Genomic DNA, 136123 nt, shown 5'->3' on the forward strand with positions numbered 1-136123 from the left:
TAATAAATTCTTTAAGTTCTATAGATATTTTATGTTAAAGTCCAAACACAATCTTAACTTTTTTAATCATGTATACCTTATACAACAGAAATTCTCCCCAGTTTTGTATAGACTATTAAAGACCTCATTCACTTAACTATATATAAATTCGGCTACACGTAACCGATCTTTTGATTATGTGAGAAAAATAAAAAATTAGGTCGACTATGATTCAAAGTAGATTCAGTTATCCAACTATAGAAAAAGTATTTGAAAACAATTATCTAATAATATATTCGATAATAAATAATCATATTTTAAAACATTTTAATCATCTAAATATAATATATGTCTAAATAGTTATAATATATATATATATATTACACTTATTTTATTGTTTACATTTTAGCATTTTATGATTAATGATTGAGAGGAAAAGTTATGGCTCTATAATATTTTTTTATATACTTTTATTTTACAGGTATTGGTATGACTACTAAATACTTTTTACACTCATGAACATAATGCAATGATATTAATTTAATTTGCTCATCTTTCTATAGCTAGGTAATCACCAAAATTATGTATGATTATAGGTTTACTGTAGTGATTTAAATTTTAAATTAGAATGTTTATAATTTAAGAACAAAGATGCAATATTTAATATTAATTGAAAAGTTTAATACAGAAGCATTAATGTTATTTAAAAGTTATGTCGTAATGATACGCATATTATGAAAATCGTAAATACTTTAATCATTAATAAGTCTTCGACTTAAAGATTAAAGATTATAGTCTAAATATAAATTGGCGTGTAATTTGAGAATAATTTAGTTTTTAAAAGATGAATGATGAATACTATTATAATTAACATGTTGCGGATAAAGTAGGTATCTTTGTATGTCACAACTCATGATGAACATTCTAAGAATTTAGTCTTATAGACTATAGTTGACTATAGTTATCAACAACAGTAGCGAAATAAAATCTAATCATAATAATTGCACATAAATTAATATGTAATCAATAATAATTATTGATTATATGAATAATTAAGCCAATCGTCATAGATAGCTTTTATCAGAAGGAGCTCTGCGTCAATAAATATAATAAAACAATACTTACTATTGAACACGATATTATAAATTATTAACTTGTAGACGACTCACCCGCACGTATTGTCCGTCTTTAAAGTGTATAACATTCTATATAAATGTTCAACTTTTTAATTAACTTAAGTAATTTAATATTACAATGAATTTTATGAAGGTATTTTTTTGATATTTTAATTTTGAAGAGAGTTGTTGGACATTTTTAGATCGTGATATTTTATGTACTTATATCTCACCTCAAAGTTAAAATATCAAAAAATCACAGAAATATTACCTTTGAGTTAAAAATTAGGTTAATTTATACTATAATATTAAAGTTAGTAAAACTAAATGAGTACTGGTGGACGTAAAATTGATATGTTTCACACTTTCAATTTATACAATAAATCAATCAAAAAAAAAAAAAAAAAAATAAGTACATTTTAAATAATACTTGATAATTAATAACATTATACAATTATGTAAGTTCAGGTGTATAAAAGTATAATCATTGTGAAATTAAGCGGCGATAAGATAATTTAATTCTATTCGTGTGGTGCGCTCTGGAAGGCCATCGATCTGAATTGCTTGCACGGATGATACTGTCGCCGGTAGATGGCTATATCGATACTGTTGTACATTTGATGCTCCAGTAATCAGCCTTCTCTAAAAATATGATAAAAATAAAAAAAATTCCTTAAATTGCAGTAATATTGTATAATCCCATCGCCAAGATTTTATTTTCATATTTTAATGCAATTAATTTCATGTTTTGTGAAAATAATAAATGAAAATCTTTAGAGGGCTCTTAAAAATCAAAATACTTATTAGCGATTAAAGTTATTCACACATATCGTTTTTTCGTGAAGTACCTTACACATCAAACTAGTATGTATGATTTAGATGTAAAATCACATTACTAAAATTTATATTTTGAATTAGTCAAGGGGCCGCCATACCAACATTTGTTTTCTCTATCTATCTCTCAAATAATATAGGAACAAAGATGATCCGTATTTCAACGATTACGAGTCTCTGATTTAGTTTAAGACAAAGTCACCTATTATATATTTTATAAAGAAGAATATTTCTTGTGTATTTACCGGATGGATTTTTAATACTTACATTTTTTTTATAAATATAAGCATGTTTTAATTTAAAATTATTTTGGTTATTTTTAACTATTCATAATTTATTCAAAAATTTAAATATTTGAAATCTATCGGGTCAATGCAAAGGAAATATTCTTCTTTATAAATTATATAATAAGTGCCTTTGCCCTAAACTGAACCAGAAAGTCTTAATCGTGGAAATATGGAATATTTTGCAATATTTATACATAAATATAAAAATAATATTTTTCTCGACTTAAGACACTCTAAACTTAAAAACCTTAATATACTCAAAAATAATTTTTAATTCATTAAAAAAAAAAAATTAAAAAATATTTTACTTTTTATTATTCTTTTATAGCCGCTTAATATTTTTAAACTGGTTTACTTTTTTAAGTTACATTGTACACTATTTTTTTTTTGTTTTATAATCGTAAAAAGAAGAATTTTAGTAATATATTAAAGTATAAAATTCAAATTTTTAACGATTAGTTAGACTACATAATATTATGAGAGTATATTAAACAGATGGAAAAGCAACATTTTTTTAAGTACCTTAATGTCATACTACACCGCTTATAATACAATTAAAATTTAAGATTATTTTAAGTAAATAACTACTCGTTCAAAGTTTTATTTTAATACATCAGAAATCAGAATACTCAAATAAAATATTCTTCATTGGAAAATGAAATAAAAATTATGTGCTGTCATTCAAAAAAAAAATAAAAAATTTAAAAAAAAATAAGATAATTTTATTTTTATTTTTTTATGACTACAAAATATTATGACCGTGTATTTGGCCAACCGACCTTGTCTTATAGATTTGAAAATATGCCAATATTTTGCAAACTAATTGTAATTAATTAAAAATTGGTTTTTAGAATTTTTATATCAATATTTTTTTTTTAAATTGAAATCGTATACTATTAAATTGTATTTATCTATATTTATAAATTAATTTATTTGCTTATTTTTATTAAGGAAAAACTGTTGATCAAGGTACGTACTATTTGAATATTTATTAAAATTGAAAACTCTAACTAAATTAACTAATATCAATAAGATATATAATAAAATGATGAAATAAAAAAAAAGTATGAAGGATCTGTGAGGTTAACAGACATATTATTGAGGCTAAAAATCGACTAGTTAAATTTATATACCGAAACTTTGAGTCTTTTTGTCTTGAATATAAGTATGAATATTTGATATAGTTGTCTACATCTTATCAAAGTGTTACATTAACACAACATATAAAACTAAACCTTGGAAGATTTATTTTAATGTAACAAAAGATAAAACTGATTCCAAATAAATTACGATTTTTTTCCAATTAACTTTTTGTTTTTTATTAAATAAATGTATTTTTCCTTATTACTATATTTTTATTTATACATTTGAGCAATAATTGGCTAAATAGTACAAAAAAAGCACAATAATTAAATTCATTGTTATTTATACATAAGAAAAGTATTAAACGAATTTAATGATTTTAAATAAAATTAAATAAATTATTGAAATTATTTGAATTACTCGTTTACGTTGTCAAATAAAAATTCTACAACAAATCGTAATTACTTTACAGTACAATCTGTAGAAAATAAAAAAGTCACTTAACTTATTTTTAACTAAATTAATATTATTTTCATAATTACTTGGAGGTTTTTGAACTTATTACCTAAGTATATTGCTTGTTAGTTATTTATAAATTATAAGATTTAACTTTGTAAATGTTGACCTCGTTTAATTAACCCAAGTTGAATTTTTTCATTAACTTGATCAACTTAAATGATTTATTTAAATGGTTAATTTTCATGAAATATAATAGTAATATAATTGTTAATATTATGACTTTTTAACCTGTAAAGATGCTATAAATGAAAAGAAAACGTAAGATTTATTTTTAAATTATTTTAGAAAAATAATATGGATATAGAGTTTCATACTATGAATTATAATAATAATACGATCAATAATTTAAATTTGAAATAAAATATTTACAATACCATTTATTATATTATTTATGTAATTGTTTTCAATAATTTTATACCACGGACATAGTAAGTTGTTGTATTTAAAAAAAATTTAAGAAAAATTACAGTCTTTAAAAAAATTATTATATAATTGATCACTCACTCTGTTCAGAATTTAGTGTATCAGAAACAAATCTCGTGGTTTGTGTAATGTGATGTATAAATAGTACATATTGTATCATGTATTTATACTTGAAAATAATCAACGTATATTATTTGCATATTGTTTCAAGTTTACAACTTTTGATCGATATTGTGTACTTAATTTATGTCGTATATATATTTTATTTTAATGATTTTAAACCCTCATATAGTACCATTTATTTGTCTTTGTACTAAAAACAACTTTATGTGAAGGACTTACATTTTTTTTATATCATTATATCTACACATCAATCTCACAGTAAACCTATTGCAGTACAGCAGCCATGTACACGTGATTGGTTTTGAAAATAAGAACTCCTTCCATGTTTAACAAATACACAATTAATATATTGTACTGTATATTATGTTTTACAACGTATCACATATATCGCAGAAGAAGTAATTGAAATTGAAATTGAAATTGTGTCAGCTTATATTATATTGTATTTATTCCATACGCTCCACGAATATTATACGTAGTAAAAGGTCTCTCGTGTTATGGAATTTATTTTCACCAGTTTACTAGAAATATGTGGGTATTGGGTATTTATATCAAATTGTACTGATTTGTACTTGAATTGTATACTGATGGCTTGAATAATTGTAATTTTAGATCAAAATCTGAGTACCTATAAGTAATTTTAATGGAATCGTGCATTATGAAAAAATAAAACTAATGAAAATATTTTGTAATATAAATATTAATACAATCAATAAATCAACTGTCAAGGTGGTAATTTTTTGTTTGCCTAAGGTCAATTATACATCAATTTTAAATTATAAAAAATAAAAATTGATCAATGTTAAATATTATTGAAATATTGTAAGTGATTTTTTACAATATCGAACCATAAAAAAAAATAAATCAATAGATTCAATTATTTCAGTTAATAATTCAATGCTTAACAATTGTTTGAATACTTGTTTAAAAAATATAACAATACATTTTGTAAATTTGTATGTAATTTAAAACATTTTATCTTCGTAATAAGTACTTCATACTTAATATCTTATAAATAATAAATTAATCTATTACAGTGATACATGATAAATTAAAAATAGTTATATCATTTTCGTTGATAATTAGCATTGGTATGCTTTTTTTCATGTATTGCTTCAATATTTTTTTATACTTATAATTAATTTACTTTTTTATCTTAATTATATGTTTATTGTATAATATTAATTAAATAAATTACATTCAAAGTTTTATTTTACAACTACATAAGTCCACATTGTTTTTTTATTTTTATCCTTTATAATACTACCAGGATTTGATATGTTTTCATTTTGTTTGTATGGAATACATTCATAATATATTTGATATACTCCTATTCCAAAATACAAACAAATTGAATAAAATATAAAAATCAATCTTTGGATTTAAAGTGTTGTAGAAGATGTATTAGAAGAGTAAAAATACATTTATGTTTGAAAAAAATGCTTTGATTTACAACTTTAAGGATAGTTTTTAGTAAAAAATAACTTTTTGCTAATTTTTTATAGATTCAAAAGTAAAAAATTCTCAATATGTATGTACTTTTCAAAACTGTCAGAAATTATAAATGATGATACTAACATTTGTTAAAATTGTAATGATATTATTAAAATAAAATTTGTTTAGTAATTTTGGTTTATAAAAAATGATACTGCCTTTGCTCAGAATATAATGATAAATCATTGAACTACAATTGAACACATTTGTTACAGAGTCCTACTCAGAGACTAGTCACTATTGTCATCTACTGTACGACAGAGCGACTACTGATTTTGTACGTATAGCCTTTTTCTTGTATTAAAATTAAAATTTTAAATTTTAAGTTAATAAATTGATAAATTGAACTTTTAATTTTCAAACAATTAAAAAAATGGACTTTTAAATAACACTTTAAATTAATTCATAAAATATGGAATGCAATTTAAATTATTATTCTAACCTTAAAATGCTACGAAGTCATATTCGATATTCGGTGCACCTCCTGTAAAGTTAAAGTACTCTAACAAAATATTTGAAAATAATAATATAACAACTATGACGTATTCAATAGTATATAAATTTCATATTCATATAAACAATATGGTAATTCAATTTATATTGTACAATGTAGGTGCATGACTATTATTATCTATATAGCCATAATGGTATATTAAAAAAATTTAATTATGAGCAAAATTTAATATTATACAAAAAAATTATATTAAAACGTGTTTGTAACTGTCCACTGTATATGGGTATAAATCCAACAAACGACAATATTTAATATTTATACATAAAGCGTACTCATATTATCACAATATCCGCAGGTACATTAATGCGGTAATAATTGTGTTTTGAGATAATCGAATTTAAATATTATATTACACAATTATATTAAATTATCATACATAGCACAAAAAATATTTTACAAACTTTTAATAATTTGGATGCCAAATTTACAGTTTTAATTTTTTTAGAGTATACAGAACAGTACACAAGTAAAAATGTTTACGTTACTTTTACTACAAGAATTCACGTAACCATCCAAATGGACAATTCTAAGTGGGTACACTAATGTTTTGATGGTACAATATGTAGGTACTTTTTAAGTTATGAAAATAAAATCCTAATAATTTGCTTGATAAATTACTCAAGACAGAAAGTTATGTAGATAAGACATATTTAAAATGTTTATTACACTTTGGTGACAACAATATCATAATCTTATTAATGTGCCAAGGACTATAAATGCAAGTACAATATTGCATTCTCATCAAAATAACATCAATTACATTATTTTCAAAAGATTTAATCGCCTGACAGTCGCACGTATGTATATGTTAAAATATCAACTCAAACAATAATAATTAATCATTCAATTACATTACATATTAAATAAACATTTCTTTTTTTAGAACAAAACTATCGAATTATTTTGATGTGGAAATTTTTCAATGTAACAACAGTGTCTGACCATATTAAATTACACTCGATGGATGTATACAGTTCTGTTTTTTATACGTAAATTTACGTAATTTATATAGTTATCAAATTATACTTATAAAACTTATCGAACGTAGATCGATTCCTAGAACCATTTCAAATAGTCCCACTGAATCAATGTACTATTACAATATTATGTCGAGACTACCTATAAGGAACATTCGGGTAAATTTAGGTAGGTCGAATTTTAAATAACGTTGTCATAGTAATTTAATAGAGTTGTATTGAATATTGTTTTGTTATTATTATTTTAAATCAACTATTAAATTAAATTATCTATATATATATTATATCGCCAAATGAAACAAACGTAGTGTTTAAGAACATTTTACACTAATGGTAAACTAGTAAAATATGAACAAATATAACATGTTTTATGTATACAATCGATTAAATAAATTTGTTAAGACATGTTTCGTATAAAACTATTAGTTATTCGAAATCTTTGAAAACGATTAAATGTATTTCAAGTGAAATACAATACAAATAAACTTACATGCAACTAATTAATATTAGATGGTTTTATCTATACTAGTTACAAGTTTACAGTAGATACTTGAATTGAAGATAAAATGAACAGAAATTATTGAATGTATTAAATTTGATAACAGTATGTAAAGATTACGTTTTTTTCGAGAGTCCTGTTAAGCTATATACACAATTTACAATCAAAACATAATTTATTTTTATTTCATTCAACTTATTTGTTTTTGAACTATACTCATGATTATATTACCTACGTATGTAAGCATCCAATGAAAACAACACCAATATTGCAGTTTAAATGCGTAATTTTACAAGCCTGACTGGTTTAAATAATTTATAATTTTACAATCTGAAATTATGTGATAGCATATTCAATCACATTAATAGTATTTTTTTAGCTAGGTTAAAACTTTTCACATGAGATGGTGTATTAGCTAAAATTTTGTGACTTTTATTACAAACTGAAAAAAAAAAAATATTCAGTTAATGAAATCCATTCTTATAAATTTTAACACGTATACCTAATTATTATTTATTATAAATTTTAATTAATGATAGAGTGTACAGTTTATTATATACATGCTATAATATTATCATGTATCACTATAATGTAAGTATTATCATAATAAAAAAGCATTAAATGATGTTACATAAATCAAACGAATTAAATAAATATATATCACACCATACTCCTTCAATAAAATCGTACTTAACATAGTTTTTTACATGTGCCACATTTTATATCAAAATGAATCATTCACCCACTTTTTTATGGAAATTAAATAAGAATTGTCAAATACTTATTTGAAAATAAGTGTTTTAGATTCTGAGGAGGGGGGGTCATAAATGTGCTAATTTTGTAGTAATAACTGTATTGTACTAATTTTTATTAAATTTCTAAAGATACATTTTATAACAGATGTAAAAATGCTTCAATCTGTATTATTTATTTTTGAAAGGAAATTGGATCTATATTGTACTATTTAATTACTATACAATAAAATAATCTCCAGTGGGTACTTTTTAAAATTATCTAAAAAAATTAAAGAAAAATAAAATTAAGGGAATGTAAATGTTTAAAGAACTTATATAAATTAATTTTTAGTTATCAAATTTCTAAAATTATATAATTATCAAAATATTTTGGCTCGTTTGAACTATATGAATAAATGTTAGAATTTTTTACTTTATTAGTTTTCATCGATTTATGTTGGTAAAAATTCTCTACTTACAAAAACTAATAAAAAAAAAATAGATCCTCACAATTATTGATTATACCTAAGTGTTAAAATTCAAATGTTGACAAACATTTATAAATTCAAAAATATGTACAAATTATTATGTAAGTACCTAATTGAAAATCTATAATATTTTTAGTTTTAATTTTTTTTTTTCGTAACTTGCGTTAGGAGACAGACCAACAAATTTGATATCTATTACTTCAATCGTATTAAAATATCTACTTATATTATCTATGTAATTTTCATGTACATATAAGTAGAGGTAATTCTCGTTAGTTAGTCAATATTCGGCGGTCAAAGAGCAAAACCCTGACTTAAATAATTTCTCGGTGATCGAAGTCCCCTGTGTTTAGATCGCTGTTTTAAGTTCTTTTGTTTCTATATACGTTCTCTTGGCTAGGTTAAGGTATGACATAATATCGACAAAGCTGGTAATAGTTTGAACCACGGCAACAGTTATTAATTGTGGACGTTGATGGACTAACTAAATGTGTGTAACATGGGCATACGTCATAGTATTGCGATCGTGCATATAATTTAATTTATAAAAATGTCCGAAAAATAGTAATGATTGTAATTATGATTTATGACCGAGTTGTAGTTTTCGTAAATGTAACTTGTCAAAATGCAAGTGACAAATTATTGATGGAGAGTTATTTTTATTATTATTATGGAGAAGAGCTACGAATAGTATTGTCTATTGATTGCATAATTTAATAACAAATTGAGTACACAATACAATATTATTAAAGAACAATTATTATTTATAGTTATATAGTTATACAAAAAAAATAACTTAAGTTTTTAAAAACCTTTATATAAAGGCTTTTTAATTAGTTAATTCAATGTTAAGAATGTTAATTTGTAAGTTCATAGACAAATAACAGTATATTCAACTGTAGAAATTCGTGGAAACAAATATTAAATTCACTTATTAGTTCATTTATTTTTTTTTTTTAATTATCTACCTTTATTATTTTAGGTGATTAAACATTTATGTCAACTTCAATATTAAATCAATATGACAATATCTATAGATATTTAATATAGACATACAACAAATATAAATGATATGTTTATTTTAATTTAAAACATCAATTTAAACGATGTGATAAGGCATAGGTACAATTTTTTTTTTATATAAGTAATAGATAGTGTATGTAGATTAAACATGATTATAACTTTAACTTATAAAAGATAAAAAGCTAAATTGATAGGCATATAATTATTTTACAATTAATTCATGTATATTATAATGTGTAGACAATTTAAAGTAGCTATATAATGTACATATCATATTATCGCAGTGTAAATAATTTGTTTAAACGTGTTTTTACAATACCATACTAATAATTGCCGTGTACACAGATTTGTACAATAAACTACAAATTATATCCGTTCATAGATATAATATGTTATTATACTTGTGTGTATGTTACACAAGTACTCTTGAATACAGATAATAAATAAATAAATGATTTGGTACCTACGGTACAATAGTTCATTGTCTCAGTCGAATTAAATTAGTTTAAAATTTAGGAATATTATTGTAATATTAAACAATAAAACGCACACCCTTGAGTGTATTGTGTAAGCTAGTTATCATAAGGTAGCTGGAAATTCATCCTTATAGATAGGTATTATGATATGCGTGTTTATCAGCCACATAGCGTCCTTTGGGCCACCGAGTATACATGAATTAGGTATACCGTAATATATAATTTTCTTGTACGGTATCTATACCTAACTATTTTACAAAACAAAATTGCGTCACAATATTATCACAACAATACGGGTTATTTGAATTATTAAATTGTTGTATAATTTATTTTTGGACTCTTGCAACAATCGTAATTTTTATTCAATAATATATTCAACTGCAATTTAAATTGTAAAACGAAATTCGTAGATTTAAAGGTAAAATGAATCTTTCATGAACAGATAAGAGATTATGATATTATTCGTATATTTACCAATCAACTATTCTACTGTAGAGAATATATATCATGACTTTCATATACGATTAAGAAAAAAAAACTGAATAAAATAATATAGTCACCAAAGTTGAATATACAATATACAAGGTAATTCAATCAAACGTACTAACTCCCTTATCATCCTTTAATATTTAATTTAATTAAAGTGTGGTCTATGGAATTTTTAAAAATGCTTAAGACAATATTTTTAAATCTTCAAATTTGTTTACTATGTATGAAAAGTATCCTATAGTTATTTAATGTTTAAATTTCAAACTCTTATTTTTAAATAAGAACAACTTTTTTTATATTCTACATATTATAATATGATCCTTAAATATTAGTAACTTAAGGTATATAGTTATAATTTAAAAAATCAGAATTTAAATAAAATATTAATTATTAAAGAAAAACATAAGATATAAGCACGCTTGGTGAATAATCCTATATAAAAATACGAAAGTATCATGTTAAAAAATGGCTATTAACCCAATGTATAAGCTGTATCGTTGAAAACGATTTTACGCCTTTATTAACATTTTAGTAGTTTTTTTAATACAACATTTTATAAACATATTATGAATTTTTTCTTCTATTTTTTTTTTTTCATATTATATTATTCAAATTAAATAAAAATAATATAAATACATATTTTAGTACATTTGAGCCCCATGTATTATGTACGTTCATAAAAATATTATACTATAATGTGATTATAGTATATTTTCAAATTACGATTTATTCTATGTAATAAAAACGTGAAAAAAAATAACACGCTCAATTATTACAACACACTTTATTTAAGAATTTTTTTCTCATTTCATATATTCTACGAATCTAAAAATATATTAATTTTTAAATAAAAAATACATTTGTATTAGCTAACGGAAAATAAATATTAAATCACTTCGTTCAGTTTCTATTACAGTACCATAAAAAATTACTACAAATTTAAAATAACTTCATTGCAAATATTTGATGATAAACTATTTAATCGGATTTACATGTTCGTGAAATGGAAATACAAAATATTATGTGCCTTGACCTCATATGTCTCGTATGTGACAACGTATTAAGATAATATAATATTAAACTATCGCAAGTAAATAAGGACGAAAATAAGACAAACATAACATAAAAATTTAAGTAGGTACAATTTGACTATAATATAATAATAATAATCTAATCTTAAATTTTCAAAAAACATTTGATATTTATTTGAGATAAGAGGAGATTTAACAATAAACATATTCTATGTTTGATTAATTACAAATTACAATATCCTTATAAAAGTATAATGAAGAATATGTTACGTTTATAATGCATAATTTTCAGATTAAAATTATGAAATTTAAACAAAGTCGATTCAATCAAATTAAATCTATAGTAATATTATTGATTAAAATATATTATTATGTATACATTAGATTAAATTAATTAATTATAAGTAAAAAAACGTTAAATAACTAAAATTGTATTATCAATTTCTCGGAAAGAATATAAGTATTTACAATTGCAGCAAATAAAAATTCTTTTTAAATTATTAACATATAAAAAATGCAATTTTAAGTTATTATTTTTGCTCATACATTATATACACAGACAAACAATTGCATTCGTTAAAAACTTTATTTATCTAATTAATACTAATTAGTACACTTCAGCAACTAGCATTCATTTTCATTTAAATTCAATATATAACTGATATTGGCTCGAAGATAATATTTTTTCAATAATTGACTTTGGCTAATCTGCTATCGACCACTTAGTGCATTATTATAGACAATTTTTTACAACTTTGTAATATTTTTTAAATCGTTTTGCCACAAATGCCAATACATCTTAAGCCCTTCTAATCATAGTTTTGTTATTAAAAGTTATTTATATTTATATTTTAAAGTACAATCATCATTATATTGTTGGTTTATATATATATATTTTTTTTTTTTTTTGTAAAATATCTAGCTATATTTAATACTTAAGTGGACTAAAGGGTAATCTAAAGCATAAAATTTTAAACCCAAAAAATGATGTAATAGATAGCCTTGTAAGGATATTTTTACCACAAATGAACCTTCCTATTTCAGGTCTTAACTAGTATAACTATTTAATTGTATTTTATATTTGAATATGATGTAATCTTCTGTGGCTAAACAACATAGCTACTTGAATATATCATTAAAAATATCTACGTTTTTGACCTGATATATTATTAAACTGGATTCTACAATATAATATTATAATGCATTAAATGTTTTATTTGGTTGCCTTATGCCTTACAAACTATTGTTGACTTTAACAATCAATTAAAATTTCTAATATTTCTTGTAATGTTCATTTTCAATTATTTTACTTGTATGTTTTAAGTCTTCACCAATTATAAGTCAAACATATTGTTACATTATTAACAAGTTAAAACGTGAACGGTATTCGTCGAATTGTATTTAATCACTACAAATGCAAATATAAGTATAAGACATAATTATTCATGGTTGCTCCAAAGTTCAGAATCTTTATTTAGTATACATATATGTATACGTTGTCTAATGCATACAATATAGTGTAGTACATATTTTGCAGTCTTACATTTTATTTACGCACCATAAACAATATACTTATAATAATTCAACTAGGACATTGTAAGCCCTATATATATATTAGTGAAACTGAGGCCAAAGTTCGTAAGCCTTATCCAAACCTAGCACAGTATTTAACATGATTTCAACTGTATTGAACAGAAAAGATTATAATGCAACTTATCAATGCAATATAATTATAGTATACTTACTTATATAATATAAACTATTATAATACAATTTTATATTATATATTTTATATTTGCATTTCATTGCATATTATAATATCAGATTGATTGCTTTATTAATAACGGATGACTATGTGTATAAAGCCAAATTAGCTATCCGTCTATATTTTTTCTATATAGAGCCAACCGTTTAGACCAAATAAGTTAATCACTTTAAACTTAACATGTACATTTCTTAAACTTTGGATTTAAGCAGTTTTTTATATTTTAATTTGTAGTCTTTTATCCCTAATCATCCAAATTTTTCACCCCGGTAGCTATGTATTTTTGTAAAAAATTATTAATTTATGTGTTATACCTATAGATACCCATTTTCCATCGTCAAAAGAAAACAATTTGCCTTACAATTATTTTTAACGAATGACTTGAGGTATAAAAATATTTATAATATTTTACTATGCCGATTGAGCATATAATAAAAATATTGATACTCGTATATAGGTATCAGTCATCAGATATAGATATAAATAAGTTTAAAAATTATAAGCCCACATTCTTAAAAACTATACGATTAAACTAATTAATTGAGCATATAACAAAATAGGAATGATTATAAAATAATTCTGAACTTATTTTATTTATAATATACCATATAAGTATATAACACGTGAACAATAGACGGACGTTTTTTTAATAAAATAGTTTAGGTAGGTACATTCATTTAAAATTTTAGAAATACAATTTTTGTAATTATTAATACCTTTAATCGTTTAAAAATATTAAAGTGAAACTAATTAAAATTCTTACATACTAGTATAATAAAATTATGCTAAATCATAAAATATTAAAATTATTTGCTAAAGAGAATAAAGCTATATAACACAAATTTTTTCAACATTTCTACTAAGTCAAATGCGTATCATTCAACCTTTAATATATTTAAGATATTTTCACCAGGTAAATAAAAAATATTTGTGCCAGTATACGACATTTACTTCAGGTTTTCATTTATTCTTTTTTTTTCCTATACTTTAATAAAATTATATTATAATACAATTCATATCGTGTGAAATGGAAGACTTATCATGAACATAATGTAGATACGTACCTAATATTTTTATAGTACTGATAAAATAAAAACTTTTATTAAACAATATTAAATAACGAAATCATGGTTATTTACTGTCAAATGTTGATCGTGGTCAAGTAACCACATACTATTTTTTGACCGATAAAAACCACTAATCGTATATGAATTAACCACTACTGCGGCTTTATAAAGGTGAAATTTTATAAAACAACTATATAACATTTTTTGTAAAAATACTAAAAATAGATAAGACTTTTATGACGTTTGATTGGAGAAGATGATATTATTAAACGACAGTATTACACTAAAATCTATGACTAACCTATGTTATAACAATTTATAATGGTTAAAAATGTATAATTATTGATATGAATGTATGTTAAAATAAACAAAAAAATATTCATTATGAAGAAATAAAAACAAATTGGTCAGTGAATTTAATCATATTTTAAAGTTAACAACACAATAATCGTTCAAAATGTATTTATTTTTGATACTCCTACAGGTACATAATATGTTAATATCCAACAACACACTCGAAAATTAGTAGCCAAATACTTTTACAGATTTCACTGAAAATTACTTACACAATCAAATTCTTTAATCTCTACACTTTTATCTAATTCATTCCCTGGAAATTTAATGCGCTGCCATGCCAATGGTGTTTATACTTGTTACAGTAAATACGTAACATAGTTTTAAATAAAATTATCTGCACATCAGGTTCTATTAACGAATATCAATAGAAATGTATCCTAAGATCAAAATTAATTATTATGCATTGAATAGATTGTATATTTCCCACATAAAAACAAAATAAAATAAAAAGCTTGTGCATAAGTTATGTTTTGTTCACGTGATGTTCGGATGTAGTTATCATTTTCATAATGTCAATTTGAATTTATTGAATTTAATTATTTGATATCATCATCAGTTATTTATAGTTCGTTTCAGAATCTTAAAATATTTTGATAAATTTCTATATTTATATAAATCATAAAATATTCCTCAAACAATATGTTTTTCTTCCATAGAGAGATAGGTTTATAGTCTTAAATATGATTTATTGTTTTCCCCGGTTTTTAACCCTATTTTATTGATTTTCCGTTGACCATTTTCTCGATAATTTAAACTCAGAATTGTGACGTCCATCCGCTGTCAAATAAAGTCTCACTGTGGCAACAAATCACTACCAATATAACTAATATATATTTTACAAAATAAATATTTGATGTTATTAATGGGTCCACGTTCCAATTAGACATGTGTTACATAATAACCAATTTAATTTTCTACTTAATGTTTAATTTGATCGTAAACTTAACCAGTATAATAACCCACATGACATTCAGATATATACAGAGTGATTCATCAAGCATGCTAAACTCTTTTTAAGCTCTGATAATACATTTATTCAAAATTTAATTTTTGAAATTTATAAATATACTTAAGGATCATACTTCTAAATGCTTGAATTATTTATATTAATTAAGAAGTATTAGTCTAACTTAACCTCAGTAGAGATACGAACTTTAATTTTCCAAGTGAGAACTATCGCATTTTTCTACTATAAATTATTTCACAAATGATCTTACTGAAAATGTTAAATCATTCGAATCAAAATTCAAAAGAATAATTTTAAAATTATTATAAATTGTAAATTGGTGATAACAATTCATAATAATGATAATAATAAGTTTAAAAGACAATAAGAGGCTATAATGTTTTAAAAATTATAATAATTATTAAAAATGTATTAAAATGTTTCAATTTATAAAAATTATCTGAATAATAATAAGTACTAGACTAATTATTACATATTGAATATAAGTCTTTATATTTTATTTTGACTCATTGGATTCTAATGAATAAGGATTATTATCCTTGTATAATATAAGGTTTAATTACTCAGAAACTATTCATTCGAATATTGACTTAGATCAGGGTTATCTACTAAGCAGCAGATAATCATAGTTTGGACTCATCAAATTTTTAAAAATGTATTCAAGTCAATAAATAGGTTAAAAAGTAATTTAAAAAGTTTCTATCTCCATAGGAACACCTAAACTAGTGTAAAAACCAATATATATTTGAAGTATTTAAATATAATTAAAAATTCTAAAAGTCGTAGTTTGAATAAGTTCGTTATTAAAGAATAAAAGGGGGATGGCATACTTTGTGAATCACGCTCAATTGTCCTGAAAAGTAGTAACCAGATGAGACTCAGCATGCTACCTAGTATATTATTTGTTATGGCTCAAACTAACTCAGTCGAAGAAGATTTTTATTCATGGTTCATCACATTATTGATACAACTCATGTTTTTAAATAACGAATTATTATATTTAATCTTAAGTTTCGATTGATACATATTTTATTATTACAGTTTGCACACGTGTACTTGTACCGCCTATATACTTTTATAGTTAAAACTTAAGGTACGATAATATGTAATCACTAATTAATTTCAAATTATTATATTATGTTACGTCTGATGTATACCCATAGCTTGTATTAAAAGTAGTATGCTATCAATGTGTGAAAATGAATTGTGCAAATACTGACGAAAAACGTAAACAAACTTATTTTATTACATAATCTTAATACTCATTAGTTATTAAAACCTACGGAAGGTTTTATTTGCACATTACTTATAATAATTAACTAATACTAAATAATAATTAAATAATAAATAACTAATAATTATAATATGTAATGGACGTAGGTTTGCATAAAATGACTTACGCACACTTACATACTGACCTATATAGGTATTGACGTATGCGTCGGTAAAATTATAACACTAATGTGATTTAAGTTTCTTGAGGTATTAATAATTTTTAATTTTGATACTTTTGTTTTTATTATTATTATTATTATTTTGACGGTATCGCTATTTCAATTACATGGACACTAATTTAATACACTTATATAGTAGGTAGTATACCATTATTATATTTTTGAATTTTAATCTAATCTCGAAATAATGATGCAATTAACATTGATAGTAACTTCATTTTACTATCGAGTATTATACTTGTATACATTATAATATCTAATCTATACTTAAAATAATCCTAGTACATATATCTGGTTTCAACTGCTCGTATACATTTTCGGACAAAAAAAAAACTTCAATTTATTTTATTTATAACTAAGTAAAATATCAAACTAAAGTTCAAATATTTATTTATTGTCTGTCCAAAGTTTAAACTTGCTTTTTTTATACATTACGTGGTCATTTAATTTTGTAATCAAATTCTTAAAATATTACTCCAAATAAAATCGTACTACGTATCACAAATGACCAACAATTTACATTGAATTATCATTTCTGCCAGGTATATAGTTGTTACAAATATATTACACCTACGTGAGTTAAAATTATATTTCACTGAATAACAAAAACATGTTCATTTAGGTATTAGATATTTAAACTACGAAGTATTATTTTGAAATTATCAATTTATTTTTGAGTTGCATACAAATTCTCCAATTTTCAAGTAATCGATTTTAGGGTCAGATTTATAACATCCAAGAAGGTCCAAGAAGAAATCCAAGAGGTACTAATTTTTTTGACCAGTAAAAATAAGTTTCAACTTCACTGGCAATAAAATAATTTAACTAACTTAAATATTATAAAAAAAATAAATCCACATTTTTTTGTACAATTAAAATAGGTAGGCATATTAAAAAAAAAAATGAAATGAACTAGTAACTATTTTTTTCAATTATAATTTGATATATATATATATATCAGAAAATGTATTATTAAGCTTTACATTTTATACGCTTAAACGGTATAGACTATAAAACGTTAACTTTATAAATGAAATGCATTAATATCAAAATCTACACAATAATAGTACAAAAAAAAATCAAATTTTTAATGATAGACTATAACAATTAATGATTTACGTGGTTACTGGTTAATGTTAGACTTAAATTGAAAAGAAAAATGTGTCATACTATATAATCTAATTAGCTATTGATTTGAAATTTAAAAATGATATTGTTCAAAAATAATTTCGGTGAAGTTGACGTTTATTTTAAGAACTTATTGCCAATGCATGTTTTATAGAGATAAAATAATTGTATCGATTGAATTTACAATCACCTTAATTTTAAATAAAGATCGCAAAAAACCTTATAACTGGAACAATACTATATTAGTGAAGTTATTATAATATCATACAATTTGTGTTTTAAAATATTATACTGACAGATATTTTGAACTCAAAAATTTACCAATTTACCACCTTTATTATTATAAGGTTTGTTATATGATTAATAAGTTGTATAACCACCGTTTTCATCCTAACAGATGCGTATTATTGTTTAAAATACTTAAATTTCACTATTTTGATTCCAAATTCACTTTGGTTTTATTCATCACTACGAGTTAAAATAAACAATTAATAAGACATGTCCATAATATGCACATATACTATTTAGTATTTGCACATACACAATTGCTATATAATAAAAATCAATTTATAAGTCCAGAAACTATTTTTATAGATTAAATGTATGATGATTTGAACGATATCTGAACGCATCAAAACGTATCAATTTTAAATAGTAGATACCACTAACATATGATAAACTCAAAATTGAATACCAATTCATCTTAATAGAAAATTAACAAGGTGATTCACCAAAATGCTAACCCCCATTTTTTTCATTTAACAACAAATTGTTTGAATTTAAATTTTTGGTTTTTTTAAATATGACCACAGTATTATTAAGTTCTTAGATTTTTGTAATATTTAAAAAGTATACTGGGCTTTACAAACTTCTATTTTTTAAATCATAACTCCTACATTTTACTTTAAATTTTTTAGTGAACATTTTTTTAACAATTTTAATTTTTAATGTACCAAATTCATAATTCAAAACTAGTAGTTTTTAAGTTATTGAAATATTTAGACCAAGTATAATATTTGATATTATAAATGGTATTCCAAAAATATAAAAGTATAAGTAATAAGATCTAGTTGTTAATATACTTGAACTATATTTACAAATTATAAATAAAGAACAATTAATATTATTCATTAAAATGTTCATTACATTACAACCCAATATTATGAATCTATTATCCTTAGTATAATATAAAGTTAAAAAAAAAATAGTATTCATTTTGATTTTGACGCTTTAAAATTTTAAGAAAAATTATCTGGTAAATAATTTAGGACAGAAAATAGAATAAATCTTATTTTGTAAAACAAAAGTTTATTATAAGATATAAGTTATAAGGAATAAGTAATAAGTACTAAAAATCTCAAGGATTTAAAAATATAATCTTAAAGTAAATTTAAAAATTTCAAAAATTAGATTTTTAATAATTGCTTTATGGAATAAAAAAAAAAGTGATTATGTTTGGTTAATCTCTCTGCATAGGTATCTCTGTGTAATAAAGTCCTTACATTTTTGAGCCCTCTACCACAAGAACTCTTTAAAAAAAATATAGGATTTTTAAAATTTAGAATTTTAGTACTTTACAGAATACCGTATATTATAGTATTATTTTTCATATCTTACCGAAATATACTTGAATTATATAAAGTTGCGACCACAGTACTGAAATTAAAATAATATATTGATTATAAATTATCATACAAATATAAAATACAACGTATACATTTTTATCTATATTAACTGCATGATGTAAAAAAATTAATATATTTAAACTAAAGTGTATAGATTTGCACAAACTATTTAAATCATATAACTGTATTTAAATTAAACTAAATATTATTATATGCAAGATGTTTTGTGTAGTTCCAACGAACTACGTATAAAATGATCATCATTAAAAATAATGAAACTTTGACACTTCGATAATATTAATAAATATTATAATTATAATTAATTATTTTTGCCAAATCCCAATAAGTTAGGTGCTTTGTGTGAGAAACCAATTAAGAAATGAAATAATTTTTTTCTAACAATATATTTTACGGTTAACAAGTTTTTATGCAGAAAAATATTGCATTAAATTTAATTCTCGTAGTAAAAGGTTATATCATTTAAGATAAATTTGTGAATTTAAAATAAATGTTTTAACTCGAACTCATTATATTTATAGTTCATATAGTTCATAGATTTCATACAATAAAAAATATATTATTTTCCAAATAAAATCGTACGTGACCTTGAGAATCGACATACATAATATTGTTTAGACATAAATATAATATATTATTTAGGTACTTAGTTTTTTTAAAAAAAAAATAGGTTATGTTTATGTGCAGCACGTGTAAATTTATCACGCATCACAAAATATAACTACGTATAGGTGGATACTAAATTTGGTTTTTGAAATAAAATATGAATAATATAAATTTTAAAAGTATATTCGGGTAATTGATCGACTACGTGAACTTGACTATATTATAAAATCACGTGTTAGTTTTCTGTTAATTTTAAAACCGTTTAATCCGAATTAATCCTGTAAGATTAACATCTATAAATTTATAAGCAAAAAAAAATCAAAATTATAAGTTCCTCGATCCGGAATGGTCGTCATGCTGTTATATTATTTTGCGTCCGTGGATGGGATAGGCACCATAGATTACAGAGTTATAGGGTTACACACAACATGACAATGATACATTTAAATTGTATAGATTTTATGTGTTTCGCATTTGTGGAATAATTTAACATTGAGTATAATAGTATTATGTTTACCTTCATGATGTAATTGGCGTTAATTCTATTTCCGCATACACATCACTCGCCGTTTAACTTACAATCGTATACCAAGATAGTTTTTTTAAAAAAATAAAATAAAACAATAAACTTACTATATTTTACATAGGTAGAATCAATGATATATCATTTTTAAACATTGACACTTAAATTTTAATATGATTGCACGTATGAAATTGTTAAACATACTATATATATTATATTATATTATATTAGGTACAACCGCGTCTTGTTGTTATAGGTACGCGCTAAATGAACATAAATAATATCGTACTTATAAAACGTGCATAAAAACTGAAAAAGTGATGAGTGATAATCTTGCACATAGGTAGTCATTACAATATCTGAAAAAGTTCAATCGTTTGATTTACACGTTTCTTTTATGTATATGACACGTATTTAAAACCCGGTATTTAATATATAATATACCTACGCAATACGCATATTATTTGCTTTGTATACATATTATGAATTATACCAATCACTTAAACGCTTACAATACTTATATTTATATATATTATACTCGGTTGAAATAAATGCAAACGTCTGCAGTAGATGTTTATATGGGTGAAAAATTTTTGAGGGGATTGTCGTAATCATAACTCATCATCGTTAAAATGGATGTAATTAGATTTAAATAGTTGTATTTTTTCAGCGTTGTAGAAAGAATGTGAGAGGAGGGGTTTTAACCCCTAACTTCCTTCTTTAGTGCGACTATACTATAGTAAATTTAATTTTTCAGTTAAACAATTAAAAGAAAGAAAGAAAGAAAGAAAGTGAATGAATTATTAATAGTTCAAATGCGGAAGAGTCGATCTGCAACAATCCAAGGACTATATTTTTTCAAATCGTTTTATCCGGTAATACGTCTTATTATGATAGTGTTTCTCCGTTATTTAATGACCAAATTATTAATAAATAATGTGTAGTTGTGCCAGTAAACTTTCCTTATTTGTACTATAAACATTATTATGATTTATTTAGCTAGTTTTAATATTTCTCTTTGGATCGCGTGTAAGTGTCGGACTGACTGCTATTTTTTCCGAGGTTAAAGTACGAAAATTGCATACAACGATGATACTACGAGGTGTAAAATATGCAACTCGTCATATTCGCGTCGTGTTTATTATGCGTTAATTGCGATTCACTAATATATAATATATTTTTTTAATATAGTCACGCGGCCGCGGTATCGTACGACAATTTTTTTTTACGTCAATCACGGTGAATCAACCGTATAAAAACGGTGTGCTGTCGGATTTTTTTTCATTCTTACGACGCACCCATGTGACTGGCAAAAACATCAACGGAAGAAACAAGTTGTGACTACTTGCACGGGTTAAGAAAAAAAATCACCGACGACAGAATCCCGCGTGGTGTATGCGTCTATCGAGAATTTCGCCCGAAAACGACGAAAAAAACCGGTGATCTCCGCCGCACCATGTAGTCAGACGGGGTCTCAAGGTCCGCTCGCAATATTATATTTTTATTATTATTGAAATACCCGTATGGCATACGCACATATATATTATATACAGGGTGCTTATTTTAAAATTTTAACATTAATTACGTCGAAAATTATTAATGTTTTTATAGATTTGTTTATGTGCATATTTCTATACATAATTTAAGTCAAATATCGTTTTCTATATTTCATTTTCAAATGAAAAAGAACATTTTTAATTTATTATCTTGAACAAATAATCAATTAATCACAACTAGTAAATATTTCAATTCAAATAAGTTTTGTTCTACGGCACTGGCTAGGGGAAAAAGTGTACGTACCGGACAAAATAATATTATATCTATTGGTCCCATATTCTGCGCTTATCTATACGTTAAATATTTATGACTATTGACTAATTATAATGATTATAACTACTGGTTTCGAAATTCGATTTTTATATCATACATCAAAATTCTTAGAAAAATTAAATGAAATTAAAACTGTATACTGGCATGCATAAAAATAAAGACTTTAAAATAAAAACGATACTAAATGTTACTATTATTTTTTCAAAAATGTTGTCCCATCATAGCACATCACGAGATTTCCAATTACTTCCAATAATTTTCCAGGAAAATTAGTGTTAACCATGAACTTAATGAAATCACCTTGTATATTATGTATCGCGGTCGGGAGATTATCCCACTCCCGCCGTGACCGAGTACGAAATAATAATATTTCACTATAACACTATCTACTTACTTGCCTACCTACCTACCTACCTACCTATATAGTATATATTATATAGTTACAATTTTATTGTTGCTATCAAATTATTGTCGGCGGGCGAGCTGTGAACACTCTGTAGAGCCGATATCATCGGATTTTTATAATAATAGGTAATATTATCAAACACATATCATACGTTACGCGATTCACGGTCTTCGCACACTCCGTTCACGGTGTATAAATGTTTAATACGCTTATATTGTAGTATATTTCAGTATATAATCGTCGTCATCATTCTTAGACGTATACAATATCTGTATACGTGCACACCGCAGCACGCCGCGCGTTTTGTATTATATATTATATCATTGTAGAGACAATTGTAAGCCCGCGGTCGCATCGGTTTTGCTGGTCTTCGTTTATCGCGACGATTTCAGTACCTTTTTGTATAATATTATAATAAACTGACGTACAAACACAATACAATACAATAATTCAATTTAATTTTAAAAAAAATTTACACACTCGGTCGTGCGCAAATTTTTTTCGCGGTTCTATACTGTTTTTTATACTGTTCCGAAAATAATTCCTCATCACACAACGCGATGCTTTGACCAAGACCGGTGTCGGTAAACAAACGTCTTCGGCGCGTTTTATTGTACCACAGCAACGACAACGTTCATATATTATTCGATACGGTAAGTTTAATTTTTTTTCATCTAAGTTTTTACCTCGAAGAATACTAAAAAGCTGTCCTTTCCATTGGTCTCCGCGTGTTCTATACTAGAAAACTAAAAATTAAATATTATGTTTTAACATAAATTAAATTTTAAATCATGATATTACACATACAACACATTTATTTAGAATTAAGTTAATTTTAACAATAATTAAACATTTAATACCGATTATAATTATTAGTTCTGAAGCATGGATCGAACTTAAGCGCCATCTCGTAAATATACAGCTGAAACCCTGTGGGTACGTAAACAATTTATACGTAGCCCCAAAATAACACAAGTCATCAAACACAAAAAAATATGTTTTAAAAGTATTTTCATAATATACGATAATTATAAAAATAAATTATTTAAAACTTGAAGGGATCAATTTTAAAAATAAAATCATATTTCATAAACTACATTGTTTATTATAGGTATATTATAAAGTTTAATTAGACTAGGAAATAAATTTTAACATATCGTATTATTCAAAAAAGCTCGTTGAGTCGTAATAAATGCACAAATTGCTTTCGAAATTTAGACGTATAATTATGTATCATTACTATAAATAATTGGAGAAAGTTTCAAGTTATTGAAATATTTTCTTACATTTTTAATTAAAAAAAAAAAACATACTTTAAATTGAAGAATTTTACTCTGAAATTTTTCCTTACCTATCATATTTTGTAAATGACAGAAGAGAAAATCAAGAAATAAACTCTTTAATGGCAACGTTTTCTTTTAAAATCATGATAAGTGTAACATGAAGGTGGGTCACCCTGGCACCACTATGTTTGAACTTTTTATTTTTGTTTTAACCATACATGTAACATAATGTAATGGTTGTACACGAAAAAATAAAAACAAAATAATAACTTAATACAAAAAAAACACTATTACATGTATTTATTTTTACTACTGCTTTTATATCTAAACATTGATTTACGATATTTTATTGGATAAATAGTCAACAGATAATCGAACCTCTGTATTATTAGAGTTAAGTATAACTCATTTTAGAATACATCAGTAAAAAAAGTACCAATTAGATTCACTTTCTTGTCGAAAAAGTTATTATTTAAGATTAATTTTAAAGCACTTTTAATTCTTTAAAAGGCAAAAATCGACTATTTACATTATGACTTCCTTACGTTTATATAGTTTATAAATTAATTGGAAGATGACACTAATGCACAAAGGATTTCATTTAATCAGTTTGATATTACTGAAATGATTAACACCTCTAAACAAAATGATCGTTGATAAAAACTTGGCAACCAATAACTATTTACTTTTATCTATACCTATATTACATGTATTTCTCATTTATAAATTGATAAGTAATGCTACTTACTGTGTGTAAATAAGATTTCTTACTATGTTTGTTCCCACTGTCAATATTTATTTTCAGGTTTTTTTTTTTTTTTAATTTTGACATTTTAAATTTGATTTAATAACTAAATAGATGGTGGGAAAAAATATTTTTGAGTTGATTTTTTTTAAGAATAAATTTGTTTGTATATACAAAAAAAACAACAATTTAACCATCAAGTATAAATACCAACTTAATTGATTATAATGATTTTTTTTTACAAGTTAAAAAGTATCTCCCCACAAGACGAAATTAGTTAATTAAATACATTTTAGATTCTGAAAAAAGCAATGTTACATTTGTTTTATGTATATAATGTCACCCTTAAAATCAGAAAACACTGGTTGAATTAATTTGTTCATTTGATACTATGGGAGATAATTAATAATGAAACAATTCCACTATTTTTTTTAAATAATCAGGAAAAACTGGAATTTTTAGGTAAAACCAGTTAAGCTATTTATTGAATGTTTATTGTTATTTAAAAATAAACAACATAAGATACCAACTTGAAATATTCAATAATTAACATTTACTAGAAATTAATTTAGTTTCAAAATATTTTTGCTCTTTTAATGATAGCAATAGATGCCTTTAGAAGTTTATTTTTGATTTATCTACGATAACATTTTTATTAGTGAGTAAAAAAACTTGAAACACTTCAAATGTACAATATTTTTAATTTTATCATAAAAAGAATAAAAATCTAATACGATGTACCTATATTCCTCATAATATATTATTTTAACTGGAATAATAAAAAAAAGTTTAGTGCAACATACTTTTAATTCTGTAAAAACAAACTCAAAAATAATTAATTTTTTAAAAATTAATGAAAAATTTCGACAATAGGAAAAACAATGGAGATTTAACATATAACAATATTGTATTTAAAAAATACATTTTCATAAAAACCTTAAACGAAATTGATAATCATAATGGTAACGAATAATAAATACTAGCGATAAACCGATAAACGAAAGTTCCTAATTAATAACTAATTAATATATAATAATAAAATATATAATATATATAAGATATTATATATACATAAAATTATCCGTTTTTCTAAATAATTGATTTAATTGTATGTAGATAACTTATATAGAAACAGCTAATGTGCAATATATGTCATAGACAACTATATTATATTTCATGTATTTTACGTTTCGTTGTTACTAAAATGTGTGCTGTGTTCTATTTACTCATGGTGAGAATTTCTATTATTTTAAAATTCAAAGCGCATAAAAATTGACCGTAACCTACAGGCTATAATGCTATAGTAATTGCGACGAAACAATCTCAAATTTCCGTAAAGCTCGTTAGAATATTAATTATTATTAAATTAGGTTTGGTTGATTGTCCGCTTCGATACCCTATTATCTACCTACTTCAAACATAAATACGGCATAACTAAACAATAAGATTTTGAAATTTTTCACGAATTTAAAAAAAAATATATTTATAATTATTAGTTATTAATTTACTACAAAAATAATAAATCTTTAACAGTGAAAATACATTATATTTATGATATATTAATGTTAAATTCGTTTTTTAAAGTTGATAATAAGTATTTTATGATAATTCACACATTAAGAAATCCACTTTGCTTTCACATTGCCTAACCATAACACATAAGTTGTTTAACAATAATAATTGTTATAAAATGAGGAAAAAAATATATTTAAATTTAAATTTTATTCATCAAGACTAAGGGGTGAGTGAAGACGTTTTCCTTAAAAACCAATATTGGCGCTTAGCCATTCATTACTATTATTTAATATTAACCCATAAATATAAAGGTGACTACTTACATTTATAATCTCGCGTCTACTATGATTGCTGGTATTTAATTTGGTGGAAGTAATAAGAAATTAAATGTATTCATTGAATGAATAATAATTATAATGATAATTCATACAATTACAATAGAAATTTTGTTTTCTGTGTATTATATTGATATTGTACAATCTACGATTTGAAAGTTAATCTTTTATTGACAATTTAAACTAACCAAATGGTCACAATAGTAATTGTTTAACCCAAAACCAACTAAAATAAAGATTACCTACTATTTATTATTGAAATAAAACGAAATCGTTTTATCTTAAAAAAAAACTGCCATGGTAATAATTCCAAATATCATTGCTAGAACAAACTTGATATTTAAAATTTAAATACAATGCAATGTATTTGTGTACTTGAATAATATCGTTGATTGTATTTCATTTCATTCAGATTTTATATTGAAATTAATAATTCAAATACACATATTCTATAACAATAACGTAGAAGAATGTAATTAAAAATAATTATGTACCTACCTACTTTCAAATTTTATTATACAAAATAGAATAATATAAAATATATATATTATTAAAAGCTTGTTTTTTTATTTTTTTATTTTAAAAATATACTTATAAGCACACACACACAATATTTATTTCCAAGAGTTAAGAACTTACACTGCAAGCAAATTTTTGTAGAATTTATGTAAAAGTATAACATTTTGCTTTTTTTTTTATTTTGAGCACAGAATTTTTTTTTATAAATAAGGCTCTTTTTTAAATTTTATATTCTTGTGTAAAATGTTTTTTACTAAAATAAAAGCCGTCGTTAAAAAAAAATGTATTATTTATAAAATTAAACAAAAATAAAATATTATATTATAAAATACACTAGCCAATGGTGTAAGCAACTATAAGTAATAGTTCTGTTTGGTAATAGTCTATTACTAAACAATATATAACAACAAATAAACTACCTGATGTAATCATCTTGGGTAGGACCCAAATAATCCTAGTGAATATTAATTAATAATTAATTTAATATTGAATGTTTCTTTTTTAATATTTACTTAAAATTTGAACGATTGTTTTTTATTTATATTTGTGTATATTGAAAAGAATTTATAACTTAACTAATATAATACTATTTAAAATGTAGGTATATTGTTTATTAAAATTGTAAAAAAGTTATTCCTACCTATCTAGGTAGTAGGTAGTTATTTTATTTGTGTACAACTAAGATATTTATATTATGTTTGATAAGTATAAAATCTTAAAATTCATATTTCAAATATATAACCTACCTTATTTTATAATTAGAAAAGCCAAAAAAATGTACCTTATTAAATTGAGATAGTCGCGTTTATTTACTAAAAATAAATATTCAAATACTAGATTTAACATTCATCTATTGGGAAATTGGTGTAAAATTCTTAAATAAATAATATTATATTGAATATTTAAAACCCTTATTATACCTAGTACAAATAATTAATTAAAACAATTTAATACATATAAATTTAAATATTAGGCGTATCAATTTTTTTGAAAACTATACAACCTTAAGAATTCATTTACTAGTACGTCACCCTATAGACATATTATTTTAGATTATGTGAGGATAGAAATAAATTTAGGTATTGATTTTATAATGATGCCAGATACTTTTCTATCTACAATCTATATCATCAGCTTTAAGACAAGACGTACACTTATTCTTCTATTTTCAATTGTAAGCATGGTTTCTGATAGGAAATTTAATTAAATTAATATTTTATGTTGTCAAAAATAAAATAGTATTCATTGAAAAAAATACTTTAAAATCAGAAAAAAAATGACCAAAATAATTTTTGCGATGACACGTCCTCATGCACGGTACATTATACATCGTACTGGTGTAGATCCAAGAACAATATTTATACATAGCCATTTAGATTGTAACTGTTATAGAACGTTACAGTTCAATAATAAATACTAAATTAACTTTAATTAATAGTACAAATAAAAAAGTTAATATTATAGTAATCAAACATAAGAATAACTATAAGGAAGAAATAATAAAATTATTTTAAATTGATTGACCATGTTTATTATTTATATTCACAGTACATAAAAAAAATATAATGATTTTTTTATAAAAATGTGTTACTATTAAAATGAATACTCATATACCCGATTATTTAATAAAATATCACAAAAAAACTATTGCGTTGAAGGAATTCACGTATTCTTTTTATGGATACAAACAGAAACTGTCCAAAATCATTCAAGATTAACAACGTATAGTCGTACCTGCTGATTTCATGTTAGATTAGGTTATGGTGTAGTTATAGTTGCAATCTGTAAATATTTATAATGAGATGAATTTGCTCATCATATAATTGCAATTTTATTTACTGTCCAGCGTCTAAATATTTATACGAATAGGTGCAAAATATTTTACTACCAAATGAATAAATAACATATTATAAAGATAAATGCACGAAAATGCATCAACAATCCTAATCAGGTCAAAAATGTGATTTTCAATAAAAATCGAAAGAAGTGGTTTTGATATTTTTCCTCATTTCGAAAAATCTCTAAGGCACAATATCTTTGGACAAAGATCCTCCACCGTAATAAAAAAAAATAATTAAAAATATCTAAATAAAGTAATTAAAAATTATAATATATGTTTACATATTATGTATCCAGAAAGCTATATAATAGCTATTTTGCAGCTGCCGAAATGAACTTTTTTGATTCATTATTAGAATTAAATAGAATCGATGCGAAGCGATAAGTATATTTGTTTTTATTTTATTAATTATGTATTTTTTTAACGTCAATCCTTGAAATATAATAACACAACACTAAACATTACTGTCATATTTAGAATACCAAAATAAAAAAAAATAAAATGATTATAATAACAACAATATTGTATAAGGTCATTAATATATTTAACAAAGACTCATCTCGATGATAAAGATTTGAAAATAATAATAATTATGATAAATTGATAACTACTGCTAATCCAAACCACAAATATTTATTCACATATATATTATTAACAACAGTCCTTGAATGGTTCACATTATACCTGATAAAAAATTTAAAAATTGCCACAGCTCATGACCATAAAATTGTATAATTTGTATAATTGTAACATTTAAAACAAAATAAATTAATACAAAAATAAAATAGAACATTTTTGTTATAAATATTTCTATTTTTATGGTTAATAATATTACTACAGTAGGATTGTGTCAAGTTACAGTCCAAATCGAAGAACAAAAGTACTAAAATAATATCTAAAATCTAAATACTCAATAAACTGTAAATAGGTAACAACCAATACAGTATTAGTATTAATATAATATTATTACATCACAATTATAACTACTATTCAAACAATTAATCATATTGTAAAAATTATGTAAATAATATAATATATATTTTTTATGATTTAATCTTAAATTCATTTTATTGATTTTATTCCTTATTATTCAAGTATAACTTGTTAATAAGAACACTAATATTTTAAGAGTGTGTTAATACGTGTAGCACTAATGTCCTAGTTGTCAAAGTTGATTATACCATCAATAAAAAAAAAATTATTATTTATATTTACTATACAGAAAAGCGTCAATTATCCTGTCTGTCAATAGTCAATACTATCAACACTAAGAATAATAGAAGATTCTCTACTATAAGTAGGTAGTATAGGTATGATATGTTAAGTACGCTCTAAGTTTACTTTCGAAAATAATCAAAATTTAATTACATAGAATAAACAATAAACTTTCAGACAATATAATATATATAAATGGACATTTGGCCAACAGTCAAAAAGCAATTTTTTAACAGACAAGGTCAAAATAATGAAAAACCTATGGTAGGTAAAAAAAAATTATTAATTTAATAACATTTTCCTCTAAAAAATAATTTTATGCTATTAAACTGTAACTATACCGCTATGTTATCTTTTATGAGTGGATACTAGATCCTCTAGTATACTTATAAGTCATAAATAATATAATTAATTAATAGACCCAAATCGTTACTTCTAACGATAAAATTAAACTGAACCGATTTTTTCTTATTCATCACACGAATGTTTGACTTAAAATGTTTCACGTAGTGCATTTTGTTTTGTACTTATATGACATATTGAAACCATATTAGATTATTATTATTGAAACAAAGAACAAATTAATGTAGTTGTGCCTATGCGCGTAGCAAGTCACAGTCACAATCTTACAAAAACAATTAAAAAATATTAGTAATAATAATTTATTTTAATTTAATTAATTATAACTACAAGTACCTAACAACTATATTTTAGTAGGTAACAATATTTCCTTCAAAAATCCCGTGATTGAGAATTTACTTTAATTGACCACGCCACCATCTCTCACGAAATTAGTACCTATATGCCATAAGGACATTTCCTAAATTTTAAAATGTGTTATATAAAATTCAGTTTATTACCCCTTTTAATTGTACGACCATTTTTATTTTGGGCCAATTGAATTTCGGGCGTTTTTATAAATAAAACATTGAAATATATTTGTAGACACCGTACAATTATCCGAACAAATAAATAGATTATCTACCGACTCGGATACTTTTTATGAACCTAACTTGTATTATATATAGTAATATGTACTAAATTAAACAGTTCAATAACACTAAAATATAGTAAAATTAATTCATACTATTATACTACAATTATACGAAACTCGAATTGATAAAAGTACGTAAATAAACATTAGAATCGTAATATTCTTATGACGTATAGTCGAAGTTAATCTAGTATATAAATAAATTAATAACATATTTTTAATCATCTCTATAATGCGCCTATAAATAAAATATAACGCAACTAAATCTAATAGCTTAATTAGTGGTATTTACTTTACTATAGTTAATTCGAATTTAGAGTTGACGATAAATAAGCCCATCTGTCAATTTCAAAATCTTAATACTCACATAATCTGCACAAGTGTTTAAATAATTATTTTAATCGTAGAACTTTACAGTATATTGCAAAGTTGGGTTGATAACAACTACTGTATTGATCAACATTTATAATTTCCTACAATAAATACTTATACTTATCATACCTATTATGTATAATATATACATAGATAATAAAGATATGGATAGGCCACGCCTATGTTAAATATATTTGAGGCCGCGTGCCTGGAGGGGAAGGCAATTGAGGCGTTTTTATAATGATAATTGATACTCTATATAGGTATACTTGTTTGGCCTCAACCACGAATTAAGATATATCTTATTTTTATATAATTAAGGTATATCTTAATTCGTGGCCTCAACTGGACCCCTTAAATACCGTTGATAAGACCGATATATCCTATCCATATCTTTATTATCTATGAATATATATTACAAAATAACAACAAAATTTACTGTTGATAACAAAATAAGCAAAACAATTTGTAATGGAAATTTGTTTTATGCCTAATAGTTTAAATAAAATATGCTGAAAATAATCCATTGCCATTTTACATAAGCTTCCTGTTTTATTCTTCATTTGTTTTGTCTTTAAACTATTCACTTATTATCGGATTAATGACATGCATCCATCTTTAAAATAACCCCTTGAATTTTTTCGACACTCCATAAGAGACAAGTGCGTTGTAACTGAAATTAAACAATTTTTTTCTATGCTTTAATGGAACTACTTTAAGACAATATTCAATTATCATTTCTTAATTTTTTTCAGTAAGCTTCAAACAAATATTAGACAAAATAAACATTATAATTTGTTTTTAGAATTAAATTTTTTTTTTCAAATTTACGTAAAAAGTAAAATTTTCGTTTAGTAAAAATATATTTTAAAAACAATTACCTATAATTTTACAGTAAACAATAGCTCACATTATAAATGTAAATTAGTGATGAACAGTGAACACAAGAAAACGGCTATTATAATCTATTAACTAAGGCTAATCTATAAACATTAAACTATTAATGTATACATTATCATATACCTACCATTTTTAAAGACTTACAGCGGCCAAAACATGAAACCGATAAAATAAATTGAAGCTCCAGTAATTTTAATCTATATCATATAGTCTGTATGTATTATCGTTTAATTTAAGTTCATATTATATAATAAAGTTTTGGATATCAAAAACTGAAAAATGAGCTGATAAATTGGTAAAAAAAAAACTTAGCTAAGCGTTTTTAATTTTTTAGGTTTCAAACACTAATTAATTTGAAGTTTCATATAAGTACTTCAATGTCATATTTTATACATAATATAGAGATAAAATATAATCATTAATCATAAAATACAGTGTGGACCATTTCAACAATCTTCAGTTGCTGTAATATATTATTATTACGAACGAACTTAATTTATTATTTCGTCCGTAATAAGGTTTTATATTTATTTGAAAATTCATAAATCCGATCTATCTATTACGTTTTTAAATAACTTTAAATATTATGTTGGGCAATTTTTTATAATAATATCGTCATACAATCATAATATAATACTACTCGCGAATCCCTGGTTGTTTTTGCATAATATACCCGTATACATATATTATATATTATAGATAATAAAACTATCAAATGCAATGATAACAAGGCCATAAAACGTGTTGAATACACACACACAAACATACAACATTCGTTTAATATCATGCTTCTGTCACGCAAAAATACAAGGAAATAATAAGAAAAATCTAATCAAATGCCAACGAAACTTGGCTAAACAAGTGGCTTATGCGTCCATCAAACTCGATGAAATTGAAATATCGAGAAAAAAGTAATATTTTAACACTATCCCACGGCCAATCCCTTTAAACGTCATCATACCAACACCTAGCCGGAAACAAAACTAAATTTTGTAGTTACACTACTGACCGCAATAAGTAAACGATAGAGATTTATTGGTTGGTAACAATTCAATATAACTATAATTAATCAGCTCTTAACTGCATGTGCTCATCACTAATATACATTCAAAATGTAATCTATTGTTTTATGTACAATTATTATAGGTAAAAGCTTTTAAAATATTTTTCTACTGAATAGAAATTTCACTTTTTGAGTGCAAGCATATATATATATTTTAATTAAAATTTCGAAACAAAGCTATAAAATATTTTTTTTTAATTGTATATTTATTTTATCTAATATTTGTTTAAAGTTCACTATGCAAAAATAAAAAAATATTATTGAGTATTATCTTAAACATTTTCTGACATAATCACGACACAAAATCTGCAAAAAAAACTGTTTTTGTGATTCTGCCGAAGCCTACCCAAACGTACACTTTAAATATAACACTTTAACTATAAAACTTGTATGATGTTTACAATTAAAAATAGTTGTATAAAATAATTATTTTTTTAATATTTACATATTTGAAAGGATTAAAGCAGTATAAATAGAGTAGGGATAATGGTACATTTTGAATAATATACCTAAGTCCTATATACTTAATGTAATAGTCTGGAAGTGGAACACGTAATTATTTGTCAATTAGTTATGAAGCTATACTTATAATTCAGCATAATATTGAGTGTTTTTCGAATACGTCTATAAAATTAAAAATTTTTTTTTTTTTTCATTTTTCAGACATCGCTAATAAATGATTAGTCGTCGTTAAACTTGTTTTGATCATCTTACCTTATCTCTTCACCTTTATTAACTAATTATAATTTACACCCATACAACTTAATTAATCAATGACTAATGAATGGTACATTATTGACTATTATGTACTGATATTAATTTATATTGAGAAAAAAATGTTCATTATAATTTCAGTCGACACAGTGCGAGCGTATCGTGTAGTTTCGTTTCACATTAAAGAGATTATTATTTTATTATTATCATTATCAGCGTTTAACGAATATTTATACAGTAAAATGTTTTTTATTCTTTATACGTGCGCGGACAATAATTGATACAAGTTTAACCGTTGCTGTAAAATAATTGATATTAAAAACGCGATTGCCATTGAACGTTTGTAAAATGTATTAATTGTTACTTGTTAGTATTTACGTTGAATTCAGTAATAATATTTAATACTAACTCTTAACCAACTTCAAGCAGAGATAATTTTGTTAAATTTTTAAAATAAAAACCATATTTTAAATTAAAACTATTTATAAAAGAAAATTTTTAGACAAATATACATATTATTCAAAAAGTTAGTTTCTAGACTAGATATTTTCGTTAAGAAGTTGTCAATTTACCTTTTATTTTCTCTCTCTTTCTCTCTGACCCAAACAAAACATATACTAGACACATTCATACCCAGTTGATGTTTGTGGTTGAAAATAACCAATCACAAAAATGTAAGATAATAATATTTTCAAACATTTGATATATCAACTGTATTTTTTAATTTAAAATTCAAATATAAAATTTTGTTTGTTAATTTAAACAGGTATTAAGTGTTTTTGAGATAATATTTAGAAAAAATTATATGTGAAATCCCAACATTGCTATTCTTCATACTTTTTTATAAGTAAGTGTTTTACTCTAATCTTCTTTCTAAAAACCATAAAAACAATTTTGGGTGAATACGTTTTATCTATGTTTTGGGAGGGTCAAAGAGAGCAAAAAAATAGTGTACAGCTGACATCCTTTTAAGCCTTCTAGCTGTTAGAAATTTCAAATATTTATCAGGTAATTTTTTCATTAAACAATTTCAAATCAAATTGCTGTTATTTAAAAATCATAAGTTTTGTAGTTTTATTTATACATTTTACTAATTTAAATTCAATTTATTCAATACCTCAGGTTAATAAATACAAATGTTTATATTAGATAAAATAAAAATATAAAAAATATTAAATGTATACATTATTTCGTGTATATAGTACATGGGTATATAAATCCAATAATTTAAAACTGAAATTAGGAAAACATGTTAATTATTATCATTTTTTTAAATTATATACAATCTAAAATCAAAAATTTAAGACTTAGCTCCATAATGAGATTACAATTTTAAATCAATGATTTACCCAATACATTGTTCATTATATTAATACGAATTAAAAGTATACTATTGTGATAAATGTATGCAGAATTTTTCAAAATGTCTACACAGCCTATTATAATCTTTATTTATTTGAGTTAATTGTATTAGTCACAGTTATTATGAAAAGAAAACAGTGTCTTTTAATAAATTATGCGAAGTACGGTTAATCGGTTATAACAATACATTAATAACATTAATTATTGCGACATTTATATCATAACTAATTAAATGATAGTAAAAATGATTAAAAATATTATTTGATTCGTATATTATATGGACGGTTCAAATTGTTTATGAGTAATTAGTAAAAGAAACGAATGTAATATAAATCATAATTGTTGTATTTTAAAAACTAAATAAACTTAACGTACGTCTGTTCATCCATAGTATTATCGGCAGTGTAATGTATTATTATTTATTATATACACACCGAAAATAAATATTATAATACGAACACTATTTCATTAGAACTATTAGATGACTACAGATAGAGTAAAAATTTAATTAATTTTTTTAATGGTGTATGGTAAAAATTACAGATATATGAAAGGCTATAGTAATCTATTAAGTCAATAAAATATTAATTCATCATATTTTACATATTATCATACTATGCAACTGAGAAATATAATACGAAGAAAAATTAATAAATAAATGTCTAAAACATTTTTTTACAAAAAATATTTGATTTAAAATCGTGTTAAAAAATTAAAAAAATTATATGTTTTTAATAATATTTTATTTTTAGTTATTAACTAAATATATAAATATATAATTTAAATAAAATAAAATTAGTTAGGTATTCATTATTTCGATAAATGGTTTAATTTTTAATTACTATAGATTATTGCGTTTTAAGTTTAAAATGTTTACTATTAAAACGAATTATGTTATAAAATGTCTAAATACATTAGTTAGGTACTAAATGATAAAAAAGAAATAATAATAATTTTGAACTCTGAACTCAAATACCGTCCAAATTCCTATGGAATCGAGTTTTGGGTTGCCCTCCACCAATGAAGATTTGATTTCAATAAAATAATAATTTAATACGCCATTAAATTTTTAGAGCGATAATAGTCCGCATGACTCCATCACTTTCCATGGATATCAATTTTTATTAGTTATTTAGTGATTTTATATACGGCGAATCTATTCTGTTCGTAAGCTACACGGTTGTTTCACTGTCGTATTTTTGATTTTTTCTTTTTCCGTAACAGTCTACCGTTATACCGAAATCACTCATCAACGGTATTATCTGGAGAACTGAGTGCCATAATACTGCACGACCAGCAATAACGATTGATGCGCGACAGGCAGTTCGTCACCGCACCGAGAAAAAAAACACGCCATCATGGTGCACACGGGATCTTGTGGCGACCGACTACACAACATACTGGTCAGCTATTTGCCGATACTGACATGGATGCCGAAGTACAAGAAGTCGGACTTGCTATACGACGCCGTATCGGGAATCACAGTCGCGCTCACGCTGATGCCTCAGTCCATAGCGTACGCGTCGCTAGCAGGACTTGACCCACTCGTAAGTGTTGCACTGCCGTATATAAAATATATCCTCACCACCCTTTTTTTTGTTTTCGATAACGTGGTTATTCGAAATAAGATTTTTAAGATTTTTAAATATACTTAACGATCATGATATTTTGGAATTCTCGATATTTGAGGCGATACTATCTTCTATTTTTCATATTAGAACCAATCTTTTTTATTTTTTATTATTCAGCAGACATTTTTTCTATAGATATCGATATAGGTACCCAAATCAAAATTTTAACGAGTAGTTTCGCAATTCTGAAACATCATTATTTACCGAGAATAATATACATGATTGTACATACTCACATGGTATAAAATATATTATTATTATTTGATATATATACGTATATATATATATATATGTGTGTGTGTGTGTGTGTGTTACCGGAAAAGATGATAATTTAGGAATTGTAATGATATCCTAGTTATTTTTGACAATCTGTAAAGGATAGACAATATTGGATATTCCATACAGTTTTATCGAAATTTTCGTATTATATTAGGAAATATTATAAAACCGTATCAAAACAAATATTAACACTGCTTTATCGGTGATTGATCTGATTATGACACATAGGTTACCTATAGTAAATAGTATGGTAAGCCCGGTTATCGTTTTTATTGCTTATAATAACTTATAATAAAATTTATTACATTCGGGTATCGTTAGAGACACATCTAACAAGCTGGTGACTGCACAATACTGTTTGTGCACTGAAATAGTAAATAGCAGAGTGTTATAAATTATAATTGTGTTCAATAATCTGTTTAAAAATAAATTTAAATGAAATGCGCATACAATTTGTCAACGAAATTTTATTATTAATTGAAAATAAAACAAAACGAGGATTTTTTTAAATTAAGATTATGATTTCGATTTTCAACTTAAATTTTAATAGTATCATATTATCATCAATGCATTTTTTTATAAGAAATTTTCATCAATGACTAGTTATTTACGTTAATTCCTTACTAAGTCAGACATTATCGTTATTGACTAGTCATTATCATCATTGACTAAAAGTCATCTTTTCCGGTAACACACATACATATATATTATTTGTTTATACCTATTTACGAAAAAAAGTTAGATAAGGATTCGATAAAATAAAATAGATAAGTATTGTTTACTTTTTTTAAATTGATTTAAAATCTAGAGTGATAACTATAAAAATCAGTTATAATTTTATAACTTTTAATAATTGTATAACCATAATAGAGAATACAAAAATCCCCAGTATTAAAACATATTATGGTATAATAATGTATATTTGAAAATTACTAATTTTTGTTTCACTATAGATTCTTTCTTTTTCACAGTACAGTGACAGAAATAACATTTTTTTCTTGGATGTTCAGAATTTACTTAAACTTAAAATATCGCTATGCTGATAAAATTGTATACTACTCTTTGATACTACTCTTTGATACTGATATTCTTTTTAATATTAAACATCCAAAATGTAAAAACTTACACCCACGCCAAAGAAAATTGCCTGTTGTACGAAATAAACACGAAAGGTATTTTTTAAATTCTTATAGTTGTCGGTTTCATTGTCATATCGTTATTAACACACGTAATTGCCTCTCAAACTTACACACAAAAAACGTACAAATTTACGTTCCACATTTCCAGTTTACTAATTTAGTTGTTTTCGCTATTAAAATAAATGTACTTATCAAACTCAAAAACAATAGTAGTATTATTTACGTTCCTTTGTTGGTTTTTTCTGATACTTATTTTAATTTCAAAGCGGATTATAAATATCTTAAATTTTTGCTCTCTATCTATATTTTATACTTAGTAGTTTAAAAATTAAAAATTAAAGAATCAACAATAATTGATGAGAGAAATAATAACACTTTATTTCGATAATTAGGGAGGGAACCTTGTTATTTCAAAAATTATAAATTCTCAGTTAAAATTTGTTTCGCAGTAAATGCTTACATCATAAATGTTGTTTTATCAAATTTTCGACCATAAAAATATATCAATAGTATTAAATTAAATCCATTTTTAATAGTATATAAGCTATGTAAATAATATTATATTGTGGATATAATAATATTTTCATATAATAGTTTATCCAATTACATAAATTCTCATTAATCGATCATTTTTATTAAATTTATATACGTATATTTGTGTTTACATAGAAATATAATTACAATTGATAAATACCGATTTCTGTTTATTCGATATAACTCGGAATGATTTAAATACTTACAAGGAATAAATAAACAAATATACCTGTTCGTTTTTTATCTATTATTCATTGACAATAAGCATACTATTTGAGTAGATTTATCATTAAATATTAATAACATTGAATATTTCAATGCCATATACGCCTTTACCTATAAACTATACTAGAATATATCGCCTATTTATAACAAAAAAAAATCATCATGTAATTAAAAATATTATTTCAGCTTTTCTACACGATGTTAAAATTGTCTTTAACAGCTTAAACGACTTATTTTAAAATTTAACACATTTAATTTTTGACAAATATAGTTTAATATTTTTTTGATTCCGATGTGTTGATCATTATTCATTGTTTTGTTAGTTTGGATTGTATGCTGCATGCTTTGGTAGCGTGATGTACATAATATTTGGATCAGTACGGCAAATTACTATCGGTCCTGCGTCCGTTGTTGCATTGCTCACATTCAACTACGTCAATCCAGCATTACCAACCACGGCGGTAATTCTCTGTTTTGTGTCTGGAATTGTCGAGCTCATATGTGGACTTTTACGCTTAGGTACAGCAAGTTTTTTATCAGATAAAATTCGATTAAACCGCAATTTACTTCCATTCCGTCTAACGTCGTGGTTAATGACCATTATAACGTTAAAAACATTTTTGAAAAATGTGTTATTTTATCAATGTAAATAGCGTTTGTTGGATGTCGTTGTCGTTAGGTCTCTTCGAATATGCTTAAATGCAATTCTTTTAGAGACTGATTAGATACTACGGAATACGGATCAATATTAAATGCGATGCGTACAGAGTGATTTTCTAAACAACCCAGGCTCTAATCGATTTAAATATATTTTAATATAATACTATTATAAGGACATAAATTAAATGATAACTCTTGCTCGGAATAAAATAATCCTATAATCGTACCGCGCAATCGCAATAATCGCTTAAAATATTCTATAACACGGTTTTTTACTTACTGAATGAATTCATACACTCTATTTTATTAAAGTTTATAGAAGACGATAAATTGAATACAAATAATCGCATAACTTATATAAGAGTGCTATAAAAACAACAGTGAGGACATGCAATTATAAGTAAAATTTCATACAGATAAAACGATGGTGTAATACATCAAACAATTAACATAAATCTATAACTGATTATAATCTTACATATAATTTTCATTTTAAACGCATCAGAATTAAAATACCTTTCAAGTATATTTGTCTAGATTCTAACTTAATTAGTTTTGTATTAATTTTTAAATAGTGAATTAGTATACTCGTAAAAGTTTCATGTAGCCCTTTAATTGGTCGAAAATCGAATATAGATGTTTGTTTTTGATTTTCTCAACAGTTTTTAAAGTCTACCCAACAGTCTATCACCGTAATATAATATAAATTATTATGTGCTTGAACATTAATAAATGTAATATCTGAAAATGCAAAAATGGAAAGGGTAATAAATATGCATTTGATACATCTCCTCAAAATATTAATAACATTCGATTCTCCAGTCCACAGAAAAATAACTTTAAAATAAGCCTACTAAATGTAAAACTTTTTTAGACCGACCCGTACACTTCAATTCACACGCTAAAGTAAATAATATGTAAATTGTTTCGTTCTGCTTCTCCTGTGTAGGATTTGTCGTGGAATTTGTATCGATGCCAGTGACGGGTGGATTTACATCGGCTGCGGCTATTATTATGGCATCGTCGCAATTGAAAGGACTTTTTGGCATTTCTTTTGACGCCAAAAACTGTATGGAAATGTGGATAAAGTTTATTGAAAATATTGAACATTTTCGAGTAGCAGACACCGCTATGGGACTTATATGTATATTCGTGCTGATAGGATTGAAGGTGAGTATACTTTAGACACATAGTGCAAGTCAAACATCAGAATAAAGACCACGCCTCGTTTGTAGAGCTTAAAAACCATAAAAGTCAATGCTAAAGGAATGAAAGCAAAATCATATTCTGTATTATTGTTTTTATTGACCACCGGAAGCAATGTTCTCGTAGTCATCGTATCGTCGATAATCGCATATTTTTCAATTAGACAAGGCCAGTCACCATTAGTGTTAACAGGTACGTATTACATTGCATAAACAATACTCAACTAAATTCTCGTTATAAACAAAATATATTTATATCATTGTGCATCGTTTCTTATTTATTTAGGTAATATAGCTAGTGGTATACCACAATTTCGGTTTCCGTTTTCGGACTATGAAGACGAAGACGAAAAGTTCACATTTTTCGAAGGACTGTCCAGATTATGGCCCGGTGCAATAGTCGTTCCGTTGGTGTCAATTTTAAGCACAGTGTCAGTCGCTAAAGCATTCAGTAAGTAATCAGATTTTCAATATCTAGTATCAGTGCCTAATTTTATATATTGTGTTAGGGAAATCCTAATAGCAATGTGAATGTACCTATGTTAAATTTTTCTTATTGTGTTGTCATTTATTATGCCATACAAAAATATTTTTGTACTTACTGGTCAGTGGCTACTTGGGTATCGTCACATTTACGTGTCACTCACGCCACTAACTCTACTTTACTGCAGCACTACATCGGGTGATCCATTTTACACAAATTTTATGTCATGTCAAGTTTAATAATGTCTAAGATATCAAACTACACGTCTTGTTTGCTTACTAAGACGAAATTATACGATAATATTAAATGATAATAAAATGTAAATTATTCAAAGGCTGATTTAAAATGTGTTAACCTGACTTGCAGTGTATCTAACGTTTAATGAACCATAAATAATGATCAAAATCGTCTGTTGTGAATAAAAACTGATATTTCATATCATATTGACAAATGTATCATTAGCTAATAATTATATAAAAATAATTCAACCGTTTTTTTTTTTTGTAGGTGGTGGAAAAGTCGTTGATGCATCACAAGAGATGATAGCGTTAGGTTTCTGTAATATTTTCAGCTCATTTATGGGATCTATGCCAGTTGCGGGAAGTATGACCAGGTCTGCTCTTAACCATACTACCGGTGTCCGTACAACGTTCAGTTCAATATTTACTAGTAAATAACCAATTAAGTAGTACGTTTTAACCAAATTTTAACTTTTTAAAAACCAATTTATAGCTATACTGGGTATGCTGTCGTTATTATTCTTGACACCACTTCTCTATTACATACCCAAGTCTAGTTTGTCCGCTGTACTTATATGTGCGGTTACTTCAATGTTTCGATATGACATGATGATTTCGTTATGGAAAACCAATAGTAAGTTACCGTTCATTTTTATGTTATCTGCAACATAATAATACGATTGACGCAATTACACAGTTAACTTATAAGACGTATAATAATTTTTAATGTTATTAATATTATATGACTAGTAATATTATGTCTTGTCTATCACCTGAATATCCAGTCATAAGTTTATAATTTAACAATAAATCCATTCAAATTATTTAGATTTAAAGGTATTATAATTTGTATTATTAATTTAGCCAACAGTCTGAATAATTAATTGTTAAGACTAAAACTAAAATCACTATGTGTATAGAATTAAATATACGGTCCAATATGTATTATCTAACGTATTAATTAAATTTTTATTTATTTTTTTATATATCTACTCGCATGTATATATATAATTACCTACTTCAAATTATACTCAAATCAATATTATTAAAAACATATATATATATATATTTTAATATATAGGTATAATTACTTCATTTTGATGTAGAAAATGATTTTAAAAAATATTTCTCTTTTAAACATTTTTGCAACAATAACAGTTTGATATCGGAATTTTATTATACAATATTTGAAATATAATTTAACAAATCGTAGTTATGTAAAATGTTTTAAATATTATTACGTATACTTCAAACTACAGTACCTATTGTTAGTATTGTTAATTGCATTATATTATATCATAGTAAAACCATATATTTGTTCTTTTATTTGTTAATTTCGCGAACTTTAAAATTCTATGTAATTTTAATAATATCATCACGATTTTAAGGACTTTAATTAATTCATCTTTAAACTTTAAGCAAAGAATAAAATGTGTACCTAACCTATTTTATGTTGATCAAAAGTTAAAAATAATGTTGTTTATTATTAATGTATTAACTTTTCTCAATTTTATAATATTAAGTACCTAATTATTATATTTTATTCAATACATAACTATTATAACTTATTATTTTTCAACGTAAGTTTAGGTTGTATGCTTTTAATACATACACATAAAATAGGTAGGTTAATAGCAATAAACGAGTAAAATATTGAATTTAAAAATTACATACATACGTAAATATGTACAATATTATTTTTTTTTTGTATTAGTATACTTCTTAAATATTTCGATTACAATAGGTATCTTCATCATATCATAAGTTTGTTTTTATGTGAATTATTACGAGGAAATAATAGTATTCCTTCCTCTCCTTTATATGCCTCTATAATTGAATTTGGTAAAATTTTGATCTTTAGATAGATGGCCACGAGGATATATAATTATGTCCTCCGAAATTTAAATTTATTTTTTTCTCCGGTTATTGATATTGTATGCCGAAACACAATACGTATTGTACATATATTATTATATTATAATAAGTACGTCACTAGTACTTGTAATAGGACGCTTTATATACTGTCCGCTTATAATAACAAATGTATAAATTCAAATATATTTTAAAACGGAACAATGTTAACAATGCTAACAACACACATTAAGACTTAAATTATATTATCTAATACGTTGGGTTCAAATTACACAGGACGTGATCTAATACCATTTGCCACCGCGTTTGTCGCATGTTTGATATTCGATGTGGAACTGGGACTTTTGTTCGGCATCTGTGTTGACTTGCTGTGCGTGCTCTATCGCAGTGCCAGACCATCAATTTCTATCGAAAAAGAAACTGTGAGTAAACTTAATACATAGATTTTTTACGCTTCTATCGCAAATCATTTTAGATTTTATCAATCCTCAAATTCGCGAGTTCTTTTTAATAATATTGTTATTATTTATTTCTATTTATTTTTTTTTTTTTTTAAGTAATTCGCTAAAAGAGTAAAAAATCCTGGTTCGATACTCTAACAGTTAAAGTCAAAAATTAAATATTTTATATATTTATTAAAACTTAAATGTATAAACAATTTATTTTTTAAGTTAAATAGATAAAATAAATTCATTATTGATTAATAGTTAAATAAACAATATTTTTTTTTTATCAATTAACAGAATAATAAAATATTAATAATCATGATATTACTTTAGTTTATAACTTATTTTTAATTTCCAGACAAATAATAATTCTAAACTATAATTAAAAATCTAATAATGTTTTTTTAGAAAAAAACAAATTATATTATTTGGAATAGAACCGATTTTTTTTATACTTGTTCTTGTAGGTATACAATTTTATACTGTACATAATTTAACAATAATATCTAACAAGAATTTTTCAGCTATACAAACGAAACTTTGTTATAACATTATATTATTATATTATTGTATGCCCACATGATTTGAACAGTGAACTATATTCTTTTTTTTTTTTAGAACTCGGGTTACGTAAAATGGGTGGTTAGACCCAGCAGCGGTCTTCTATTTCCTGCTGTGGACTACATGCGACAGAGGGTTATTGCCGAGATGTCATCTTTGGAATGCTCGAACAAACCGAATCTCATAGTCGTAGACTGCGTGCATTTTGACAAGACCGATTTCACGGCTGCCCAAGTACGTGCACTTACTCTATCTTCTGTATAATATTATTATAATACAATCATTGTAATTAGTTTTTTTCTAACCATTTTGATAACGCAACCGAACTATTATTATGGTGTCCCTCCTCTTGTCAGACGACCTATAAAAAAAATTATAGTTAAATTACTTTATTGTGCAGGAATATTGGTTCTAGTATAATAAATTATAATATAATAGAGTTAAATCTTTTATTTTTATAATTTACTTGCGAGAAATCAAAAAAAAAAATCACTACCCATAATACCTAGTTGGAAATCATAAGTATAATAAAATAATATTATATAACGTGATTTATGTTATGTATATACCCATTATACCCATTGAATTGTAATATCTGATTATTTATTTTTCAGGGAATCAAATCTTTAATAAATGAACTAAAATCCGAATCATGTCAACTCGAATTGATGAACGCCAAAGAATGTGTAGCAGCTATATTAGAAGCTACGCTAAACGTTAAAATCTTATCAATGGTCCCACTACAAGATTCTGTCAAGAAATTTAATTTTAGTATGTACAGATAATAATATAACTATACAATATATTCCGTAGCCATTTGTTAGCAAAATCGGCAGTTTCATTAAAACCGAGTTTTTATACTTTGTAAAATATTAAAAAAACCTATGAAGTATTCACTTTTTTGTGAAAATGTTCAAATTTTACATCATATAATTTTTTGTTGAATTATTTATCTACTTTTCATTACCACTGGTTTATTATTTTTCATTAAATCACTGACATTTTGTCTTTTATGAGTATTTTTGGAAATCATAATATAGGTATATTAAATTACATAATATATAGATAAAAAATTAAACATTGTTATTTTATTACCATATAATTACATTTACAACATTATCTTTACAGCAGTTTATAATAATATATCATTATTGGAGGCAGAATTGGTTATCTCATATTATAACATACATTCAAAAATAATGAGTGTTTAAATTTTTAAGAAACCAAAGAATTACTTTAGTTCTCGTACCTATTTAAGTGAAAATATAACAAAATAACTATGTTTCAATTAAAATTAAATTATATTCATAAAATCTTACAGCAATAATAAAATGTGAGTTCAAATAATAACAAATAACAAATAATAAAAATATTTTACCGTACAAAATTAGTTTTATAAAACAAATTCATACCACATAATGTAGGTATTGAATTATGTAATTTTAATTTTATGAAAAATCAACCACCACCTATTATATATTCTTTATACAACATTTAAAAAATTAAAACTTGTTTATACAAAATATATTACATATTCGTAGATAAAGACATTTAGTTTTATAGGTCATAACTTATTATATGCAATATACTCATTGTTTATTTTTATTTTTAAATAAAGTTGTATCGTTTTATATAAATATAACTTACTTTATTATACTATAAAAGAAATTACTTATAACAAACTATTAGACTAATAAAAAACGAAGGATTTATTTTTATAGTTAGAAGTAGTTAGTTAAAATAAGTGGTAAAATTTTAAAAAACTTGAGCCTGTATTAAAACGACGAAACCCTTAACTTTTTCTTGATTAAAGGATTTATAATAAATATATAAATTATTTCATGTATTTTTAATTATTTATTTGTTCTTATTTCTACAGTTCAACCTGATCTCAATGGAATTGAATCGATGACATTACACGAGATGAAAATGAAAAATATCTGTGAACGCAAAACGTAATTGTTTCTTTTATTATGTAATTTTACTTTTGTATACTATATTTTATAAACTTGTAAGTAACTATTTAATTTTTTTTACTATTTTACCTATTGTTGATTATATAATATTTATATACCGAAGAATATTTATAAATAATGTATATTATTATAAAATATTGTGAAAAACTAATAAATGTTTTATTATTATTTTAATGTTTTAATAGAATTAGTATTAATAATGATAAAAGTCATATTTAAACTATACGGACATTATTTTATTTCTTAAACTTTAATGGTGCCTGTAAAATGTTAAAAATATGAAATATAAAACGTAAATAAACTATAAAACGCACTCATAAATCATAAAAAAAATGTTTTATTTAGTATTCATTATCTTTTTAGAATAATTTTAAAAATTCAACCTGACTTGAAAAGCATTTAGTTTATTTTATTTTATCATAGAAAATATATATTTTAAAATATGTTTAAAAATAAGTTTCTATAAAAATTTATTTTATAACTTATATATATTTATAAATGTATTACTTCCTTAACAGTTTTATTAAAATTTGTTATAAGTATACAATTTAAAAAAAAAAAACCATAATCTATGACATAGAAAGTAATGATTTTAATTTGCATATAAAAATTATGTTTTCTTTTGCAAATTTATTTAATTTATTTATTTATTTAGATCAATTTTAAAACTTTTAAAACCAAATTCATTAATTAAACAATTATGAATTCATCCTTTGAAGTCTGTTAGTTTTTATTAAATACTTAAGAAAAATGGTTTATTTAAAAAAAAATTGAATATTTTTAAATGGAGAAACATTTAAACGTATTAAACACATCATTACATAATATATTATATTCTAATCTAAAATGCCAATATTAAATGTATTATGATATATTAATTAATAAATTATTACCTACATCTCGTTGCTCGAAAACTTGATTGATTGCTTCATACAGTTCAATAAAACTACGAGTATTTTAACCATCCATTATTCTAAAATAAATAACTTTGAATTATTTTTTGATGCTTTGATCACGTATGACTTAAAACAATTAAAACGTCACAGACATAGGCGCCCGCAAGGGGGAGGGCAAGCTGGGGCATTTGCCCCCCCCCTGGCTTTTCAAAAATATGTTTTAAATTGAATGTTTACAGATAAATTACTATTTATTACATAACAAATCTTAACATTGCCCCCTCCTAAAAAAAATTCTGCGGGCGCCTATGGTCACAGATGCTCATTAACAAAAAATTGATAAAATTGCAATCGACTTATTTTTTATAACTCTTGTAATAAAAATATAATACATGTAACATTATGTTACACTTTCAAAAATTAGGTGTAATAATTACAAATTTTATTTGATCATCGCTCTTATTCATTTATATTTATATTCAGGATGGTTGCTATAATATTCCCCGAATTTTTATAAACTTAACTATTTCACGCTTTGGTTATTAGTCTCAATAATACAACATAATATTTTTAAATTATAGTTTTAAAAAAATGCGGACAGCCCTTTCTTAGTCGGTAAAAAATTAAAATTTAAACGTTATTACGTTAATAATTGCTTTTGTATTTGTTCTCGATAATCAACTTTAGTGAATAATTTAAAAATTATTATTAGTACAATTTATTAAAATTTTGTTATTTGTCAGTTTTTCACTGTGCTTTTTAAATAAAATTGATAATGGTAGTTATTTTTAAAAGTTCAGATAGACACATTTATTATTATTTATTTATATGATTTTTTTTGAAAAAATATGACAACTATTCGTATCATTAATTATTAAATAAAAACCAATATTAAAACTGTAAATAGATATGCACTGTAAGCATCATTTAATATTTTAATTACATAAATGCTGGACATAATTTATTCATTGAATATTAATATTACGAGTTTTCTCATTTTTTAACGATAAGACTACGAGAAAATATGTATGATAATATCCCTACCTTACTAGACCTTAAACTTTGACTTGTTAATACTGACGTGCCATTGATTATTCAACAGTTGCAGAACATAATGACTATCCGGCAAAAGAAATAGACACTATTTCTTTTAATATTTTGAATAATCGATTCGACAATATTTTTTTTTATCGTGTTATATGAGTGGATATTTATTTTTCAAATATTATTATACTTAAAGAGTGACAACAATTAAAAGTGGTAACATTAAACAATTTCAGACTTTATATGGTAAGTCCATTGATTTTTTCTTTAATTTGAATCCTATTTATGATGTTCGACATTTTACAAATAAGATAAAACAATTTAAACCGATATTTTTACCAAACAAATATTATTATAAAAATAAATAAAAAATGCTACATATTTACATCAATACATTTTTATTTTTTTAATTTAATAATAAATAATCTATTTAAAAAATTATTGTATGATATAATATTATTTGCTATTAAAAGTAGTATACGAATATTTTAAAAACGAAAAAGTTTATCTATATTTTTACTACAAGTAGGTAATACCGAAAACTGATAACAATATTGATAATATAATGATATTTAAATTGATAGTATTAATACGTAACATCTGCAAAATTTAAAATATAATAATTTGATCAAATATAATAATATAATATTGCAAATATTGTTAATAACAACTTTTTTAAATATGATCAACTATAATAGGTATTGATGGCTTATAAAAATATATCCACTCATTGTACAAATAGTTATTCACTTGACACTCAATTATTATTTCTAGAAAGTTGATATTCTACATTTACGATGGCGGATGATAGCAAACACTCTTCTTTTTTTCTTTTATTATTTGTCAAGAATTCAATAATTATGATTATTATAGTTTAGTTTAAAATCTCTCGATATGTATTATATCGTACCCAACTATATATATATAAACATATGTAATATATACATATTACTTAGGTACTAACATTATTATTTATTGTGATATAAATACAATATTTATTTGTATCTATAATTAAAATCATATTGAAACACCATCAGCTATAAATATTAATTTTCAGCCATTTCAGAACACAAATTATCTGGAATAAAGTATATTTAAAAGTATTCGAATACCCTTTTCACCCATTTATTCAATACAAAGTTTAAGTATTTTTTAAAACCAAGAGAATATAATTTAACACTAGAAATTAGAGAATTTAATTATTTTGGTTTTTTATAATATGATCAGTTAGTAAAATAAAGATAAAAAATTTTGACATTTTTTTTTGATTTTGTAAGATAATCGTTTAATCTTTGTGTAACATGTATTAAATTTTTCTTTACAAACATTTTATGAATGTTAATTCATCTTATATTTATGATATTAATTGACAATGCACATTTATTCGTCATTCTCAAATGTTTTCTTTAAAATGTAATAAAATACCTATCATATTTGATATTTTTTTTAATTAATAATTATACTTGATGTCTTATTTGATAATATGCTCTTAGAAACAGCTAAATTTTCAATAAATGTTCATCGTTTAATTACTAACCACTAATTACGGTCTTTGAAGATAATCAAATAACTATTAGATTAAAATCACTCGTTATATTCGAATTAATTTTTATTGCCTATTAAATATAAAATTAAGGTGAGCGTTAATAAACAATAACAGCTCTAATGTAGAACATTTGATTATTATTGAATAAAAATAAAAATAATATAAATTAGTGAACATTAAAATATTTAGTAGTTAGTAAATGAAACCTATGATACGTACAATTCTATATCCAAGAATAATTTTATTGTTTGAAATGCTGAGCATCAGCGCCAATACGAATACATTTTATTGTTAAAAATATCACGATATTGAATTTTAATTATTTTTAACTGTCAAAAACGGCACAAATATTTAAAAAATATAATACAATTTACAATAGCTAAGAACAATAAATTTACGTCTAATCTTAAATAGGTTGATTATATTTTGTAATTATATACAGCTATAACGTACAATTTTTATAATAATATACTAATATGTATACTGAGTATCTTATCAAATAACATTTATTATTTCAATACCTATAAAGTTATTGAAAATATTTTTTACATTATTTTCAATCAAAATAAAACAACATTTTTGAAATATATATATATTTTAATATTTTTAATCGTCATTTTTAAAGTTTTTGCTTTGAATGACAAATGACAGTATACATTTTAATTTCTTATTCTTTACAGAATATATTTCAGATTAAAATTCAAATTCAAAAAAATAGTTAAAGATTTATAAGTATTTGAGAGGACGTTGTACCCGCATATTGTGTTGTCTCAGTCTTACACACCTACGACATAGCAAATTTTCGTTCGCCAGTTTCAAAAGTATGCTGTTAGTTTTGATATTAGAGTGAATTGACCTATTATATAATTTAAAGGTAAGATTATTATCTAAGTCCCCACGTAGCCTTTTATTGATATTATTAATTTTAAGTAAGTAATGACCTCTTTGAAACTCTACATATTAAATGATCATAAGTTACTTAAAAATAATAATATCAATAAAAGGCTACGTGGGGACTTAGATAATAATCTTACCTTTAAATTATATAATAGGCTAATTCACTCTAATATCAAAACGAACAACATACTTTTGAAACTGGCGAACGAAAATTTGCTATGTCATACGTGTGTAAGACGGACACAACACATGCGGGTACAACGTCTTCTTAAAGTTTACTCGTAATACCCTACAAAATATTAGTCTACTACTAACTCGACCAAAAATTTAAAATAAATACTCATTAACTCATAAACTACTCGTTCCAAATACTCCCAACAATATTCAGCTTCGGAAAATGAATTAAAAAATGTACCTATATTGTTATTCAAAAAAGTAAAAAAATAAATAATAAAAAATGTAATGATTAAAAATATTAAAGAATATAATTTATTTTTTAAATATTATTTTATTTATTACTAAAAAATGCGTAAAAATAATATTTTAAAAAATGTTAATAGATTTTGAAATAATGAGTGTTGATCAATAAAAAAATCAACCTATATAACACAAATGTACTATCTTCGTACAGTAACTCGTTAATAAGAAATATAATTAATATTAGCTTATTGTCGTAATGTTACTTATACTTGACAATTATTCTTGTTTAATGTTTACTATTACATATATAATATCATAAAAACGTATCATCAGTATTTGTTATTCGTTTCTGACGAAAAGTTATAAATAATAATATGAAAAAATGTAGTTATAGGTACACAATTGTATAATAATAAATATTGATAATTATTAATTTTTATACTTAAATATCGGTATCAATTTTTATATATCGATATCTGAAAAATAAGATCGATATCAATGATTTATTAAACACTAAATATAGTATCTCTTTTCTTGTTGATCGCCATGATAGGTATTATTCATTCATTAACATAATTAAGAATAACCATTAGCCTCGTCCATCTTCAAGTTGCGTAGTATACAGAGTGATTTTTTTATCGTGAACCAGTTAATATTTCGGGAAGTATTAGGAATTTTAAAATAATTTTTTTTTTAAACTTTCTAGGTTTTTCTATTTTACATTTTGTTACAATTTTGATAATTTTAACTTCCTCCCTTATTTGATAAAACAGTATCCACTTTCGATTTTCAAATGGCAATACCTATTTTCGATAACGAAAATCTATAGGCATACTGAAAAAAATAATTTTAACGTTTATAGAATTTAATTTGAGAAATCCGTTTAAGACTTATTAATGCTTTGATATTCGTTCAGTTTACTGCTACTGGGCAATTTCTTAACACGTTCAATGCCGCGGTCGACACGTAGTCGACAAAATATGCATTGCCCCGGACGCCGCTGTCGACACGTAGTCGACAAATTAGTTATTGACTTTAATGTCTCATAACTTTTGCTGGAGTTGTTTGATTGTATTGAATTTTTCTTCTGGCCATTTGTGATTACATTACTAATTGAATGGTGTATTTGGTTTTATATTTGGTCTAAAAATACACCTGTTATTTCAACTTTTCCCGGAATGTAGAGACGGAGCTCCTTTTATTTGTTTAATACCAACATATATTGCATATCGTCGTCTAATAAAGTAATAAATATTACTTGACATTTTAATTAAAGATATTATTTATAAGATTCAATTTTTCCCGGATGTAGAGACAGAGTGGCTTTTATTACTATTAGTATAATTCTAATATACCTATATATATATATAATGCATATTATCGGTTAATACGTATTATTAGATGTTATTAGTTAAATAATATTATTAGTTATAAAGTATAAGAAAATATATGTTAGGTTCTAAAATGATATACAGAGTGTAACAGGAATATATGACAAATAACATAATATACTAGAATAGTCGACCGGGTGGAAATTTGTTGCGGCGACGCGGTAACGTACGGCGAATAGGCCGCGGCATTGAACGTGTTAAACCCAACAGTAAAAACCAGAAGTCAAAACGAAATTTTATCTCAATTTCACAATACCCATAACGGTCATAATCGATAATAACAAGATTGATAAACAATAATATTAGATAAAAAAAAGTGTCCTATCTTCACTCCCACCTGAACACCGGCTACCGAGTGTCACTGAACGACTAGCCAGCATTGCTGCTGCGCGGCTGTATGCCTGTATCAGCTATAAAGTATAAAAATAACATTTTACAATTTACCATTATGGTTACACAATAAAGCACTGGTTACTGATTCCTGGTATACGGTCTTATCACGTATTAGTAGATAAACGATAATAAATGCCGGCATTCCGGCAAACTGTTTATGAAAACATGTGGTTTTTGATTAATGTTATTTTCCCATTATCAAATATGGAATATTAATCATTAATTAATTAAGTACTATTCTTTAAATGTTTAACCAAAGAATACGTTTTAAACAAATACTAAATTATATGTATTATTTAAAATATAAATTTAAAGTTTGCGCCAATTATTCCAATGCATACAGCATACATATTATATTTTTTGATAGTGTTTTAATGTTGTAATTTGGTTAATAAATTTGAATTTAATTAAAAATATACTTCTGTCCAATCAGCAATATTATTATGTAGGTATATGGGAATCAGATTTCATACTTTGCCGACAACTTTATTTGTATAATTTATTGGTAAGTTCAATCTAAAATTAATATATTAGAATTGCATTTTTTTTACTAAATGATTTATACATATTATTATTAATAACTATGGTTCTAATATTTTAATTTTATTTCAGTGGCAATAAGTAGAGTTTATATAATTAATCAAAAAATACAGTGAACTATATGACTAGGCAGCTCAATTTGACCAGCAATTAATGCAAATTTACATTGCTTACTGTCTACTGGTATCTGATGACTATAAAAGAATAAAATATCCATATTTCTTTACATATTATATTTTAATCTTTAAACAAGCTAAATAATTTATTATGTAAGTATGAATTTTTTTTCATAAAATAAATAATTTGATGTTTATCATAATTTTTGCTTATTTTTTAGAAAATTAATTTTATTTTATTTCAAATTTCAACTGCAATTAGTAGTACTAACTTTTAATTCAAATATCTATAACAACATTGGATGAACAATTACAATTCGTAATTTTGGTTAGTCACAGCAATGTACATCTCAGCTGATAACTTCATAAGTATGAATAAATAATTTTTTTTTATATGTAGAATAAATCACTTCTATAATTATTTTAATGTCGTTTTTTAGTTGCATTCAGATAAAAAAAAACAGCGCAGCATCAAGACCAACTATTTCTACATATGTAAAATATTTGATTGTTATATTATTAGTTAATTGTATGTTTAAATAATTAGTTTAAGTTATTGATTTACTATTTTCCATAATTAGGAGTTTTTATTAACCTAAATTGGCAAATTAAAATTTTTTTTAATATGATAGTGTCATTTTTATGCAATATTAAAAGATTTTTTTTTATTAAGAAAGAATATTTACAATCTGTACACAATAATTACAATAAGCAAATTAGATAAAAAAAAAAGAATAAACTATAAAGTAACATGAATATCGTGTTGAGGAAGAAAGATTTTTATAGCATAAAATATTAATTAAAAATTAACATAATTTCAAAAAAAAGTGTAAAAATTAATAATTTTTTAAAACATCCATAGCCCTAAAAATATGTTGTAATCTAGAATAGATATTATAAAGTATGTTTAATGTTCATTTAATTTTTATTAATTTATCTAGGGTAGTGGACATGTTAAGTGTTAATATTTTTTATTAGGTATGACCTTACCCAAATTCTGCAAAAATTTGCACTACGGAAATTTGTTCATACTCTAGTAAAATTATTGATAACTAATGTGTTTATTGCCTTCGATAATTTAATATTGAATTAGTGTCCATTATTAATTGGTCTATTCACACACGAGATAGTTTTAAAAATGCAAATTATACATTATACAAAAAATATATCACACTATCACAGAATACCTAATATTTATAAATGGAAAATCAGGTAGGTACTATGAACAACAAGCTTTGGGCCTATAGCCTCGCATCAGATTAACAATACAGGACTCACTTCCTTGATGCACAAAACATTGTCAGTCTAATGTAGGTTATTTTTTGTATCACTTGATTTGTGTAATCAAAATGACTTACCTATTCTATTTTTTTTTTTTTTTTTTAATATACACAGATTGATTTGTAATTATCTATTTTTAACGAAATAAAAACTTTAAATAATAGGGACATTGTAAAAATGTATAACTAAAAAAAAAAAAGAAATGTGTGAATAGACCTTTAACTACTTTAGTTTTGTCTCTAAATCCTGAATCCAAGTACATACATTTTACATTAATTGTATCTGTATTTATGAATTATTTTTCTAAATACATAGAAATTGTTGATTTACTTTGTTTTAAAATGAATAAATGTTTTCTGATTATTATAATCATTTACTATACTACCTATACACCATATTGTTTTAAAAAAATATTTATTTTGTAATTTACTAGTCAATCTGATATAGAAATATAAATTATATTAATATGTATTTATTATGTATAATTACCAATTAATAAACTTAAATAAATTAAAAAATTATACAATATAATATATTATAATATTTGATTAATGATATTTTAGTTGTTTTATTATAGCATTTGTATATTATTATTAATTTAAAAAAAAAAACCATAAATATGAACAATAAATCGAATATTTGGGTAAAAATCGATTAATTCGATTATCGATTAAAACCATAATCAATTGATAATTAATATAAATATCGATTGTTTGGTGTGAATGGAGTAGAAAACCACCGGGATCAGTAGTGTCGTTATTTAAGTATGTTTGCAGTGAGTGGTCATTCTATTTATATATTTTTCCGTGTTCCGGCGGGAGTGAAGATAGGTTGCACTATTTTATCAAATAGTATTGTTTATCAATCATGTTATTATCGATTATGACCGTTATGGGTATTGTGAAATTGAGATAAAATTTCATTTTGACTTCTGGTTTTTACTGTTGGGTTAAGAAATTGCCCAGTAGCAGTAAACTGAACGAATATCAAAGCATTAATAAGTCTTAAACGGATTTCTCAAATTAAATTCTATAAACGTTAAAATTATTTTTTTTAGTATGCCTATAGATTTTCGTTATCGAAAATAGGTATTGCCATTTGAAAATCGAAAGTGGATACTGTTTTATCAAATAAGGGAGGAAGTTAAAATTATCAAAATTGTAACAAAATGTAAAATAGAAAAACCTAGAAAGTTTAAAAAAAAAATTATTTTAAAATTCCTAATACTTCCCGAAATATTAACTGGTTCACGATAAAAAAATCACCCTGTAAATAATAGTTGAATATTATTCCAAAATTAAAAACAAATTTACAATCCTGACGATTGTTTAAAACATTAAAATTATTACGAAGGTTATGTATTCTTTTCATACATTATAGCTATTATACTACAAACACTATACAATATTAACAAATTAACAAAAAATAAAATTTACTCTATTGTAAATAATACGCATACCGTAATACGTGTGCTAAATTACTAAATTATATAAATACAATTATCTATGGTTATTGGTAATTGGTACATACATCTTATAAATTAAATTCTGAAATGTATAGTTGTATTATTCGTTATACTGCTATTGTTTAGGATTTAGGAAATTAGGTAATGGTCTAATTTTATATATAAACAGTTATAAATAAATATCCGAATTGATTGATAGTATATGTACCTATATATTTTTATAAATTGAGATATATCGTAAATATTTGACACTTACTAATGTTGTTGTTCATTTATGCGTAAAACTTTCAAATCCTCGTTAGATACTGTATATCAGTGGTAGCCAAACGTTTGATCGCTGCCGATCCATCGCATTCATTTGAAAGGATCTATATTTTTGTACATTGATTATTACGACTATAATTCGTGTGGTAACTTTAATCATTAATTCAAAATTCTAAACATAATACTAACTAATGAACATTTACGAACAGTATGTCTTGATATATCAATCATGAAAACTATACGTCTATACACCAGCTTTTTATCAAATTATGCAAATGTACAATACCATACTTCAACATCATATTATAATATTATAGACATAATATTTATTACCCATATTCAATAATAATATTAAACTCTTCTTATTCTTAACCTGCAGGATAATAATTATTATAAACATTTTGATTTTATTATGAAAAAAATTACTATATTTATTAATAATGAATGCACTTGGCAATTAAAAATATTTAATTATAAAGAAAATAGAACATAGACAAATAATTTTATCGAAAAAAATTTAGCTACATTTGATACACATTGTACGACTACACGCGATGATATGATATTACTGCTATGATAATATTATGTATCTGTATATAACTATATTTGCTATTTGAAACTTAAAATATACCTAAAAAACGCATGAATTGCAATGAAAATAGTGGACTTTGTCCTTGCTTTTCATAAAAAATTAAAAATATTACATGTATTCTTTAAAAATTAAAACGGTTACAAGCATGTAAAGCATTATGACTGTTATTATACGTCGTATGAGTCGTTTAAAATTCAAAGATTTCTATAAAACATATACCTATTTTAAATAATTTATTATTTAATTTGTTTTTTATACAGTATATTATACTCGTATAAATGTATAATACATAGGAAATAATCTTTGCCGATTTAGTACAGCCATTTCGTTATGATTAACTGACACATTTTGAACATAACTAAAAAAAAAAGTACGTAGGTACTTACTATAAAATGATTATAATTTTATTATATGATTCGTTGATAATTTTTTTTCATTGCACGCATCTACATCACGGGACATTTGCAATCACTGTATGACAAAATGTATTATTATAAAGCTATAATAATAATAATTTTTATTAAAGCAAAAAACTTAGACGACAACCTATAACAGTATGCTGCTCGATAATATAGAGGCGGGTACACACCGGAGCATTTAGGTGTAATGTAACGCCGTAATGTAACAAAGTTCGTGCTCGCTTGAATGTTACGATGTTACGATGTTACAACGACCAGTATGTACGTTTTAAGCCGAGCACTACTGTGTATCGGTTGTTCGCTGGTCTATCCATCAGTTATTCACAGTTTGTTCTTGAGTTCACATCGTAGCAATGTCTCCTATTAATTTACAAGTCGCTAGTGCATCATTTATTTTAATTCATTCTATTATAAAAAAAGAAAAAATAAAAAAAAAGCGAAAGAAGATGGTGGCAAACAAATTTAATGAAGTCTAGGGACATATGTAGTGGATCAGATTTATTAAATTGTCTTCAGCAACAGGAAATAAGCGGACAATATAGAAATTTCGTTAGAATGTCGTCTATTGATTTTGAATTTTTAATAAATTTGATTGGTCCAAAAATTTCAAAGCAAGATACGAATTTCCGAAAAGCCATTCCTGTGCAAGAAAGGTTAGCTGTTACCTTACGATTTTTGGCAACCGGTGAATCCTATCAAAGTTTGCAGTACCTTTTTAAAATGTCAAAACAAGTTATTGGACAGATTGTTCCCGAGGTATGCCAAGCAATTGTAGAAGCATTAAAAGAAAATATACAGGTAAACTTGTTATATGAATATTTTGAATTATATTTTAACACTTTTTAACACAATTTAAAAATAAAACATAATTTATTCCTGTTCAATTTTTACTAGTATTAATAATAAAAATAAAAATAATATTGATAATACAAGTCTCTTTTTTTTAATAATAATAATAATAATAATAATAATAGCATAATAATAAAATATTATAACAAATAATAATAATAATAACAAACTTTAATAAATGTATCATACTGTAAACACTTATTATTATAATAATAAAAAAAGAAATAATAACCTTTATAATTGTAACTTTTTAAAATGTTGTTTAATTTTAATATTAATTGAAAGATGAATTATAAGAACTAAGATCATAGGCAGTAGGATTGGGGGAAGGGTTAGTGTTGTACGTAGGAGGCGAAGGGCTTGTATTATATGTAGAAGGCGAAGGACTAGGAATGTAAGTAGGAGGCGAAGGGCTCGGATCATAGGTAGAAGGTGAAGGACTAGCAGTGTAAGTAGAAGGTATAGGGCTCGGATTGTAGCTAGAAAGCGATGTGTTGGGATTGTGTGATAATAATGGTTGCAAATGAAGAGGCTGGATTTGATTTATACTATTAGGATAGTTATATTCGTAGAAACCTTGGCAAGCTTTAAAAATGATGTTACCAAATTCATGTTGAACAGCATTTCTTGTTTGTGGGGAAAAACTTTTTAATTTGTTTTCGATATACTTTCCATACGCACTGCATTCGGTTTCTTCTACGGGTTTTGCCGCAGAAGTTAAAATTGAAAATGCTTGGTCAAGCATATAATCATCATCAGTTTTTTTTTTTTTTTTTGGACGAGTTGATGGAATATTAAAAATGACCGAATCATCTTGGCTTGTAGTGGACTGTAAAACATCTTCGGTTTCCTTATTTTTACCTTCAGTGTCCATTCGTTCTTCAACGAACTGAAATGTACGTAAAATTAAGTACGTGTAAATATTGATTTTATAAACCTAGATAACTAATTTATATTCTAAAAATCTTAACAAAACTTTTTGACAACAATATTGTAAATTAAACATTTTAGAAATAGTTCACCTAAAATATGTATTTAAGTTGTATGTTTATTATTTGTTTAATGTCAATACATACAATTTTGAATTTAGTGTTTTTTTTTTGTAAATAGCATAGTAAAAGTTAAATAAATAGGTAGCCATCTAACTCTATCATCTTATAACATGGCTATGTTTTACCTAATTATAAATAGATATTGATATTACATATTTTATATACGAAAAATGTTGTATGTTAAATGCAATATTTAAAATATTTCTAAAAATTGTTGATAACGTAGACCATAATATTATAGATGAATAGGGCGTGGATTTTTATGTAAATACCTACATAATTTTATTGAATACAAATTTCTCAGTTCTGATTTAAAATAAGCACGTTTCATTACACCCTGAATAAAATGAGACTTTTTATTATACATTTTTTCACATATTTTGATGTGAATACATATTTTTAAATATTTTACTAATATTATCTACATATTTCGTAAATATTTCGCTTTTTCATACCTAGGTATACAATTTTTATTTATACCTAATAAAATTATTATATTGGATTTGGGAAATTTTGATCTATCAGCTTTTGATTTACGGAGTGGTTATAAATAACAGATAACTAATATAATTATAAGCGGGAGATTACAATTCCTAATGTAAATTTGTAATTTTTTAAAATATTTCAGGTTTTTTAAAACATATTTTGCCAAAAATTAGAACATAATATTTATTTTTTTATTACATAAAAATCTGCGTCCTATTGACAAAAAATTGAATACTTTTTAAACAACAAAATAGTTAGTAAATATTCTTAATTATTACGAATTTTGTCAATATTTAAACGTCAAACGCTATTGATATAATAAATAATATTAGAACAAAAACAATATGAAAAATAAAATTTAAGTAATTAATATTTTCTATAATAATAATTCAATAACTTGTATATCTATATTATTATTTAAAAATGTTTAGATTCCTACGACACCTGAAGGCTGGTTAGCTATTGCAAAGGGGTACGAAGATCGTTGGAATTTTCCTCATTGCTTAGGCGCAATGGACGGAAAACATGTAGTTTTACAAGCTCCATTTCATAGTGGAACCGAGTATTATAATTACAAAGGATATTTTAGTATTGTATTATTTGCACTCGTCGATTCCAATTATGACTTTATATACGTAAATGCCGGATGTCAGGGTAGAATTTCAGATGGTGGAGTTTTCAAAAATTGTGAGTTAAATAAAAAAATGGAAAACCACTCATTGAATATACCAGCCCCAATACCATTACCGGGAAGAGAAAAACCCGTGCACTATTTTGTACTTGGCGATGGGGCATTTCCGCTAAATGAACATGTAATGAAAGTGTATTCTGGTGTACATCCCAAAGGTTCAGTCAAAAGAAATTTCAATTATCGTTTATGCAGGGCCCGTCGTGTAGTAGAAAACGTTTTTGGAATTTCATCTTCGGTATTTCGTGTTTTACGTAAGCCTATGCTATTAGAACCCGAAAAAGCAGAGATTGTTGTGATGGCTGTAGCACACCTCCATAACTTTTTACGGAAAAGTATAAATTCGGTGAACATTTATACTCCGAGTGGAACATTTGACAGAGAAGTTGGTGGACAGATAACTGCAGGAAATTGGAGATCGGAAAACAATAATATTACTTCTTTATTACCAATCCGGAATATGCCTCGTAGATCGCCGTTGGATATAAAAGAAGTTCGAAATGAAATCGCAGATTATTTTGTAAATGAAGGGGCGGTTTCATGGCAAAGCGACTATGCATAATTTTATTTTATTTTTTTTTTTTGGTACCTACTTTTTATTTATTTAAAAAAAATTATTATTATTATTTTAATGCAAACATTACTATCATACATTTAATAAATATAATACATTCAACTCGTGTTTAACATTGTATTAAATTTTCAACATTTTTTGGGTAGCTAATTTTATTTATTGACATTTCAAAAAAAAAAAACATAGGTAGTAAAATCAATACATAAGGTGATTACTCCGTTCAAAATCTAAAATAATGTTATAACATTTTTAATTTTTACTTACCGTGTTTAATGTAGGTCGTGGATTGTCCTTATCCATAATAAAGGCCAAACTTTTGAAGGCAAACCATGAACTTTCATAAACTTCATCCGTTCCTTACATAAAATAATAAAAATATACCTATTATAAATTGATTTTGAAATATGTTAGTAAATAAGTGAATTTGTAATATTATAATTTATAAATAATGCGTATATTATAATATATAATGTGCTATTTGTAGTCTTGCAGATATACGAATACTAAACTATCCAATTTATTAAAATAGAGTCATAAAAATTATATTGACATTAACACAAAAGGACGAAGTGACCATTCCAGTTGTTGTATTTGCTTATTTTAGAGACAGTTCACAAGGGCAGGTTTATACGTATTATATTTCTAGTGTATCTATTTATAGCTAATAACAGTCTTGGTAAGAATACGCATTGAAATACTTGGTGTAATTTGTATTTAAAATAAAATACTTAATTTTAAAAATATTCAAAATACTTGAAATAAATACTGTTTTTTTCAGTTGAATACATTTTATATTGAAATATTTATGCATAATTCGAAAATAGATAGGTAGGTTCTGTGATATGCTTATTTGACGAAACCTAATTTATAATAATTTATAAGTTACAACCATTATAAAAGAATATTTTATAAACAAAATTTAAATAGTATTCGAATACTTAGCAAGAATGGTCACTGGACACAGTGGGCACCGGTTAATAATATTATATTTAAAAACATTTTAAAATTGTTATATAAATTATTTATAATTACCTGAGCCAGTTCTCTGGCTATTTTTCACTCTTGCTTTTTCTCGCCGAAATGATGCATTAAGGCTGATCATTTTTTTTTTGCATTCATCAGTTGTGGTCTTCATTTGTTTAGCCAAATCTTCCCACGCATCCGATTTTGCTACTTTATTATAATATTTTGGGTCCTTTGGAAACCATAAAACGGTTTTATTTTTGTAGCACTCAATGAGTTCTAACACCTTCTCATTGTCCCACTCCATTTTTTAAAAGAAAATTATGAAAAAATTCAAAAAGAAAAACTTAACTGAAAACAGCTCAGCAGAGGTAAGCGATCAGGGCGATTCGCTGCGAGCAACTGGTTTACCGTACACACTAGCGTCGATTCGTAATGTAATATCCCTTTGATGTTCGTCAAAATACCGACGCTCGGGTGGATCGACGACTTCGCGAGCCGAGCACTCACGAATGATACAGTAACACCGTACACACTTGAGCATTACAGTTACATTACAGCGTTACATTACACCTAAATGCTCCGGTGTGTACCCGCCTTAGGGGTTCACTTCTAAGGATTTTACTGTATATATATATATATGGTTACTCCACGGCTGTATAGTATAATTGTTATTATATAGCATAAAAATAGGTATAACGGATTTTTTCGAAAATCAAACAACCAACAAAGCTCTATATATATAATGTGTTACGTATAGTTCGTTGGAATTGTAGGTTTAGTCAAACAGAGCACGATATTAGCAATAGCCAATAGGATACAAAATAATATGTTCGATATTTATTATTACTGTGTACCATAATATCACTGTTATATAATATATACAGTATGTTTACCTTAAATGAGTTATACGTATCGCGTGCACGAGACACGTGAGCCGGCGCTTGTTCTATTCCACATTACCACGTGTCTCACGGCGTATACCTACTGACAAACGCGCTCCCGAGTCCCGAACAGTTCGTGTACCTGCCCGTGACACCGCGTGACATATAATTTCGAGCCACGTGCTTTTATTTTTCTCTTAAACCCTTTTCTCACTCTCTCTCCTCTCTCTCTCTCTCTCTCTCTCTCTCTCTCTCTTTTACATACACTCTCTCACTCTTGTACCCGGACACACATGCAAACTCGCTGAAATCGGGTGGACCGAATGGGTTAGCGGCCGGAAACTATGTTGGGCTCTGAAAAAGTGAAAAATCAAAAAAGTTATCTAGATACAGATAAGGATGAAAATAAAATGATTATTTAAGTACAGATGAGATAAAAACATAACACGTTTTGATCTAGATGATAAAATAAATGAGTTTAATTTTAATAATAAGGAATAAAAATTAAAATATAATTTCAATATTATGATCAAATAAATATTAATATAACATATTATAGAATTATATTTTATACTATATTACAATTTATATAGTAGTAATACTATAAATTTGTCGTTTTATTGAAAATTTTTTGATCAATATTTAAAATAACTTATTTGGATTTAAAAAAAAATCCTATTAATTATTAGTTAGAATTTAATAGTTAATAAAATATAATATAATAGTTATAAAATTTATTTTTTTTTAACTTCAAAAGATATCGAAAACGTGTTTGAAACAAGTTTTAAACTTGTTTAAATAATCTAAGAAAATTTTTTAAGCAAATAAAACGTTAATTTTGTTTAATTTAAAAACCTTATTTTTTCCAGCCGTATTTTTTAGCGAATTGAAAAGAAAAAATATTTTTTTATGTTATACATTTCGTGATCAAAATTTTTCATTTTTGACACTCAGCTTTGCAGGAGAATGTCATAATTTGTTTCTACGACAGTTATCTTTTGCAATTTAATACCAACACTTATTATAACTCGTTTATGCGTACATACTACTAACATTAGTATCTTATGATACCAAATTATTAAATGGATCATGGTACACCTAAATTTAGGTAGATGCTTATTTTTAGAATACTCAAAATGTTCTCAAACTTTAAACTATGAAATATTTTGTTTTTATACCAGAAAATCAAGATCTATCCATAACAATAAAATTTCACTTGAATCATGTTATATAATATAATATGTCTACATTAGAATTTTACCGTATATAGGATACGATGCTTGTAAAACAATACATAAGTACAATTAACTACAGTTTAAACTCATAAAAAATATGAACGAATACTTACCAATTTCAATGAAATAATATTTTGAATAACATAATATGACATTAAAACTTGTATTCTGATGTTCAAATTGTAAATTAAATACTGATGGGAAATAATTTTTGATTAATAAAACAATTTATTATTGAACGTAACCCACCATATTGACACTCAGCAACCGTTAATATTTGAACGAGTTATACTTACCTATACACCATGCTATATGACATAACATAAATTCGATATTATAATAAGTAATAGGCGTCTAGTATCTACACACATTTTATGAGTACAATATAATGAACATCTTCTGGTCAGTAATTTTATAGAAAAATCGTAAATTTAGAACTTCGTTTCAAAAATAAGTTTACAAAAAATTATCAATAATAATATATTACTTATACTTTATAACTATATTACTATTTTCTATAGTTAGGTTTAATTTTATTGTAATGATATTATGTTAATGTATATTTGTTTACATCCGCTATTTTTTTTTCAACAATTCGAATATAATTAATTTTCATTTTGACTTAGATTTTAGAATAACAGAACAACTTGTATAATATGGAGTCCTTTATTATTATTAAAAAGTTTCAGCTTGAACGAGTTTACCAAAGTTCTATGTATTTATTTAAATAGAAAAATGACGGTCTAATTCATACTATTACTCGTATTGTTTTTTTCAAGATAAGTTAGGTTAGTAGGCTATTTGTAGTAAAATTATATTATTCATGTGAAAAATAATTTATTCGGATATAGATGCTCCAGTACCTATTATTGAACAATGTCCGTTTTCTTGTCTTTTGTTTTAACCTAACCTTTCCCGTGACTATTTCTTTCCTATATTTTATCCTAATCATTATTTTAAAATAATCCTTAAACAGAATGATGAAACTGCCCAATAAGATACATCATTTCTAATATGATTTATTATTACAGTTATTAAATTTTACTATTATTAAAATTATTTCATTATCATTTTTATGGTTAATTAGATAAATATTTTGAATTGCGTTCAAACCATTTAAACACACAAACGTATATATGTATATATTAATAAATAATAATATAATATAAATATGTATACACATAGAAATTTGAAGTTGTATTAACTCCAAATGTTCTCATTGCTAAACACGACATTTGCACGTCGATTTTCACTTACTGCGACTGGGCGGTTGTTTTAACACTATCTATTGTTCACGCTATAATTTTAACATAAATTCTTATTGGAGTTATAACAACACCAGATTTGGTTTTAAATTAACATTATTTATGTGTTTTTCTGATGACATATTACGTATTTCTACTACTAAAAATAGTTAAAAAGAACACACTATTGAAGGTTGAATCAAATAATATGTACTTTTGAATTTAACTGTCATAAATAAGTTAGGTTAACAATAAACAATATTATAATAATAAATTCTTTGGAAAAAGAAGTGTCAAGATTTTTTTCTCAGTTGATGAGTTTTGAACCCTCAAGGCCTCAACTATCTTGATTAAATTTACCTAACCTATATGTCGCCTAAAATCCTACACGCTAAACCATTAGACTACCTATCGGGACTTATAGGTATGTATTAAAATTCACTATTTAAACAAGACGTTAAAATATTATAGAATTAGGTTCGTTCAATAATAATTTATTATATAGGTAACAAAGGTGCCTGCAGAGAGGGGCCAGTGGATGCCATTGCACCCACTGATATTTTTTAATAAACAAAAAAATGATTGTGCATGTGAGATTCATAACTTTATTTTATAAAATTTCGGAGTTCATAATTGCCCGTATTAGTGAATCACGTGCTGCACGAATTAAATTTTTGATCATCTTAGTTCTACTAAAATAACATAATGTTATTGCTAGTAGGTATATGTGAATATAATATAACATGCATTTCATTTTGCACCCTCTGAGCTGATTTTCTGCAGGCGCCCTTGATAGGTAACAAAGAAAAAGAGTAAGTATCAGTATTAAGAAGAAGTACACAGTCTACCTATCTAGTAATAAACTAGAGGGTTCAAACTAATTAACCAAAATCAAAACTCTGAGCTCACCTTTCCCACCAGTTCAAATATATTTTTATTCTATTCATAACTAATTGTTTGCTTTATACTACCTAATCTTAAAGACTCATTTGAAATTGTATGCCTTGGAAACAAATTTTAGGTATACTATACCTAGGTACTGATTGTATGTATATCGACCCTATTTTGATCACAACTGTAAAATTAATAATAACGTTTTATTGTGTTTGTAGTCAAATAACTCCATAGCCGCGTTATCACAATAACATTGAGTAGTAAAATTTACAATTTTATTTTGACTCAAATCAAATTTTAGTTAGTAATGGTTACAACTTTACAAATATATTACATTGACGAAAATACTATTTAAACTTAAAATTAAAATAACTAAAAATAACTACATAAAATTATTAGTTTAATATTATAATGATGTGTTTGATGTAATCTAACCAGTGATCTTAAAATAACAAATTATAATTGTTGAGTTTTAACAACACTGGGACCGTCTAAATACTATTATATTCTTAAAACAGAAATATTGGTATTAAAAACAAACTTTATACAATTTTAAAATTAACTATTTCAATAGTTTTAAAATGAGACCTATATTGATTTTAATTGAAACATAAATAAATTTATCAAAACAACAAAGTATCTTAATTTTACTATTAACAATTTGTTGCTTTAAAATGTTTAATGCTCAACACTGGTTATTTAAATTAACGCTTTATTGAGGTTTCACTTAACAAAAAAAACTATTAAACCGAGTTTTTAGTATGTGACATCAGAGTTAGGAGTTAATACAACTCCAAATTTCTATGTGTAATATTTCTATAGGTAATAATAACCTGAAAACTGCAATAATAATGTAATCAAATTTAATTAATAATTATAATAACTATGTTTACTTACTGGCACACTATAAAGTCTATATTATAGTTACAGAAATGTCCACCACCATAAAAGCACACCTTCTCTTAAACGTGTCGCCGGATTTTGAACCCCTCCACTCTCGTTCCAGCATCAGTTGTATATAAGTAGCTAGCCGACTTCTACGACCACGCACACGCATCACGGCCGAATCTCGAACTGCTACATTGGCGTAATAACGAGAAACCGTTCACGGTATACCTGTTCACTGTTCATAATCAGGTAAAATTATCATATTTTTAACAACTTTATTATAATAATATATCGTTTGTAGAAAATCATTACCAATTCAAATCACGTTCTGGCTGCGAAATGCATACGTTAAATTATTAAATTTATTGTTATCTTGTCAGGTTTACTGGAAAAACCATTCTGTTGTCCAAGCTTATACGATTATATTATTATATTACCATTATTCATGTGTATGGAATATGTATATGTAACTAGAAATGTAACATTTAGGAAAAATTTAAAAATTTAATTTTTCGTTTTAAAGTACAGCCTTAATTTGAACATTGATAATATAAAAGTTTGAAATATTTTTCAATTAAATTTAAAAATATATGTCATTAGTTTGACTTAACTTTTAATCTTAAAAAATTTTTATGACGTTGTAATTATAGATTTGTATATTTTGATTTTTTAAATAAACTGAATCTTTTAATTAACCATATTACCTAAAGAAAATAACCCTACATAATATTAAACATAAATAATCATTAAAATATTGTCGTTCTGAAATTTCAAGTATTACAAAATTTTCATTTTAGAAATTTATAAAATGAAAATTTTCTACCATCATCTTGAATAAATACAATAATAATAATATTCTTATGATACAGTAATAACCTAGATGGAGTATTATTGAGAAGCTTTCTGACATTATATCTCATCATAAATCAAATCTATGCAGCAACATATATTTGAATACATATACTCGCGTATTATTGTATTACTTGAACAAAACAAAATAATTATAATTTATATTGTTTTCCAGTCAATACTTTAACATGGCAATTCGTCTGTCAGCCAATATTTGATCAAATTTCAATTAAAAACAAGATTATAAATTATCTGAGTATTACAGTTCAAACAAACTATTTTCGTTTTTGAAATTTCCACCAAAAAGCGATCCGCTTTTCACCAGTTTTGACAGCTCTTAAAATATTGTGATTGGCAGCGGATGATGATAATAATATATTACAGTGTCCAGTGCAATTCGTCTAGTCTGTGATTGTAAATATCTAGATCCTTAAATTCCCCAATGGAATAAAGAAAATCGTTAACACGCATATAGTGCATTTATCATTAAAATTATAAAATCAGGTAGAGTTTTAACGATATTAATACATATTTTGATGATTATCACCTTGAGTATAATATTATAATAATATTGTAAGTTTTAATCTGATGCAATGTTTATACCTAATATGCAACAAATTTCCGTTACAGGAAAAAATATTATTTACTATTATCTGTTGTCGTAATGCGTTGTTCTCAATCAAATCATTTTATTTTATTTTTTATAAGTTATTAAAATAATTCACTTAAATGAATTTTGTCTTTGTGTATTTAAATTATGTTACATTTATTAGTTATTATTAGGGCTAAAAAAGACCTTAAAAATAAATAATAAGTGATTCTAAGTCAACCATTTTTTTTTCTTATAATGATTTAAATGTATTGCTAATTCCATATAGGAAAAAAAAAATTGATCTAAATGTGTATGGGATATGATGTTATTAATTATAGAATTTTATACATTTCAAACAAACTATCTATTACGGTAAACTTTTATGAGAAATTTCCTATTACACCACTCTTATAAAATTGAATATATATGTTGTTTTTACTAAAAAAAATATTGGCCATTATTCCATTAAAAATTGGAATTTTCAATTTCGAAAAAAATAAATTGTAATATATTAATAGATTTTAAAAGTAAATAATTCAAATTGTATATAAAAATAAAAGGTAAAAAGAGTAAACATTGAAAAATTTAATTGCTTAATGTAATCGTATTATATTAATGTAATATAGTTAAATTTTCGTTTAATATAACGGCATTGATATTTTTTAAAACGAATTTAGTCAAGTTCAATTAAGAAAACATGTAGCATTAAATAATTGACGTTACGAATAAAAACGTTCAAAAGTTGTATAATGTTTGCATGCAATGTACTTGTGAAAACTTAAGTAGGTAAGTGTTCGCTGAACTTTGAAGAAAACATGATGAGCTTCACAATTTACAGTTTGTACATAATTTATATTATATACTATATTATACCACTTAAATGTAAAGTTATTTTCATATGAACTTAAAATTTATATAACAATTAATTATTTTATTTTTTTAATAATAAATTAATTTTTTCTCATTAATAACTTTAAATTTATATTATAATACCTACTAAGACTTATCCAAACTTAAATGTTTATAAATAAATAAATTATTCTTTAAAAATTTGATTTTTTATATAATCATTTTAGACATTTACCTAATGTATGAGATAATAATAAAAATTATAGATTTAAAAATAACTAATGAAAAAAAATAGTATAATAACTTGTATTTTGTTGTCAACATTTAGTATTAGATATAGATTCTTTAAAGGAGGTATACATAAAAACATTTTTTATATAAAAAATCTCAAATATTGAGTTAGAAAACGTCAATTAAAAATAACAAAGCGTAATACTTAATAAATAATAATATCCAATAAATTATAATAAATGCATATTAGCGTATACTAATATTAATTCACAGTAGTCAAAACAATCTACTACACTCAACAGTCTACAATGTAGGAAGTGTCAATCAAATATTTATAAAACGTGCATGCTTCACAGTTGCCTATAAACTATACATAAAGTACACACTTATATTTTTATATTTTTATACTTATATTTTCCAAATATTTACGTCTTTAATTCGTTCATTAACTTATAAATTTCCAATTCACAAGTATTGCGGTCTATAATTTAAAAAAAAAATCATGATCAAAAATCAATGATTGGTAAACTATAAATTTAGGTCCTAGGATCTTTTTATATCACTTATTGTTATTTTAAAAATCTTGAGAGTTACATAGGCACAAGACACTTACGTATCAAAAACATAATATGTTTAATGTAAATGCATTTTATAAAAATTTGGGTTTTTATATCATAAAATTTGTATTATATAGTATGGTATTTTAAAATATAAACTATACGGCTTAATTATTTATACATTTTTGATAGAATCAAATGAATATTTGACATTTTTTTCTATTTACTATTTGAGACGATACAATTTTCACGAGTTAACTTGTAAGTGCTACCAAAGAAAGAAATTATTTTTAAGCATCGACTCCTAAATTTGAATTTATATCCTTATTCTTTGTAGGTATTTACTCTAAATAAAAATATATACAACGATAATATTATATAGTAGATCAAATGTTATACAAAAGCCTAATCTTGTTAGTATAAAAACATTCAACTATTGAAAAAATACAAGTTAACATTTGTTATGCTAACAAATTGTGTTGTCAATATTTAGACAAATAATTGAGAAAAATAATCATAACACTTCAGAAGATAATATCTGAAATAATTAATTTTCTGAAGACTATGTCATACAATTATAAAACTTAAGAATTTTTTTAATATTTAAATTAACAAAATTATTTAACATTTTATGCATATTAAAACATTATACAAAAAATTAAGAATTAACTAACTAATTATGACTTGTTAAAAAACAAAATAATTTAGTCGGTGATAAAAGGAAAGTGACTAATGTTGATAGTATTAGATAAAAGGATTGTGATGTTTCATAAAAGAAGATAGTCTCGTACAACAGGAAAATTCTACAATCAATTTTTTCATGCGCCTATTTGTGGGCCAAGTGTTGAATGCCCTCGCTATAGCCTATAGATCATAATTTAATATAAATCACCATCGCCCAAATCCAAAATCCTTATGTCAAAAATTTCATAAATATAACTTATTTACTTTAGATAATTATACGATATTATATTATTTGTACAGGTCGTAAAACGGTAATTATGACTATCGCCGTCCATTGGTTTAGAAACGGCTTAAGGTTGCATGACAACCCAGCCTTGATTGAAGCTCAAAACAATGCCGATAATCTTATTACACTGTTCATTTTTGATGAAACAACATTCAGTAAGTATAATTAATACATAGAATATGAATATCATGTATCATATGACGTGTGTTTTTACAAAATTTATGAATATTTAAAATTAAAATCATTACCTACCTATTAGTCTGCAGCGTGTATAAACTACTACATATATACATCGCAGTTAAATCTTAAACCACAAATAATTAATAATTAATTAAAATTATTTGTAATAGGTATATATAATATATATGGATAATTATAAATAGATTAAGAAAAATCTTAAAAAGTAATTAAATGTTTTATTAATTAATATTGGTCTCTCTCAAATACTCGTTTGAATAACTTTTTTTATTGGATATTAATGACACTTTATAATATCATATGACTGAATTTCTTTTGTTTATATTATTTTGTGTAAATGTTAGTATTTTGTTTTGCTAACTAACAGTTGTATACTACAAATAGAATAACAGTATATAAATCTTAGCTTTTTTTAATAACATAAGTTTTTTGTTTATTTTTTAAAAAAAAATCTTACTATAGAAAATTTCACATGAAAATTATCTTACAATCAAAGTGTCAACCCAACATAAATTTTTTGTTTACTATACCTCATTTAAATCAAATATTGTGAGTTCCGTGCTGATACCTATGTTAATTTTTGATATAATAGACTAATAATACTAAATTTAATTTAACCTAACCTGTTTTATACTAGATATTTTGTTTATTTAGATACAAAATGGTATGGGTACAATCGGTTGCGTTTTCTTCTGGAAAGTTTAAAAGACCTGAATAATAATTTAACTTTAGTTGGAGGACATTTGTATATACTTCAAGGATCTCCTGTCAAAATATTTAAAATGATAAAAGAAAAGATTGGGCTGGATTTTATTACTTTTGAACAGGTATTATTATTATTAAACACATATTTTATTAATTAAATAATATTAAATCAAACTTAAACATTTAAAATTTCAGGACTGTGACCATATTGGTAAAAATCGTGATGATAAGGTGAAGATGTTTTGCAATGAAAATGAAATAAAATACATTGAGAAAGTTTCTCATACACTGTGGAATCCAAAATTAGTAATCGAAAAAAACGGTGGAATAGCTCCATTCACTTATAAACAGTTCCAAGTGAATAGTTAATAATAATGTTTTTACAATAAATAATAATGCACATCTAATATGTTAGAATACAGTGAATAAAATTGGTCAACCTCCAAAGCCGGTTGGTAATATTGATTGGTTGAGTACAATTTTTGAAGAACTTCCAACTTCTATTCTAGATGAATTTAAGGTATTTTTATCTAAAAAATGTATGCACATTATATTAGTATCTAAATTTAAAATATTTAAATATTATATTTTGTTCACATTTTTTATCACTAATTAGTGATTGTTACTGGCATTAATTAATTTTTAGGTGTTAAATAATCCAACTCCGGAAAGCTTTGGACTTTATCCAGAATTTCCAGAAAATCTAATATCTTCACATCGTTGGTATGGTGGTGAGACCAGAGCTCTAGAGCAATTGAATGAACGACTTGAATATGAAAAAGAAGCATTCGTTAATGGGTTTTATTTGCCTAATCAAGTAAATCCTGATCTTTTAAGCCCATCGTCCAGCCTAAGCGCTGCCTTACGATATGGATGCTTATCCATAAGAAAGTAATGGATATAATTTCGGAAATCAGTAATATAAGTTTCTTTATTTAGACATTAATTTATTGTTAGGTTTTACTGGGAACTTTCAAAACTTTTTATCAAACAATTCGAAGGAGATTTATTACCTCAGTACAGTGTTACCAGTCAACTGATTTGGAGAGATTATTTTTACACTATGTCTATTGAAAACAAAAACTTTGGCCAGATGGAGGATAATCCAGCGTGCATTTCAATACCTTGGAATGATATTAAAATTCCGGAAAATAAAAAGATGTTAGAATGTTGGAAAACCGGCAAAACTGGATATCCTTTCATTGACGCTGGGATGAGACAATTGATGCAGGTGCTTATATTTATCAGTTTTGCGTATTTTAATGTACCTGCTTATATAAAAATATCATTCCCCTTTTCACACCATCCTCATTGTTTATCTAGGAAGGGTGGGTTCATCACGTAGTGCGAAATTCATTAGCTTGTTTTTTGACAAGAGGCGATCTCTGGATTAGCTGGGTTGAAGGGTTGAATCATTTTATGAAGTATTTGTTAGATGCTGATTTTTCTGTGTGCTCCGGTAATTGGATTTGGGTATCGAGCTCTACATTTGAACAACTGTTGGACTGTCCTTTATGCGTTTGTCCTGTTAATTACGGTTTAAGGCTCGATCCATCTGGAGAATACATTAAGTAAGATTGTTAAATAAGGACATTTTAAAAATAAACATCTATATTAATATAATGTTCACAGACGATATATTCCTGAATTAAAAAATATGCCCATTGAATTTCTATACGAACCGTGGAAATGTCCTGAATCAGTTCAAAAACAGGTAGGATGCATTATTGGCAAAGACTATCCTAATTGCATTGTCAACCATACAAAAGTTTCACGAGGAAACAGAAAGGTAAGAAAATCTACTCGTTTAGACAAGTTTTCCACTTGTAGCTAAAGGCTTGCAAATTCTCAAGGTATCTAACACTTATAAAGATTTAATTTACTCATGCAATAATTGAGCGTATTTTAAACCAAGTTTTTTCTCACATGACACTTATGGTCTTTGAATAAAATATAAAATATAAATTCTGATACATCGGTCTTTCCTCTCAAAATAACATTATAAGTTCTATATTATCATACTATACATTTACATTACTATATGAAGTATTGTATTAACGACATTTTTAAGTATCTGCATATTAAGTAGTTTAAAAATGAATAGTAATTATTTTACAATATTTTTATAGATTAAATTTGAATTATTTTAACTTTAGAAAATGCTGGCATTACGTGCTTCGATGACAAATGAGCACATGGTACCTCATTGTTGTCCTTCAGATCGCGAAGAAGCTCAAAAATTTATGTTCCTTCCTGATGAATGCATGCAACAATTGCTTCCTTTGGACAACGACGATAGCGAAATGTATGATTTCTACAAATGTAATTAAAGTCTAAAATAAAATATAAACAAAGCCCATGCTATTCCTGCCCAGTACGATTCTATGTTTCTCATAAAAACTAATCATAATATGTCAAAATATTTTATTGCCTCTACAATAAGTCTCTAAGTCATATCTGATATTTTTTTTAATATTCTACCTATTATAATTATGTGTGTTTATATACTAGTTAAAATATTTATTACTTACTTGTGTAGTTATGTTACAATCTATAAGTTTTTTTATTTATTTTTAGTGAAATTAATATAGAATGGTTTAAATTATCTAACAAAATAAAACAATAAAAATGTATTTAAATAAATTACTATACACATATATAAGGTGCATATAATTCTAAAATTAAGAAATATTAGTTTAAATTTTGAAAAAAGATACCACTTTTCATCACTCAATTGAATAACTTATTACTGTTTCAATACACTATTAGCTTTTAATTTATAATCTAAATTACCTATATTTGTCTTGATAAATAGACAATAAAGATTTTTAAAAATGATAATACTCATGCAACATTTTAACTAAAAATAAAATTGAATACATACATACAAATATATATTAAACTGTATTTATAAATTGTATGTGCACTACCCTTCAAATTAGCCATACGTATCCATTACAAATTACTAATTTAAGTATTTAATTTTAGTATTAATGTTTCAGAATTTACACATTAAAAGTGTGTATAATGTAGAGTTATCAGAAACGTTGTTCTATACCTATATTCCTATACAAGTATATACGGAAATATTATCTTATATTGTTAAATTAAATTATTATTTATTTATTTTTTTTTTTTACGATATATATTCAATATTGAAATATGTATTTATCATTAAGTTAATCTTAAAAAAAAACACTATTTAAACTTTAATAATCATTATTACCTGCTCCTACTCTGTCAATTTTAGAATATCACTTAGTTTTATTTTACATTTAAATACTTATAGCCAAATCTACTTATTTACAATATTCATTTAAGTATTCATTATTATATATGTTACATAGGTATATATTTATATAAAATAGAGTTTTGTCTGATTATTTTAAATTTGTAATAATATTAATAGTATTCAAAATCATTTAATAAATATATATAATTTATGTAGTGATATGACATCGCAGTGCTCATTATCGACATACATATATTTTAATTCCTTCCCTATCATTATTGGTACGTCTGTATTAATTATTTGAAATCGACCATTACTATAATATGAGTATGTCACGGTCGAACGGTAAACTCTATGTTGTGTGAATACTAAGTACTAACTATCGGTCACTATATTATACACCGAGGCTCACAAACCTATAATACGTATATGATCTAATCATCTAAAACAGACAATTGCACGGTCACTGATCATCAATAAATATTAATTGTTAGGCATATTAAAAGTAATAAAAGTATATTGAATAAATGAAGTGAAAGAGCATTATGTTTTTAACGTTCCTTGACTGTTCAAAATTCTAAAACATTAGACCCGTGATCTTCGTTTGAAACAGAGACACAATAATTACACCTTATATAGTGCCAATGCGCCTTTTTTATTACTTATTCCTATTGAAAAAAATAACACTAAACTAATATTTTTTTAAAAACTACTAGTTGAGTACTAATTAGTTATAATAAATTTAGTGCAGTGTAGAAACTAGTGCCTTGGATGTAATTCATTGTTAACAAATTCAAATGTACATGAATGAAATAAGTTTAAATCACCACAAATTTTTATAAACTCTTGGCATGTTAAAATTAAAATCATTTTTAAAAAATTATATGAATTACTTAAATTGAATTTAAAGAAAAAAATAAAAAATTAGATCTTTGTGATTACCAAATAATTTATTATCTCTCTCCCAAAACAAAAAAAAAATAATTATTATTATTATATACCTACATTTTATAAACAAGTTAGTAGTTATGAAAACCTTATTTTATAGTTATTATAAGTCACACATTATTTAAGTGTATACAATTCATAAATAAATAATATTAAAAGATCTCGTGTTTCAAAATTGTTTTAATTAAATACTATGAGGCATGTGCAATTAATAATAATAATAATAAACAGTTTTCTTTATGTAAAAAGTTATTTTATTTTATAATTCTAACAGAACCTATCCTGGTTTAACTACTAATTTATTTATTTTAGAAGTCAATTAAAATTTCTATATTTGGTCTTTCAGTCTCAAGTTGTTGTTTTGGACTAATTATCACAAGAATCAGAATTGATAACACAATAATATCATTCAATATATTAACTATCAAAACTACTCTCCTGCAGAGTTCATAACACTATCAAATACATCTTCACCGACTTCCGTACAGAACCAATAGAATTCAAAATTTCCGGAATCATTGGATAAATCACTCAATCAAGATTCAAGACCCAGACTCCAATGATATTGAGAAAAATATACAAGGACAAAATATCAGATTTATGCGACCTGTTTGGTGACGAGTGTCGACCAATAAATTATGTGGTGAGTAGGTGAGGGCTGTTGAAATATAAGCACTAATGATGATACTAATAGTATGTTGCATTCCGCAATATTAAATGACTGGTTTTGCATCATAATTCATAGTAATAATAAAAATTAAGTAAAAATTAAAAATAGCTTCCCGGCCACTTTAGATGACTAGGTGTCAATGTTCTCTGTAATAAGTAGCAAAATCACTAACACAGAAAGGCGTTGGTGACAGTAGATGAAGCAGTAGGCAACATTATGTCTCCACTCAGAATCTAAAAACCAACATCTATAAACATAAACATTATTTTGAATAAATAAATTCAATTTAAAACAAAAACCACTTAAAAATTATACTAAAATTTATTTAATATATTTTTTCTATGATTATACTTTTGTTGTACATCACTTCATGTAGACCGCATTAACTACTTTTTCTGTGGTGTCAGATGTGTATACATGATACAGGCAATATTATAATAGGCCATTAATAATTATAAAATAATAATAATAAAATTGTTTTTATGTGCTCAGGGAGTATTACGTAGACCTTTCATCTACCTAGCTCTTTATATGTCCATTCAACATTGTGGAAATGTATTAAGAACTTATCTATATCATATAATATGATGGATTTCGACTTAAAATGATGAATTATTACTACGATCTTAAAGACTGGTTATGGAAAACTTAAAACTATTGATATAATATTTCACTCATTAACACTCAAAGGAGGACCCACTCCATTGGGAGTGAAGTCCACACACATGTGGAAATTCTCTTTTTAGAGAAGGGGGTACAAGTGCTACACACTGCACTCTACCCCTCCCAAGCGAAAATACTTCGATAAAGACCCTGATGGTCGTTTCAAAAAAAACAAATTTGTAAAAAAAAAATTAACACTCGAATACATACTAATATCTACTTCTTAATAAGGCTTCATATTTTGTATCCGCAACACTGTTAGCTCTATCGTCGGTATCCCTGCAGGTACCTAGTAGATCTTTTCCACCACCCCCGATGCCCCAAAGTAAACCAGAATTGATGCAAGGATTCGGGCAAGACAAGTTCTTAAGAATAATATTGTTATGATGACTATATTTTCAACAAAGAAATATATTGGAGTGACAAAAAAGTAATGTTACCTCACATAATGAAAATAGTTTTGTCATGTTATCTCAACAAATTCGTAAAGTTGTTATGACAAATAACAGTGATAGATTAACAATAAATAATTTTTTTTAGAAAATACGTTATTTAAACAAAATTTTTTTAACATGATGAATTTTGTACTCGTAACTCAACAGTGAAATTATCCCAATAGTTAAAATAAAATATTAAGATAATTATAGTTGCAACCTTAAATTGTTTTCGTGGCATTGCATTCAAATTTAACACCTTCACTACAGCAACTCACTTAAATCTTGAGCAGTAAGCTCAACAGAACAGTACCCATTTATCCAAATTTTTTTTTTCATTACCTAACGATTAAAGAGTTTGTTCATTTAAAAGTTTATATAATAATATTTTTATTTTAATTAAATACTTACTATTGATTCAAAAAACTGAGACTGTTAAATTTTTTAACTTTATATTATATAATATTAATTTTTATTAAGACATAAAATATAACCTTTATAGAAAAAAAAATTTTAAATTTTAGGAACAACTATATAAATTAATATTATTACTATCAATATAATATCATTTTAAGAATTGTAAAATTAGTTTAGCTGACTATTATATTCGATTAAATATTACATATAATTTACCTATTTTATGTAAACATAAAACAGTTATTAATATGAATTATTATCGTTAGTGTATTAATTTGAATAACAAAGAAACTATCGATTTAAATTTTTATTTAAATATTAAATGCATCAAAATTTTCAGAAACATCACTACTTGATGTATCTATTTAATTAAAAACAATTTACGTATTTAAACTTGACAAAAAATATTCTTCATACACATCATTATAAAATCAACACATTAATTGCTTCTTTGTGTAAAATTCAAAATGATATTTAATTATCTCAATTTTTAGTAATACGTAGATAATGAAGCAAAGTTCGTCAACTACAATTTAAAAAACGCATTTTAGATGAGAATTAAACGTAATAGGACTACAACTTGTAATATTTTCGTACACACTAGGTATAAATATACATTTCAATTTTTCACATTTTTGTTTTAAAAAATTAAATAAGTAGCTAATTTAAAAAAATAATGGTACATCAATAATACATTAACAAAATACATTTACTTACATAATAATATCAATGTATTCAATTAATTATTAACAATTATTATTTATTACTTCTATGATACAAGCAAATTCTGAAGAAGAATTCTGGAAAGTTAATTAACTAGAATTTACTTCTTATTTATTTTATATATAAAATTTATTCATAATTTACAGCTTATTTTTTATAATATTAACATTATTTACATAATTATCGTTTAATCTGTACAATTTGTCGGTGGGACAAGCTTAAATAAAAATATCGATGTTATAATGTCAGTGTTTGCATTCTGCTATAATAATATCCTGAAACAAATGCAAAAAAAAATATATAAATATATGTTATATAGTGGTTTTATTTAACTAAATTTAATAATAATTAGGTCCTAAATTAAAGTTATACCCAACCCAGGCAGCACTGCAACATATTGTTCAATAGATTTGCTTGTAAAATTATTTATTAACATCATATACCTACTTTTTTTATGAATAAAACATAATAGAAATTATAATACTTAATAACACTGTCTTAGAAACTTATGAAATACACTTTTAAGAGAAATAAAAATAACCATTATGCATTATTTTTGAATACCCACTATAATGATTAATTATTGCTCCTCATTTTTTTAAGGTATACGATGGTGATTCAAAGATTATAGTTTTTGTACCTACAGTCATTCAATTTTTTTTAATTACATAATTTTATGTTTATAAAAATTATGACTTCAATAAATTTATTAAAAGAAAACCTTATAGTTATAATATATACTTTATAATACAGAATAAAAAACTATCTCTACACAAATTTTTTTTTTCGATGTCTCACAAAACGAACAATGCGGCACACCTTAAACATAATACCCACAACAAAGTACGTCGACCTATGTCCTACCCGGACAATGACTTACTCGTGTGCTACAGTTGTAGTCATATAAATTTATTATACTTAAAATATATATAAAATATTATATAATAATTAATATAAGTAGCGACATTTTTTCGGTTAAGCTACGAAGTATGATGATCTTAGCAAGATGTGTGAATCCATTGAAATGCACTGAAAACCGTCCATGGCCTATGAGTAACCAAATCTTTTCACCTTATCACCCATTCACATAAATACATATAATATAATGTTCTTTTCTTCAAGTTAATTAATGAGTCAATTCTCTCTAATATTAATTCTAACAACATAAAATTGATTCCATTGAACATACATTTGCCAGGTATGTTGTAACTTATAAGAGAGACGTAATTATGACGTTCTCTTAATCACACATTTTGTATTACGAATAACAATTATAATATACTAAAACGTATACAGTGTAATTGAACACTTAAATTTTAAGAAAAAATATGTATCAATTAATAATAAATACCTTTTAGTCTTTCGTGCAATTGCTGTTCGGTGACACAACAATTGAATTCAGTCGGTCGTACTCCTTGAAAAATAGATATCACGCTGGGCTTGACATTATAGAACACTAATGGTTGACTCCTCCTAACAAAGTCGTCTATGAGAGATTTGACGCCCTGTAACAAAAAAAAAAAAACAAATAATGAATTATTAACACTATTTACAAAATGACGCGTATACATAACATCAATGGGACTTATAATAAATGCAACACGGACGTACTTTAGCAGCGGTAAAGTCAGCTCCTTGTATATGTCTGCAATCCATCACAACTGGTATTGAACTAAGTCCTTGTTTAAGTCCAGCTTTAGATACCACTGCCCTCACGTACTCAACGGATGGAAAAACTAAACTACGGTCCGGCGTTATCACTAAATACTCGTAGCCAAATTCACTCTGAAAGTTTAAAAACATTCAGGACATTACATACAATGTGATTTACTGTGAACTTTTACTGAAGAGTTAAGGGGCCATATTTATTTATACTTTTTATACCATTTAAGGAGTACCTATCGTTTGACTTCACAAACTTCTTATTTTACTCTTTAATAGCATAAAAATTCAAATATTTTAAAATATAGATATAAAGTAATTTAAAAGTTTCAAAAACTATATTATACATATTCGTAGTATAGGATGAATTTAATATTATAGGAAAAATAGAGAGCGAGTTTACTTAGTGAAACTTAGTACCTATTATAGTATAATACGTTTAAACATGTTAATCGTGAATGTAGGTATAACGACATTATTAATGTATCGTGTTTACTCAGTTTACTGACTTTTTGTTTTTCGACGTGAATGCTGGGCCTAGCCAAGGTGTAAAGCAGTATTATGACGTTAATAGCTATACCGACAACAATCCCGACTTCCAGGCGGATCAACAGTGAACAAAGGAACGTGGCAAAAGCCGGTATCAAATCAATTTCTGAAATAAATCATTAACTCGTTAGTTCATAAAGAAATGTCTAGTGCAGTATGTCAAATATTATCAATAAACAAAAATCTTCAACAAAGTAATATTTTTGATAGTATTGTGTTGATAATATATTATATTATATTATGTCGATAATGACGACTACACATACTTTTTGTTCGCCACATTGGTTTGACAACTTGTAGTTCGACCATGAACACGACAGCAGCTATTATCACAGCGGCCAAAGCAGCTTTGGGTATGTACACGAGATACGGTGTGAAAAACTGTAAAGCTATTATGACGATTATTCCTAGAAAATAAAATCAGTTTTTTCCTTAATAGGTACATATTGTTATTAATATTATAGGTAACAGTATAAAATGCATCGTAAGCACAAATAGACGAAGTACCTTTATAAAGAGTGGTTAGCACCGGATAAAATATTAGGGAGCGCAAGTTCTACAAGACTTTAAATGTTAATCAATAAGAAGATTTTATATAATTACATTGCCTGTATAATCAATAATATGTTATTAGATTTTATGGTAAAAATCATAGCTGATGCACGATATTTGAATATCAACATTTAAAATATACATATGTATAAATTGTAGTATTTATACTAGAGAGTGTTCATTATTAAATAGGTAATCACCCGAACTTAAGTAAATATACTTATAAATATATGTATATGTAAAATGGATACTTCTTCAACTTCATCCCTTAAATTTAAGTACAAATATACAAAATATGTTAATAGATAAAAAAAAATACAATCCTTTTCAGTTGATCTGACTACAAGGCTATTGGATCACTCAAGTTAACATAGATTTAAAATGCATAATACAGTGCATACTTCAATAATTTAATCGTAATTTGTTATTCGTTTGTTACGTTAAGCGTTTTTCTTAACACTTCGAAAACGAAGAACATATTTTATAGTAATTTCAATTAATTATCAATTTTGTTTTAACATATTTCTTCATATCTCTCACTATTCAAAAAAGTAAAGGTATTGATTTGTTTAAAGTAAAAATTTAAAAATATTGTTTTTTTATAATACTTTAGATAATATGCAAATTATATAATATATAAATTATACTTCTAAAAGTCATTTTATAAATATTTTCTGGTGCAAATTGGAAAAATTTCAATACAAATAATAATTTATATTGAACACATTTGTGTTAAGTAGGTTTTTTAATGTTTGTCCTAAAATTTGAAGTACGATTTTCCCTAAAACAATTATATGTCCTAGAATAATAATAACCCAATCATTGTATAGTGTAGTCAACGAAATTTTTTACCTGTATAAACTCCTCCGAACGTGGTTTTTACTCCGCTGGCGTTGTTCACAGCACCCCGTGATAGAGCACCAGATATGGGCATGGACCCAACAAAAGATGAGATCAAATTGCAAGCGCCCAAGGCGAGCATTTCTTGAGTGGCATCGACGGTTTTACCGTCAGCTAAATAATACAATAGAATATTTTTCATAATTTTAACTAATATAATTTCACTTGACTGCAGGCAAGCGAGTCGTGACTAATCAATATTATATGCTATATATATATAATATACTATCGTATTAAAAACGTTCATTGATTACATTGTACACATCTGCCATTAGACTATATCAAAAAAATAAAAGCACCTACCTATACGCACGTGCGTCTAAAGTAAAAATGTAAAATCCACTTACAGAAAAATTTAGCTAGCGATATGTTTTCTAAAATAGACAGAAGTGGCACTACCAGAATCCCTGAACCTAATTTGGATGCCATCTCGACGAAATTATATGTTTCGTTTCCAACCCGGCTCTCAAACGGTGGTGGCCTGAAGCTCGGGAGACCGGACTCCACGTGACCTGAAAACAAATAAAATTAATCGTCTTGTCGAATCTCTGCACAAGTTGTATAAAAAAAAAAAATGGGCCATTGAATTACTCGATAATTTAAACGGCAAATTTCCGTGCTCCTTGTACATATAACCTAATGCGGCGCAAAAAACTACAACTATAATGTTTCTTGCCGTCGATATGAGCCAAATGATTGATGAAACCATTCGCTGTCCGGTCGTTTTATCCTTCGCGTCCAAAGGGCCAATTTGTATGTCTTTCATTTTCTGTAAAATATATATTTTTTCAAAATGTACCGAACAACAAAATTATTATTATAAATAGCTGTGGTATCGTATTTTATGAGCTTACCCTCAACAGTAACAGAACAATCATGCACGTAATGCCTAGCGTCCCGTCACCAACGCTAATCTCTCTGATGTGCATGGCCAATTGATCCCAGAAGCCTATGAACGAATTGGCTTTTATGTTTATGCCGAGTAAATCTTTCAGTTGAGATGTAGCTATCACAATCGCCGCAGCTGACGTGAAACCAGCCGACACCGGTCCGGATATAAAATCGATTAAAAACCCTGTAAAACGCACGGAGTTGATAATAGGTAATAATACAATATTCCGCTTATAGGCTAAACATTGATTAATATTGGCAAACCGTTTTGGTTGTGTAAAAAAATACGACCTGCACGCATTTAAACCATCTCTGATTAAATGTTTGACAAAAGGCACGTCAATGTTATAATAACATAAGTTTACATAACGTACACAAGCTGTTATACATACTTGCAGTACAGTATATGAACTCGAAATTACCTAGTTGCGCAAAGCCCATGATGAGTTGCACGATACCGGTGATAAAACATAACAGGATTGCGAATTCCGGTCCCATATCGTGTATGTTTTCGCGGGTCATGATAGCCATTATTGCTGTAGGACCCAACGCCGGGTCTTTACAGCTACCAAAAATCGTGTAAACGAAACATGCCATGAACGAAGAGTACAGACCGATCTAAAAAAAATAATCATTCAATCACAGTCTGCGGTTCTATAATAGCGTAATAATCATAATTAGATCTAAAAAATATATCAATGATAATTATCACCACCAGACTACCAATAAACATATACATATAATATCTTAATATTATTATTAAAATATTATACTCTGCCGACCTGAATTATAATTAAAAATATTATGTAATTTATGTATATATATATATAAATGTGAAAATAGAAATCTTCGTCACGCACATTCTCTGAAACTACTCATCTGATTATCTTGATTTTTTTTTTTTTATGAAAGATTACATTGTAGAGCAAATTTTAAGCCTATTTTCGATTGTACAAGTTAATGAAAAATCGAGTTATTAATTTTTTAAATAACCGACAAATACGCATAAAGATATTTTTTCATCCATGTTATCAATTATTAGTTATTGTTAGAAATAAGTATTTTAGAGAAAAGTTGATATAATATAACAGTACAAAACATTTTTGTAGTGTTTGGTTCAAACTATTGAAACTTTACAAGTTTTTGGTTTTTGGACTAAAATGAAAAAGAAATCAAATTTGGGTAAAAAAAAAATATTAACTTTTAAGAAAAATGCTGCTTTTAAATAGTAAAAAAATGTTGGGTGGGACAGCTATATGTTAAATTGATATGTCAAAAATATCATCTATACACTAAATCAGAAAATCAAAAATATTATTTATCCACATTTATTACACTAAATGTTAGCATTAGGCAACCAAATTCAACACTGATGCAGTGATGCCTTCTGTACAGGCAACTAAGTGCACGCTCGAGGATAGCTAATATATATATATATATATATTATATATATATTTATATTAAATTATATTATAATTATTATATTCGGTATAGGTACTTATCAAGGTTAGATACGCGTTAGTATACACGTAAGTATATATTAATATATAATATTCATATTATAACTTGATCACTTTTTTTTTTAATGTGTAATTATGTGTTTAATTTTTGTGGGAAGACTTGACCTCGAACTTGCGACGCAATCACACGATCGTTCACACTATACGTTTGGGTGTAATGTATAAATGTCACTTGGTGAACAGATCAACCACAAATTATGACCGTGACAATATCAAAATTTATTTTTAACTCATCTTAAACATTGTCGTTTATTCATTTACGAGCGGAAACCATTGAACAACACAATCGAAGTATATTATGTCGAATGCTATACGTACTATTCTAATAACATTCGTTTATAATTAACATTTTTAACCGGATGCTGATATTGATGATATTGCAATATTGTTGTATTTGTTGTATACAATAGCACTCGCATTTTATGACGAACGACGACGAACGTTTTGTATAAAACCATTACAAACATTTTAATAGGATTGATTATTATTATTCACACGCACAAAACACAACTATACAAATTTAAGTTTTCAAAAACTATTTCCCATAATTTCGAGGAAATTATATTCTATTGTATTCTAAGTATATTATATTCATTCGGGGTAAAAATAAATAAATAAATGTTATTAACTAAATTTAATGTGATAATTATTGATAAATGGTTATCGATATTATTGATTTAGAGCGATCTAGGTAGAATAAAATAACAAATAGGTATTAAACTACATGATAAATTATCTGTAGTTCATTTAAATAGTGTAGTTAGACTCGTATTATATGTAATCACTAATCGTTTAATTTTTTTATATAGTTATATAATATATCTTACGAGATACCTACATTCGTAAATCCATAAACAAGCAATTATAATAATTATTTCATAAAACATAATAGTAATTACCTATTATAATTAATTATTATCTTTATACATAGGAGGAGATACTTATACATTTAATATTCTCTATCATTGCTCATATTATTGTGCATTAATGTAATATCAACAAAAATAAATCATGTTGAACTAGTCCTATTTATTTAAAAATTTCAACTAATATATTAGTGCAAATAACATAATATTATCTACCTAATTTGAGGGAATTTACACGATGGCCGACTATACAAAATTTTACACTTATTGGAGAGACAGTTTTCCAGAAAGATTATTAAGATAATATTGTATCAAGAAACGTCGTTTTTTTTTTAAAACGTCATTTTACGTAATCATGTTCTATAAAAAAATTATAATAATAATTCTGAATAATTACCTCAACTAGATAACATTTAGTTTTTAAAATATTTAAAATATAATTTTTAAATTTTCAACAAAATGTAATTTGACATACTTATCTATACTTAGAATTTTTATGACATTTAATTTAACTACATAATGAATGAAAACAGATATATTCATAATAATGTAATGTATTAACTGTGGAAATGGGACAGAAACTTTTTTATCCATACTTAAATTATACTCCTATATACTCTTCTACTCTAAACTTAAAATAGTTCAAATTAATAATTATTAATTTAGAAAAAAATAGTACGCATAAAATATTTCGCTGGACAATACGTATATTGAAAACTAAAAATTATTTATCGTAGTATAAAAATTTAATATCAATATTGTTTTCAAAAAAAATCCCAGGTATAGTAGTTAAATTAATCATAGATTAGTAAAAACTGTTAAAAATGAAATAAAGTAAACGTGGTAACAAATAAAAATAATAATTAGATAAATTTTGATTTTTAAATTAAAAAAAAAAACTAGTATAATAATATTATATAAAATTATCTCATTTTAACATAGACCGCGATTTAAATTATCGTCATAAATAATCAATTCTTTAGAATTATTTTTTTTTTTTGTTTTTATTTTGAAAACGGCCTTTGTATACAGCGGACGTCTGTGCGTGTAGGTTTATAATAAGGAAGAAGAATAATTAAATACATGTGCATATAACCTCGCAATATTACATAAAACAGTATATTTTATACAGAAAAAAATTAATGTATAGTTATAAGAACCGAGACAGTAATAATTTTTATGTAAAAATATATTTTATTATAATAATCGACGTTATACGCAGTAATCGTCCATATAGTCATTTCCGAGTTAAGTACTCTGCGGACCGCCACACGCACTACACGCTGCGTGTGCGTGGGGGATAATATAACCGTCAATATAAACAACTAGTAGGTACCTAATAATATCATATGAACGACTTATCGATCAGCGATTCGCAAAAATTCGCAGACCCGACCGACTTACTTGTGGAGGTAATCCGGCTACGTTCGCGAACGCTATGGCCTGTGGTATAACGGTCAGCCCCACCGTAACGCCGGCCACGAGGTCGGATATACCGTGTTCGCCGACCGTGTACTTGGGCAGCCATTGGAGGATCGGAAGGCGTTTGTATAACACTTTTCTCGTACAGCACCGATTCACCGAATCCGGGTAGACGGGCACCGTCGTGTCGCCACCCAAAACTTTGCCTGTAGACAAATAATATCCTAATTAATACATTTGGGTTTAAGCCGTTTAAGGTAATAACTTTATTTACTAATAATTGTTCTTTTTTTTCCATTTATAAGTAAAGGTTTAGCAGTTTAGTGGATGTCGGCAAAAATGACAATATTATTATATCAGCTAGGTTAGCGAGACTATTACGCGTTTCACCAATTCGTCGATACATAATTATTTTATTTCATCAATGTATTATACAAATATATTTTTTCTTATCTATTTATCCCTTTAAGCACGTCGTATGCTAAACAGTGGTAGTTAATAATAATAGATACCTACTTAAAATAATTAATTACGATACTCGAGTTTGCGATTACAGGATACGTCATAATATTTAGTAGATAACGGACATTCATTTTAATATTTAATTCCAATTAAGAACAATAGATAGAAAAGTAATATGATATTAAAAAAAAACAATAAATAAAATAAAAATTACGTTGATAAAATAAACTAAAAACAAAGAAAATTGTCTATGTATCGTAGAAATGAATAGATATATCTATATATTATATATAATATTCAATATTCTACAATTTTTATTTATGATTACAATTACACATTTATTTTTAAACCTAGACTAATTGAAAAATAAAAATTTTAATTTAGATAATTCTTAAATCATTGACTAAAAAACGTATTTGTGTATTTTTTTTTACATCCTAACTATTATAATCGTTGATGAGGGTGCTTGAAGGGACTTAAGACTTAACCCCAACAAAATACAAATCCCTCCTCCCTATGAATGTAAGTAATTAATTGGGTAATTTTGTGGAGAAAGCTTTATATTCTCCCTAAAATTCAATGAAATCTCCATTTATGCTATTCCCCTATTTTTTCATATTTTCTTTGTACCAGTTATTCAAATTTTTATTACCCATATGTTTTATAAACAAATTTGTTGGGTTCAACTTCAAACACTTTATAATTTAATTGCATAGAATTTCTTCTAAAACATGTTTACTAAATAAAATTTCATATTCTAATACTTTTTTTTATGTTGTGATTGTAAAAATTTAATATTTCATTGAAAGCTATAATATTTATCCACGTCGCATTAAAACATGTGTTCTATTAAGTATTAATAATATTTTTACTACGTTTTAAACACTTTTGACGTTAAATATGAAGTATAAAATAATAAGTACTAATATTTTAATAAGAACTATACATTTTTTTAAGACAATTTTAGATTTTTTCCCTTGCCCCTCTTCCACAACAATAGTAGTCATTTGTATTAAAATAGTTTATAAAACGATTTATATACAACGATTATAATATCATAATATGTCCAAAACAAAAATAAATAAAAAATTTTATGAATTAATTACAAATATTTCAATTAATAAGTACTAGGTATACATATTATTAGTTGTTAGTTACAGGTAATAAACCAGGTAAATATTTACAGACATAACAGTCATACATAGTTATAAATTTATCTTAACCAATCAAATATATATTTAAAAGTTATAATTAAATGTTTCTAATACATCTATTCAGGGATATTGTTTTCATTTATGTTCTAAAACTATCCTTAACTAAATCCGGTGATGGTTTATTCATAAAAATATTGTTAAATTTAAAAATAAAAAATATATAAATATGAGTTACGTACTTCACTTTGACGACAATAGCTTTTAATGTGATACTTTATTTATCGTATCTAATCAACAATAAAAAAAACTATTTATAAATACATAGAAGAGACTTTAAACATAATAATATCTATATTATTCATGATATAATTATCAAAACACAGCAGCATATTATTGTTATTCGAGTTTACTGACTCGTGTTATCAATATTAATCAATCAACTATATCGCGATCATAATAACTGAAAACAAATCAAATTTATGGAGAAGGAGAAGATTTTAAAAAATATAATATATTATTTATATATATATGTACACATTGTACGCTTACAAAACCGGTTAAACTTGAGTCATGGTTGATTCCGGTCAAGTATATTATATATATTATACAATACACACGAATTATTAAAACGATATTAATATCGTTGCAAATTTAAAAAGACAAAATTTAACGAACCATAATATCTACACATCTATAGGTACTTATAGTACCTACTTCTCGGTAGTTTTTATATTTATTTTTACAATGAACATCGCCCTAATGTCCTTGAATAATAATTAGCACGTGTTCGTGTAACTGGAAATAAGATAACAAAAGATCCACCGCATGATAAATCATTTTGATAATCTAAAATATATTTAATTTAAAAAAAAATCGAATTTTTGGTTTAAAGGAAAAAATGTATATAACTATAGTAGCTATGGAAGATGCACATTGTTCTAATGACTTATTAAAATTTTAAATTTTAAAACTTTTAAAATATTGTCAACTATATTTATCGACATTTAACGAATAATATTAGTTTGATATTAAATATAAATATTCATTTGAGAGAAATAAATATAAGTACATTCTTATTATAAAATATAAAAGTTTAAGCTCAAAATAAAAAATTAATACTATCTATACAAATACATTATACCTATATTTACTTAAATAATTGTATTTTTAGTAAGTTGATATTTTTTATGAGAGTAGAAGTAGTGCATAGAATACAGTCAGGTAAAAGTCTATGGAATAATGTTTTACTAGTAAAGTTTTAGATTAGGTAACTAATTCAGTTAATTATACTAATTACTCGAGTTTGAACGTAACTCAACATTATTAAAATAATGTTTACAAAAATATGTAATAATGTTATAAAACTTTCACAGTATTTATACTGAAATGTTTTACTGTATTTGGTACTTGCATTATTTACAGAAGTATATAATTTTGATTTTATATTTATTATTATTAATTTCTATAGATTTGAGAACAATTATTCGAAGAAATTTTGTCTCAGTACATATTTTTAAAACTACACATAACAATATCTTCCAATAAATAAATATAAATAATACACTAAAATTATTGTTTTAAATGTTTTAATATATTACGTACTATAATATTTTACAATTCCTTTAGAAAAGGTTTCATTCGAAGTATTAGAAGATTAATTAAACCCATAATTAAACAACATAGGTAATGTAATTGTAGTAATAATGAGCCTCTACGACAATTAACGACAGCAACCATTAAAAATCCTATTAGCTTTGAGTAAAAATAAATTTTTCAAGATATTATGCTATATTAATTGATTATAAAGGGTGATCACCAAGCATACTTCATTTTTCGTTTAATGCTGAATTTACTCAAATTCTAATTTTTAAAGTTTTTAATTATTTTCTATATTTTCAAATAATTGTTTGTACCATGTAAGGAAGTATCCTGTAACAATATCTGCAAAAATTTCATTTTATAATTTTATTTACTTATGTAGATATTTACTAATCAATATTTAATATATGTATATATGTATATTGTATTAAAATTTGAAAAAATTCTGTGCAAAAAAGGTAATGTATGTCAAACAAAATTCAAGTTACAAGCCAAAATTCAACTAAAATTACTTTGACTTATTGAAAAATTCGAATTAGCGAAATTCAAATTATTGAGGAAATTCATCACAGATACCATACATTGTAAGGTAAGAACTAATGCATTCCTTTGAGTTATCGAAAATTCAGCTTATAGAGGTTGGAATTATCGATCATTTGACTTAAATAGATTCCACTGCGTATAAAAATCGTAACAATTAATATTAACCTTTTATAAAATTACCAAATTATATATATTTTTTTAAAATTATCTAAGTAAAATAAATACTAGATTCAATGCTACATCTATTTTATATTTTTATAATATAGTTTTTAAGAACCATTATTTTTAGTTACATTTTAATAACTCAGAAATTATTCAATCATGTTTTTGTTTACATTTATATGCATCAACATTTAAAAAAAAAATCAAATGCTTAACAATTTGCAGTAAAAAAGAGTTGGTTTCTCATTTGAAAAAAAAGAAAATTTATCGCCACGGGACACTCCTTAAATAGTGTAAAAATCTAAATAATTAAAAATATGGTCCTTAATAATATTATTATATTTTTATACTACTATCACTCTGTTCATCGTATAATCTGCACATCAATTATGTGCATTGCATTTGGTATCAGAGTTTAAAATTTAATTAACATACAAGTAAACAACTCATCAGAGTGCATAGTGCATAGCAGTTTTGAGAAATGTGTATTGTGAATTGTGAGATTTATTTAAATCTCTCTCAATTTTTTCGCAATATCATACAAAATTTGCAAGACTCTATAAACTAAATAAACTTTCATCGTATAGTTTAAAATATTAAAAAAATATCAGAAAAATGTATCGCTTATAAATCATAATAATAAACATTATTATTTATTATACAGAATATTTGGCCGAAAATTTTTTCATTTTCAAAACATCACGGATAATTTTTTTCATAATTGTATTATATAAAAACATAAAGTTATAAGTAAGAATAAAAAAAATATTTTATTAACTAGATAAAATTTAATAAATTATATACGTTAACTAAAATGTTTAACGCCTATAACTTGAACACCGTAATCATTACGTTATAATATTACGTTTTACGACGGGTTAACAGTGGGTATTTTAGATGACGCAGTATACTAAATATTATATTACTTACAAGTTAATTGGTTTTAGCAGTCTTATTTTTCGCAAGAAGAAATCTACGTTACTAAGAATTAGCTAGAAGCGGAGGTTTGAATTTGAAAATGTATATTATACGCGTAAAAACTACTTTAATTAATCATTTACACAAAATAATATTCGCAACATTCTTAAAAATCCGGTTAGCTCTTAATATAAGTTCATAACTCTTTAGTTTCTCCATTCGTCTTAATCATACAACATATAGGAAAAGTATAATTTAACGAATATAGTTATTAATATTATTATTTGTATTCATCGGTCTGAATAAATTACTGTCAAGAATCAACTATGAATTGTGATAAATGAATAACGTAGGCATTCACTTTTAACGGTACTATATACTATTATGATGGTAAAATAAGAAGATGAATTCAGTTCTATCATGGTTGTGTTTTTTTTTATTTAAATATGGTGCAAAATGTATGCAAATTATGGAGATTATAGAACCCTATATCATATTAATATGACATTAATAAGCTTCCTATTGTCATAAAATTGTCTTTCAAAAAATCTTATAAATTGTTGTTTTGCTCAATAGATTTAAAAATATTGTTTGACGTAGGTCGTAAAATTCATAAAACATACATAATATGCATAATTAAAAAAATTAACATTTTATTAGATAAATTTTTTAAATATCGCTGTTAAAAATCAAGCTTTGAACCTAATGTTTTATTATTTTATTAAATGTGATACCATAAAACACACATTATACATATCACGACTATCAATATAGTCTGTATCCCTTGTCCAGCTTGTTTTAGTTACCTACCGTACTCAGAAACACGCAATATTAATCTTAAATATTCGATGTCTAAAACTTACACAAATGTTATTATTGTGTACTAAATTATATTATTGATAACAATTATAATTAAACACTTTTAATGGTTTTAAATAATAAACTATTGGTTCAATAGTAATATGCCAATAATCAATTAAGTATATTATCTTAAATATATAATAACATGATTATTTAATAACGCCTATTTATTTATTTTTTCAATAATTCAAAAATGGACCAAATATTATATTAGTGTTGATAAAATCATTTCTTATAAATTATTTTATCTTACATAATAAATATAAATCATATTATATTATATTATATTTAACCTTCACAATAATTGGACTTAAATAAGCATACAGTAGCCAGACGACAGTTAACTTACAACTGTAATAATGGCTACTATACAAATCCACTTCTACGAAGAACTTGGGTGCTAATATTCTACCGTAAAATTTGTACAACATACACGTATAAATAAAACATTCCAATAAAGGATTGATTACAACATTATAATTATTCGAGGTATTTTACCCTTATCTAACAAACATATTTTACAAACAATACAGCATCAAAATAAAAACATAAAAAGATAAACGTTTCAGTAACAATACCAAGTAATTAATTTTATCGCATGATTGAGGATCGATTACAACATATTATTATTATTATATTATAATATAAAATTGAAAATGTAAATAATACATGCGGCATTTTATAAAAAATAAAAACATAATTTAATAAGCCCTATTTATCTGAATATATCTAATATAATAAAAAAGGCATGTATCCAAAATCAAGAATCAAAATAAAACATGTAGCTAAGAAATTAACCTTTTTATGACTTTTCAAAACGAAAAATCAGTATCCAAAAAGCGCCTTATCGAAAATTAATTTTTTTAAAAAAAAAAAAACTTAAATACCATTAGGTAATTATTCAATTCCGCAGTACCTATGACAATATATTGTTGCTTAATGTAGGTATACGTCCGGTTACTACGTCAGTGATGTAGTGGAAGTGGTTACGTTCCAACTACCACGGCCGTCACGATGAACTCAAATCGTGTGCATGTTCGTGTACGTAAATAAATATTAGATACTCGTTTTTTAGACTGGAGGCCTTACCTACATATTATCATATTATAATTATTAACAGAACGGGTAAAAACAATATTTGGAAAACCCGAGAACGCATAGATAGTATTCCCCGAGAACGTCTTGATTACACATCAGATGCGGTATTTTTTAATTCCCAACTATGATGTACACAACGATATCGGGTGCATAATGAATATTGATAATTACAGTTGTCGAGTCATCTGGGCGATACTAAAATATTTTTCGCGAATTTTAAAGCTACTTATTAAAATATACTTAAGAGATAATAATATCTTCGTTTGAGTTTTGATCGCATTAACAGGCTCGCTGATATTATAATAAATGTAATTATATTCGTTATACTCGTCGAAAATATCCATTATAAATTCCAAATCATCAAGATAATGCCATAGATTAGGCCAATGGTTTAATGATATTTTAAATCAGTAATAATATCGACATTCTGAGATTAAATATTAAATTTATTTTTAAAGTTTCTGTGTGTAATAAAGAAAAAGATATTATTGAATCGTCAGGTAAAATTGTTTATTAAATTCATTTTTTAAATTAAAGAAGTATATAATAATTTTAATTTTTTAGACTCACAAGATACTAAATTAGAAGTGTTTTTTTAACGATATTAATTTGTTTTTGGTTTTCCAGAATTTTCCGAGTATAAAATTATTGCTATCAACTAGACTTCCTTGTTTATCCAAATAGACATTTGAAAATCTAATGTTAACATATTGTAATAGTATCGAGCGATATAATTTATTTTAATATCTCAAATTCAATTTGAATTTTACAAAATTCTAACTACTAGATTAAGAAGCACACAATATACCATAGGTATACATTACGTGATAACATTTAGTCTTAAATTATATTCGAATTATGCAGATAATTCGCTACTAACTAGATATAGTAATAGTGATCATCAATGATTATTCTTTATATAGGATGAACTAAGCATACTCACCTCTCAATATTTTTTTATAATACAATTATTGAAATTCTGGTTTTTTTAATTTTTAAATATGCCTTATTAAAGACCATAGTACCATGTCTTTATACTTTTGAATAATTGAGATTTTTTGTAGCATTTAAAGAGTATTCTGTGACAATATATACTTGTGTTTATCAAAGAAAAATTACTCTTCCTTTTTTACTTTATATATTCATCTGATAATTTTTTTTTTTTTAATGTTGATGTATTTAAACCAAAATTTGAATGGATAGATAGTTATTAGTTCCCAACGTATTAAACTTTATACACTAAAGATAATTAATAGTCCATGATACTGTCGTAGGAGCAAAGAAATCCAGCTGTGGTTACCCAAACACTTAAAATTGTGGTAAATTTAATATTCATTTAGTCATGTTGTTATTAATTATAACTGAAAAAATTATTGCAAATTGTACAATAGCAATAGATTAATATAATTTATTTACCTAGTATACTTTTTAAATGAATTAAAAAAAAAAAATAGTACAATATTCTCTCAATTCTATCGAACCTCTCAATCGAAATTTGTCGTTAAGATAAATAAAATAAAATAAATATATTATAGGTTATATATATTATCAAAGGTGTGTAATGTTTAATAACTCAAAAACTACTGATTTGAATTTTGATAGACACATCAATATTTAAAAAAAATTATCTGTTGAATAATTTAAAATAAAAAATGGTGGATTTCGTTTTGAAAACAGAAATTTGTAGTTTCTTAGAGCAATCCTCAAATAATAGAAAAATCTCAAGTATTCAAAAATACGATTATTAAGTAGGTACAATACATATAGTTCTATTAAAAAATTCTAAAAATTATATTTTGAGTAATTTTATTACTTAAAAAAAAGGAATGAGAATAGTAATTGATTAATTGTATGGCTGTATTATTTGAACAATAATAATGCTTAAACATTATAGTGCTTTAATACTCACTAGAAGATATAATGTCGTTTTCTCTGTCATAAGACGATGGGTAACTGGACAAATTGTCTGCCGAACTCCATTGAAACCCATCATTCTTATAACCGGACAGTGTTTCGGAATCTGTCTTTACGAACCCTACTAGCTTGACGTTCTTGTAGTAATCGTCGCTGTTATCAGTTGACTTGTCACCTTCCATTTTGTAGCTCAAATGGTTGTTAATTTTATTCATATTTCCACTACAATGAATCACGGCGTCAATGGGATTATCTGTTTATAATGACTACACGAATACATCGATACAATCTACAAAAACAAATAATAAAAATTATTATAACGTATATAACTCATAAATATTGAAACATAATTTATGTAAATGAACTGTTTCGGAATTCTAACGTTTCTTTGTTCCCGGAAATCATAATTTACATGATATATAGGAGGTGGGCACCCTGCCAATAATAAATATAAGATATTATTATATAAATTTTTAAAATTTATCGACAGGCATATTATTATCATAAGCATGATTCGCGCGAAACTTACAGATGATATTGTACATCGCTACATTACTGACAAAACCATGTACCTATCTAAATTTTTTATAAGTTTTCGGAAGAATAGAAAAACCAGAAATGATTATATTAAGGAAACAAATCGTATGCTTAAAAACATTTCACATAATGTTTTACAATTATATTTGTATGTTACAGATACTGATTTTAATTGAATTAAATAAACTTAAATTCAAACAAATATCTCATACAGTTGCTTGTTATTACTTATTATGTAGTACTAAATTATAATAAGTAGGTAAAAAGTGGTGGATTATGAAAAAATTTAACTGAGGCTCAAATTTATTTTGTCCTAGATACATTCAATGATTTTTCTAGGATATAAATGTATGGTTATTTTTAAGTTTTATAGATTACAGAATATATTGATCTCAAATAAGTAATATTACTAAATAAAACAATTCATTAATTATAGTAGGTACATGGTTTTTTATAGTTTTAAAATCTAATGTAATTTTTTTCCTATAAGTATGAATGACTGTAATTATTATTTGTATAAGCATCCCGCTGCTCACCGAAAACTCAACCCGTCAGCATAGTCTACTAACAAACAATAGTAGTAATATTTGCATCTCGACAGATATTAATTCCTTAATATAGCATCTGGATATTTGCCAAAATAAATAAAAACATGAAACAATAATAACATTGTAAAAAAGAGTATAAAAAAATAGTTATAGGTACTTTGTATAAATATAACTATAGATGAAACACGTATTTATTTTGTTTCATAAAACAAAATATGATCTTTGAGTTTAAAACTGATATAAAATATTTTTATTTCAAAGTGTGTGAATGTTTATAAATACATATAAATCAATTAGTATATTTTGAAATATTTAATTTTTGTAATTATTAAGAAAGAAAACAAAATTAATTTTTAGATAAAAGTTTGTAATTTAAAATCAATGATTTCGAATGTTTACATAATATTTTGATTTAGCTTCATCGTCATTCTTAAAATAAAATAAACCAAAGAAATTTTATTTTTTAAATTGGTGAGCACCAAAGCATTAATAAACACTCGATTATAAATTGTATGCATTCATTTAAAATGTCTACTCTACGAAAGACAAGAATTGTATTGTATGTTCTTAATTTCTAATAAAATACGTTTTTCCTGGTTTGAGTATTTATTCAAATAATTATATTCTAACGCCATAATTTATATACCTACGTACCATACATATTATTAGTTTATTGTCCTACTATCTCAACTTTTGATTGGATAAAAGCACGAGTACTTTTAGCCAAATATATAAAAAAAAAAACAGCATAAAAATAGATTATGATCCATATTGCTATTATATGATATTGTACTAGGTAATTGGAATTCATTAATACTCGTAAATACACTTCTGTTTAAAGTTATAAACATATTAATTATTAATAATAATATAAACAATCGGTTTGGTACAATCACAATAATAGGTACATAATAATTATCCTAAATGGTTAGCATTAAAATAAGTTGAATCATTTTTTTTATAAATAATTATTACTTACGTCATTTATAAAAATTATTTTTAATTTAAAAACAATTTATATTAAATTGTGAAGTACGTGAACATAATTTTTGTAATTGTATTACTATAAATACAATAAAAGTTAACACCTCCAAGTATAACACAATTTTCAGAATTTTAAATATTATACACAAAACATAGTCATACAGAAAATAGAAATTAATATCGTATGATATAAATTTATTTATCTTTATCATTCAAAATTGTCATTTTAACTATTTTCAATAATTGCTTTTTATCATGAATTTTTTATAAAATACCTTTTGTTGATAAAATTATTATTTCTGTTTATATTTTACAATTTTGATACTAACATGTATATAATATATTTGTTATTACATATTTTATTATATTTAACACTTCCAAATGAATTAAAATCGTAAACTGTAATTCATAGAACACGACAGTCCTTGAATAACATGTATGAAATAAAATAATAGTAATAATTTATAATACAAGCAATATATTTTATTATGTTGTTCAACTACTTTTTTTATGAAATGAATATTATACTAAAATGAATAATATTTACCTATAGGTTTACATATAATTTATTCTAGGATGTTAGGATGTAAGTATCTAAAATATACTGAATACCTACATTAAGACATATTTAATATTGTATAGGTATATAATAAAGTTAATAGTAATACTATATCTTATTCTTGTACAACACGTATTGAAATCTTTATTGATGCTCAACTATAAACGATGGTTTAAATTAGATTAAATTAATTCCAAATTTTAGGGATGAAAGTTGAATTAATAAATATTTTTTGATTTATTAAATAATAAAAACACGAATTTACATTTTACCTGGAACAAGTGAAACTATAAACCTGTTATTGACAATATTCCCTGTTTAACATTAAAGATAATTGAATATTAATTTTTTTCTTTTAATTTTATTCTGTTATTCTAAATCGAATGTATTCGTTTAGTTACAAAATAATAAGGAAAATATTATTAAGATATACAATTAGATACTTATAAATACATTAATAGATATAAATAAATTATAGTTGAAATAACATTAAGGACCACCTAATGTAAACATTTAAATTGATCAACTGAAATATTATTAATTTAATAGTCATAATTCAAATTTTTATAAAATACACATATTAATATAGTTAAATGAAATAAAAATTATTATAATTTGTTGAAAACTATACATTTTTAATGTATTTTAACATTATTTATTGAACCAAATCAGTTTCATTTTATTTCTATTGTTTATTTATACTAAAATAGGAATAATGAGTAACTTTAATGCAAAATAAATGAAAACGTAGTAAAAACTATTTAAATTAATCGTAATCAGATATTTTCAAAGTGTCATCTTTATTGTAAAATGGGAACAATTATTTTGAATAAATGTATTTACGATAAAAATATAGGTTAATAATACTTATTGTATTGCAGCTTAGAACATAAACCTGTCCTACCAATTATTACATAACATTATATATTATATACATCCATTTGATATATGAATGCAGGTCTAGAAGAATTGTATTCTATGCCTAGGGACTAATATCGATTATTACCAACCAGCCTATTATTTTGTATCATTTTATAAATATTTACATTTTTGTAACGGTAATAAATAAATAACTAATAAATATACAAGTTGTATCTATAAAACCCAAATTTAATTGGTATAACCTAGGTTTTACCAACTACTCCTGGATATTGAACGAATTTTGGACATTCACTGACTGACCTTGGCGAATCCAAATGTACGTTCAAAAATACCCCGAATGGATACAATAAACCTAGCATTTACAAAGTATTGAAATAAAAAATAAATAGTAGATTTTATTATAATGTGTACTTGTATGACCTACTATTTAATATTTATATTATTAATTACTTAATACCATTCCTTTAAATTATTGTTAATATAATATAATAATATTAACAACTTTGATTTATTGAATCATAATTATAGTTATTTGATACTAATCATAAAATTAAATATAAAAACTAAGTATTTATATCATATGATTTAGATTATTAAGTAATTTATTTTTATTTTTTCAAAGTTTGAAGCTAATTGTATTGATACTTAAAATTTTTCTTTTGATTTGAATTCTATTTAACAACAAAATAGAGATATAACCTTATTTATTTTTAAATAATAAACCTTACTTATAACTTGTGATAGTATATTGGTGATCTGAAATAACAGTAAAGAATTTTATAAAAACTCTAAAAAAAAATATCCTGAAAAATGATAGAATTAAATTATACTTGCAAGGACTATTAAAATCCTTTGTCTAATCTATCATTTCAAAAATGGGACGAAATAAAACAATAATAATTTAAACTAATGTTCATTATTTCAAATTGTAAAATTATGTAATATTCACAATTATTAAGTATAATAATATAGTAAGTATATATTTAATAATTGCTTGTATTTTAATAATTATAATGCAGTATGTTATATTGTTGTAAATATGCAACCACTTGTATTATGCATAACAAATTAAACTATGTCCAATCAATACTAATATATATCTAACAAATAATTATGATATGTAATTATATATGTACTGTATACAGATAGGTTAAATATAAGTTAAAAATTTATAATATTACATCGTCTCATAATATTATGAAGATTTCAGAAAGGCGTTTTGTATAGGCAAAGTACGTACACATAATTGAGATTTTGAACTGCGCTAAAACCACATCATGGTATTTAGAGAATACGTTTCAAAAATATGAAGGCACTATGAGCAGTTAAAATAATATAATTTTTATTAATACACATTTATTATTTAATGAAACTTGAATTATTATTTCTGAATTTATTTCATGATAATTCATTAATAACATAACACATCATTCCGAATACATACCGTACCCTATTTGCCCAAAACTATGTAACTATGTAAAATAGTAGTTTAAGTTTAACTTAAGTTCTAAATTCACACGCTATTTTTTTTTTATAATACTTTGTTCAACAACTATAATATTATATATTTTTATTTTCAAGTATTTAAACTATAATATATGAAAATAAAAAATGTGTTATTTAAATTTTTTTCAAGCATTCACTTTCATTTTATCAAATTTTGAAAAAACTTTAAAAAAAACTGACCGTCAAATTACAAACGACGTTGAAAAAATTCTATTCTTCAGCAGCTATAATATAACTCACTCGGGCGAACGAACTCAAATGTTGGAAAATGAAGGGGAGGATATGTCCACGAAACTACTAACCACTACACATTCGTTTTGACCTTAAATCTTTAATATACACTCCTATGCTCAAACCTACTCAATCGGAAACTTATTGAAACTTTGTTTCCACATCATCTAATTTAGAATTTTGAAAAAGCATTAGTAGATTTAAATTAACGCCTTGAAAATAAGGCCGACTAAATTTTGAAAGCTGTAAGTATTAGACAGCGCAATATATAGATACTTAATGGCCACCGAAATAGTTTACAAAACAACGATAGCAACAAATGAACACATTCCGAACGATGTCTGTACGATGAGAAAACTATTAAACAATTTTCAAACAAAAAACGAATTAACTTTCGAAATACTTTTTCTATCGACAACTGTGAATACCGAGTCCATTTACAGAGGTGGGGTTTCCAACAGCGCGACTGTTTACGTATATTGTTTAGTGACAATAAAGAGTCAATAACAGTACAAAAAAGTACAATATTATATTGAGGTGTTGGATTTAATTTGTTCAACTCTATCGTTTCGCATTTGAATGTAGCACAATGTAGCGAATTCACTGTTTTATAACTAACCCGTCAATATAATTATTAAAAATATAAGTGTTTTATTTTCGCATTCGCAGTTTGGATTATTAAAACAATTATTTAACTCACCATTTAAATCCTGGAAACGTGCACTCGATTTGAACAATGTCCAAAATAAAACACTATTTTGAGAAAATTACGATTTTGGATTTGACTTGGATTATTGGTGGATCATTTAGTAAATACTACAGTAGTGTGGTAGGTACTGCGAACCCAGAGCGAGTAAACACTGATTTCAGGTTCAGGTAGCGTATAGGTACACAACCGGTACGCATAAAGGTAGGTACGCCAAAACGAGTGGATATGGAACGGTTGTCGGTAGTGGGGGTCACTTAGGGGGCAGAGGGGGAAACCGAAGGTCAAGGGACCGCGTAGTATTACTTTGATGACCGAGTCATCAATGGTAGTTATAATATACAACTATACAAGACGTTTGGGTTATTTTTGTTTTTTTTTTTGTTTTTTTTGTTTTTTTTTACAATGTATTGTACATACCTAACAAGTCATTACTTTTTCTTTCATTGTTACATGTACCGTGCAAGCCTAGATGAAAATTATAAATAATTGTGTTACAATAGTAGTAAAGAAAAAAATACCAACAAAACCGAATATCATAGCAAGGTTAAACACTGCTAGACCTAGACAATGATTAAGGTTCAAGTTCAAAGCATATATTCTCGAATTCGTAATATTTTTTTCCTATAAAACAAAACATTTTAGGTTTAAAACTTATAATATTATATATATATTATCCGTATTGACTAAACTAAACAATAATTATTATTGAAATATAAAAAAATATATCTAGTAGTTTTCAAGACTCTACATAGTACATAATACAAAATTAAAACTAAACTTTAAAAAAAGGAAAAATTCCCTGTAAACATTTTTCTATGAAATATTTTAGGTAAAATAAAAATTTTATTTTAATAAAACTATGAATTTAAATATTTAATGTTAAAATATAAATACAAAATTACATACATCGTATTCTAAAATAGTTACCTATGATAATAAATTAAGTAAAAATGTACTCATAATTTTTTTATGAGCATAAAACTCTAAAACTTCCCATAAACTTCTTTAGTAAATAGAGTTCATCTTAAAAGTCAAAATTATTTTTCAAATAAGATAAGATATTCTTCTTTTTTTTAAACAAAAAAATAAAACATTACAATGCATAACAAAGTTGTTCACTTTAGATGAGTGACACACTGTTTAAAATAAACGTTAAATAATAATTATTTTTATTTTTCAAGACAACTAAAAAAGTTAGTATTTTATAACTAACGTATGCATTATTATTATTTTTAAACGGCAGTTTTTGTAACAATAAAAAATGATTATTTTATGTATATTTTATTTGATCTTTTAGTATATAAGACCCCGTGTGCATAATATTTATGTATATATAATATGCTTAGTTCTGCATATTAAACCATTGTGAAACCATAATACAGTAAAATCATCGAACAGGATGATAATAATATACAAAATACGATGAGCAATAATATACTTATACACCTATTATTATAAGTTGTATTATAGTTTACAGCAATACCTAAAACCTTATGCATAATACCTTTAACACAGTAAGTACATTCATTAAAAAAATTTCAACCTACCTATAAAACATATATTAGTGAGGTACCCTATATAATACATTATTTAATAATTAACAAAATATTGAATATGTTCACTTAAGTTCCTTTCTATATATATTTAGTTTTTACTACTAATAGTAATAAATCTATAACAAATAATTTGTCAACAACTAATAATTCAATTTTAAAATAAAATGTCACTTTTATCGGCATTAGTATTTCTAAAACAATATAGATACCTCCTATTCAACATTAGTATTTGAAGAATTTTATCGAGCACCGAAAAACAACCAAAATAACATTTATATAGAGAGTAACTGGAAAATACAACACATTAATCAAATGTATTTCGGCGTAAAATTGTCAAATCCTCTAGAAATTTAACTCCAACTCCTATTTGTATACTATATAAATTTACAATATACCTAGCTGAGCGATAAATTGTAATTTTAAATAATAAATACAATACCTAGGTACCTAGGGTACCTTAAAATTATGCCACGTGTATAAATCGTTTTAAAAACATTATTTAAGATCGTTATTTAACTATTTCAAGTAAATAAGGATATTTTTAATACATATCTTACTGAAGTAATAAAACAATATTATGGTAATATAACTTGATTCATATTTTAAACTAATCACAGAATTGTATTTAACTTTTATTGCCCTGTAGAATCATTGTCTTCCACCTGTAAACGCTAATTAATAAACTAATTCGTAGTTTAATAAGTTGAATGAACTTTTTCAATAAAAATAGTTTATAAATAAATTATCTATCCAATCTACCAAAATTAAGAATAATAGATCTAACATAGTTACACCACTCAAAACATAAAAAAAAACATTGAGTTTAGTCATGAAATAGGATAATAAATATTTTTTCTAAACTTAATTTATTGATTTATTTTTACTTAAGATTGATGATCAATCTTAAAATATAATAATTAGCTTATCATAAATTCTTTTAGTATTCTCTTTCTCTTTCATAGTTTCATATAAATATTAAAACTATATTTTTATTCTATACTTACCTCTTTATAAGTTATAATTTATAATAATTATTATTGAAGTACAACATAAATTGTTAATTTTTTCAGTTTTTGATTAAACAAAAAGCGTGTTTTTGCTTTTAAGTTTAAACTAAAAGAATATGGTAAAATTATTTTATAAGAAACATTAAAATTTTATAGGTGCCTATAAATACCATTATATGCCTTGTATTTCATTGACTTTGTTGAGATTTCTAATTGTTTTTTTTAATGTATAACATTTTATTTTTTAATCTATTTAATATACGTTGTCATGTTTCAACTCAGTCGATATTATTACTCAGATTTGTTATCTTATACATTTGTTTTATACTACCTATTAAACATTTCAAAATTACATTCGATAACTTATATTATAGCGGCTCCATCCTACATACCACCCTGTACGTTTTATACATCTACATGATTTTAATCGCTTATATATAATACTATGAGTATTTATACTATATACCTACACGACTACGTGAAAATAAATTGAACGCTTTAATTCCATAAATCATATAAGTTCGTGTCTTGTTCTAGGGCTAATCTACATGCAAAATCTTTCCGATTAATTCCAACGTTAGACGAGTAATATAAACCGTCATCCACCATTGAAAGTTATACCAATACTTTTTATTTTTATTCAAATCTATTTTAAATACTTTTCAGACAGAGTAATCAAATACATACTTTTATAACATATTTTTCTATTTTTTTATTAATTAAAAATACTTATTTTCAAAAAATTGTTTAAGATTTGGGAAAAAAAATCAATTATATTTTCATTATATTGCGTTACTATAGTCTATAGCATTATTATTTATTATCTTATTATCTTATAAATACAATATTTATTTATACATTTAATATACTGATTAATTATTTACAAATGATAATATCCAACCATTCTAACACTGATGTAAATTAGCAAAAAAAAAATATATTTTCTAAAGTATTTAAATATATTGATTAGCTTTTAATAATTGTTCAATTATTCATGAACCTACATATATTATGATAACTAAAATAAGATATACTATAAAATCTTCCAAATGTGTGTACTGTGTAGCATATATTATATCACTCTGTATGTACGCAAAAGAAGATTCCATCTATATTGGCATGGAAGTGTTCAAGGTTACTTCATGCAATCATGCTGAACATTAAACTAAATCAACCAAGGACCAAAAATGAAAAATGAAAAAAAAGCATTAATATGCCTTGTCAAATTAAGTTAATTTTTTTGACAAGTTGAAGACTTCAATGATGTATTTGGAATTTTCCCATGGCGATGTGGTGATATTATGTAAATTTTATGAATTACAAAATATATTAAGCTCAAACACTAAACAGCGTAGATGCGTATATAATAAATAATAATAAATAAGGTTTATTTAAATTCGTGTATTTAAAACTATTTTTAGGTAACTATGATAAAAACTATATTCTATTATCATAATTTATGATCTATAAATTCTTCCATACTTTCACAAAAAGATGTCTTGAAGTAATACCTACCAAAATGTAGTGATATGTATACAACTGTAATAACTAATAACTGTAATTTAGTAATATGACATTAGATAAAAATAAAATTTTATGGACAATAATAAATTATAATATGATCATATTCTATTTTAAAAATATACAGGTATAATATTATCGTATTGCTATAATTATAGCAAGATTTATTATATGGTGTCAACATTCGAATTTCTACTTTAATTTTGTCGTGTACCTTAGTATACAATATATTACTAAATAAAATCAAAGGTTTGACATTAACTAAGTAATTAAAAATGTTATTCTATAGTGAAATTACTCAGTGTGTAATCCACAGCCATAACACAAGCTGAAAAATAGGGAGCTTCATAACCCCAAGTTTTTCCATTAAAATAGCATTCCTAGAAAATATGGTATAAAAAAAATTACTTATTTTTAACTTAATTTAATATTTTTTCGTTACTTAAAATTAAATAATATATTTTTTGTTAAATATCAACTTAAATAACACTATGTTGACATAATCTACAATAGGCGATAACACCCAACCGCTTAAATATTTGTTTGTGATAGTTTTTACACATGCCAAATGTGCTAATGTTACACAATATAATAAATATTATATACTATCAAAACACCATAACAATGGCTAAAAAAACAAAACAAAGTATCAAAAATGTATTAGATAATAACTTATTATTCATGCTGCGTACATAATATTTAGGTCTCATAATGAGATTCTGATTGCCGTTGTTGTTTTATAAATTGAAAATAATAGTGTTTATTAAGTACTGAACTATCTAATGATCAGAGCTACGGTGCAACAACGTTTAAGCATTTGAGTGGTAAACATAATATGTGCTTAACTTTTAACCCTCTTCCGTTTAAAATGTTCTCATTTCTTACGTTTTTAAACATAAGTATTTCTTTTTTGAATTTTCGCCTGTTTGTTTTTAACATTTATACTTCCGCAATAGGTAACCAATTTATTCTAGTGTTTATTATTGTCGCGGTCACGTTTAACGGGTAATGTCAATGAATTCATATTATCTTAAGAAATAAACACATAACGCGTAAACATTATTCTAATCCTTAACACACAATTGATATTTACCTCGTACGATTAAAAATAAAATGGAAAAAACTACCTATTAGAGACATTTCTCGATACATTTTTAAAAACATCACGTCTCTTTTTAAATAATCATATATGTAGTATATATTTCTATGAATTGCAGTGAAATCTGTCTCAAATATGAACAAAGATAGATTAAAATAAAAAATAAAAATTTCGTTAACACAGAGATTAGGTACGTTACTAGTATTTCCTCTGACTACTCGTGTAATAATCATACGTCTATATATGTAGCTAATTACACAGTATAGATATTATTATTATATTATTTGTTTTTATTGTTTAATTTGTAGCTATTTTTGTAATTTAATAAAAAAAAAATTACAAAAAGTATTATTTTTTAATAAATTACTTTCCTTAATTTTACTACTGCATTCTACTCGTTAGCCAATATATACATATTTAATTGTTTATTAACAATACATTTTATTTAAATAATAAACAATTTATTTACTTAAAAACCTAATGAAAGGTGGCCTAATAGTTAAGTGAATAAATAATTTTTAATTAATAACTTGTTAAAACTTAAACGAATTTGATATTGTATAATATGATATGCATAGGCATAAACTTAAGGGGAGGGGTCAACTGCCCCCTTGATATTTTATAAAATGTATTTATTGGGTATATTTAGTCTCTAAGTATCTTTAAGTATAGGTATAATCGGTATATCGGCATAAAATAAAGTTTGCCCCCCCCCCCCATAAAAATTTTCCAAGTTACGCCCATGATGATATACAGGGTGTCCCGTGAGGATTTACCCATTGCGATATCTCCTGAAATAATGGACATATCATAATTCTGATTTTTTAATAAGACTCACAGGAATAAGAACTACAAATATTTTATGTTTTAATTTATTTTAATGTTTTGGTAAAAAAGTTAAAAAATATATTTTTTTATTTAATTATTTTCAAAAAAATCGAAGATAGCCATTTTGTAGAGTTAATTTTTCTGAAAATATTGATGTTTCAACATTTTGATTTCATTAATTTCCTGATTTTTAATATTTTTTCTAGTTTCTAGAAAAACAGTGAATTATTTAATACCATAGTGGTAACAAATACAGATAACGAGATATCGCAATGGGTAAATCCTCACGGGACACCCTGTATATAGTATATACCTAATACGTACCATCATTACTAGAATTATTACATACATTAGGTTCTCAATTATATCTACTGTTAGAAGAAGTTAACTTTATATGGTAAGCTCATACTGCTCATAGGTACTCAATATATATCCCGGTATATAAGCTATTATAGAAGAAATTCAGGTTCTATAAACACATCGTAGGTAATTATTGATATGCTTCCGATGAAGCCTCTTTATCGGTACTAATACAAATTTTTAAAATATTAATTTGTCACATCTAATAACTCAAGGAAATTAAACATAGAATTATGTGTGACTTCCTATCTTGTCAGACATATCTAAAAATATTACCGACATTCACTATTACAGTACTACTTAAACATTGGAAATAATTCAAATAACTGTTTTTAATTAGGTACCAACTACCGTATTATGTATTATATAAGTTACATCATCAATCAAATATGTCTCTGCTATGATATTATAGCAATCTTCTAAAATGTAAATTATTTATAATAATATAATATTATTTGACATTTTGACTTCATAATCATATAATTATATATTATATGCTAAAAATTATAATTATTATTATTTATTATTTTATAATATTATTAATAAAGGATTTCAATAAATGAAATTTAGAAAATTTGTGTGTAGCTAATATATTATCATAATATAAACGGATGAAATAAAAATTGTTCAGACCTCATGTGATAGTAAAAAATGTATCATTGAAATTGTACTTAAATCATGTATATAATATATATACCTATATATACTTACATGTATACATAGTGTATATATAAACAAAATATTTGTAAGGTCTTAACTGGCGTGTAATCAAAATAAATATTTATGCAAAAGAATTTAGAGGGATGCCATTAAATGAAGACAAAAACTAAATTTTAAACCATTGTTGAACATAACCATAAACCTGATTCGACTAAATGCAAAAAATTGCATGTAACGAAAAACCAAACAAATAAAATTTCAATTAACAGCAATAACTACATCTTACTAAGGGTACTAAGGTACATTCAAAATTTATCAAATAATGGAGTATAACTACATTATAAAATACAAATAAGTAGATTAGATTAAATTACAGAATTATTTACCGAGCATGCTCACAAGCTCACCCAAATTTTTCTTATGAATGTATTCACAAATTTTTTTATTCATCCGAATTATTTAACTTTGTGTACTGAGAACAGTAAGTCTATGGTAATACTGGTTTATAATATACAGAAACAATCATTATTTGAAAACTTAAGTAGGTAATTAATATTAATCTATCAGCATTAAAAAAATTGTAAAAATGTTCAACTATGTATCATAATATCTATGATTAACACTATAGAATACTAAATCCAATATTATATCTGTTTTATATTATTTTAAAACCATTTCTTAGGACTATTATACTTAATGTATACTGTATACATATTAATAACTCAAAAACTACTCGATTAAATTTAAATTTAAAAACATCAACATTTTCAAAAAAAAAAATAATAATAATAAAATAATAATATAACATTTACAGTAAAAAAAATTGGTAATAATATTGCCTCATTTGAAAAACTCAAGTTTATATCACCACAGAATACTCCTTGAATGGTATAAAAATCAAAATAACTGAAAATACGGTCCTTAAATATACTTAAAATTTTCAAAAATCAAAATTTAAATTAATTAATTATAAAAAAGGAGGGATGAATATGGATACCTATCGAATTATTCTGTATAATGAACATTATTTGTAAATAATTTTACAGTATTTAAAAATTAATAATAACGTAACGAAATTGGTCCTTACCGTAAAAATATCATCTTTAGATTAAGTTGAAATAACTAAAATGTGGATAACAAAAAATAATACCTACCTACCTACCAAAATTCGAACAGTTCGTTATTTGTCTTATATAAGATCTAGAAGATTATCGATTGATTATATTTGAATTTGAAATATATACAACTCATTTGTAGTCAATTTATGACCAGGACTGATACCATGTTTAAAATCATATTTTTTTTTACTATTTTTAAATATAATGATATGAGCATTTTATATTTATGTATTGTTATCTAATAAAAGAAAATTAGTACATACCACGGACGCACGGACTAAGATATATATCTTAATTCATGGTACATACTAAGACATATTCTTTGCAAACATATAGAAATTCCGTGTAAATGATAAAAGCTAGTTTATAATTGGATATTATTAATTGTTCAAATCATTTTTGAAAAGTAAATTTGTGTATGATTTTAAATAATATAATACTTTTCCTACTCTAATATTCAATAATAAATATTTTGTATACATTTGTTTATTTTGTTACATTTTTTTTTCAACCATATTGTATTATAAATGTACCTATTTATTTTTATCCATACTTTGTAAAACATTTTTTGAATTTCAACTTACAATATGCCAATAATAATTAAATTAATTTAGCGTTAAAAAAAAAATGTTCTAGAAACGCTTATAAAAACACATTGATTCAATAAAAAAAAAATATTTTTCTAAATTGTAATACGTAATGATAAAAATATTATTACGAGTAATGTTTTTTTTTTTTTTAATTAGTTATTAATTGTTATATACAATAAATAAAAAATATTTAGAATTAAAATTAAATAGTATTGTTAAGTATGTCTGTTGTATGTGTGTATGTTGCATTGATTTACGTATGTTGTAGCAGGCACCTATTAAAAAATACAAATTTAAAGATAAGATTCTAAAAGTAAATATTGTTTCCTTATAATTTATTAAATATTATAATAAATTCTATCATTACTCAAACTTATTGCTTAAAAAATTTAAAATACTAATTATGGAATTAAGTAACAACATTTTTTTTAAAGATAAGTAGGTAGCTACTATTGGATTTTTACAAAACATAAGAAAATATTGCATAACGCTTAATTATTTTTTCTTATCCTTACATTAATTGTATATTTTATTCATAGGCTATCCTTTATACTTACGATTTATAAGTAAACATTTTAGGTAGGTACTTTTATACTCCTGAAAATTGTTTAATAAAATAAAACTAAACATAATATTATTATCAAAACATATTATAAAGCTTATAAAACTGTGTATTGCATAGATATGTAAAATCACTATTCAACTAGATACCAAAACTAACACAATTGGTTATGCATATTTGTTTGCAAGTCATATGATATGCACAATATTCAAATTTATTGTACATACAATATCAAAAACCAAAGCACTCAAGTATTAATGGTATGTAGAAGTATAGAACCCTGTCATATAGATTATAAAATAATTTGATATATTTATTATATCACTTAGATCTGAGATCTTTACATACTCTTTAGTAAAAAATTAAACTAAAATAATTTGTTATGTTTCTTTGGAAAATTATCAATTATAAATTATTATTATATAATTTATATCTCACACAAAAAATTATAATTTTAATAATTATGAATGTTCTTGTATTGAAATAGTCTAACGGTGATGATGTCAAGGATATTTATATAAAAATAACTAATTTATGTTAGTATTTTCCACGGAGAACAACTGTTTTATTGTTATAACTATTCCATTTAGAATAAAATTATGATATAAAATGTGATAAAAAATCATTATGTTTGGTGATTTAACATTAAAAATATATATATAATTTATTTTTGAGAAATTATATACCTACATACAATTTCATTATTTTTAGTAGATTTTATTTTAACACACGGGTCATATATATTTACTATTGACAAAATAAAAATAACTTACCTACTCCCTGTTAAGCACTTGCCAAGTACCTATAACTATACAAAGTTATACACACGAATTATCTCCCACATTAGATAATTGACCCCTTAGTACTCAAATTTCTTTTCATAAATACAAAAAATTGATAATTTAATTATTATTTCACCTAAAATATTGATTTCATATAATGTAGGAAAGCTCATTACTAAATATATTTAATTAATTATTATTAATATAATATAGTAAGTAGTAACTAAGGTTATAGTTACCTATATTAAACTTAAAATTTTAACCTGAGCGAAAACTAAGTAATTACATATACCAAATTTGTTGTTCTCGTACATGTCCATCATTTTACGTTATTTGCTAAATTTTATTTTAAACCATACTTAAATCCGTCCCAAGTTAAATTTGTTACGTAAAAAAAAGGTCATCTACCTATATTTGGTAGGCACTAGACACTAGACAGTACGTGTGTACTAGATTTTTTTTGTGTCATTTTTATCAGATGAATTATCATTCAAAATAATGTACATTCAATACATATAATACCAAAAGGTTCATGCTAATAGAAATAAACAAAAGGTACATTTAGAATACACTACAAGTGCTAATGAGTAATGATACTTACTAAAACTCATATCGATTATCGAATCTGAAACCAATGGTAAATCATAATATTCAAACACTTACTCGACACAAGGATTAGTTTACTGAGTGGTATTTGTTATTTTTCCAACAATTGCTAATTATGAATAATAAAAATCTAGATTTTTAAAAATTATATTAGAATACATAAATAACGTATTATAACTCTAAATATATTTATTTTCTAGTCTTAGCTAACTTATTAGTTTTTATCAATACCTGTTAAATCCATGAAAATCCACGAAAAACACGAGTGATCACTTCTACTTCACTCAGAATCTAATTTCATTATTATTACATTTGTTTGTTGCTGTATGTTATACTAATACGTAAACTGCGCCCAAATGACCTTTTATTATGTAAGCCGTGCCCAAATTATTATCTGAATCAAAAATTATATAATATATTATAGACATGACGTGTTTTGTTTCTCCTTGTCGATAGGGAATGCGATTGTTAACTGCACCCTTAACAAACATAAACATCAATATATTATATCAACAATTTATTAAGGTCTTATAGTTAGTGACTTATATTTCTATTTATTCTGTTTACTAAAATGCAAGTTGTACAATTAATTTTATTATTATTTATATAACTAGTGTCCTACGACAGTCAACCTATTTATACCTAAATATTTTTGTATTTTTATTTAATACGTGGTGACAATTAAATAGAGTGTAAACGAGTTGTAGCCAAGCACCTTTCAACCTCTATTATAGTATACGTATATAAAATCCTCGGTAAAGTTTAAATATTGTGTGATTTTTTTATTATTACTTTTATTATATGGTTTACAATCGTTGATATAATAATAAAATAGTATTGTAAGCCCAGAGATGAAACAAATGGCAATAATTTCCCTTAGATTCGCAGGAATAATAAGACCACATATGAAAGACCTTACTGTGGCGGTCACTTAGTTCATATAGGCCCTAACCTAATTTATTATGCAATTAACGCAACTAAAATAATGACCTTGCACGTGTTGTATAATAATTTTTACAACTTACCTTATGGCTCTGGGGTAAATAAGTCTCAGTATATGCGTTTACAGTTTGTTATTATACCTACCTACTTAGTATTCATTGCGAACCGCCTCTTACGAATCTTTCTTTTCTATCAGTATTCAGTATTTATTTTTCTTTCGATAATAACAGCTAACATCCATATTCGAAATAATTTAATTAAATTTATAGACAAATATAATTTCAAGTTATAGTCGTTTGCTTTAATACCTCATAAATATATATATATTAATTTTTCCTTTTCATTTATTATAAAATTACATAATTTAAATTTTGTTATAAAATAATTTTTGGGTCATCATAAATTGTACTAAAAATGCAATATAATAATTTTTTGTTATATACTATCAACTTATATAAAATATCTGTTTGTTCCTAATATCGTATCAATTATTAAAAATTATTAAATTATTAAAAATATATTATATTGTATTATAATGTTATATTTATTTTTTCTTATTAAACCACACTAAAATGTATAATAAATACATGGTGATAAACAAATTAATATTATTAGTAGATAATTTTTTTTCAATCTTATTATATAATGAAAAAAATCATACTTCCTTACACAATATCGGAAGTTAAATAGGAAGTATAGATCATGGTACAATAGTACCTATATGAAAAATAAAACTATAAAAAACATACATCTATCCAATATAATATTATGCTGTATAATATGACCTGTAATCTCATCTAATTTTTTTTACCATAACACTACAGGTGGTAAGTCAATTCATTTTTTTTTAAACTAAAACAGAAAAAATATTTATACACGTATGAAAGTATAATATGTATGATTGATTCGAAAAATAATAAAGACTGTTTTGATACGATAATTTGTTTTCATTGATACGCATGTTCTTAACTATTTAATATTAATAGGAAACCGGAAATTTTTCTGTCATGCATATCATTGTATTTTATCATGGACAAGGTTCTAGCATACAATTTTATATTCCTTACGCTGAAAGGTTATCGACATTGACTTAGTAAACAGGAATTAAAATGACATTTTATGTAGAATATTGTAGATAGTAATTATAATAATAACAACTTATTAATTTTCTAATGCGTATTAATATTATAAATATAAAGCATATTATAATAAGTTAATAAAATAGAAATAATTACCTTAAAATAACGATGCACCATGATTAGATACTATATAATAGGATTAATACGTCTAGAATAAATACTTACCTTTTTCCCCTGTTCAAAAAAAACGAGGAACAAGTAGAAACTGTTACCACTATACTGCCACCTGATCCCGTATCGTTTATTCACCAGCTTTAAACAATTTATACACGATATATATTATATAGGTACTTATATACGTATTATTGTATTAAGACATTAAGTATCAACCATCCACCTGCTCCCATCATACCACACTAAAGTGACTTATGAAAAATTGTATTACTTATAATACCTATGTATTGTAACTTTTAATTTATTATTTATATAAATTACGATTATTAAACCCCTCCGCTGACTTTATTTTCTTTGTACGTGTGTCTATCTGTACATCTAAAATCTAATTCTTTTACATGTTTATTCGTTATAACATTATAACAACGAACTGTTATATTAATCTAAACTATAACACCAAATTAAATTAGAAATTAAAAACGTTAAGTGTTCATACTTGAAAAATCTATCAACGATCTCACAAAATTAACAAAAAGAAAACTAACAATACATAGTACAAAAGCTGTCTGGTTAACGATTACTAATTTAGGCACTAGTCTCACTTCTTTCACTTCAGAACAACATTATATAGTTATGTATTATTATTTTTAAATTATCTGCAAGATTATAATAAAATTATACCTAAGTAGGTACCGTAATGTAAATTTCACTGTTTTCGCATTTTTTTTTTTTTTTTTTTTGTTTTGAGAACATTTTATCTAATAAAAAATAAATAACTAATGATTTATTTACAATTTTCAATATACAAAGAGGCTACCTTTTAAACTTTAATACTGTCCCAAATTTCACATGTAGTGATCAAAACATTTAGTAGGAGTTAGATCATATTAATAATGATAATATACAATTCTAAAAAATCAATGTTACTAAGTTTATTTTACACAAACAGGTAATTAAATTTAGATAATACCTAATAACAGTTAAAAAGAAAACAATGCATATTTAAAAATAATATATAATTATTACCAAATAATGCGAAGCTTAGAAAAGTGTTAAACACAAATCGAAAGCGAAAAATACAGAGCAATATTGTATTAATTATTGAAGTGGTTATGTAATTTAGTTAACCTTACCTATTAAAAATATGTGTTAAAAAATTCTTAAAAATAAATAATTTTACTTACTTACTAGGTACTACAGCTACAGTAACAATTAAAAATTAAACATTGATCATTAATACCGAATGAATTGCAGTTTATTTATACAGATCATATGAAATCTGCAACAATTATACCTAATTTTTTTTTCAACGATGCGCTTTAGGAAATGCGTCACATCCTAATTGAAAATATACTGAATTTAATCAAACATAGAAGTAGAACACAATGAAAGAATGCCTTAACGCAAAAAACAAATTATATTGACATAAATATTCCAGTTACATATAGTGCTATAAAATATATACAATAAGCAATTATTAATTAAATGTACATTTTATGGTATCTTTAAAACAAATAATATGAAGTTTTGTATAAAAGGATTAAATACGATCAAATTAGACATGATATTCGTGATGTTAATATACTTGTCCCTATGAATATAAATATTTAAGGGAGGCATGACTCCCGATTTTTATCATACACTTATTTAAGGTACCTATTTAGAATAAAAAATTTTGGCTTTTTAAAAACACTGTTGTTGTTGTAGAATAAGTTAGATAATGGATTTTTATAACAGCTAATTTAGAAGCTGAAACATTTGTAAAATACGAGTATACGTTGAAAACACCTGTAAGGATTTCAGAAAACTATTTAATAGGTACAAAAGAAAAGTATTTATAAAACAAAATTTTCCATTCTGCAATTGAAAATAATAAAAAATGTTTCTTCGTTTTTAAAATATAAGGAGTATTTTTATACCAAAATGTAAATTATGAAAGTTTAAAAATATACTATGTAGCTGTATAATATAATTTTCCTTTCTAATTTTAACAAAAAGTTGTCAGTTTTTACCAAGAGTTAGTAATTAGCATAGCCGTTTTATATATTTTTAAATACAAATCTTAAGTTAGGTACTCAGAAATTAAAATAGATTATATAGACATTGAGTATTCATCCGATATCCATAATTGAACTTGATGCGTCCATTTTTGGACTTCATTCGGTACGTTTAAAAATACAGCACATCTTATTATACAATACGCGTATGCATTTATTAATATTTTTTTAGAATTTTTTGATTACGAGGACTTGATAGTTAACGATGGAAGGTTAAAAGTAAAAACATGAAAATATATCACGTATTCAATTATTGTATTTTAAGTCTTTAAGGTAACTATTGTCGGTATTTATATTAATAATTATAACTCAATTCATTAAGTTTAAGAAAAATAATTCTTAGCAAGACGTTTTTCAATAAAATTTGAACTTAAAACGCTTATTTAAAAAAAAAAAAAATAGGTACTATATATGTTCGATAAATTTAGAAAATGTTTTTTTTTAATGTTTATAAATAGCACAAAGGCAATCAAACAATTTTAAAATTATGTTATTTCTATAAATATTTAATTAAAATGTCAAGTCTTCGTGATTTTTCATTTTGAATTACGAAAAAATAAAAATGTCAATTTCATCAATAACTATTTTTAGTAAATATTCCCAGTTTTTACAGCTTTTCCAGTTATGATGAAGAGTGCAATAATGAATTTTCTATGCTTAGAATGTAGTATAAATAAACTACCGAACAGTAAACATGTATTGATTTACTAAACTATCAATCATTCGAAATTATTTATTGATCCAGAAATGTCAGATCCCAAAATACAGGAATACTATTGAGATCTATTAAATCTATACTTAGGTTATCTTCTTAAATATTTCGAAAAATAGCGCTTCTACTAAACTAGATTGACATTTGAACTTTGAAGGAAGAATGATGACAGAAACCCTAACATCCCGTTACCAAAATCTAACTGTTTTTGACAACTCTTTGGAAGAATACTTTTTGTCGTTAAAAAAGTGAAATTATTTGAAATAAATATTTATGACGACTTTTAAATGTTTATAGAGTTTTTAAGCGAAATAATGTTTTTATCTCTGTAATTAATTTTAACAGTATAATTTGTTGTGGACCACAATTTGATTCGTTGGTTGCATACTTGCATACTATAATATACGATATACCCTTACCAAATAATAAATTGAAAAATATTAGACGTGATTTAATTTGGACATGAACTTTTTCTAAACGAAATAATACTTATTATTATTTGATACTGTTAGTTAACTACTAGTACTAACAGCATATTACATATGTTTTTTCAGCATTAAATAGATTTAAAAAAAAAATTGAAGATTTCTTATGGTAGTTATAATTATAGGGGCAACCTATGTTATACGTTAGTAAGACAGAGGCAAAATATCACGTTGATATTATAACGTTATATTAACAGTAAATGGTCTGGTAGGTACTCTGGTGATACATTTTTTGTTGTTTGGCGGCTCTTTAATATAAAAATTATGCCCCTACACAACAATACAACATGGAACATGTCTATTTAGTATTTACTATTTAAATCGGTTGTAATGCACATTTTCGTGGCAAAAAACACAGACTAGGTTGTAATCAGTATTCCAGTAAAATGTCATAATTTGTAATCATAATTCATAAACATGGTTCATTATTGAGTATATTATGAAAATCTAAGAAATTTTTCCTCGGAAGACTAACTTTATAATATCGTATTACAAACAATACAAATTACAAACCTTATTTAATAAAAAAAATTATGTTAGTAATGTTATCCACAGACCACAATAATAAGAACTTAAATCATTTATTTTTAGAAACATTTATATTTTATTTAATTGGATTTAATACCATTTTAATGTGGCAGTTTCATCACATTATTGATAAACAAGATTCAATAAATACATAAATATTTTAGTAAAGTTACAACTTCATATTAATATAGTGATATAGATCATCTTGTGTAAGAAAGAGGTATCTATCATGAGCGAAGGTTAGGGGGGGGGGGGTCAATCACCCCCCGAATTTAAAGATAAAACAATTTTTAAATAAATATTGTGAATTAAACTTGATGCATATCAAGACTAAAATCCCCTACGGAGATATTTCCTACCTATGCCCATTGCCCATGGTACCTATGATTGATAGATTTTAAAATATTTAAATTTGAATAATATGTAATATGGGTGTATTATGAGTTATGACTAAAGCTCGGATATTAATGAGAGTTTACGATTATCAATAATTCCATTATAATTTTTAATAATATTTTGTTACCTATACAAACAATAAAACAACAATATATTTATTGTTTTTTATAAATTTAAAATAATTTTTATTTACAATCTATGGGTACACTACTAAACACCGTGTTACTATTGGATAAATAAGATATTAATTATAATTAATTAAAATGTATAAAACATTAAGGTCTAACATACTAAAATACATAAATTGTTTATAGAATATGTTAGAAATTACTGAAATAACCTGAGTAAGACAGAATAAATAATACAATACAGTGAATATATATATATTTTTTAGATAAATAAGATATCTAATAATTTGATAGTCAAATACTTAACTAGTATAAATCAGTATTAAAGAAAGTGGTTTTATGGTGGTTATCCAAATTGGATAGATAATCCAATTTTCCACTCATTTTTTTTGTTATTAGTTTTATACAATATCTTATTTTAAAAGTTTTTACAATAAATATAAACTTTTTTGATAGTCCATAATGTTGTTTAGAATTTTAGATGGTTATTTCAGGTTGATGTCTAAATTTTTGTTAAGTGTTAAAAGTGTACCATTGAAAATAAAATCATCACAATAAATATTTATACTAACGTACTTACTTTGGTAAATAAAAACAAATAATATTTAAATAATCGATAACATTTTTGAACTCTCAACCATAATAATAAGTATACACAGAAATTATTGGCAAAGTAGTCATACTACCCTTCTTAATTACAATGTAATTCAGTCCCAGTGGCATAGTTATGGGAGGGATATTGGGATAGATCCTCTCCCCAGAGCCTTTTTTTTTTTAATGTTTAATGCATTAACTTATTAAGCCCTCCACTTTATGTTTAACCAATAAACTATATATCCCTCCCCCCAGAACAAAATCATAACTACACCACTGTTCAGTCCTAACAATTATTCTGGAATGTGCATAAGGATAACATTTTTCTCATTAATACCGCTATAGCTGTCAAATGCACAAATTAAACACATAAGACAATTACAATAATAATCTAAATATAATATTATATATTAATTTACAATAGTATGAATAGAAATACTACAACTATAGTAACTTGTAATTACAAGTTTATAATTAATAAAGTTAATAATTACTAGTCATATTCCCAGCATATATTATAAGATGAATTATAATTTATAATAAGAAATTAAATTTCATGATTAATTTAGGAAGTACAACACATCAATAACACTTTTATAATTATTACTCATATCAACACAAAAACAACTAATACAAAATGTCCATGGTAGACATTTAAATTAATTTACAGTTGTCAGTGACATTCTCTGTTTTGTATGTATAGTTATACTTTAATACTCAAATGTAGAAAGAGCATTTAAAGTATTTTTCTAATTTATAGTCTTGTACCTATGTTATTGTACAGTATTTTAATCTCATCTAATTAAAAATATTAAGTAATGGTGTTTACAATACATTTTATTTCAGATTGATCCATCAATTAATATTTTATTAAGCTTAAAAATTCAAAAAATATACATACACATGTTAGTTTTTTTTTATAATAATTACATCATTTGTATTTTGTATAAACCTTTGATATACTCAAATTTATAAATGTACTACTGAAAATCAAAACAAATGTACATAATATGATTTATTAGGCTAATTAAAATGTATTCATAGGTACCTAATAAAATTCTAAAATAACAAAATATTTAGTCTTTTTTTAATGTTTCTGACAACGGTTTATCCAGCATTAAATCAAGATCATTTTCTTCACGCAGTATGAAGAAATATACCATAAATAAAATTAAGCTTGCGCTGACGATATGAGGTTCATACCATGGACCAAATTCGGCCTTGCTTCCAATTCGAGAATGTTGTGCCTTCCAGTCGTTAGCAGGACTTGTTGTGTATTTCACAGGTTTATTTAACTCTGCATCAATATTGTCATATTTATTGGACATGTTTCGAGTGACTATTAGCGATGACTGCGTTTTATTTTCACTAAAAATGAGTGTTTAAGTTATTAACTACTCATAAATTTGATTAATAAGAAAAATGTGACAACATTACTTGTGCTTTAATAAACCATTAACAATTTTGTTCCTAGCAGCAAACGATCTCCATAACTGTTTTGACAACATTATTGTGGTTGTGTTGTAAAAGTTGATTGCCGTCACTTGGTTACGGTTTGAAAATTCAAGTGGTATCCGACTCGTTAAAGTTTGGATCCAAAGTGGAATCTAAACTTATAATTAATTAATATTAATACAAGACGAAAATCACGATTTACGAATGTTGATATTTGATAATATCATAAGCGACTCATATCGCGGATTTTTCTTATCACTTTGTCCTTTTCACAAGAATAACAGCTGTTATAACATCTGCTGTTGCCTGTTGAAGTGTTTGTGGTTTGCATAATATTTATAACTCATATATTTACCACTAGATCACAGTAAATCTTTAGTCAAAACCCAATTGCTAATAAATTGCCCAATTTATTGTACAGCATGAACTAAGATATACCTTATATATCTTAGTTCAAGTTGTACAGGAAGTTATTCTATAAACTAGCTTTATAGTTTATAATATATTTAATAGGTAATCAGTAAAAAACGATACGGAAAAAAACGTCATGTACAAAATCGAAAAAAATGTATTTTTATCTAAAAATCACAATTATTGTTATTTTTTTCTGCGTCAGTTTTTTTCATAGATTCATTTAATATTATAGTTTTTATTATAGGTACTTATAGTCCCAGACTCTAACTTCTCAGTTGTACACTTGTATCAGTCTAGAACTCTAGACAGTCTAGTTTTAACCAAATTTAAATAAGAGTCATTTTAAAGTAAGTTTAAAATTGAAAACTTTGTATTACACTATTTCGTGTCACGTTACTCACGTTTAATATTTATTGAACCCAGTTAAAAGTTAAACGGTTAATATAAATAATTAGACGACGTTTAACCAAAAGTTAAAAAGGTTAAAAGTTTAACTAAACTTTAGTTACTGTATCACTTATTTATGTTAAACATTTTATTTAAAAAGTCACGAACTGCGATAATACCTATTTAATAATATTTGTCTTATAATATTCATATTATGTTATATTTCAGGGGCTGCCAAACAGTCGATCGTGACAATTTCGAAGTCAATCATATAAGAATTTATTTTTAGGGCCACGCGCTCTTTATGTTTTTTAATAATTAGTTATTCAATAATAAAAAAAAATTTCTATGGGAGTCGATCCTTAAAGGTGAAGTATATTTTTAGTAGATCGTGACCAAAAAAAGTTTGGCTACCCCTGTTATATTTAAATAAATTAACGGACGTCTTAACTGATGAAGAAGATTTTTTAAAACTAATAAATGCAATATCTTGTATAGGTACCAACTACCAAGGGTATTTCCGATTTCAGCAGCATCCCGAATATTTTGAATTTTTTCGAGGTATTGAATTTATTTATAAGTTTCAACTACCTAGCCACTAGATATCGAAACTTGATGCAGAGTGAAGATAATATATAGTGAGTATTATTAATTTTTATATATTATAATATAATTAAATAATATATATATGTATTATAATAAAATTATATGGTATTATATTATTTATAATTATTAAACATTGCTAAGACGAATAAATATGTATTTACTAGTATTGATTTCATAATAAACTGCTGTCTAAAATAATGATAACCTATGTATAACATTTTTGTGTTACTTAACGTTAGATATTTCTATGACTATAATATGTAAATCATTGTCTCAAGTCACACGGGCGCAGCAGAATATGGCACTTTGGGTGCTACTAACAATTTATTTTGGATTTAGTGGGCCAATGAATATTTATTTAAAAAACAACACACATAGAATAAATAAATTTCAAAAATATTAAATTCAAAATTAAATTAAAATATGAATGTCCAAAGTTGTCGGTTGATCAATTAAAAAATTATTTACCAATGCAAGGAGTCTGGATTTTATACTGAAGGTTGTACCTAAGGCCATAACTGAAAAAAATTCGTGGGGTGGTCCAACTTTTTAGATTCTGAACGAAGTGATGATGATGAATGTATTTATTTTACAATGATGTACGTTTTTTTTTTTTGTGTGTGTGTCTGTGTACAGCATAACTAGTCAAAATAATACTTCAATTTCGAACTTCGGGGGGGGGGGGGGGGGGTCCGATGGAAAAGTGAATATCCTTGGTGCATTATAGAGGTAAAAAGTAAACATTTTCCAAGTTTTCAAAAAATTCAAGAAAAACAAAAAAAAAATGAAGGAAAAACGGGAATTTTTACGCAAAACCAGTTTTCGACCGAATCGATTTTTTTATATGGTTGTAATTCAAAAAATAATCACTGTAAATACTTGAAATTTTCACCAAATATTTATGTTAGTGTTATCTATATACAGTTAATTTTTCAAAAATGTTTGACTTTTTTTGAGTTATTTATAGACCACTGAAATTTTCGATTTTTATGTGAATTTTTTTTTGAAGTGTCGGTAAAAAAATATTGGATGACCAAAAAAACTTGAAAATTTAATACAAGGTTCCTTATGAATTGTTCTTATTGTAGTTAAAAAAATGTACAGCCACAATTTTTTTTTATAAGCGTTTTTAGTTCAAATTTTTACAAAATATGTCAAAATCGCAAAAAAAATTGCAAGTAATTTTGTAGTTGAAAAATCATAAAATGTTTTGTATTTATTACTAAGGATTAAAAATACAACACTAAGTTTTCCATAGGTTTTTCTTCAAGTAGCTATAGAGAAACCTCGAAGCATCATTATAGGAAAAATTTTAAGTGCGTATGAATTTAAAATTTTTACGAAATCGCGTAACGATAACGGTTTATCCTCAAACGATTTTAAATATTTGTTATTATTCAAAAAGTATAAGTCGTAGATACTTGAAAATTGTACCAATTATTTAGATTGGCATTTTCTTTACATGATTTAATTTTCAAAATATTTTGAGTTTTTTTGAGCTATTTATAGACAACTGAAATTTTCAATTTTTCTGAAAAATTTTTTTTGAAGTGTCGATAAAATTTTTTTGGCCCAATTAAAATACTTGAAAATTATATGCAAAGTTCCTCATATGTTATTCTTATAGTTATTAAAAAATTATAAGAATTCATAGGCACAATTTTTTTTATTAGCATTTGAAGTTAGTCAAAATCATGAATATTTGCAAATTATTTTGTAGTTCAAAATTCATAAAATTGTTTGTATTTATACCTAACGTTAAATATTCTAGACTGACAAATCATCTCCGTTCAGAATCGTTTTTCGTATACAATAATACCTATCATTGCATTCAATTTTAACCTACCCTAGTCCGAGGTACACCCTACCCCCTAATGTACAGCAGAGCGGTACCCACTTGCCGACTTTTTTTTTAAATATATAGATGCTGAACACTTGTCATTTTTATATATAATTTATGTTGAATATTTCTACTTTTAAAAATGTCGGGGGAGGGGGGTCCGAACCCCTGGACCCTCCCCCCCGTTACGGCCTTGATCTCGTACCTATCTTCAAGTGTACAACAAACAAAACCTTGTACCTACATAATTATTATATTTATTACAGGCACAGCCCGCATTAATAGATATTATATAGACAATATAGATAGGTACTCATATAAAGTCATAACTCATAAGCAATTTATACCTAGGTATATAAGTTATTAAAATTGAATACTTTTAAATAAACCCATTTTCATTCTATCATAAATTCATAATATATGAGTATCTACTTGTCCTACTTAAATCATTTTTACCTAGTGCAGTAGTGCACCTTTTTCTAGTTGTATCAATGTCATAATGAAATAAATAAGTGGGCTGTTTAGTGCTTATTGTTCTGTCGGTCTGATTTAATATGTATGCTGCAATTAACTAAAAATCCTACGCACATGTATGATTTAAAATTGTAAATCCTTGTCAACAATTTTTTTTATCGATATTTATAAAAAAAAACTTTGAAACAAATATTTCAAATGCCTATAAATAGTATTAAAATAACCGAAATATTTGAAAATTAAATTATGCCGATTTAAATAATTGGTGAAAATTTCAAGTATCTATGACTTATACTTTTTGAACAATAACAAATATTTAAAATCATTTAATGATAAATAATAAATTGTTATCGTTCCGGAATTTCGTAAAAATTTAAAATTCAAACGCACATAACATTTTTCCTATAATGATGTTTCAAGTTTTCTCTATAGCTATTTGAATAAATACTTATGAAAAACTTAGTATTGAATTTTTTAACCTTAGATATAAACATAAAAAGTTTTATGAATTTTCAACTACAAAATTACTTGCAATTTTTTTTTGCGATTTTGACATATTTTGTAAAAATTTGAACTAAAAACGCTTATAAAAAAAAATTGTGGCTGTACATTTTTTTAACTACAATAAGAATAACTCATAAGGAACCTTGTATTAAATTTCCAAGTTTATTTGGACAGCCAAAATTTTTTATCGATACTTCAAAAAAAATTTTTCAGAAAAATCGAAAATTTCAGTTGTCTATAAAAGTAGTATAATGGCAGACCTAGGACACCAGGAAATTCATTAAAATCTAAATCATTACTGAAATCACAATTCTAAAATTTTCAGAAATTTCTAAGCAGAAATATCCTTCATTTATCCTGGAAAAAACACTAATTTTTGTAGTGTTCTCCTACTATTTTACAAGGCGCACAAATGTTCAGTCAAGAAAATAATTTTTTAAATTAAATATTTAACTTATTTTCAGATGAGGTATAAAACATTTCAGAAACTTCACTTTTAATCATCTTTATCATTGTATTTCTATTCAATTTCTCTAATTTTCATAGTTCAACGTAAAACCTTTTATTTTTGTTATATTTTTACCTAAATTAATTTCATGATAATAACTTTTAAGACCTGTTGATGCCTACAACTTTATATATTAATTTTTTTTTAGCTCATCTGTCCATTTTTCAAGCATATCACCAGTCATGACTGTATTTTTTCCATAATCAAAATAAACTATAGAATCTGTATCACAATAAATCACAGTCTCACCTAATTCACCTAATTTTTCATATAATCTTAGTCTAGCATTTGCTGTATAAATATTAGTACTAGTATTATTCTCAACATAATAGTCCTTAAATTTATAATTTATCTGTGCTATTTCATCTGTTAGAATGTTAGATAATTCACATTTATATCTATCAATCTATCATCTAATAATATTTCATAAGACCTCACATCACTCACGAATTCTGTTTGACTCATATTCTATCTCTATCCAAACTTCCCCCATAAATTATTTAAACATATCTTAGCTACAGCTCTTCTACTTAGATTTACTTCCATTTTTTGAGGATCTAAATCAATACCCAGTTTTTCTTTTATATCTTGTATGTATTCTTCATTTGAATAATAACTCTGTGGACTTTTCATAAAATTTTCATAAAATCTCTTAGATATCCTTTAAATAATTTATTACTTTTCTTTTCAAAATTCCAATTTCATAAATTTCTTCAATCATATAACCTTTTTCAATTGCTTTATGAACTTCAATAGTTGACAATGTTCCTGTTATAATTCTTTCATCTTCAGTATTATGACATTTTCTATATTTCTTTACAGCGCATTCTAAACATAGTGGAAGTAATAATTTTTCATGTTTATCCATTTTAACCTTAACTGGTAATACAGGATGATATAAATTTCGAGGTGGTAAAATCATACATTTCATTATTCCAAACCAATTCTTATTATAACTCTGTGGTTTAACAATCTTTTCAAGATGACCAACTGGATAATAATCATAATACTGAACAATTGGATATAAACTACAAACATCAATATATTAAATTTTCTTCTTTTTATTTGATTTTACTCACAACTTGAATGTATTAGTAATTCCCCCAAAAAATGCATACCTTTTATTCAAAGGTTCAATTATTTCTGGTTTTTCACTATACTTATAATTTGTTGATTTAATCCATTTACACTTCCACATCTCTACTAAATTATATCCAGTTTTCTCTATCAGATCACTTCTATCTTTAGTTTTTTCATACAAGTCATATTTTAAAATGAATTGAGAATCATAACCTTTTGCATAATGTGCTATGCATGTATAATCTTTATGATCATTTGATATCGACCATTTACAAAAATCATAGTTTATTTTAAATTTATATACATTACCATTAAAATCATGAGTAATCATCACTAAATTAGGTATATGAGTCCCTGTTTCCTGTTGAGTCACATAATCAAAGAATATATAACTTTCAGTATAAGTACATATAGGTAATTTTTTCTCTTGATCAAAATCTTTTATAGGTTTGGCAAAGTGACCTTTATATAAACATATTTCTCTTTTACATCTACCTCCATTTTGTACTAAATTTTGAGTTGAATTACCTCTTTGATAACCTGTTGATACTGGATAATGAAGTATAGGATTTCTTATAACAATATTTATTCTATCATGATTTCTGAAATTAGTACATCTTTTAGCAACTTCAATCATTTCTTCAAGAGCTCTAATTATTAAATCCACCTGTTCATCCCCCGAGGTGTCCTCTATTAATTCTGTATTTTTAATAGATATTGTATAATCAGATGAATATGCATTAAAACTTCTAATAAACTTTGATCTAGTTTCTTGAATTTCTAAGAGATGAAGTTTATTTTTTGGGTTTTCCGATTCTGATTGAAAGAATGAATCTTCAAATGGAAATGCCTCATTTAAGATTTTGTCATGTCTTCTTATTAGGTACCTCAATTAATTCAGTTTTCTTCATTTTATAGTAACCTTTTATAATTTTCTCTTTTGCAATTTTTCTTAAATCTTTTACTGGTTTGTATCTTGAGAGGTGTCTCAATATGCAATACTCTGATTAAATCAGCTCTCCGCATTTTACTATAGCTTTTTATGTTTCTACCTTTTGCAATGTTTCTCAATTCTTTTACAGTGGTCATATTTTTTTGTAATGATAATTTAAATTTTATTATATTATTTATTAGACAACATTTTTAATAAGACATTTTTTTATTTTTTATAAATATTTTATACACTTTTTAAAATTTTAATATTTGTATTGAATTTAGGCATTTAAGAATAAGTTGGCTTTTAGAAAAGAGAACTCAACACTCAGAATACATATACAGTATCGAAGATCAATTCATTATTATTATTGTGCTGAAAATAATATAAAACTATTCTCCTTTGTTAATTCAAGTCTTCTTTTATGATAATTTGACTTTAAATTAGCACAATAGCTTAAAAATTTAACTATCCTTCCGCACTCACACTGTTTCTCAATGAATTTTTTACTATCTACATACTTTTTCATTATTTAATTTCTGTATTCCTTACACCAATGTTGATTTTTATTGAACGCACTCGTTTTTTTTCATTTGTTTACACTTTGAACAATGACGAATATCATATGTTTCTACTAATTTAAGAATTGTTTTGAGTTGATTAGACAACTCCATTTTTTAATTTATTTATATAGAATTTTTTTTAAAAGAAATTTATTACGAACATGTTGGACATAAAACCTTTCCAAAAGCTGTCTAAATCCTTCCCAAAAACTTCCTAAAATATGTTCGAATTAAGTCATGTTGAAATATATGTCTAAATTATAGGTTCAATAAATAAACGTTCATAAAATATGTTCAAAATGAACCAACTTGGATTACTACTTATTTTAATGATTATCTCATCATTATCTTTAATTCCTCTTGGTGCATCTCTTCCATTCAATCCAATTTCTTTTTTCTTTTCGTTAATGTATTTTTCGTTTACAATTATTTGAGATTTATCAATATTAATATAACCATCTTCAATATTAAAATCAGAAAAACAAAGTTCTAAATTTTCAGTAAATTCTGCAACATTATTAGTCTTAGCCTTACCAAAATTCATTGGAGTTTCTTGAGCTAGAAATAAAACGTAATCACATTTTCTTTATTCTTCATCCCGGTATGCTTGGCAGTTTATGGCGTACTTACCTTGTTTAATTAAGTTTTGGAAAGACGACCCAACTATTGCGTACTTATCCCCAGTTCGATCAATGATTTTAATGGGCTTCGCCAGGGCCTAAAATTAGGATATTTTGCTACTGCACACCTATAATTCCATACTCCAAAATATTTTTAAATAATAAACATAGACTTAGTAGTACACATGTCACATATAACTTCGTAGCATAATTGTTTTTGGTATTTATTAATAATTAGTTATAATAAATACAATCTAAGACACTCTTCTATAAAAGTCCTTGATAGTTGATACCTTTATAACTAAACATTTTAAAATTAATAACAAAATAACTTCGGTTAAAGTACAAAAAGTAATGCACACTTTTAAATTTGCTACTGCACATAGTATGTGTTACTGCACACAATTTTAGGCACTAGGCTTCGCCATATTCGATTTCTCACAATAAAAAACAACAAATACGTACAGAAAATAAAAAGCAAAAGTCTGTCTGGGGACAAATGGAGGATAAATCTTTATCTATTTTTGACATGTATATGTCTTATGGCTGGGGGTCATTCTGTTAATTTGTGCGACACCGAGAATGTTACCAGTCGAGACGGTAATTGTTTATAGCAACTGGTTGTTAACAAAAATAACGAAATGGCCGTATGTATAACAAATCGTCACAACTCAATAGTTACAGAAAAGTGAGGTTAGTGATGTACAAAACTCTAAAAAACATTAATAAGATGATGAGAATTGAGATTTTTGATAAATCTTATTATATTTATTTTTATTAACATTGTATACAGTACTATATCTCTACAGTACTAAAACGTAAACCAGAGGTATGAAATGACAAGAATCCAACCGACATGAAATTTTCTACCGTCACAAAGGCGCGACACGGCCTTTATTATTATTTTTTTTTTTATATATTTGTACATAGCAACCGGTTGCTATAACAACCAGTTGCTATAAACAATCACCGTCTCGATTGGTAACATTCTCGGTGTTGCACAAATTAACAGAATGACCCCCAGCCATAAGATATATACATGTCAAAAAATAGATAAAGATTTATCCTCCGTCCGTCCCCAGACAGACTTTTGCTTTTTTTTTACTAATACCTATAGTAATAATAAACACAAAATACTTAGTGACAACCAAAAAATTACTATTGTTAAATAATATTTAAACAAATAAATAGTAAATATTAAATAAATAATATTCCCATTCGAATAATAGAATAATAACAATAAATAATTTATAATATTGTGATAAAGTGATAACAAAAGTTACTAATAAACAATAATTATTCAATAATATTCAAATAAATTAACTACCTACTCAACATTTTAATAATTTATATTGCTTGAAAACTTATGTTGTTCTCTTGTACAGTTGTACGTTCTTTCTTAGAATTTTGCTAAATAATATGGTCACGAAATGTATTGATGATCTTCTAAGTTCTAATTGTTAAATTAAAATTTTTAAAGAGAGTATTCATTATCAATAATAGAACTGTATCTAGGGATGATTTTCGATCCAATAAAAAATCTAAAATTTGTTGAAAAACTTTAAATTTTTAAGAGGGTTAAGACCTCAATTTATGGCTATGTATTTAACGTATATTAAGTTAATATTACAGCTGTTAGTTAGTAATAATATTATCTATACCAATTATTATACAACGTATTTATATATATATATTATATGCCATTTGTTTTTAACAAAAACTAATTAACCTATTGCATATTATATATTTATGAAAAAGTAGGTAAGTTACTATATAATTTAAATTTAAATTTCTACGTACATAATAAAATTACCTTAGGAAAATAGAAATACCTACATACTGACCGCCTACGCTGAAATTTGATTTCTTATAACTACAATAATTTATCGTATTGAAATCAATTTTAACACATTCATTACAATGACCTATAACCTAACTCAATGACACAGATTACATTTAATACCTAGGTACTATACAGCTGCAGCAAGTGACTTCCTCGGTTGTTAGTTTGATTTCTATATTCTCTGATTAACAATCTTAAACGTTGTTGTTAAATTGTTAACATTATTAACATAGATATATTTTGTACCTTTATATTGCTGCAATGTCTCGTACCTATGTATAATGTAGGTAGGTAGGTTAGGTATACGTCAAAAAAAATAAATATCATCGTTTTGAAATTATAATTTATTTTAATATTATATACTTATTTATTGAGCAAGAATTTTCAATTATTATTTTCTGTGTTTTAATGAATTAAATCTGAAATATTATAGTTATTTTCTTATAATATGAAAGTTAAAAAAAGTTGATATTTTTATATCATAAGTTACACTATAAAAAAAAAAACCTGAAAAATGTATCATTTTAAAAACCGTGGTAGTCTTAATAAAAATGACGAAAAACTTGATTTCTTTTTAAATTATGAATTTTACGCTTAATATTATGAAATAACAATTGTCACTATTACGTATTATCTCGCTATATAAGAATGAAAATTAACCATACTATTAGTTACTACCGGGTCATGCCACATAATGCATATAATAGTTTTTTGCCGTATTTATATATATATATATATATAAATGTAAAACCTAGAAGTAACAGAAAATCCTTAGAACAATATATAAATAATAAATAATAAGTATATATACAGATACCTACTTAATTAAAAACAAGTTGTAATTGTACACAATTTTAGGTAGATACCTATTAGATAGGTATATAAGCAATGATATTGACTAGAGTTATTCTGTTTTCGCTTAACACGGCAGTATTATTAATTATTATGGTGTACCTAATCAAAATAGCAGTAGGTACACTAAACTATTAAATATGAATTATTAATAGATCATTAGTTTGATAAATGTCTCCAATTTAAAATAATTTATAATAAAAATGTATAGGTACAAGTTGTTTCATCTTTGAAAATAAATTCACAACATGTCAATATTACCTACTTAATACTAAATTCTAACCTTCAACTTAATATATACTATTTATATAATTATATTACTTCTTGTGAGGGCAAAAACGACTTATGTCTCTCAAAATCGAATCAAATGCATCCTTTAAAAATGTTGGGGGGCTACAATTATTTACATAATTTACAAAAGTATTCAATGCATACAAGACAATTAACATAATATCAACAATTAAATAATAACAGTAATGAATATTTTATTTTATAACCAGCATTCTGGAGAATTTTGAAAATTCATTTAAAATATCTTCACTTTCAATACTTTTTGTCAGATCTTTTTCAATGTGAAATAGATGTTCTCAATTCTCATCCATGTTTTAATTCTGACCACTGTTGTGTAAGTGTATAATATAATATCTATATACTCGTATAATATAATATTAGTAAAATGTTCTCAACATTTAAAATGTATGATAAGTGTATATTTGAAAAAAAAATGTTCCTTAAAATTTTTCCTCTGAATTGTACAGTATTTTTATAATTTTGCAAACATTTTTTAAGGGGCTTAGTGGCATATGAGGGGGGCTAAGACCCCCAAACCCCCCGGATATCCGCCAATAATCAAATGGAATATTGTTTAATGCAGAGCCGTATTACCGCTTAGGCTGTTTAGGCTAAAGCCTAGGGCCGCAAACATTAAAGGGCGGCAAATTTTAACGGTCGAAACGAAATAGCAAATTTTACCTAGGTATGTAATTTAGGTGGCAAATTTATTTTAGCCTATGAGCGGCAAAAACCTTAATCCGGCCCTGGTTTAATGTATAAGGGTTCTGACTTTATGGCATAACATGAATTTTACTTCCTGTGATACCATGTATCGTGTATGAAGTTTTAGCTATAATAAGGTCTTTATATTAGATCTAAATCTAAGGCTATATTATATGTACAGCATTGCACGCAACTGTCACAACTCGTTTTTCGTCTTATTTTTCAATCGTATGCCGCATGTCACTTTTCCATCATATTTAATAGGTACTAAATCAGCAATAGGTAATTATTGTTATAACTTATAACAGTTATAACATAATCAGTCAATGTCCATCCGTTCCTCTTGGGAATTTTTTTCCCTGTACTTGAGACCAATCTCTACCTATACATATTTTATGAGTGAATCCGCTGTATAGGTAGTCACTGGTCACTGCCTCAAAGCGTCAAAGGATCTATAAAATTGTTTGTAAGACGTATATTATGTTCGTGCAATCGTATAACTATGGCCTATGCGGCTATATATCTATAATAGTAAAAATCGAAAAATTGATAAAGTTAAAAGTTTAACATTAGTGTTTTAATTGATAGGTAAAAATTAATATTACAATAAAATAAAGTTATACACAGGCGGGTTTTAATTCTATGCGTGGGTGAGTGGGTGGCTTAAATATTAGCACTTATGGATAAAATGTTCATGACGCCACTGAATGGTAGTCATATTCGGTGCGCCGTGCGCGCTTCTTCAATGATGCGAGCGATGACATCTAGTTCGCGGGGAGAGAAACGATAGTCGATAATAACTAATAAGTAATAATATTATTATATAGTCACCGATCGACATGTTGGGTGGGTTGGAGCCTTGGAGGAAGGGAAATGTCGCATAACACCACTGTGCGTCGGTGCGTAAAAAATAATTTTTATATTACATAATAATATTGCATATAACCATCGGCGCCGTCCGTCTAAATTTCAACGCGTTTTATTTCAAACGTGAAAAAAATGGCGTTCACGTCGTGGCGGACGTGCGCGTTATCACAGCGGTTATCTCTGTCGGGGACCCACCCTGCCCGCCGATCTGGTGGGTAGACGGGTGCGAGCGACGGAGTAAACGAGACGAAATGACAATCTCTCTTTCGGCCACGATCTTAGAAGACCGTGCTTTCGGCCCGTAGACGGCCGATGAATCGCCGAAATTGTTATCATATCATTAGAAATCTGCAGGCCAGAAGCGAT

General features: G+C 25.0%; 6 protein-coding genes and 1 long non-coding RNA gene across 10 annotated transcripts; 3 read left to right on the forward strand and 4 right to left on the reverse strand.

The window, feature by feature from the left end:
• Nucleotides 1-1456: 1456 nt before the first annotated feature.
• Nucleotides 1457-21763, reverse strand: LOC126550412 (uncharacterized). Its single transcript, XR_007604495.1, has 3 exons — nt 21593-21763; nt 20444-20482; nt 1457-1736 (listed from the first exon to the last, which is right to left on the reverse strand). It is a non-coding gene; the product is annotated as an uncharacterized LOC126550412 (long non-coding RNA).
• Nucleotides 21764-23910: 2147 nt separating this feature from the next.
• On the forward strand, nt 23911-48110 carry LOC114124943 (sodium-independent sulfate anion transporter-like). Of its 3 annotated transcripts, none has more exons than XM_027988393.2 (12): nt 23911-24487; nt 37916-38238; nt 40823-41018; nt 42109-42329; nt 42395-42557; nt 42651-42815; nt 43356-43517; nt 43581-43721; nt 45236-45381; nt 46024-46200; nt 46581-46737; nt 47846-48110. In XM_027988393.2, exons 2-12 carry the CDS (start codon nt 38050-38052, stop codon nt 47923-47925), a joined length of 1797 nt encoding a protein of 598 aa, XP_027844194.1. In that variant the 5' UTR covers nt 23911-24487; nt 37916-38049; the 3' UTR covers nt 47926-48110. The 3 variants fall into 3 exon arrangements, with proteins under 3 accessions (XP_027844194.1, XP_027844196.1, XP_050056937.1); XM_027988395.2 differs by lacking the exon at nt 23911-24487 and adding an exon at nt 35489-35695; XM_050200980.1 differs by lacking the exon at nt 23911-24487 and adding an exon at nt 36318-36337.
• Nucleotides 48111-49943: 1833 nt separating this feature from the next.
• On the forward strand, nt 49944-78724 carry LOC114124944 (cryptochrome-1). Of its 2 annotated transcripts, none has more exons than XM_027988396.2 (12): nt 49944-50128; nt 69000-69212; nt 73026-73166; nt 73864-74036; nt 74110-74271; nt 74330-74434; nt 74561-74805; nt 74872-75145; nt 75238-75485; nt 75547-75703; nt 76071-76219; nt 78441-78724. In XM_027988396.2, exons 3-12 carry the CDS (start codon nt 73043-73045, stop codon nt 78484-78486), a joined length of 1683 nt encoding a protein of 560 aa, XP_027844197.2. In that variant the 5' UTR covers nt 49944-50128; nt 69000-69212; nt 73026-73042; the 3' UTR covers nt 78487-78724. The 2 variants fall into 2 exon arrangements, with proteins under 2 accessions (XP_027844197.2, XP_050055772.1); XM_050199815.1 differs by lacking the exon at nt 78441-78724 and adding an exon at nt 76917-77219.
• LOC126549712 (uncharacterized) lies at nt 59360-62850 on the forward strand. Its single transcript, XM_050199816.1, has 2 exons — nt 59360-60004; nt 62025-62850. The coding sequence occupies exons 1-2, from the start codon at nt 59672-59674 to the stop codon at nt 62841-62843; spliced, it is 1152 nt and encodes a 383-aa protein (XP_050055773.1). The 5' UTR covers nt 59360-59671; the 3' UTR covers nt 62844-62850.
• On the reverse strand, nt 63105-64443 carry LOC126549713 (uncharacterized). The gene is made up of 2 exons (XM_050199817.1): nt 63888-64443; nt 63105-63211 (listed from the first exon to the last, which is right to left on the reverse strand). Exons 1-2 carry the CDS (start codon nt 64123-64125, stop codon nt 63105-63107), a joined length of 345 nt encoding a protein of 114 aa, XP_050055774.1. The 5' UTR covers nt 64126-64443.
• A 1997-nt stretch (nt 78725-80721) lies between the features above and the next one.
• Nucleotides 80722-104195, reverse strand: LOC114124942 (sodium-independent sulfate anion transporter-like). Its single transcript, XM_027988392.2, has 13 exons — nt 104022-104195; nt 98070-98363; nt 89346-89569; nt 85978-86173; nt 85519-85739; nt 85256-85433; nt 85012-85176; nt 84617-84778; nt 83479-83619; nt 83173-83318; nt 82613-82786; nt 82353-82506; nt 80722-81276 (listed from the first exon to the last, which is right to left on the reverse strand). Exons 2-13 carry the CDS (start codon nt 98287-98289, stop codon nt 81239-81241), a joined length of 2019 nt encoding a protein of 672 aa, XP_027844193.1. The 5' UTR covers nt 98290-98363; nt 104022-104195; the 3' UTR covers nt 80722-81238.
• An 18438-nt stretch (nt 104196-122633) lies between these two features.
• Nucleotides 122634-123490, reverse strand: LOC114124945 (uncharacterized). Its single transcript, XM_027988397.2, has 2 exons — nt 123252-123490; nt 122634-123182 (listed from the first exon to the last, which is right to left on the reverse strand). The coding sequence occupies exons 1-2, from the start codon at nt 123320-123322 to the stop codon at nt 122891-122893; spliced, it is 363 nt and encodes a 120-aa protein (XP_027844198.2). The 5' UTR covers nt 123323-123490; the 3' UTR covers nt 122634-122890.
• Between the last annotated feature and the right edge of the window lie 12633 nt (nt 123491-136123).

Source organism: Aphis gossypii, chromosome 2 (genome assembly GCF_020184175.1).
Source record: "Aphis gossypii isolate Hap1 chromosome 2, ASM2018417v2, whole genome shotgun sequence".
NCBI lineage: Eukaryota > Metazoa > Arthropoda > Insecta > Hemiptera > Aphididae > Aphis > Aphis gossypii.

Coding starts and splice junctions, on each gene's coding strand:
- LOC114124943 (XM_027988393.2), top strand. CDS start 38,050: ATGGTGCACACGGGATCTTGTGGCGACCGACTACACAACATACTGGTC. Junction 42,330..42,394: donor TCGTGCTGATAGGATTGAAG/GTGAGTATACTT, acceptor CCTCGTTTGTAG/AGCTTAAAAACCATAAAAGT. Junction 43,722..45,235: donor TTCGTTATGGAAAACCAATA/GTAAGTTACCGT, acceptor CAAATTACACAG/GACGTGATCTAATACCATTT.
- LOC126549712 (XM_050199816.1), top strand. CDS start 59,672: ATGAAGTCTAGGGACATATGTAGTGGATCAGATTTATTAAATTGTCTT. Junction 60,005..62,024: donor CATTAAAAGAAAATATACAG/GTAAACTTGTTA, acceptor AAAAATGTTTAG/ATTCCTACGACACCTGAAGG.
- LOC126549713 (XM_050199817.1), bottom strand. CDS start 64,125: ATGGAGTGGGACAATGAGAAGGTGTTAGAACTCATTGAGTGCTACAAA. Junction 63,212..63,887: donor TAGCCAGAGAACTGGCTCAG/GTAATTATAAAT, acceptor ATTTTATGTAAG/GAACGGATGAAGTTTATGAA.
- LOC114124944 (XM_027988396.2), top strand. CDS start 73,043: ATGACTATCGCCGTCCATTGGTTTAGAAACGGCTTAAGGTTGCATGAC. Junction 73,167..73,863: donor TTTTGATGAAACAACATTCA/GTAAGTATAATT, acceptor TTGTTTATTTAG/ATACAAAATGGTATGGGTAC. Junction 74,806..74,871: donor GGATGCTTATCCATAAGAAA/GTAATGGATATA, acceptor ATTTATTGTTAG/GTTTTACTGGGAACTTTCAA.
- LOC114124942 (XM_027988392.2), bottom strand. CDS start 98,289: ATGAATAAAATTAACAACCATTTGAGCTACAAAATGGAAGGTGACAAG. Junction 89,570..98,069: donor AAACGACATTATATCTTCTA/GTGAGTATTAAA, acceptor ATTTGTCTACAG/GCAAAGTTTTGGGTGGCGAC. Junction 85,434..85,518: donor TTGTTCTGTTACTGTTGAGG/GTAAGCTCATAA, acceptor TATATTTTACAG/AAAATGAAAGACATACAAAT.
- LOC114124945 (XM_027988397.2), bottom strand. CDS start 123,322: ATGTTGTCAAAACAGTTATGGAGATCGTTTGCTGCTAGGAACAAAATT. Junction 123,183..123,251: donor AATGGTTTATTAAAGCACAA/GTAATGTTGTCA, acceptor ACTCATTTTTAG/TGAAAATAAAACGCAGTCAT.